Source organism: Phalacrocorax aristotelis, chromosome 12 (genome assembly GCF_949628215.1).
Source record: "Phalacrocorax aristotelis chromosome 12, bGulAri2.1, whole genome shotgun sequence".
Taxonomy (NCBI): Eukaryota; Metazoa; Chordata; class Aves; order Suliformes; family Phalacrocoracidae; genus Phalacrocorax; species Phalacrocorax aristotelis.
The window spans coordinates 19,378,007-19,502,051 of NC_134287.1; the positions used below are offsets into that span (position 1 = coordinate 19,378,007).

At 47.2% G+C, this 124,045-nt stretch overlaps 3 protein-coding genes across 5 annotated transcripts; 1 reads left to right on the plus strand and 2 right to left on the minus strand.

The window, feature by feature from the left end:
* Positions 1-2,151: 2,151 nt before the first annotated feature.
* Positions 2,152-56,464, minus strand: FAM53B (family with sequence similarity 53 member B). Its single transcript, XM_075107621.1, has 5 exons — positions 56,378-56,464; positions 37,461-37,703; positions 34,489-34,540; positions 25,542-26,278; positions 2,152-3,763 (listed from the first exon to the last, which is right to left on the minus strand). The coding sequence occupies exons 2-5, from the start codon at positions 37,527-37,529 to the stop codon at positions 3,434-3,436; spliced, it is 1,188 nt and encodes a 395-aa protein (XP_074963722.1). The 5' UTR covers positions 37,530-37,703; positions 56,378-56,464; the 3' UTR covers positions 2,152-3,433.
* Positions 56,465-64,280: 7,816 nt separating this feature from the next.
* EEF1AKMT2 (EEF1A lysine methyltransferase 2) lies at positions 64,281-75,156 on the minus strand. 2 transcript variants are annotated; one of them, XM_075107623.1, is made up of 6 exons: positions 74,913-75,156; positions 73,070-73,135; positions 72,410-72,524; positions 68,064-68,171; positions 66,947-67,163; positions 64,281-66,167 (listed from the first exon to the last, which is right to left on the minus strand). In XM_075107623.1, the coding sequence occupies exons 1-6, from the start codon at positions 74,948-74,950 to the stop codon at positions 66,040-66,042; spliced, it is 672 nt and encodes a 223-aa protein (XP_074963724.1). In that variant the 5' UTR covers positions 74,951-75,156; the 3' UTR covers positions 64,281-66,039. The 2 variants fall into 2 exon arrangements, with proteins under 2 accessions (XP_074963724.1, XP_074963723.1); XM_075107622.1 differs by lacking the exon at positions 74,913-75,156 and adding an exon at positions 73,466-73,594.
* Positions 75,157-75,196: 40 nt separating this feature from the next.
* Positions 75,197-95,458, plus strand: ABRAXAS2 (abraxas 2, BRISC complex subunit). 2 transcript variants are annotated; one of them, XM_075107619.1, is made up of 10 exons: positions 75,197-75,344; positions 76,467-76,557; positions 79,388-79,424; positions 81,914-81,980; positions 84,578-84,768; positions 85,367-85,486; positions 86,146-86,230; positions 88,288-88,402; positions 89,371-89,409; positions 93,233-95,458. In XM_075107619.1, exons 1-10 carry the CDS (start codon positions 75,273-75,275, stop codon positions 93,697-93,699), a joined length of 1,284 nt encoding a protein of 427 aa, XP_074963720.1. In that variant the 5' UTR covers positions 75,197-75,272; the 3' UTR covers positions 93,700-95,458. The 2 variants fall into 2 exon arrangements, with proteins under 2 accessions (XP_074963720.1, XP_074963721.1); XM_075107620.1 differs by lacking the exon at positions 89,371-89,409.
* The last annotated feature ends 28,587 nt before the right edge of the window (positions 95,459-124,045 follow it).

Below are 124,045 nucleotides of genomic sequence, written 5' to 3' on the forward strand. Positions count from 1 at the left end.
TGAGCTGCTCTAGTGCAATCAAGTCATGGAGGGGTACGGGTGGGCAGCCTCCTCGCCCGCCCGGGGAGAGGGCAGCCTGCACCGGCGGGGGCACCTCGGGCAGCCCCTCCCCGGGGACACGCGCGTCCCGCTGCGCTTGTGCAATTGCCAGCGAGACTTGGCTACTACAGGTCATAGCTTCAGAAGGCTTTTTTTTTTCTTCTTTTATTTTTTTTTGGCCATCCTCTTCTTTTGCTTTCTTGAACATCAAACCCATAAACGCTGTAAAGCACTGCTACAATCCTATCACATCCTACGTTAAGTCTGTCTGTTAGCCCGTTCAGCCAGGAGCTCTTTGACAATGCACTTGAAACACAACTTTATTGGCCAAATAGGCTACGCTATAACGTGGAAAAATTACAATCTATTTTACAAATACTTCTTTTTGTCTCTTTTTTAATGTAATCTTTCATAGAACAGGCTCGAAGAGCTGCATCTGCAAACACACAGCAAACTCCCCGTGTGCGTGCTAAGACTTTTCCTATTAAAATCCATTTTTCAGGACTCATGATGATGAACACTTATTGCCGCTGACAGAGCTTGCTGGCGTCCTGAGATGGCTGCTGGCCAGGCTGGGTCATGCCTTGGACAAGCCACCGAGTCTCTCCACAATAATGAGCCTGTGTTAGCTACCTAGCAAGGAATAACATCCATTGTCTGCATATTACTTTAATATCACATTCTGGCAGCCGGCAGGAATTTGCCGGGGAGGGGGGAAGTTACCAAAAATCTGTGTAATAGGTGAAGTCCTTACAAACCAAGGGCAGGACCCCCAGGGGGTCCTGCTCTCCTGCCGCGGTTGCTGCGGGCGTAGGGTTTGTGTCTCCTGAACCTCCCCCACGTGCCGGGGAGCAACGCCACTTCTGACTTTACAATCAACAGGATGTCCCCTGAATCTGAGGCACATACTATATTATATTTAATATTTTTAATTACTTTATTTATATATATATTTATATATATATAAATCCACAAATGTTTTACCTCTACAGAGAGAAAAAAAAAATTTAAAAAGTAAGGCTTTCTTAAACTGAGAATAAGTACATGAAATCATACAAACCCAACAACGAAATACCCAACAGAACACCACCGTGGCCTCAAAACCGTCACTAACTGTAGTCTGTGCCTACGCTGACGTGCCCAGTATAAGGCCATGACTCATTGGAAAAGCGTCTTTAGTAAGGCAAACGGGTTGTGCTGTATGTAAACTGAATGCTACGGCTACGTCGAGTACAGCTGGGTAGTGGTCCATCGGTCACCTTCCTACCGGGGCTGGGGTTAGCATGGCACCGGTAAGCAGCCCTTGGAAAGAAAACAGAAGCCCTTAGGAATTACAGCCCCGGTGATGCACATGTGAGAGCCCACCCGGAGCTCTGCGGCAGCAGCCGGACATGGATTTGGGTGAATTTGCCCTTTTTCCGGTCAGTCGGGGAGACGGCAGCTGAGGGGGTGCCCGTGGCCAGCGGGAGCTGTGCACCCTGAGACCGGGGACGCGTCAGTGGTGGCGGGTATCGAGCATCAGGAAGACTCAAAGACGAGAACTGTGCTGTGGCTGTGCCGCTGCGGGGACACGGACCGGAGGGGCAGCCTGGGGGAATGCTGGCATGGCTGGACCCTCCCAAAACCTCGGCGGCAGGCAGCGCCTTCCGCTGCAGGAGGGCTAACAATGAAGCCAGGATGTATTTTCTTTTAAACAATGCATCAGGCGACACTTCAAAAGAGCTGGAGGGTTGTCCAAAATGAAAAGACATCCCTGTCATCCCTTCCCCAGAGATTTGGGGCTGGCCCTGCCTGGCAGCACCCGGCCTGGAGGGAGCAGACGTGGCCACCACCACCAGCAAAACCTCTGCGGTGCCAGGACAGGTATAAAGCTATATAACAGCTGATGGGTTCCACTGTGATGGGAGACACCACACGTATCCCAAACCACCGCAGAAAAAAGTGCACTAACATAACCAGAAATGATGAATAAAACCTGTACCAGCAGCTCTCAGCCCCTTCTGAGTTACGGACTCCTAAAGCTTTGCCAACGGGTGTACCGAACCCTGTTAAAAAAGGTCATGCCTGCAACTGCTGTTGGTATCGATGACTTTTTTTTCCTTTCTTGCTTTTACAGAGCTCGGGAAGTAAACCCTGAGCTTGAGGGAACCTGCAGAAGATGCTGGAAGCCACTCGTACAGCTTTCCTAGAGCTTTAGACAAACAAACAAAAACAAAAAAGAGGGAAGAAAAAAAATATGTGTCCTTCTAAACCTGTTAGCAAGTGGACTGCTTATTTTTACCGAAGAGAATCCATATCGTACAAACATAATGGTCACCACTTTATCTGTGCTTAAAAAAGGCACAGGAAGAGGAAAAGCTTTCAGTGCTGCTACCTGGATTTTCAGCCTTTCGCCAGCTGATTTTTTGTCAAGTAACCCCGCAGCATGCCTTGGGCGTGCAGCCCCTTCACAGTAAGACAGAGCAAAAAAATAAGAGGGTGGCAGCCGTGCCTCAGGGAGCAAAGAGGGCACAGCCACTAGTAAATGGGTAAATGGCCTGGCCCCGCTCAGAACCGGGTGTTGGGAACCCGAGCAAGGGCAGCGCCAAGTTTCCTCCCAATGGTTTGAGAGAGGGGAGTGGGAAGAAAAAAAATAGGGAAGAAAGGCATTGGAGCATCCTTGGGCAGCTGAGCACTGCTGCGGTTGCTGCCCTGCGTTGGAGCTGTGCGGGCTGGGGGTCCCTTTAATTCCTCATCAGGAAAAGGAAAATTTGGGGGGGAGGGGAAAAAAAAGTAAAAATCCAGCTTTTACCGTTGTTAAGTTTAAGCAAAACACTTCACTTGTGATTTCCTTCTCACGGCACCGCCAGGGACGTGGGGAGCAAGGGGGGTGCTGGGGCCCTCTGGGGTGTGGCAGAAGAGGAGCCGCAGCCGCCCCCACAGCCACCAGCCAGCGCTTGGTTTGCAAATCTCGATATTTCGGTTCCCCCCCACTTTTTCCAGTCCCATGGGTGGTGGTTTCTCCTTGTGTATCCCCTAATAAACAAGTGCGGGTGGGATCCACGGGAGCGTGGCTGGCCCCATCAGCTCCAACCCTATGTTGGCAAAAGCCATTTACTCGCCAAATGCGAGTTTTTGGTGATCCCTGTGCCTGGTTTCCCCAGTCGGACAGGCAGTTTCCTCCAACTAGCTGATCTCTGGCTACAGTAGTTAAAAAGAATTTCAAGATTTACACACGCACGCACACAAATTGCTCTAAATACCTGATGAAATTTTGGCAAAGCTGCTTTGTCCCCTCCAGCTGGCAGGAGGGGAGCAGTGGCAGGACCCCGCAAACCCCGTGCTGGCAGCGAGAAGCCCTCCACGGCTCTGCTGGCAGCCCCCCGACCCCAGGGCGAGAGGACCCACTCCCTCCTCAGTTGTTTTCTATCTGCTCGATATCTATCTCACCATCCAGCTGGAAGAGGCTCTCGGCACCCGTCCCACCACTCCGCCACGCCGCCCCGTCCTCCTCCTTCCCACCACCCTCCTCCTCCTCCTCGCAGGAGAGGTCGTCCCTGCTGGCCTGGCGCTCGTCAGCCCGCGAGCATGGTGGATCCGGCACTGGGGTGCAGGCGGGGGTCCTGCCCGGCATCACCTCCGGGGAGCGGGGGGCCGCGGTCCATGGCTGTGAGCTGGGCAGCCGCTGGGAGCCATCCTCGGCCGCGGTGCTAAGGCAGGTAAGGCTGTTGAAAGTCTGGCGGTTCTGCAAAGGCAAGGGGAAAGAGGCAGCTGAGACTGATCCTGAAGCTGTGCTGTGCTAGAAGTTACATGAGGTGAGCCGAGAGTCCCGTCCCCCAAACCTGCCAGCCCATCCCAGCAGAAAGCAAGCAGATGGGCTGAAATGCTCAGCTCGCAGCCGCCAGGTCCCCCAGAGCTGGGCAGCCACTGCAAACTCCCACCTCCCCATCCATGGCAGCTCCTGTGCCTCTCCCATCCCTGCAATGGGCGATGGCATCAAAAACATCCCCGCCCCGGTCCAGATCAGCCCCATCACCACCTCCAGCCCACGCACCTCCCAGTCACATGTGTAAGGCAGTACAGAGCCGTTCCGCCAAAAATAAATTGATGTTTCCAACAGTTCCATTTATTAAAGTAATTAAGACAAACTTCAGCCCTTTTTTAGAGCAGCTGGAGCTCATGTGCTGCTAAACCCTCTGCTGTCGTGGCTCAGGGCTGTCCTCTCTTATTTAAGACCATGTGAGGTCAGTTCTCTGTCCCTTGTCTCTCTAATGAAGAGGCTCCGTGGCTGGTTGCCTTGGCCAGAACCTTGATTTAGTTTATGTACTGTCACATCTTCAAAACGCTTTCAAAACTCCAACAACGACGAGGAGCTTGCAGGCATTCAAAACCCTGCGCAGCCTCCCAGAGATGCCGTCTGACCACAGGCGTGCTGACCTGACAGGGCATGCCTTTTACCCGAGTTGTTTTTTTAAAGGAGCAAACTAAATCCTAATTAGCAAATGCCAATGGAAATAACGTGGCCATCCCGCTGGCTGCAGGGCAGAGCGTGTGCTGTGAGCAGGAGAAGACCGAGGAGCATCTCAGCAGCTGGTGCGAGCCTCTTGCAAGAGCCAGCGGGCAGAGCGATGGTGCTTCACGGATGCCCGGCCATGTCCCACCTGATGCGCCTGAATGTGCATCCAACAAACACCCGAGGGGGAGGCAGCCCCCATGCTAGCTGAAGGTGCTCCCCTGATCCGTGGCCTCCAAATCCTCAGACACCACACCGATAACTAGGTATGAGCACACGAGCGGCAGTGCTCCCCCCCCCACATTTGCCTTTCCTGACGTGGGATTTATGTGCAGTATGAAACCTGAAGCATATTTGCAATGAAGCGGGGCTCCAGGTTAGGAGATTCTTTGCTTTTAAAGATCCCTGTCTCAAGGGAGGCTTTTTCTTAGCGTCAACTGAACCTGCCATGATGAGAAGACCGCAGCATGGGTACACGGCTTGTATATGGTCTATAGGCTTTAGGAGATGGGCACATGAAGAAAAACTACTCTAAAGGAGAAAAACTACACTCCACAGTAAGTTATGGGTGGCTCATGTCTTGGTGGAAATACGGATCAGGTGGGATTCCTCAGAGGCTTCACCAGGGCCTGGCAGCAGTCAGTGTTTTCTTGAACAAGCTGTCTGGTGGGGTTAAATCTGCAAAGACGGACACTGGCAGCTCCTTGAGAGTCTGGAGCAGCACGAAATTGGTAAGTCCAGATGAGTTGACCTCTGAGGAACAGTTTAGGATAAGTGGGTTTAGGCTGGAGACAGCAGGAAGGTGTAGGGGGGTGAATTGTGCTTCCAACAATAAAAATCCTGGAGCACTGCTAAAGATTTCCACAAGCTGTAAAATGTCATCACCAGAACCCGTTAATATAGGTTAGACAAAATGTTGTTAAACTAACATGGATGTTGGGTTGCCTGGGGATAGCAGGGAGGGGAGGAGAGCACTTTGGGTCTCTCGCACTCATTTATCTGGGGGAAGGCAAACACCATGCGGTTTCCATCGCACACTCTCTCCAAGAGCCTGGGCCAAGCTGAAGCCGGAGTCACCAGGAGAGTGTTGATACCTGGCAGAGTCTGCCCTTGCATGGCTCATGACCAAAGACGCAGCCTGAATTCACAGCCTTGCTCCAAACATCCTCACCAACGTTCCTGGGGAATTTATGCACATTTGCTTGAGTTGTTTTTCTTTCAAATCCAGGTAAGCTGGGAGTAACTCCACCAGAATAACTTACTCCAGGCTCTAAATAAAGCAAAATCATCCTTTTATGTATCCCCTGAGGGATGCAGATGAAAGCCCCACCTACTTCACACTCCGATCATTTCTTAAGAAATCCAAGGTACTTGTGCCGAATTCCTACCCACCGGCTACGCGCTGCCAAGAGGCTTTGGGCACTGCGCTAAATGACGTACCATGGTAAAAAGAGTTGTTGCTGGAGATGACACAGAGGCTGCTCTATCTAGAAGAAGTTCCTGCTGCCCAAAGAGTTGGCCACTGTGAAAGCTGGGGATGACATTTCACATGGCCTTCAGTCTCTGAAACCCTCTGAAACCCACAAGCCCCAAGCCCGCGTGAAAAAACAGGCATTTGTCCTCTAAAAACCCAACTGCACCCAGCCCCCACTCCATCCTTCTATTTTTAAAGTACAAGCCATGCTTCTCCATGCAGTCTGTCTTCTAGGTGCTGAATGCGTAACAGCTTCAAGCCAAGATCTGCACATTGTGGTTAATGGACAACTTGGAAAAGGCCTTAGGACATTGGAAAAATACTTTCTAAGTACTTAGAAAAATTTGCAAGAGGATTTCCAAAACTGATTTAGGTACTTGAAAGCCTAAGTCTCCTGAAAGCCAACAGCCCTCTCAGAAGCGCAAATCCTTTCTACAAACAAAACTCTGGCACTTCTGAGAATGTCAATTTTTCTCCTTCTGCTAATCGAGCTCATCTCCTGGCTCTGGCACTTCCCTGGGCTTGGTACCCAGGTATGGCTGTGCTGGGCTGCTGCAGGTGGGCAAGAACATCCTCCGAGGACGGAAGATGCCCTACAGCCCTTCGGATTTGGAGACAGGCAATGCCTGTTATGATGAATGAAGGAGGATACAACCTGGAGAGCAACTAAACAGGTCCGTGACACACCTTTCCCAGACAAATGGAAACTGTTTCCAAGCTCGGACACATCTCGTAGAACAGCCATGAATGTACTTGACTTTCAGGGAAATTTTGCATTTCATTGGACTTTGGCAAGATAACCAAGCCAACAGCCTCATTTTTCCCGCTCAAATCCACACATGCTGCAACCCAACATTTTCCATGCAGAGCCTTGAGTTGTTCCAGGTAATATTTTTACCTTCCTTGTAAGGGGATGGAAAAAGCCTTCCGACAGTCCCGCAGCTTCCAGAGCTGCAGCGGCTGCTCATGGAGGAAGGCCACGTGCGGGTGCCAGGTGGAGGCACTCTCTCTGACGCAGCTTTGCCGGTGCTCCGCTCGGAAAACAAGTTTTCACAGGCATCAGCTGCTGCGAAATCCCATGCCTCACCTTCCCAGTTGGGGGGGGACGGCCGCCACGCAGCCGGGGTCGGCATTGTAAGGGTGCGGGGAGGTACGTTTTGGGGAAGGGTCCCCCCAAGATGGTGATAACCGAGCCAGCATCACCCGCACTGGCTGTGGAGCTGTGGCGGACCAGCCACGACGATCAACGCAGCGTCTGTTCTCAAACCATCAGGAGTATTTTGCTCAGTTTTTTATTTATTGGGTGAATTTAGCGCGTGCTGACAAGCTGAGCTGGCAAAACCAGGCAGTCAAGTTCTCTATTGATGCCGGCCAAAGAACAGTTTTGGTGGCACAATGTGGTGCTTGTTCCCCGTGGCCAGGCAGCCCTGGGCCCCCTCCGAGCCCCTCCACAACCTTGTCCTTCAGCACCAGACTGAAAGGGGTAGCAGGCATCCCAACTGCTCTTGATCTCAAGAAAACCATGGGAATCCAGGCATCCTCCCGGATCTGACAGAGAGGGCTTTTGGGAGATGCTTGTGCCCCTCCTGACTTCACCCAGTGAGCATCAGTAACGTACTTTCCACCCAAAACACTTTTTGCTTACAACCGCAATAACCCATTTCTGACCATTTTGAGATGCTGGTTTGTCTCCCCCCATCCCTCCCTGAAACTGCAGCAATCCAGCACGCTGGGCAATCCCTCAGAGAGAGGAAGAAGATGAGACATTACTAAAGCAAGCACATTAAAAGTAATTTTAAAATACAAATAAGAAGCCCTTGGCTGCTCAGGACGAGCCACAGGGCTGCCAGCTGACCTCCAGAGCAAAACCCTTGCATGATGACCAAGCTTAGGCTACGACTCCTTCCCGCAGGGCTCTCGTGATGCTCTGCACCATGCAGGGACCAAGGCTAAAAGCCAGGAAGGCTGTGAGAACTGACTCATCCCCCACATCCATCCTTTTCCACAGGCTTTTCCTCCCCTTGAATGTGTGTCCCTGTGGGGGATGGGGGCCGGAGGCTGGCAGCCCCGACAGCGAGTGAGCTGGAGAAATCCCTCAGCAACATTTCTTCATATAACTCTTCCCCTCGTAAAACACCCAGCTGTGAGATTTTCCCTGAAACACGTCCCTGCAAACACCATGGATCTGCTAGAATAAATATTAGCAGGACCGTGATCTCCGCAGTGATCACGGCTTTTGCACACACACTTTTTTCCCCCACCCTGCCAGGTGATTGCCGCAATTTTCCTGGGGAAGGTGTAACGCTACAAGCTGTCAGCACCACCGGCCCTACCTACCAAGCTGTCATCACCTACCGTTAGCACACTGGGCTACAGTTGCTTCATAAAGCTGAAAATAACCTGGTGCCAGAAGGAAAGGAGGAAGTGGGCAGCGAGCGGTGCTGCTCCGTGCGGGGACGATGCAGCTCTGCCAGCCCTCCCCATCCAGCACCAGCCAGCAAAGTCTCCTCCACTGGGGGCTTCTCTGCCCAGCTCGGGTTTAAATCACTCTTGGAGGCACACTTCTCCTGTAAAATACCTTCAACCTGGGTTGTTATCTGCTGTGTTTGTCGTCTGCATCACAGCAAAGACCTGCCTGGCATTTGTGTCATGGAAAGTGCTCATCCATGCTGCTAGGATGGCCAGGTGCTGGCAACTAGAAAATGGGTCTCCTTTGGTTTTAAAGCTCCACAGAACTTCACTATAACAGCTGCTGTTATCCAGGCCAGGCACATACGCACACATACATTGCTCTCCCCCACTTTTAAGGCACCCACAGTCTTCCCCAACTCCATCGCCAGGCTGGTGCTCCCAAGTGAGTGGGAAGGGGAGGAAGGGAGACGGCGAGGGAGCTGCACCAGGCAGAGCAAGGAGATCTGCTTCAGGGACTGCTCAGCCCTGAGGCTAGAACAACCAACTTCTCTACGTAACAACGAGGAGCATCTCAGGAGCTTTGCCAACAGCCCCCGGCTGCAGCACAGGCGCTGGGGCCGCTCGCTGGCCATGCACGTTACCGGCTCGGCAGATGCCCCAGACAGGTCTCACCAGCACCTCGCTTGCGGCTGTTTGGCTTCCCCAAAAAGCAGGAGATGTGGCTGTCTCGCCCCGAGCAGTGCTGGCGACCACTGCCGCACATGGCTCAGCAGCACCAGCTTCCAAGATCAACACTGCCATTGCGGCGGGGGGGACTTGGGTCTTACACAGACCCCGTCCTCCTGCAGAAAGAGCCTCTGAGCAATGAATGAAGTGTCAGGAAAGAAATGACTGAAATAGGTGAGGAAGGAAAACACAGGAGGCAGTTATGAGGCATATGAAACACAAACGGAGCTCATGTGCCTGGTGCGGAGCCAGAGCCGGGTTATGCACAGTGGTGCCACGTCAGGGAGCTCAAACTCATCCACTGTTTTGGGTTAGATTTTATCTATGGAGGCACTGAATAATTTGTAGGCACCCCTGCACCCTTCATCAGGCTGACGTGCGGCAGAGCGTGCCTGCAGCAGCATTCCCCGTACGGAGGGGATGGCTCCCCGTGCTGCTCCCAGCAGGTACCACGATGCTGCCCTTGTTTTCAGGGTCTGTCTTCCCAGCTCTTCCCCATCTCACCAGCTAATGAAGAGGAATATTTACATATCCCCAATCCTAATTTTGCAATAACAGGCATTGGCGCTTAGATGGTGCGTTGGAAGTCTACAGCTTTAGCAGATAATTTTGCTTTTATTCTGTTTGGTGTGAAAAACAGCTTTCACGAGCAGGCTCAGAAATATCTATTATCCTACCGAGTCACTTCACACCACAGTATTAAACAAACAAAACAAAAAAAAGCAAGAAGGAGGCTTTAAGTCATTAATATTACTGCTGCGTCTGGATCCTGTAATTTGGATTTACTTGCAGTTTTGCTCTTGTCGTCAGAGCTCTCTAGCTGCCCTAACAACAGTGAGGATTTTTAGTGGCTTTCCCCAAATGCAAAAGAAAAAGCTGTCATATCACCCACTGATGGGAACCACCCTGGTGCTACAGAGCCCCAGGGAGATTCAGGAGAGGCGCATCCCCAGAATCATGGAGAAATACAGCAGGCATGGCTATGCATGGGATCAGAGAGCAGTGATGCTCTCCAGGGCTCGACCGTCCCACCCGTGTGCAGCACCGCAGCATCCTGCACATGGGGACTCAGTCCCAGCGCAGCCTCCCGGCCCATTCCCATTCATAATGATAATTGGAGGAAATCCTCATTTCCTGCCAAGAACAAATATTTTCCCTAACAGACACTGAACCCGTCGCTATGAGCGGGAGAAATCCATTCGCTCAGACAGGTCATTAGGCAGCCCCATGAGCAACTGCTGTGTATTTATTTATTTCCAGGTTGTCCACCCTTCCTGTGCCCAGCCGTTTGCTGCCTCCTTGGCTTCTTCTCTGCATCCCAGGAGGCCAGAGGCTGCTCCCTGCTGCAGCAGAGCATCCCCAGAGCACTGCAGGGGACTCACACCGACACACTCAGGGCTCCTGAGAGCCTAGCAGAGAGGGTGGCATTGGGGCTGGGCTGCTCTCCTGATGATGCTACTGCAACGCCACGGGTTTATTTAACTGGAGTGGTTCTGGCATGAGCAATGGTGAGCCTGAACCCGGCTCGTCCCCAGAGCTGGGAAAACTTCAGGATTTGAAGGGGCTCATCTTCGGGGAAAGCCAGAGATGCTGGTATTTTGACATGTCCCAAGTTAGGATGAAACATCACCAATATGGAATTATTATTTTTTTTTAAAATCACCTTTTTTGAGAATCTCAGCCTTATTCCCTTTTCATATTATTTGCATCATTATCAGTAAAGAAATAATATTTCTATTCTACTACTGTGCTCTCACTTCGTGCCCTAAATTAGAAAGCAAGACCTTATAGAAATCAAAACCAAACTTCCAAAAATCTCTCATTCAATTCCCTTAGCAAAATGCTTTCTGAAATTCTCTCATTTCACCAAATCAGTCTATTTCAGTGGAAACCTGCTCCAGCTGAACACTTCCACCTGACTTCTCCTGCTATAATTCATGTAGCGGTACCAGCAGATGCCCGGCATTACGTCCCACACCAATCTTGTCACCAGCATGGGGACAGTGTCAGTGGACACCACCTCCCTGGCAATGACATGAAGCCTTTATTTGCACCAGCACTTTGATTAATATATGCCCCAAAGTGCTTGAGACAAAGAGGTGACTCCCTCTCGGGATGATATTGATGCAGCAGGACACTCCTCTGTGCCGAGGAGATGCAGAGCAGGACGGACCGCAGCAATGAAGAATTGGGGTGGCTGCAGGTGTGGAGTATCCCATAGCTTCAGCAGCACTGTTAAAGAAACTACCAGCAAGTAAAGGGATAAAATCATATCACGGATGACCATAAATCCATAATTTATGGAAAGGCAGTGCTGCAGTGTGTAAACCTGGGACATCAAACACGAGGCAGGAGGTGCAAGCGTGTACCTAATCCCAAATAGTTCCCTGTGCCAGCGCCTCACCTCCCGCAACACACAGGGAGCAGGCTTAGCACATGGTGACTAATTGAAGGCGCTAATGGTAGCCTGCTTTTCCCCAGGTATCACATTAATGTTGGGTTGGATTAAAAATGTGAGAGGAGTAAGTAATCTGGAGTCATGTACCCATAACTTCTCCTACGGAATAATTTCCTAAGTGGGTGTTCAATGGCTGGGATTCCCCGTGTCTTGTCTTGGCAGGGAAAACGCACTGAGTGTCTCCCCAGCCTGGGCACGGCCTCTGGCTCTGTTTTTCCAAGCTCAAGCTGGGACCTGGGGTACCTGCCTCTGGAGAGGGGACCTGTGACGAGCAATGGCTCACGTGGCGATTTATGCTGTGCAGGCAGCATGTCACAAGTCACCATCCTCCAAATAACCTCCTCAAAGCACTTAAATACCGATTGATCCCCACACCTCGGATGCAAGGCAGGTGACAGCCCCGTGATGAAAACAGGCAGAAAACCCAGGGAGCAGGTGATAAAACCACCTGAGCTGGACACACCAAGTGCAGGGCAGACCCCCCCGCACGATGCAGGGTGCTACCTGGGGCAGCCGAGGATGCCTCCCATCACAGGCACCTGCACCCACCGTCGCACCCAGCACTGTGGCCTCCTGCAAATTAAGTGCAGGCTTGAAGTACACATCACTTTTCCGACACAGTCTCCATTTCATGCTAAACCTGAGCACCTTTCTCTTGAAAAGAAATCTGAACTGCCCTCCTAGTTTATTTAGTACTGCTTTCTGAAATGCTCTGGGAGAATTTTGCAAGGCAAGAGACTCCCAAGTAACTTGTGATCCATCACTACCAAAATTTTGCACTGAAAAAATATTTTTTACAAAACCAGCAGCTGCCCAGGAGGCCACAGCCACGTTTCCCTGTGCCCAAAGGAGCCGTTGCCACTGCTGCACTGGGCCTAGCCACAGATCCAAAATCTGCACCCTGCTCCATCCTTCAAATCCTCAGGCAGAAGAAGATGTGATTGATGAGGCACCTTTGAGGGGAGAAAAGCCCGCCCGCTGTCTGCAAATCCTGCCACTGCTGCATTCACCTGAACCGTGGGAGGGAGCAGCAAGCCTGGAAATATCCTGGAGTGCTGGGGTTTGGGTGTGGGTTTTTTAAAAACAGCATGAACAACCACTTTTGGCTGCTGCTTTTGAGCATGTCGAGTCACTCAAGGATGAATCTCTGTGCTTTATCAAAACCATTCTTCAGGTCCATGTAGCGTATGAGTCTGTGCACCAGAGGGTTAAACAGCATGTGGTGAATCAGATGCGCGACCTGGCGATACAGTCAGATTTTATGTGTGTTTGGGGCAGACACTGTCAAGCTTTGTTTGTGTTTCCAGCCTTTTCCTCCCATGAGTGAACAAGGGGGCAACACCTACCACACGTCCCTGGACCCTGCAGCGGGATGGAGCCGGGAGCAGGGATGGAGCTGGAAGCAGGGAGCTGCATGGCCCTCGGTACCGCAGGGCCGTTCGGCACTTGGACTCCCCCTCACCCCAGCAACAGATGCTGCTGGAGAAGCCCGTCCAGACACACAAGTCCTGATCCGTGCTGGAAAAGTGATTTCATGGCAGAAAATCCCATGTCCCTGGGCATGGTCCGTTTCTGCTTCCACAGCTGAATTTATTTTCAGCCCATTGTGTTTGGTGAGTCACAAATTTATAACTGGGCAGATGGGACCATTTCGACTGTAAAATCAAAACAATGGATGTCATTGCATTACATGTTATTGCTATTAAAAGCTCTGTTGAGTAACTAAAATAGAGCCTACTACAATAAATCACCTCCTACAAGCATCCTCTGACTATACCGAAGTACCCTGCCTGAAATGGTCGGTCCAGAGCTGCAGCAACAAATCAGCTTTTTATAGGGAGACGGATCTTTTTTGTGTGCTACTTCTGGCAGTGATATGACCCGCTACCTAAGAGCAAGGTTTTATTGCTGTGGGTAGCACCCAAATTACATCCTACCTGAGCCAGCATGGCTTAGGCGCTTATGGGCAGGGGTAGGTGAAAAAATGCATTGCCTTCATTTTTCCATTTGGGAAATGAGACAGGGAAGCTCCCTTGAAGGACATTTGCAGAGGAGGCAGGAACGGAGCTGATGCATATGAGGTCCAGTCCAGTGCCATATCTTCAAAAGCATCCATTCCTCTTAACATATTGCCCTCTGTACACTAAAACATATATCCACTTGGATATATGGCCAATCTATGATGCCCAAAAAAAAGCTTTCGTTTTTAGTGCAGTATAGGGAAAAACTGATGCAAAACATCTCTGAAAGCAATGGAAATATTTCAGGGGTGGAGTTCCTTGCAGTGTACGAGCATGCCCGCTGGTGTCGCAGGCAGGAGGATGTCAGCAATGTGGGCAACCTTAATGAGTACCACTTGGTCCACCTGCCTCGGTGCACACCAGCCAAGACGAAGTTTGCTGTACTTCAGCAAATCTGGAGACTTGTTTGTCAAAGGAATAGAGAGGGAAAAAAAACCCGTTAACAGTTCGTGCCAGGAGTAAACATCACTATGAACCTGATTTCCAATATTGGCTTGAATTTTTTTCAACTACTTTTGTTTTTAATTTAAAAAAATATACTGGGGCAATGAATGACGATGGTGGCATGTGTAACAGTCTGACCAAAGTTAAATCCAGCTGGCCTCTGAGGTTCTCGGCACCCTCCGAACCAAGACATTTTCTTTTGATCCTGTACCGAAGGCTTTTTCCCACCAAGCCACAAATTGACCTTTGCAGGCTCTCATTTGTGTTTATTTAAAAAACACTGGGGCTTGGAAGCTGGAATCTGTCTCAGAAGTTACATCAATAGCAAACTATTTCCTGGGATACGACTGGAATTTAAAACCTCCAGTTTTTTGCCTGTCACTACCTTTTGGCAATATTTGCCACTGGCTCGAGTGGGTGCTGACGCCGACTGAGATCAGTACCGCCCCTCCTGCCTTCACCAGCAAGCCTGAAAGCTTCCAAAATTTAAACAGAAAATCTTCTCAGATGGAAATTTAGAGAATTTTACCCCACGAGGAAAGAGCTGGGTGGTCAGAGAGGAGAGGCCACTTCTCCCATCCTGCAGTTTGAAACTTCTCCTTACTCAGCATCAAGACCAGCCCAAAACATTACCAAGCTGGTGGGCTGTTTAATTCAGCTTTAGGAGTCTACGGGCTCCGTCATGCATGGATCCTCATGGAAACTGCCATTAGTCCTTAGTTTGGAGGGGACAACAAGGCAGGGGACAGCCTGGCTCCCAACCATCAAGATCTTTACACACCCCTTTACACACTCCTCTGGATCTCCAGCCCAGGCTGAAGCTGATTTTACCCCTGAAAAACACGAGAACCACCCATCCACGTTTCAGGAGGATGCTCTTGTGATTCCTGTGCAGATGACTCCATCCTGCACCAGCACGTGCTCCCTGGAGGACAGTGAAGTCACCCCATGAATGGCACTGCCTGTCTACGGCAGCCAGCACACAATGTGAATAGTCCCGTTATACTCAGCTCCCACGTCTCAGCACCCTTACCATAACAGGCGCGTGTCAGGCACAGAGTCTTCTATGTAACTCCTCCTTATCAAGCACACGCACAGAATCCCAGAATTGCACAGGCTCGAAGGACCTCTGGAGCTCATCCCATCCCACCCCCGCTTGAGCAGGCACCCCCAGAGCAGGGGCACAGGGCTGCGTCCAGGCGGGGGGTGAATGTCTCCAGGGAAGGGACCCCACAGCCTCTCTGGGCAGCCTGTGCCCCTGCTCTGGCACCCGCACAGGGAAGGGGTTTGTCCTCATGTTCAGGTGGAACTTCCCGTGTTCCAGCCTGTGCCCGTGGCCCCTTGGCCTGTCGTTGGGCACCACTGAAAAGAGCCCAGTCCCATCCTCCTGACACTCACCCTTTAGATATTTATAAACATCGATGAGATCCTCCCTCAGCCTTCTCTTCTTCAGGCTGAACCAACCCAGGTCTCTCAGCCTTTCCTCACAAGGGAGATGCTCCAGCCCCCTGAGCACCTTGGCAGCTCTGCGCTGGCCTTGCTCCAGCAGTTCCCTGCCCTTCTTGAACTGGGGGGCCCAGAACTGGACACAGCACTCCAGATGTGGCCTCACTGGGGCAGAGCAGAGGGGGAGGAGAACCTCCCTTGCCCTGCTGGCCACACTCCTTTTAATGCACCCCAGGACACCATTGGCCTTCTTGGCCCCACGGGCCCGGTGCTGGCTCAAGGTCACCTCGCTGCCCCCCAGCACCCCCAGGGCCTCTCAGCAGAGCCGCTCTCCAGCAGGTCCCCCCCAGCCTGTACCGGGCGGGGGGTTGTTCCTCCCCAGGGGCAGGACCCGACACTTGCTCTTGTTGAATTCCCTGAGGTTCCCCTGGGCCCAGCTCTCCAGCCTGCCCAGCTCTCGCTGGATGCCAGCACGGCCTTCTGGTGTATCAGCCGCTCCTCCCAGCTTGGGATCGTCAGCGAACTTGCTGAGGGGACGCTCTGTCCCGTCGCCCAGGTCATTGATGAACATGTTGAACAGGGCTGGACCCAGCACAGACCCCTGGGGAACACCACTAGTTACGGGCCTCCAACCAGACTCCGCTCCGTTGATCACGACCCTCTGAGCTCTGTTGTTCAGCCAGTTCTCTGTCCATCTCACTGTCCTCTCATCTAACCCACACTTCCTTAGCTTGTCTGTGAGGATGTTATGGGAGACAGTGTTGAAACACTGTCTTCCATACACCAGTGAGCATTCACCCAGTGCTTCATCCTCACCACCTTCTAAGCTGGTGTCCACTGCTGCCAGTACCCTCTCCTCCAACCTTCCTGGCCCATCTGCAGGGCAGACAGCTGTTTATGGTGAATTCATAACCACGGGAAGCCCTCCATAACCCTGGGGAGATGCAAGGGCATAGTATATTTTAGTTGCCTTATTTGTTCTATAGCAACTACTCTCTGTCCCACGTACTATATAATAAGGAGCTTCACGGAGGAGAAGTAGTTTGTCAGCTGTCTGGGACAACTCAGTGTTCCTGGGTACAACCCTTGCAGGAAAGTAAATGGATGTTAGAGAAAACTCAGGAGAAGAAGACATCAGCAGTACAGTATTTGTTATGAGAGATGCAGCTCTTCAAACTGCAAATACTTTGAAGGCTCACAAAGAAGCCAAAACCTTGTGGAGCCATCAGAAATGGGGCACAGGTGCCACCCCCAGCTTTCCCTGATTACCAGTGCACAGATCCTAGCAGTGCACTTACAACTGGCAGGAACCAATACCTCTCATCACACCTGACAATTACTGCCGGCGGTGCTATGGCTTACACCCCACACAGAGGTTTGTGCCTTTCTTTCCACAGCAAGTTGTATTTCCAAATGCTACAACACCACCTTCCATTTCCAGCCGAGGCTACCCCTGCTTGAGGTTAGTGCTGCAGGGAACAGGGCTGGGGTTAAACAAATACATATATTATTTTTTATATATATATTAAAATTATTCACTTTAAAAAAAAACACCTGTAAAAAGGATAGCTGTGTTAACACTAATTAAAATTTCTCAGTAACAACCATATCAAAATTTTACAAGGCAGGAAACAGAATGGGCAAGAGATAGCGAGGGCTTGTTTTGCCATTGCCAGGGATGATTGCAAATTCTCATTCGGGCGGCCGTCGTCAGTGTGACAGACATGTTACGCCTCCGTTGCAGCTCCCCACAGCCTGTGTGAAGGAAGGCAATCTGCTCAGCCAGCACACACACGCCAACATCAGGGCTGGCCCGTGGCTCAGCTCCCCATAGATGACTCAGACAAGGCACCGAACACAGCGTTCGCAGTGCCACGAGGCGTTTCGGCACACAGCACCCCAAATCCTGCAGGAAATGTTGACACAGAGACGCTGGGAAGCAGCGGATGCGGAGGTGGGAGATGGCAAGTCCCAGGTCACCACACAGCAAGGTGCCCTTTGGAGAAGAATTGCACCAGACCATGGGAGAGGAAGACCAAGCAGATGTCTCTCCACCACACATCATCTCTGGCAGACTCTCGGGTTTTTTTTAGAAAAATCCATTTTTCTCACAGCCAGCTTCTCCAAGTGCCTTGCAAAAGGTGAAACCACATATTCCTGCCAAAATCAGCCCAGCTGAGAGGACATTTGTGGTCCAAGCCACCTCCCATCACCCTTGCAATGTTGCTCATCTCCTATATTTTTTAGGCTCACCCACATCAGAAAAAGAAAAACAGCTCTTAGAGAAACCTCCCATTTCATGGGAAAATCTGATCCCAACCATTTCTGATCACATCCTGCTGGTATGGACACAGTCCCCGGAGCTGTGAGACCAAGAGCACTGTGCCTAGGAAGGAGACCACATTGCCACGAGATTAACTAACACACTGTCAGAACAACTGCTGGGATTTCGGAGGTGGATGTTGCCCTCCTTAGGCTTGTGCTTTGCGTGGAAAGGGGAAGAAAAAGCTGACAGTGGAAAGCAAGCCTGAGCCCTGCACCGAAATGAGAGGATGGTTGATGTCCTCCTTTTAAGGGGCTCAAGGGTGGTCAGAGATGCCAGGCAGCCCCCCCAGTACCCAACTCCTCCTTGCTTGGGGTGAAGAATAGAAACCGGCCTTGTCACATCTCACCTGCCTCCAGATGCTGGGGATAATTAAATGACACATCATTGTCACCCACTTGCTTGAGTACGGCCCGCCGGGTTTACACCCGGTTCGAAGGTGAAGAGGCACAAAGCAGAGAGCATTGGCGAGAAAAGAGCAGAAGGATTTTCATGGTGCTGTGGCTTTTAAAAATTGTTTCAAAGACAACCATGTTCATGGCCTGGTTTCTGCCTGAAGTTGAAGCCTCTCTGGTTTGGTGCCGTATGCGTAAGTAAGAAGGGGAGCAACATGGGCTCACCTCCCCTCTCTGAGCTATGGGAATTGCAGAGAGAAGAGACAAAACCAGGATCCCGAGGAATTAAAGGCAATGCTTTCCCAAGTATCTTCCCTCCCAGCAGAACTTTAACATTTAGGTCTCTTTCTTAATTAGCCCAGTTATGTGGGCATGTAATTGCTTCCAGGAGCGGCTCCCTTCCCTCCTGCCTGGCCTAAATATCCCTCCTGGTATGAAGAAAACATTTCTTTCAGGTCAAATTATTTTTATTTTGATTATGGTACCCAGTTTCAGGCCTATAAACACATGTGGTTACCAGCACAAGCAAAAAATTAACCAATCTGCTGCCAGAGCCAGATGCTGCTGCAGCACCCAGCACCCCAGGCTCAGTCCCCAGCTCTGCTGTTAGTGCCCAGGGACTCACAGAGTGCCCCGCACCTCAACTTTGCCATCTGTTAATTAAATGCTTTGAGGTCTACTGGAAAGCCCCGCCTGGACACTGACTTCCCTTTGCTTTAAATCACAAAGCCAGACCAGAGGGCACATGCAGCCATGCAGACTCCTTGCCATTATTTCAGCTCTTCATCTGAAAGCACCTACTTTCCAGTCTCGTTCCTAGAAAGGCTTTAAAAGCAGCCTGAGGGAATACGCAAACCTGCAGGGTTTTCTCAAGCACGCTTATCCCCCATCTCCCACTACCCACAAGGAATTAGCTGGTTTTCCCAGCATTCCCATCCCGGGGAGGGCTCTGACCATGCCCCACGCCCCAAAAGCCCGCCCCACCAAAGGCAAGAATGCTCACAGTAACTTGCCTAATCCTGCTCGTCCCTCTGTGCCAGTCCTCCCACGCGGAGAGCAGCCAGCCAGCACTGCTTTTCATAACTGAATAGCTACGAAAACCCTGGCCCTTGCACAGCTCCAGGCTTTGCTTTCTTCCCACTCTGCTACAGCCCTGCTGCCCCAAACCCAGCAGCACATCCCTGCCTTGGGGATCCACCTGCTGCCACGGGCACCCGAACCCAGTTGGCTTCCCTCCTTGGAAACCAGGGATGCTCCACGGGACATGCCTTGGGCTGGATCCCAGTTGCAGAGGTCCTTGGCGATGGTGGTGGTGGTTGTTGGTGCTAGAAACCACCGGGCATTTGGCAGCAGCCCTGGCCACCCTGCCTGGACCAGTGGGCGAGGAGGGGATGGGAGAGGGGGTGCCCATCGCTCTCACTACCACCAGCACAGGGGGAGATGCTGTGCCAAGGCAAATCCTTCCTCATTCCTACAGGGCTCGTGCCTCGCAGCACGGGGCTTCAGGACCCTTTCTTTATCTTATCGGTTCTTGCAGAGCAGGAACCACCCTGACAACTGTTTTTGTCTAATCTCATGCTTGAGGGTAGATGAGTAACGCAGGGTGCTCAGGCGTCACTGTCTCGCTTTGGGAGATTTTTTGATGTGGAGGACAGTAGCCAGAGAAAACACTGGCTGAAACTTTCTTCGTCAAGCTGAAGATTTTCCAGGAACATGGACTGGGCTGCTTCCGGACATACAAGTGATTAGATTTTTGTCATCCTTGGGTCACTTCCCTGTGCCAAAGCCATGACTATCCAGATTATAAATGTGTGCCTAGGCTCAGCATCCACCAGAGGGAAAGGGAAGCTCCTGCTGACCCTCTGGGATCCCCCTGGCCAAGCCCTGTTTTCCAGCCAACAAATTTTTCCCCCTGGTCTGATGTGATGGAGAAGCTGTCTTTGCCCCATGGCATCCCTGGAAGGCAAGGAAGGTCAGTGCTCTGCTGGGAGCACTGGTGCTGTTGTCGGGCTTTGGCACGCTGCAGGCAGGGCCAGCAGCTCATGGCTGCCCCAAGGATCCACCTGGTGAAATATTTTGGTCAGATGTGCCACGTGATACAGTTGGGTTTTGCAAAGCTTGTTGGGTAGGCTTAGCCTAACAGCTGAAGCGCTCAGTTGGTGCCACTGGGATAATTAAATTAGTTTACTCTGCAGTTGTAAGCCAGCAATTTCAGGCACATCTACTGCAAGGGAAACGCGTGTGTATCACGTCTCTGGGTGAAGGTGTCCATCCATGTCCTCCAAGAGCCTCACCAGAGCCTCGAGGGAGCAGCTGAAGGACAGAGATGCTGGAAAACACTGATCCAGCCCAGCTGTGAGCTCTGCTTCAAGCCTCAAGGTCCCACTGTCTCCTCGTCATGTCCCCTGTCCCGCACAGGGCCGGGATGAAAGGCTGGGGAGGGACCCAGGAGGGAGTCAAGGACTGCACCATGTGCTGCTCCTCACCCACCACCGCAGCTCTGCGCCACCCATCAGACCTTTTCCTCCCAAAAGGTGGAAACCAGAGCCCAGACCCTCTCCTTCCCTAACCATTGCATGAACCTTCTGCACCAGCACAAAAAGCACTTGCAGGCACCCTTCCCGGAGGCAGTGACCTCCTTCAGAGACCCCAAGCAGCACCAGGAGTGTTGCGTGGAGAGGAAGGTCTGCACCTCTCTCCTGCCGAACAGCCACTGCGACACAGCCCACAGCCCTTCCCCTGAAACTCGATTACCAAATACATCTGCTCCGGTGACACGCTGCTGCTTTTAGCGTCCTGCCTATTTTGTAACTGCAAGCGTTTGTTCATGCTGCTTCTCAGCCCACTTCCATTTACTGCTTCTCTTCCATGTTTCCACTGATGGCTGAAAATCGTAAAGCTCACTTTGGATTACCATGGTGAACAGGATTTAAGAATGGCTTGCAAATGGTTAGGGATTTGGGGAAGAGATGACACCCCAAGGCTGCTGAGGAGCAAGTCTAGCCCTTGCAAGGACAGAAAGCAAGACCCCCTTATGAGTGCACGGTCTGCGGGAGACGGTGGCCCAGCTCCCAGTGGTCCAGAGCAGTTTCCAGGCAGGATCCAAGCCTTCTGTGCTCCCCGAGGATGCGCAAGGAGGACAACATGCCAGGCCTCACTGCACCTTCACCCTCCTGAACCTTGACACAGAGCCTAGGCCTTTTCTGCCCCTCACCTCACCCCACCAGCGAGGGGCCAGGGGGGCACCAGGGGCTGGGAGAGGACACAGCTGGGACAGTGACCCCAACTGACCACAGGGATGTCCCACATCATATGGCATCATCACCAGCATATAGAGCTGGGGGAGAAGAAGGAAGGGGGGGACGTTGGGAGTGATGGCATTTGTCTTTCCACGTCTCCATTAGGCGTGATGGAGCCCTGCTGTCCTGGGGATGGCTGAGCACCCGCCTGCCCACGGGAAGGAGTGAAGAAATCCCTTGGTTTGCTTTGCTTGCATGCACAGCTTTTCATAGAATCATAGAATCGTTAAGGTTGGAAAAGACCCTTAAGATCATCGAGTCCAACCACTAACCTATCACTGCTAAGTCCACCACTAAACCATATCCTCAAGCACCAAAACTGCTTTACTTATTAAACTAGTTTTATCTCTACCCATGAGTTTTCTCACCTTTACCCTTCCAATTCTCTCCCCCATCCCACCAGGGGCAGTGAGCGAGTGGCTGCGTGGGGCTGAGCTGCTGGCTGGGGTTAAACTGTGACACACTTACACACAAGTCTGACACACAAGTCTGACGTCCGGGTGCTGAGATTTGTCAGATCCTTTAGCTGCATCCTCCACCCATGCTGGGGGCACCCCCATCTGGCACGGGGTCCCCGCCGTGGGTCCGTGGGATGGAGAGCCATCCAACGCAGTAGCCAATGTGGGGACTCGGCCGTTGGGGTTGCTCTTGTTTAGACTCTGTGTTTCGCTGGGGCCAACCCAAAGAAGCAGGTTAAGAGGTTCAGGATGCGATCCCAGCCTGGGGTCCAATCCCTCAGAGAAGGGACCGAGCCAAGCGCACAGGCACGCTGTGCCTGCAAAGCCTCGCGCAAACTCTGGCAGGGACCTGGCAGGGCTCACGATGAGCTACAGCCAGTGCTAAACCCCCAGTGGGCACCAAGAGAGCTGGGAAGGAGCATTCATGTGCTCTCAGGGCTGGAAGAACAGCTACAAAAGGAAGCTTTCCAAGCCCCAGCGCAAACCTTTTATTCCCCAAAGTCTGCAGAGTGGAGCACTGGCAGCAAAATTAGCTGGACATGATGCCCCATCTGCTCGGTGCTGCATCGGGGCTGCCCCGCCGCCAGTGGGATCTGTTTGGGAGTCTGCCCTACCTTCCACACCACCTCCATGCCCTTCATTTGCAAATTAAAGAGCAACTAAAAAGCAGAAAATTGAAGGAGCCTTTGGAAAAAAAGAGGCTTCATTGGCATTTGCAAAGATAAAATCATTAATTCTTCTAATGAGGGATTAAAGTCTTGGAGCTTGCCATGGCTGCAGCCACGGGAAGATCACTTCCCACTCCTCCATGCTCTCCTTTGGTGCCCCTGTGAGCTGGCCCAGCATGAAGCGATAAGCAAAGGGCAGATAACTTCTGCTCTGCCCTCCCAGAGCTTCTGAAATGCTCATCTTACCAAGGTGCAAGCACTGCTCAGAGATGGTAACCATCGACAAGCTCTCAGAAGAGCCAGGCGAATAAAAATAGTCCCATCCCTTTGATCTCTTGCCTTTGTTCAGCTGTGAGCACTCCAGCAGATGCAGCTGGGGCACACGTGCATTATACCGAGGTTTTGCAACTCATTCAACATTTTGATCTCACGCTGAAAAGTCGTGATGATCAGGTCCACCTCCTCCCGAGGCGCTGAGCAGCTTGTCTAGAGGGATATGACGGGCATTCAGCTTTGCAAGACCAAACCACTGGTCATGGCAAGCAGACGCGCCAGTGAGCAACTGAACTAAGGCGCTCGCTGGCACGGGCATGACCGGCTCCACATGCACAGATATTGCACTGGATTTTGTTACCCGTGCACCCACGCAACCACAGGTGCTACTAACACGTCTCCGTGCCAAATTGCTCCGATGCAACAAAACCCAGTGATACGCAAACACGACCCTTTGCACGGCTCCTCATCAACCTTTGCACACATGCCTGTGGGGGTATGCAAACCCCCACGCGAAGTATAAATGCAAGTTACGCTTTGCATTTCCAAATACAGCCCCAGAAAATGCTGTTGGAGGACATGTAGATGAGGAAGATTTCCCCGGCCGATGCTGGGCATGCAGAAAGAGGAGCAGCCTATTTCCCAGCCCCGGCACCTGCACTTGGGGCTGCATCCTTCCCCCTCTTTCCCTGGCCACTCTACACCATGGGCTTTCAGCCTGGCTGGCCCATTTCCACAGCCATGGACCTCTTCCCACGCTGGTGGGTTATTAATGGAGACTCGAGGAAAGCTGCAGTCATCAGCATGCGGTGGCAAAGGCAGTTCTAACGTGCTGGCTTTAAAGCGAGGAGCTGCCTGGGAACAAGCAGTGGAGCCGCTTGCTGAGCGAGCTGGGGGGATGTGGTCATCGCTTTGCATTGCTCCCCACGGATCTGATGCCGATCTGGGGACAGTCGCCTTTGTCCCCTCCCCACAGTGGCAGCTCGTGGGGCTCCGTGCCTGCAGGCTCCAGGGCGGGGCAGGAAAGCGGGCAGTGAGGGGGCAGCCTCGCCATCCCTGCCACCGGTTTTGAGGCGATTTGTGTCTTTTGCAGGCTTTGGTTTGCCGGGAAACTCCCGCACGGGCTTGCAGGACGTCCTGCACTGCACATGCAGGTGAAGCAACAAGTGGCTATTTATACAGAGAGAATTAAGAGGGGGCAATTGGGCTATTCCAACCTGCAGCTAGGTTTTAATAATAACACATGTAAGTTGTTGGTACCACCCATCCAGCTTACCAGTTAATAAAATAAACTTAACATATTGCTGGCATGAAAGCAACCCTCATGTTTTTCCCCTGCTGTCACCCAAATATGTGATTCCCTCATCCTTTTTGTCCTCTAAGCTCCTCTGGAGGAGGAAAAGCCAATCTCTTCCTCCAACACCACAGCACTCCTTCAAACACCCTCTGCACTGCCAAGCAGGAAACGCCATAAAATATTGCGTTCCTCTAAGAAGGGAAAATGCACATACAGCATCGGATGTCACCCCGCTGCGGAATGGCAAGGGGAGAAACCTCTTGGCTGTTTCTCCATCCCACCCAATGAATCGCTGCCAGCAGTTTCCCTGCGAACACCAAGGGGGTGCCTCGCACCAGGTGGGCTTTGCCAGCCACAGCTGTACAAAGGAAATTGGAAAGCAGATGCTCCTGACACAGTTGCCTCTGGGACAAAGCGCAGCAGCACTGCACAGCCGGTGACTGCGTCGAACTGAAACCACGGGGGAAGTTTTCTGGCCGGCAGAAGGTGACAGCCCTGCCTGGGAGGCAGCCAGGGCAAAGCCCCTGCTCCTGCAGCAGACCCCCAGCTATCTCCATCCCACACGGAGCTGGTGGTGTCATTGACTTTACAACTATAAGTTATTGATGTGGGAAATGTCAAGTCATAAAACTGCAGAAAAAGCAATTTTACGAGTGCGAAATGGAAATGCTGCTTGAACTGTCCTTCGATGCAGCCTCTCGCTTTGGCTCTCACTGAAGTCCAGTCACTTGGTCTTGCTGGGAGAGAACCCAGGAGCAAAATCCTACCCGATTCGCACTTCAGATCTGTTATCTGGCTTTGCTCGGCAGATTGAAGAGGGAGGTTGTGCTCTGTGTTTGTAACTGAAAATGAAATGTGATAACATCTCCAGAGTGGAAAATTACAGAAGCTGAGCAAGTAAAGCCCACAGTGGTATGAATTCGGCTCCTGACAGAGCCAGGGCTAGGCGCCTCGGGGTGCTGCCTTCACCTCCTCACAGCAGGCTCAGGGCTCCTCTCTCCTGAACTCAAAAATGTGGGGTTTAACGTATTCCTGCTTGAAACATGTGCCAGGAGGAAACAACAACACGGTGGACTCAGCGTGCAAAAATCAGCGCAGAACAGAAATGCAGGGATTTATTAAAGAAATCCATTTGTAGGGGAATGGGTTTTCTGCTCAGACAGGAGGATGAGCTTCCCTGTAACACCCATGATACTCTGCACAATGCAGACCCACCTCAGGAAGATGCTGAAGGATTTTTAGCAAAGCAGAGAACAGCATCACCTTGCTGCTGAGCCCTGCAGGGGCCCTGCAGGGACAGCACCGCCACCTCTTACCTGGGTCATCTTGGCAAGGTCCAGCGAGGGCCGTTGCTCCTGAACCTCCTCTGGTCTCCGTCGCTTGATCCCAACCTTTTTGTCATTCAGGACACAGGGCTGCGAGCGGCTTCGGGAGAGTCCACCAGCCCGTCGCCCCAGCTCCGGTGTGGAGGCGGGCGTGCTGCTTGCCGAGGGTGGGCAGTACTCCGAGGAGGAGAAGCGGTCGTGTGAGCAGGAGAGGGATCTCTGCATGTCCACCCGGTCTCCTCCGTGCCTGCCGGTGGCTGATTTCCTTGGCCCCGTGCCGGGCTGGCACCCCAGCCGGCTGCTGAAGGCGGGATGCTCGCAGGAGAGCAGGTTGGACCGCGAGGGCAGGCTGAAGCTCGAGCTCCTCTGCATGGTGGCAAAGCCGTTGGAGTAGCGTTGCACGCTCCCGCCGCTGTAACACCGCCGTTTCTCAACCGGGGTCCAAACCTTCGAGCCTAAGGGTCTCCACGAGGTCCCGCAGCTTGACATTTCATCCGAAAATGAGAGCGAGCGGCACTGGCGCTTGCTGGGGGGGGCTGAGGGGTTGCCGTGGGGGTCACTGAGGCTGAGGTCTTTGATCAGGTTGGTGACGGAGCAGGTGCTGGCCGTCTCCCTTGGCCAGTGCGAGCCCTCTTCGCCCTTGTCCGACAAGCAGTCCCAGATGCTGGCGCCCGGCTGCTCGAGCTGAAGTGGACATTTCCTGCTGAGATCTCTCCATCTGTCATTTTCTGGTTCAGAAAGGAGAAAAAAAAATAACACACATTCACAAGCATTAGCATTAATTAATTCTGCGATTCGCTTTCTATGTCCATAAACAAAAAAGTAGCATATGGGATGTTTTCCAGTACAAATTAATTAACTCTTGGAATATGGTTTTCTAAACTGCCAGAAGAGTGGTTGCTGCAGTGTAGATGGAGAGGGAGAGTCAAAGTGATAATCGGAGTAGGAGCAAAACTGCTAGAAGATAAAAACATGCCTTTGAATATCCAGGTTGCACTAGCTAAGGGAAACTCAGCAGTATAAAATGGTACGGCCGTTGCCTTCTCTCTGTACTAACTCATGTCTCAGATGCGTGCGTCCTAAGTTCCACAATCAATAATTGCCTAGAAATTCTCAAAAACTGGAAGTGAAGAGCACAAAGCTGTAGCACCGCTGGGGAGAGATGGACCTCGGGGGACAAAACACCAGAAAGGAGATGAGATAGCAGTTGGGATGGTCCTAACAGAAAGGGGAGTGCTCCCAGGCATCAAGCTGCCTGCCGTTGCACAGCAATCCCAGGAAGGTTGTCAGAGCCTACGGGAAACCAAAAGCCATCCTGACACCCATCAGGTTGCCTGCTGGAACAGCATTGCTCCAGTGAGATCAACTCAGCCCCACTGAGGCTCTGTGCATCTTTCCCAAACCAACCCAAAGATACTGTTCTAACAAAAGCTGGTGCACATAATAAGCTCTAAGATGGCTGATGCTATAATAGCTGCACGATAAACCTCCAGCAGTTCTTTGTAGGATGCTGTTCTTAGGTCCTTGTGGTGAGGTTCATCGTCCATCTCCCCTCCGACCCCCAAATCTGGGGCCACCTGGGTGCTCTGGCCCAGGTGCCCCCCTGCCTGGTTACCCGCACGGAGCGTTCCCGTGCTACAGAAACCGGGTACCCACACCCTCCTAATCTTCTGCAGCAACCTGGGCTTAGCAGCTCTTTGGGGTTGCCTTGAAAATCCCAGTTGTAGCTAGCACAGCCAATTGTTTGCATTTCTGTAACCAACATAATGCTGAACCATTTATTTAAAGTAAAAAAGAAATCACTTAATAGGTTCACTTTTTTAAAAAAATACATTTTAATAACATTTTCTCCCCCTCTCTTTCTTTCAGCTCGCTTACACAGGAATTTGTTCCTCCTGCAAATTTGCCTTGCATTAAGTCTTCCAATGCAGTGCATCAAAAGATGGTGGTGACCTGCTGCATGGCTTCAGGGCCAGCATAAAGATATTCCTTTTATCAGATGGGTTTTGCGGTGCCTGAGTAAAGCTCTGAGAAACCTGCACCTCCAAAGTCTACAGACTGAAACATATATGGCTATAGGCAGCTCCACATAGGAAGACTGCAAACCCGGCTACAGCTGTATTCAGAAATTCCACTGATGACTGTCAAAAGAGAGGATTAAGGGTGATGATCTCATTCCCACGCACAGTCCCGCTGACAATAGAAGAAGAAAGCTAAGTATTGTCAAGGTCTGGCTCCCCAGCACAGGCTGCGTAGGTGAACGGGGCTCTCTGCAGATACGTTGTTGACACTCAACAGGAAAACCGTGGTAGGACAACCCCATCAGCTGCTGCAGTGGAAAAAAGTAATCACCCAACAGACGTTTTTGTCGTCGGCTGCTGCGAACAGAGGCAAACCATGCTAGCTAACCGTCACTGCAAAGTTTCATATGATCATATCTAAATTGTGCAATATTTTTAGGGGTTTGAGGGATTTTCCACTCAGGCAACTGAAGGATGAATTAAAAGCTGTACCCAGCCTGCAGCTGTAGGTACCAGTCTGATAGCGAAGATGCAACGGTGCAGAATGCTTATAACCAGGGATCGGTTTCAAGTCGGGAGGTCAGATTTGGGGCCCCTTACACCACTCTTGGCCAGTTTTCCCATTTCTCCCTGCATCCAGCTGCTGCCGTAACAGCTCCAGCCACAAACAACCTGGCTCTGCACTCAATAACCACACAGCATTTTAACTGTCACTGTCCTCATTTTAATAAACACAATGAACAGTGAGAAATCTGCACTAAACAATTACATCTACACTTAGATCTTTATTATCTTCCCCTCCTTATTATGCTGCCAGCAGAGAGATTTCTTGGGTCAGGTCAGCAGACAAAGGAAACAGAAATAGAAGCTGATTTTTCATGGCAAGCTGCCACGATCCTCCAGCCAGAGACGTCACGTTGTACAAAAGGCCTTGGTGAGGAGGATACGAGACACCTTCCTCTTTCACCCCTGCTTCAGCACAAACAGCTATAAATCTTCCAAACCTTGCAAAGAGACCGGTAATCGCACCGTTATCCCCAGCGCCAGTTTGGGGTTATTTGCTTTTCCCCTTGTGCTTTGAAAGCTGTTTTTTTGGCAGGGCAAGGCGGACTCCCTGGCACAGCCTGACCCCCCCAAACCCCCGAGCACCACTGCCTGGTCCCAAACTACCAGATAACCCAGAAAATGGTTTTTCACTGCAAACAGAAAACTGCTCGCCCCGAAACAAAATAAAAATGGGACAGTCGAAGGGCTGAGGGTATAATTAAAGGACTCAGGAAAGCCTTACTGAGGAAAAGCAGCCAGTTTTCTGTTCAATTTTTTAAAACCAAGATTCTCATCCTGAGCACGTTGATAACGATAATTGCAGCAGAGCCATTAATACTGCTGCAGTTAAGCATGTATTAATTTTCTTACATTACAAACCTCAACTCGGTTTACCCTGAGGCAGTAATTTGTTCCACGATAAAACCTACCACAAGAACCCCTCGGTTTGTAAGTGAGTTGCTTCGCTGGAAAACTCTTCTTTGCCTATTGGAAAAATGGTAGAAGAACCAGAGCATGATGTAAGTGTGGCACAAGAGGCTCTTCCCCTGGTTAAACAGGTCCTTCTTGGCTGTTAGCGTCCTTGGATGAAATAGCATCTCACTTTTAGATTTTAACTTAGAACTGCAAAAATAAACACTTCAAGTCACTTAATGAGCATGTCCAGCAAATTTCTTTTGAGATATTTTGATCTGCAAATCTGCATTTCCAGGGTGAGGCAACGCAAAATGAATTTTCTGGCATCTCTCTGGTTGTGAAATAGCTTTCCAGCTCCCAAGACACAGAGGGGTGTTATCGGCAGCCTGGGGAGGACTGAATTTCTCATCCTGCCCTCTCTGGCCATGGCAGCAGGATCCTGAGCCCTCTTGCAAACCATGCACAAAGCAGGAAGAAATTCAGACCGTCAAGAAGCAGCATTAAATCCAGGTTACAGCTGCAAGCTCCCAGGCTGCCCAGCCTCAGAGGAACCCAAACCCAAACTATTTCTGCTTTGCAAAGCAAGGCTGCGCTGGTTAGCTCTGATTCAGCCCTGGAAAGAGTGATCTGAGCCCTGGCTCCCGCGTCACCCTGCCAGCCTGCACGCCTTCGCCCTGCCCGGCCTCCAGGACAGTTTGGTGGCAGAGCTGTTGACCCCAGGGTGGTGGGGAGCAGCCCCGCCAGGGATGCTCTGGGAGGGAGATGTTGGGTGCTGGAGCACTCAGGCTGTGGGTGAAGAGTGGTCGTCGCTGCAAGCTGCAGCATCTGCTCTCTGCACAGGGCTAGTGCCTCGTCGGCACGCGCCGGCAGGACTCACCGGGCTGGGCAAGCGGCAACAAGCCCCGCCAAGACCCGGCACGTCCCGGGCTCTGGCTGCTGGGCAGTCCTCACATGGTTTATTTTCCTCCTCTCCTATTTTCAGAGACAAGCCAGAAGCCGCCTACATATGAGCAGGGCTCAACCTGCCCTGGGACCTTTGGCAGCATGCTCAAACACCATCAGCACTGCTATCTACTCCTAAATTTCCTTTTGGGCAAAACCACGACCTTCACTTTTAAGAGTGAACATAAACCCTTACAACGTCCATCTGTTCTCCCATGCAACCTTCACCGCATCAAATGAGCCCAGTGGTCCGGGGCACGAGGCACTCACAAGCTGAAGTCTTGTCCCAAAACCAAGGAGAGGGGTGGTGTTCTCCGAACATCCCTGAGAGCTCCACGCAGCCCTGTGGAGAACGTGATCCATCCTCAGAGCATCAGAGCCCAGCTTCCAAACGCCAAGGTCCAGGTTTTGCAGGAGCAGGGCACGGACACGCCAGGGACCTTGCAACTTCAGGATGGTCGCAGGCTTTTTAAACAACTGTCATGCTCCTCTGGTGACACAAAGTAAATTTTAATGACTACGTTCATAACCACAGAGGAGGGTGTAAAACCAAAACGCTGACACAACTTTAACTATAGTGACACAAATGTGCTGCTATAATATTTTTACAGTTCCTTTTTATACATAATGCATGATCCTTCTGCTCAAGTTTCCTCTACGTTCTTTTCCCGTGAAATAATTTACATTAATACATAATTTATTATGGCAACTTGTAAAGCAATTACGGGTTTCAATCAATTTTTCTTCTCCTTTTTGGCAGATAAATTCTGTTTGGATCCTAACCCAAACACTTCTCTTCACACGGGTGTGCATCCAATTCCTTTTTTTCCTACATTATTCAAGTCGAATTTCAGTCTCCCAGTCTCCGTGCACAGGGAAAAAGGCAGCCTGCATTTTCCACTGCCCCCTGTTTATGTTTGAGAGATGATTTCTAAATGTGGAACAAATTTAATGGTTGTAATTAGCTGATGGCAGTGCCATAGAGCCTTCCCATCGCAGAAATAAGATTAAAATACGATGCGCAGAGCTGTGCTTCAATGGGAAATGAAAACAACAGCCCCCAAATCTACCGCCAGAGAATAAACACACCAGTGGGCTGCGGACTCGTTGTGCCAACAGCCTGCACGGGGGAGGGAAATTCCCTATCTCAACAGTGAAACATGCCTTGCTCTTCAACGCGATCCTCTGGCGATGTCTCCCCACTGCAGCTACGCCTTGTTGGCTTTTCCTGAGTGGCTTTTTCTCTTTGTGGATTGACTGTGCTTGGACATGCACCAAGACGCTGTTCTACACTGATGGCTTTCCAAAACAACCCTGAAATCCCATCCCAGGAAATCCCAGTTCAGAAACAGGAGGCGTGCAAGCCCTGCACTGGGAGGCAGAGTGGCAGGCGGGCGCTTTCAGGATGCGATTGAGGAGCATCACCCCAAAGCTGGACCTCCTTCTGGCTTCTTGGCTTTCCACCATCACCCATGCGGTGTGAAAAGTAATTTCCAGGTAAGAGGTGTGCAATGACAAGACCCAAGGCTGCAAACCTGCCAGCATGTTTGCCTCTCGGACCGCCAGTGTTGCCAAACTGTGCCGGTGGAGGAACGTGCCGAAGGACGGACGAGCTGACCTGTGCGTTCCATCTATCACCCCGATCTGCCACAGCACTCTACAAGGACAAATTCTGGAGGCACTTTCCAAGGGGAAAGGCAAATGATGGTTACTTTTAAAAGAGCACTTCACAGAAGATGTATTCAGGATCCGTCTCTGATGGGCTCAAACCCATCCTCCCCTTCCCTTTCAACAAGGAAGGCTGTGCATGCAACACCTGCTGTGCTGGGACTCTGATCCTACAGCCAGGGCAATTACACTTGCAAGCACCTTGTCACAGCCTCAATAAAACCCTGCCTGCAGCTTGCCTCAAAGATAATTTCTTGCTTACACAGAAAACAGGAGGCCATGGCTGTTGGTACACGCCCAACAAGTTTCTCTTAGAAGGCTGGGCTAGTGCAGCCTTTAGACACTGAGTGCTGTTCATATACCTGCTAGGGCAAGGTTAAGCAATGCTGCCAATGCCTTGTTAAAATATTGTAAATTTTCTTCTGCCATCCACCCAACGACAGAAAAAATTCAATACGGGAAGCCAAAAGTAATGTCCCGACTTTCTAACATGCTGCTTTCTTTCTCTAGCACAGTCACGGATATTTTTACTGGGGGCATGTGATGGAGACTGCAGAGGAAGGAAAGGGAAAAAAGGAGAAAAAACAAACCCTTTCCTACACCACGACAATTCTTATACTTCCAGGTGTTCCAAGGATCCATCATGGAGAAGGGAAAAATGAAATTGTTTAATATATAGGTTAAGGCTTTTCACCTTTAACCTTCTTCCCAGCGAAGGCGTATATAAAGTTAAAACCCAAGATTTTAGTAATATTACCATCACCCTGGCAGGGGTATTTCCTATAAATCTAAAAATCAAAACTTTATTTAGGTCACCTTGAAAAGTGGATCTAACATTGCATCATCGACATATCAAGTCTTTAATAATGTTTACTCATGTATTGAGTTACATTACAGTCTATAATTGATTTTCAGATTCTTCCAGTGTTTAGTACCTCACGAGACATCTACATCCAAGATGCTTGGGCCTCAGTTTACTCTTTTCCCCCCACATTATGCCACGAGTAAGCAGGACCCCAGCCTTGCCATCTTGGGCCAGCTGGGTTTCTTGGTCATGGTCCATTACGCACCCCTTGAGGCTTTGACTCAACTTCTTCCTTCTCCTTCCTGGAGATAAACACTCCTGAGCCAATGCCTATGGGAAGCTCCAGGGTTTGGATGATGCTCACTCTGGCAGCCTGGCCAAGGCTGGGTCACCAGGACCAGCCATGAGCTGCCTTCCTGCCCAAAGCTGCCCTCACCCCAAAAGGCAACAGGGAAGACCCTGTGCTAAGACCCTCAGCCTCTTCTGACTAAAAACCCAGAAAATTCAGCCCACTTCCCTCCATCTCCTCAACATCATACATGGGACTATAAGTCTTTGCCTCCTGTTGGCTGTGCTGTCAGTCCAAACTTCACTGTGTTTATCTCAGTGCTTTCCACCAACAGGGACATGGCTCTCTGACCTGAGATATTCCCCCAATTTTGCATTTGGTGCCATTATAACCATGGGACTTATTTAAAAAGTCAAGTGAGTTTTGACATTGGATTAGTCTGTGACCGTGGCCCATGTTTGGAGACAGCAAGAAGAACTCTTGGCAAAGATGCCTAAAATTAAACCCAAGCCAACCAATGCCCTTGCATGCTGGAGAGACTGGCTCCTCTTGACTGGGCATGATGAAGACTATTAAATGGCAAGCTGTTATCAAGGAGATGGCATTCGGTTCCTTCAGAAAGAGGATAATTTGGCAGCCAAGGAAGATCAGCTTTGTAAAAGCTCTTAAAGACAAGCTGCTTTTTAACTATACGTAGACTCTTCATATCTGTTGAAGAGCCTGCCAGTGCCACACGCAAGACAAAACCATCTGCTGGGTTTCTTTGTTCCTCACTCATGTTTGACAGGCTGGAGAAAGGGAACGGGCTGTCTCTACCCCTTCTTGACCTGGAAGCTTGTGACTTTCATCTGAAAAAATCCAAATGCTTTCCAACTTCTCCCATCCACTCAATGACTGGAGTTATCAGAGTGCTTGGGAAATGCCTCCTGCCAATGCACGTGCTCGGCTCCCATTAAGGCTAATGAGAACTGTGTCCATGAAGAAAAGGGGCAGCCTCTTTGTAAAGTACTGGCTTTCATAGCAAGTAGCTTGGCTCAAACTTGACCTACAATTTTAACTGGATTTTGAGACTTTGCCTTGTAACAGGCTCCCCACTACAAAACCCAAAGAGCACAATATGACAGCACATCCTCCAGCACTATCATTTTTTTAGGATCACTGGCCAAGGCACCAATCCTCCATCAATTTTGGTGGCTGTTCAGCATAAAAATTGACAGCAGGCTCTGACACAAAAGGTTTTAAACATCCTATACCATACTTATTGTCAAAAGCATTTTCTATATTGTTTGAGGCCTGTCCAAGTGGTAGAACATTTTAGTGATAATACTGATATTTATGACTTGCATAGTGCAAACAGTCAAGAGCCACAGTTGTGGGCTGGATACTCAAACACAGTCTCAGACCCAAAATGCTTATGACCTCAGCTGTTCAAGTTACTCAAAAAATAAGCAGGCATATCAAAGCATGAGGAGGGGGAAGGAGGTAAGCAATTCACTCAGCAATGGCAACGGGGCAGGACAACCACCTCTGGGAAGGAAGGTGGCCCAGGCGTGATGGCCACCACTCGTGGGTGGTGGGGTGGGTGCTCCTCCATCCCAGCTATCTGGGGCGGGTGGGTGGATGCCAGCCCCAGGGTCTGCAGGGGAGCATTCTTTTGAGAGATCCATCCAGTCAGGACATCTTCCCGCCCACCGCTACAAGGAAGCAGGAGCAGAAGTGGAGTAAATACGGACAGAAGTTTCTGTTACTTACCCATCACGCCACAAGAGAAGAGGGTAGGTCCTTGACTCATCTTTGGAGTGTGCTGCAAACAACCAGAAAAACTATTCACTTCTCGCAGACTCGACCGGGGCACCAGAAACCACCCTGCCTCCAGCCTTGGCAAAGCCGCGCAGCACCCAGCAGGGAGAAGAGCCTTGGGCGCCCGCGATGGTCCTGTTTTGGCAGGGACTGGGGGACAGACAGAGTCATCTTCCCTCAGTGAAATAAAATTTAAACAAACCCTGCTGCAGAGAGTTGGTGTCGAGCCCTGAGCTCACAAATCATGGCTCCTGCACCTCATATTTACCCACGGGAATAGCTGCAGCAAGGTACCCAGCTCCGGGACCCAAAACACCAGAGAAACTAAACCAGGACCTGCAATTCAGTGGTAATTCTGGATTGGGCAAGAAAGCAGCAGCAGTGGTATCTGAACCCCATCCAAGCCCATCAAGGCCTCCTGCCTAGGTACAAAGCAGTTATTTAGCTTTTTTTAAATGTATAGTGTGTTTCTATGGCAAGCCGTCCTCACCCCAGCACATTGATTTGCAATAAAAATAGGGAAAAACACCACTATGTGGGGACAAAATAATCCTGGATGCCTTTTACACTCTTTTTTTTCTACGAATTTTCCTCTTGACAGTGTAAGAGACATCATCAGACTTCCAAAAATGGGCATGGACAGTTTTATGTACAATAAATCAATATGTCATCTGCAGCTACATGCCATTTCAGCTATGTCTGCAAAAACACACTTCCATACTAATTGCTCTTTTATTATCCCCCCAAAATATCCATATTCTGCTTCTGAAGGTCTTCCCTGGCAACACCATCCCATCTGACTGAGGCTTTACATCACCTGAGGGAAGCACCAGCATGACCTCCCCGTTCACCCATACTGTCATAGCTGTGCTTTATCTGGCGTTAGGCCACCACATTCACGTCTTCTCGCCTGATCCATGTTTTACATGTTGCCTGCTCACATAACAATAACAACAATGAGGTACCAAATGCTGGCACTTGCCTGTGCAGAGCAATCCAACAGAAGGATCCCACTTCATATACAGAACATTGTACATATTGAATATAGAGGGATGTGGAGGCAGAAAACAACAATGGGGTGGAGAAGGTAAATAAGGGTTGTTCACCTTCTTTGAAGCATGTGCCACTTTTCTAGGTGAAGTCAGGCTATTTCTATCTGTCAAGCCCCACTTTATGAAGTGGTAGAATTAATTCAGAGACAGCGAAGACAGGCAGCTGTCTCCGAAGAATGGCCAAAGCAGGGTGGCGATGGAAGTGGGAGAAGCCCCAGAGAAGGCAGCGGTTGTGCCAGTGCCCATCTGTGTGCCAGCCCCAAAGACCAGCTACTGCCTGCAAACGTGGGAAGGGTTAGGAACACTTTTAGATGACATATGTCTCATATTGAGTATAATTACCATTTTGGAAGAGTTTCGTCTTAACACCAAACCAGGAACTGAACCAAACGAGCCCATCAGGCGTTGGTAGGCAATATTCCCACTGCTCTGACATTTATTTTCTTTAGGTTTTGCTTTTTGGTCTTTCCCATTAAGTCAATGGAAAAAACCCTTGCTTTCTTTGGTGGATCAGACTTCTGGTGAACATCTGCCCCAGTTCAACAGCCCGGACAACTCAGCAATTCAACTTGTGTAACCAGGACTATCACTGCACTATTGACCCAGCCCCAGAGCTGTGGGAGACACTCGGCAAACACGCAAGGGCAAAGTTTCATGTCACAGCTCCGCACCTCCCCTGCCTGCCATCAGGCACTCTGGGTGCCCACACCTTCCCACAGTAGTAGAAGAAACAACTACTCATCTGCCTCTCTGCAGCAAGTTCCCCTCCACCTGCCCCACACCCCTCCTGGGGCACAGCAACGTCAGATGCTCAGGCTTCCCCCTCGCCGTGCTGAACAGCAGCCGCGGGAGATGCTGCCTTCCCAGCAGGAGCTGACACTAAAGCAAGGATATTTTTCTAATATATCAATATCATTCCTTCCCAAATCTCACCCTTTTAAGGCAGGATTTAAGCTGCCTCTGGCTCGCTCGCCTTCTCCTCCACCGCGCATTGCCAGGGCAGCCTGCCTTTGCCCCAGCACGCTGTGCTATCTGCCTGGGAAGCCCGGCTGGACAGTTTGTCATCCTCAGCAAACTTTGGCATTTATATTTCTTTTATGCTCATAATGCCCATTTATGGCTGATCCTGCCAGATGCTTCCTGCCGTGTTCCTGCAGGCCCTTATCTGAGGCTCTCAGCACAGCCTATGAGGAACAGCCTTTTGGTCTAATTTATTCTCAGACTATAACCATCTCTCCTGGAGAACAGAGAAGAAAATGTCCATGACCAGCCTCACTCTGGACTTTCTCAGACAGCTCTCCATCATCCCTTTTCTCCTCCTCCTGCCCCTCAGACAACGTGTTGCCCCTCCCTTCCCACTACTGTAGGTACGCTCAGCCCCACAGCCTGGCTCATCCCTTGCAGCATCATCTGGGCTGTTCGCTGCCCCTAATTTGGTATTTTGTTGTTGCTCATTTGGCGTGGCTGGATTTGCATCCCTTCAGGCTGTCAGTGAGACTGTTAAGTACCACAGCGTTGCCCTTCACCATCTCCCACTTAATCCTGCTCCCCACTTGCTCATCCTCCTATTAATGATGAGCACCTGTTTGATGTTGGTGAAGCAACTTCTCACCTGTGTTATTCATGGCATTGATTTTAGTTTTTAATGCTGTTTATTCCATTGAATGCTTACTGAAATTCACATATGCAAAAGCCACAGCACTCCAATCATTTACTAATCACCTGCTCCTTGGATATTAATGCAGCTTGGTAGAAATCAGTGCTATAAACCATCTAAAGATCCGGCCCTGCAGCACAAAAAGCCTTATTATAAAGCTACAGCAAAGCTCTCAGCAGCAAAATAGTTTTGAACAAAGATTTCAAAAAGCTTACCAGCTCAGTCCTGCATGTTACAGAGTCAGCACCTTTGTTTTCCCGAGTTTTGGTTAAGATCATCACCATGGTAATGCAGTCCTGCCTTGGAGTCCATCAGGGTCCAGGCGAAGGGCGCCGGCAGCCGTGGTCTGGCGAAGCTCCTCTTTCAGTGCATGTTCCCTCGGGAAAGGCTTGGCCCCGCCGGCTCCCACCGGCTCCTTGGGGGATGCACAGGAACAGCCTCCGAGGGCAGAAAATTCCCTGTACACAGAGAGAGAGAGAAGAACAGCTTTAAGGGACTTGCCTGGGGAGATGGCGGGATGAGGGTGGGTGTGCTGGGCAAGGGGCCAGCACTGCCTGAAAAACACCCCGACGGCAGTTACTCCAGGGGAGTATTTATTTTAGACTCTTAAGTATTGCTGGTGTTTCTCTGCACCCCATCAGCGCAGAGGTGTTTCGTGGGGTGGGCATTCGCACGAGCTGTTAGAAGCACGTAAGGTACACAAGGTGATCCAGAGGGACACAAGTATTTATTTCAGGCAAAGGAATAAATAAATAAATAAAGTTTCCTCTGAATTCTCCCATTGAAAAAGGGAACTCTGTCCCTTATATCACAGATACTGAGGCTTTGATAGAAGGGCTCGTTAAAGCCCCATGGTTGATCTTCCAGAAGCCCTTGTCCCCAGACCAACCGGCAGCACATGTCCAGCAGAAAAAGCCCATCCAGCATCATTAAGGCTGTGAAATCCCCTGGACACTCCCATCCCACCCCAGCTACTCCCTGATTCTCAAGCCATGAAGAGCCCTTTGAGGAAAATACAAGGCAAAGAGTTGCCTGCAAGGAAGGCAAGAGCTCCCTGCCCTGAAATCCTAAGGGCCACACTATGCCTCTTGATCTTCACCTATTTCTTAGGTAGTTTTAGGTAGCAAAAGCTAAAGGCTGCACAATGAGGAGAGCAAATGAAGAAACAAGCTACCAACCAGGCTCACACAGCACCGCACAGACCTGACCATGAGCCGTTGCCCAGCTCTGCCTCACCTCCTGGAATTCTCTCCAATAAATTTACTCCCACGTAGAAGCAGACAGATTGCAGTTCCAATCTGATTACAGAAATCAGTGTTTCCCCAAATCGCTCCTCTTGTTTTGCTATTTTGTTGCCTTGCAGTTAATGCAAGCAAACAAAACCACCACTTGCACGATCTGAAGAGCATAAACACTGATGTTGTAACATGCAGTCAAAACCCCATTGCAGTACTTAAGGACGATATTTGAGAATATGCCACTAAGTATTAAACCTCATTATGAACTGATATGGCTTCTCTTCCCAGCTCGTAAATCATCTTTTCTGTGTTTACTCGGATTAGAGCTTGCAACGGTGTTATGAGTAGCTCATTTGAAGGCCAGCTGGCTGGTAAAGAAAAATCACCTTCTCTTATTTTGTGAGGACAAAGTTCATCCAGAGTGCAAAAACAGGATTGAGAATCAATACATTTTCCAAAGACACTGTTCCCAAGGGCACATGTTCCCAGCTTCTTAAGGGACACTGGTGGGCTTATAATACACAATTTACTGGGCAACCCAATGACCAAATGGAAACCATCGAATAGAACTGCAAAGCACTTCAAACCATCAAAATGACACATAATTTACTGAGCCCAGATCACACATCTGTACTGTGGATAGCCTGGGCTTGTGCGAGTAGCGCACGACATAAGGGAGAACGGGGTGGCTGGGGGATCAGCAGACTATCACAGCAATGTGCCCCCATCACCACGGGGCTGCAAACCCCCTGGTGATCAGGCAGCTCAGACACCTCTGTTACAGCACATGGACACCCAAGGTTATGCTCAGGAGGCTCCCTGAGCCCTGCACTGGCGCCAGCTTGGGTACGTCAAGCTGCCTTTCAGGAGCAAGCAGAAAGTGTTGCTCTACGGTCATTAATACGTTCCATAGGAGTTTTACATTTCTGCATTTTGACAGTCCTTGCATCAAATATATCAGTATGCAGCAAATCCTAGAGGTCCTGCTCAGGAGGGATGGCTGCTTACACCAGGCTCTGAACAAACACAAGAGGATGGGATGCTCTCCCCAAAGGGCTGCCAGTGTCAGCACGTAACAGGGGACAGATGGGGACAAACTGAGGACGCATGGAAGTGAGGACCAAATAACATGGGAACAGCGATACAGGGGAAAAATAAGCAACACTGGTGGTATGCTTGCTGCTGAAGCCTCTAGTGTCTCACAGCACCGGTACGGGGCCCCAGCAGCACGCATGCGGCACCGCAGGCAGCTGCACAGCACCCCATCCTTGCTGGCTCATCTCCTTTTCCTTCCTGTGAGTGCTCTGCCTGCAATTTTAGCCCCGCCAGCTACAGTGGTTGAGCCGCAGACCAGGGATGGGGAGCAGGGTAGTGGCTGCTCTCACTGACGTCTGAGCTGGATCTGCCACAACAGAGCTCCTATTCCCCAAGGAAAAATCCCCTCCTACCAAACTTATGGTTGTAGCAGCCTCCCAGAGACCAGCATGCACACAGCAGCCCAGCGGACAAGAGGCACTTAGACCCCGGTACGTGCCTTCAAACTGGGGGACCTAAGTCAGGCTTAAAGGTTTAAAGCCCCCGCAAAGATTGAGGAGCAGGAGGCTCTTTGGGAGGCTCCAGCCTTCCCCCAGTGCTGGGGAAACCCCAGGAGCACAGCTGCCAGTGCCCTCGTGCTCATCTGTGCCATACCATAGATGGCTAAAGCACAGGAAGAGGACTAAACACACCTGAGGTCTGTATTTTTTTATCTGCCACAGTCTTGGTTGTGCCTGATTCCAACGCAGAGATAGTGATGCTTGCCACGGGGCTGGATTCTGGGGCCGTCGTCGGTGCAGCGGCAGCAAGGGAAGCAAAGATCAAACAAGCGTTCAGAGCAGCATGAAAGCAGTTAAGCATGGTTCCTCGTTAACAGGGTATGATTTCTTCATGAATAATTATCTTTCCCTAAGGTAATGATTAATGTTGCTGCAGCAGACTCCTATACACACCCAGGCGTGCGGCAGCCAACAGGCAGGAACAGCAGCAAGTACAGGCAGAGGCTCCCTGCCTGAGCCGGACAGGCAGCAGCGCACACCGCCTCGCACCTCCCCTCTCCCTGCTCCACTGCATCTCCTGCAACTAATACAACCCTAATGACAATGCAGCAAACTGCTGGCCATGCTGCCAGCTGGCATCACCCGGCATCGGGTCCGGGACGCGCTTTCAGGTCTGGGCTCTTTTGTTTTAGCTACCGCTTGGTTGGGGTTTTGAAATTATCCCCACCAAGCAATTGCAATAAAATGGAAAACTTTCCAGTGAAATGTGATCTTTGGCTCCCCATCCTGCTTCACCGGGCTCCTGACGCACAGCATGACCCAGCGCGGTCCTGCCCCATCATGTCCTCTGGATGCAAACAAGTGCTGCGGGACTGAAATGCTTCTGCAGACCTGGGATGTTCCCCATCTTGACTCTGAGGAGGAAACTACTGTGTATTTATAGACTGGAGGCTTTCAGACACACACGTTAATAAAAAGATACTCTTTGGAGACCATTAATTATTTTAAGACATGTATTTCCTCATTTGCAATCAGATAAAGGAACTATTTTCATCCCTCCATCAAGGTTAAGTTTAAACTTGGGCCATGGACACTGGGATCAATGGGATCTCCTGCGCTGCATGGGGCACCCATGAGCAGCACTAGTGCATGGAAACCCCCAAATTTTCACGAACCGTGCTTTTACTGTGGGTATTGTTTCAAAATACAGACCGAGCGGAAGCCTCTGTGATCTTTGCAGTTGTGGAGGTAGAAAGAGGCTTTTCTTAGAGCTGCTTTCTGGACAGTATCACAGCAACTGAGTGTTGGCCTTGGCAAAAAATTGCACTGCACAGAGAGTAAGTCAGATGATCCAACTTTCACCCATTGAAAGGTAATGCTTGAGAATGGATGAGCTCCTTACAAGGGACCAGCAAGGGGTACAGCCCTAGAGCCGCTCACCATGGGCACAGAGCCCTTCTCTGCAGGGAAGTCCCACTCCCCGCACGACGGGTGCTACCGCAGTGGACTCTGTGCAGCTGCCGAGTCACAGCCGTGCCCCATTCACCTGCTACACTGGACCGTATGGAAGAGAGCTTGGGATTTAGCAAACTGCCTGTCAGATGCTCTGCCACGGCTGAAGGGAGCCTGAACAGTAACCAATATCCCATACCCATACATCTGACCCCCAGCAGCACTCTTCGTGAAGACAACTAAGGACCAGCATCACACAGATTTCCACTTGCTGTGGTACCACCACTCTCTGTACAGAGAACATTCAACCACAACCCAGCTCAAATAATCCATCTCCAGACACACACACTGACATAAAACCTACTTACAGGTAGAAAGGGCACACAGGAATGAGGAGCTGTAGCCGTATTTTGCATACCGATACACCTTGCAAGCAGCACAGCGGGATCGCTCTCGGAATATAAAACACCCGCCCCTGCTTTATTTTTAATGCTGCTCAAAGCCTTCAGTGTAAAAAGCCATGACCCATGCAGGACCCCCTTCCCACCCCATGCCCCAGCACTCCCCATGCTCTGCCTGAAGAAATACTCAGGCACCCTTTTGACTGCACAGAAAGTTTCTTAAACGCCTGCAAGAGGAAAAGGGAATGATTCCTGACCTTTACTTTCTGAATGAAACCCAAGAGTTGCCTGTCCCTCTCCAGGCAGGGGATTTCCAGCCACTCCCAAATCCCTCTCAAACACTGTGAAAGAGGAGGAAGGACAAACACCCAAGCCCAGCCTTCATCCTTCGCATAGCTGCGGACTTGGCTCCATCGCCACCAGCAGCGTCATTCCAGAACACTACAGTACAACTGAGAGCACGCTTTGGCTCAGCAAAAAAATATTCCCATTGCCACACGGCAAACTCCGGCCGTATGGCTCCGGAGAGCCAACGCTGATGCTACACAAAGGCTCGAGGTGCTTCAGGAAGCAGGGCTGGAGCAAGCCAGGTCTCCCGCTCAGTGCATCTGCCGGCAGCCGCTGCCCCAAGGTTTATCCCAGGGCAGGAGGGCTCAGTAACTCCAGTTCAGAAGTTGCAAACACCACCAAAGGAGCAATGAACGTATGCAAGGACAGAGGCAGCAGTTTGATATAAATGGCTCTCTGAGAAGAAAACCAGTAAATGCGGCTTGATGGTGGAAAACACCAACCTCACCTCCTCCAAGCAGAAAACAGGCTGAGCGAAGAGCCGGCATGATGACAGAGTTTATTTAACACAGTTTAGACCCACATGTTTGAAGAACCAAACCTAATCCCTCCAGGCCAAACTGAGCACATTTCTAAGGCTTAACCACCCTCCCCCTCTCACCAACTAAACAGAAATTCCCCTCCTGCTATGCAGATCCCGATTTCTCCACGCAGACAGACTGCCACGGAGCCTGGGGTGCGAGCACACCGCGGCCGGCCAACCCTGCTCCAAACGCTACAGGTGACTGACAAGGAATTTGGGGAAATAGCCAAAACTGGTTACTGCAATTGAAAATTGTGGGGTTTACGGCTTTCTACAGAGCATCACGTTGCAAATTTTATCCTAACTAAAAATCATGTCCCACTCCCCATCTTTCCACTTCTTAGGGGGGATTCAGGGCTACATTGCATCTCTTCATTGCACAGCCTGTCTCACCATCAGTACTTTAGAGAACACCGAGAGGCACATCTTCAACTTATTGATTTATTGCATTAAGATTTTGGGAAAATCCTTGAAGCCTATCATTTGCATGCAGCTAAATGTGGGCTCATTTCCTCACTCAGGCAATAATTTGCCTTCTGCACCCCTTTCTCAAGCAGTCTTGCTCAGCATCTCACTCTTCCTGTCATTAGTGAATATTGATTTTACTTAGGGGGTAAAAACCTCCAGTAAATGTGAAAGATGCTATTCAGGGCCTGAGATTATGTCTTTACTCTCTGAAAACGCTCCATGGACAAGTCCTGAGTAAACGACGTCATGAGTCAGCGCACATGACTTCAAAGGACAGAATTTCTGTGGATGCAGCCACATCACGATCATCCCCTGGGATTCTGTCATGAGGAAAGAGCTGCCCCAGGCTGCCCAGCCTTCGGAGGAAAAAGGCTGCAGCACTGCCCTGTCTCGCCCTGAGCCTGCAGTCACCTCCTCCTGGTCCACAGAGTCTTCCCCAGCTCCTGCAAGGTCAGGCATGACCCTGCCAGGAGGTCGGAGAAGGGCTCCGGTGCCGGAGACCACGTATCCTGCACAGCACTCCCCTCCTGCCCGACTCCTGCCTGGCAAGGACTCAAGCTTGCCACATGCTCCAGGTACTCAGAAATTACTAGCCAAAGAAAAGGAAGAAAGAAATGTCCTCTTCTGCCTGCTGCTCGCAGCTAGTCTAGGATTTTCCAGGGCTAACAAGACACACTTTCAGCATTAATTAATAAGTAGACTTGCCTATGCTTAACATTTTTAACAGCTGGCATAGCAAAGGGGAAAGCAGTAACGGGTTGTGTTCAAGATGAGTGTCACTTCGTAGGTCTGCACAGCCTCGAGAACTGCATCACCTTGTTGCTTACAACCAACATGAAGGAACGGAGGCTCTCACCAACACAGCCCCGTGCTCGCGTGTGCCACAGAGCTGCCAGCACAGGACAGCCCAGACGGAGCCGACCTCTACAGCCACACTAACAAAATCCACCAGAAGGAGACCAAGGTTTACCACAACAGCACCCATCTCGAGGGGCCTCATTAAGAACAGAAAATACAATGTGCAGCCACCACAGATGGCCATGTGCAACCTGGCTTACGGAGGTCTGAGGTTAACCCTCACTACCAGCAACAACGGATGTACAGGGGTCCTGCCCACAGCCATAAATTAACTACTAAGCAAATAAAAATCTACTATTTCAATCCGATCCCTTGCTCCAAGTGCCTGGGTACCGCCTCAGCCCAACGCCAAAGTCACACAAGGCCGCGGGTCCCCAGCACCCTGAGTCCCAAACCACACGTCCAAACACCCCCAGCCTCTAGGGAGAGCCTGAAGTCCAGGGTCACACCCAGAGCTACATGTTTGGGTTGGACCTCACCTGCAGGCAAGCCCTCACCAAAAAGAAACAAGAGCAATTAAGGAAAATTACACACCATCTAGTTGAGTGAAACACATCAGGTTTATTGCCCCCACGCTCTCAGGGAATAGGAGTGGCAGGGGAAAGACTCCCTTACACACGAGCAGTGGAAAGGGACTGAAAGGACAGGGTAGGGGCAGAGGTGCTTTGTCTCAACATCTTAGCTTGAAGAAAATGGTGTTGGCAGTGACTTTGCCTTTTCCTCCCTGGCAACTGAAAAGGAAAAGAAGAGAGCAAAATTAGTCATTGCAAAACAGCAACCGTCAAGCAAGAGGTGCGAACAAGAGACTGCTGGTCTCCAGCAGAGAGGTGCCAATGAGACATGCAAAGCGACTACACGGGACCGAGCTCACCGCACGAAAACTCATGCACAGTAGTTAAAGAGAAGAGCATAACCATTCAGAGCACTAACGTGGGGTCTTCAGTATCTCTTGATTGCACATTCAGCCTACGGATGAATTTTCATGGGGACCAGCATCAGACCTTCAAAGGGAGCACTCCTTAGCTGGCCACATGCATAGCAGCTAACAAGCTGCGCCAGCCTGAGGGTGCATCCCCAGCACATCGCTCTGCCATGGAGCAACGCCGGGACCAGCTTAGCCCAGACCTGCTGTGGGGGGGCTCAGCCCCATGAGCCCAGCATCCTCCTCCCGCAGCAGGACTGGTCCCAGGGGAGCCCCACGTGAAGGCAGCCCTCCCAGCAGCCACGCTGGCTTGGGGATAGACGCTGACAATATTTCTGCAGGGCGCCGACATTCAGACATATCCTACAACATGGTCTCAGTCTGAAAAACATCTGTAGAAATGGCACGTTCTCTTTGAGCAAACCTGTAGCCATTGCCTAATCCGCTCGTTAGGCGACTGCTGCTAATTTTAAGTGATATTTCCAAGGAATATTGGAAACATTGGTCCAAGGGTTGTCTCTGGAGAAGAGCAGTTGAAGCAGCAGCAGCACTCTGGCCTGCTGGTCCAGCGAACCATCTCACCTTTCTACTTATTTTTTTTCCCCCAATTGTGAGATTTATTACAAGAATTTGCAATGGTCTGTGAGACACTGTGAGTGTTGGCCATGCTCCCAAAAGCTGAGGAATTGCTGAATTGAGAATTGCTTTGGCTGCTTAACCTCAACAACCAGGGATGCTGAACAAGCCAGCAGAGTCCAGGTTTACTTTTAATTACCGCTTGGAGTGTGCTGCTCTAGTAAACAGACACAAAAAACAGTTCTTGTTTCTTCCTTACAGTCTCTTCCCACATACAACCTGAAACGTGTGAGACAGAGACAGCAATCACAGCCCGACCATGCCTTTTACAGACTCACTTCTCAAGCATAAACTATTTCAAATAGCACATAAACCCATCTTAATACCTACCTCTATAACACGACGTCCACCTACTTACAGCCCAATGGTAGCACTCTGAGGGTTAAGGGGGCTTCTTGGCCAGCCCGAGCCTCTTTGCTCCAGAGCTCTTGGCGTCTCTGCGAGAAGCACGTCTTGCAGATGCAAAACGGGCTCAGTACTGCAACACTGACCATAATTCTTTCAACTCATCGGTGACCACCAAAAAATCACCACACGGACCAAGTACGAGCAAGATCTGGGACATCTCGTAGCATAATTAAGCTTGTCAAGCACCAGAACACCATCATCGTTCTCAAAACAGATTTGGATACTGCTTGCAAGTCAGATTTCTCCCTTTTTCAAGGCTGAGTTGGAGAGTTGGTAGAGGCTGACAGCCCCTAAAGAAATACCTAAATTTAAAGTAGGGAAATACTGGAGGTATGCAATTGCCAGACTCCACATCAACTCCTACCACTGCCCCTTTATGGATAAATACCCTAAGATTGCAGAACCCTCACGTGAAGCCCAGCAAAATGACCGCTTAGGACCTTCCAAAACTTGAAATTATCTACCTGAACTAGGCAGGCAACATTAAGAGCTTCAAATGGTTTCAGCCGATGGTCTCTGTGCCCACACAGGGTACCACACATGCCCTCTGTCACCTTCAAACCCTACAAGACCACTGTTTGCATCAGACCAAAGTACTTCTGCTCTTGGGCAATCTGTGGGGTTTCATTCCTCAGCTGAGAAATAGCTCTCAAAGAACTCCTTGGCTCCTGAAAGATGAACATAGAGCCTTTACTTATCCTCCTAGCAACTGAAAGGCGCATTTCCCTGCCGTTTGTCCATTCGTTGTCATCAACATTGGCAAGAGAAAGGTACGGTAGCGACGCAGCTGCAGGAGGAGGAAAGGATTCCTCCAGGGCCAGGAAACCTTTGCCCACGCTGCCACCTCCATCTCTCCAGCACACCAGGAATAAATTTCCAAGCCCTGCATCTTACATAAATCTTTTTAACGAACGAGGAGCCAAACATCTGTGAGTTGTCTGAATTAGCGTGAATTTGGCAGACTGGACAGCAAACTTGTATCGCCCTGCAGCCTTCAAATTGCTTGTCTTCCTCAGGTTCATTAAATACATAACAATCTGTTACCAGAAGAAGGTTCCTACGTGCATGGGCTGCCAAGGAGCCGGTCTTGATAGCTTTGGTGGAGATGGGGGAATGTGTGGGGCGGAGAGGGGGCTCTTCCTAATTCAGTAGAGCAAGGAGACAGCGGGTTGCAACCACCCTGCCTCCTCCAGCAACCACCAGCTGCATGGCAAGGCTATTTCCAACACATAAACCTGGTGCAGCCAAAGCTGGAGGTGATTTTGGGAAGCACTGCAAAAGTTATGCATACCCACGAGCAGAGCCCTGAGCACAAGGCATCCCCGATACTTGGGGAAAACAGGGTTTTCCCACTGCTGCTGGGCAAGCCCAGCAGCACGGGGCCCCGGCACACAGCAAAGGCATCGCCAACGCCAAGCCACAGGCAGAATGGTCTGGGATGGGGAATAGTACTGGAGGCTTCACTTTCCCTCAAAGGAAGTCTTTCGCTACAAGGGAGCAGTCAAAGCAAACACCCACTCACCTGTTTACTCATTTAAATCAAAGCCAAAGCAGCACCAAAATGCACCTGACAGCATTTCCACAGAATCATTCATTGAGAGTTTGGACTTGGGTTTCAGCCGGTGTTTTTAATATCACAGGGAGACGCTTGCGAGGCTGGAATAATACAGAATCTGTTGCTATAACACACTCTCAGCTCCTGTGAGGTGTCAGCAGCACGTAGAGCCCAAACCTCCTGCAGGTTTGGCTCCCTCGGGGGCTCGGCAGCAAAACATTTATCCGCAAGCCACTGCAAGCCTGGGGGTACGGCTCCAGCGAGCCTGGGGGTACAGCTGCCCCGAAGCAAGGTACCCACCAGGCGATCATTCAGCTGGAGAAGTAATGCCCACAGAGGACAATTTTCCTGGCATTGGGATGCTTCATCGCCTGGAGTTGTCTAATTCCCATGCAGCTGGAGCAGGGCAGGATGAGCCCCACTATAGCTTGGCACCCACACAAGCCCAGATTTTGCAGCCCAACACAGAGACGAGGGGAAAAAAAAGTGTAAAAAAAAAAAAAGTAAGTGGAAATGAAAACAGTCCCTGCTTTTATTTGGGCTGGCAGAAACACCATCCTGCCCAGCTTTCCTCGAGCTCATTTATGACAGTGTGAACATGCAGTAAAGGGGGAAAAAAAAAATACTGCATTTTCCACCCCAAGAGTCTCCACCTCTGGATACTCTCCATACATCCCTCTTCCTCCCACCCCACAGGTGAAAATCAGGAGAACAGATTCCTGTGCTGTGGAAACAGTAAGCCCAAAGGACAGAGGGGTCAGCCCCGGCACCAGTGTGGTGTGAACCACGAAGACCCCTCCCGAAAAGGCATCCCGAGGAGAACTGACCTAAATGCTGCATCCCACCCCAGCTCCAAAGCTGCCAGCAGGTTATCGGGAAGGGAACCGCGCCAGGTATTTTGTCAGTGCACAAACATGAATGATTGTCCAGTACAAACAGGGCAGCAAAAATGTCAACCTCCATCACATGGACAAATACGTACCAACTTGCTACACTAATGAGTGAAGGAATTAATGAATCCTAGAATTTATAAATCATTATGAAGTCCCTAAAATAATGACACCGCCTTAATATGCAGGAGACTGCAAGTTAAACGTCAGGCTCTTAGAAAACAAGATACAGGGGATTTTTACAGACATTAAGGATGACAAAAAGTCCCACTGACAACATCGCTCTGCAGCCAGAATGAATGGCAGGAACATCAGTCATGATGCAGAAAAGGGAGAAATGGTTAATATATACTTTAACGCCATCCTAAGGAGAAAGTAAAACGATACAATCACGTTTGTCAAGAGTAACCTGGGACGATATTAAACAGCAGGCACTAAATATAGATCTTTCTTAAACAACAGCTCCAAATAATTTACACCTTCAACTTTTATAAGATTGTGCCAAAAAGTCATCTGAGCCATCACCGCCGATGCTCCCAGAGGACAGGCGCAAGCCAGCGCGGTAACCGTGATGGCCCCGACAAAACGAGCCCTGCAAGGCTCCATTTTCAGTCCAAGGACGGAGAGTCAGGAAGCAGAATTAACAGCGAGAAAAGAGCTCTCGTCTCACTTGATGTCTTTGTGCCGGTAAGAGGGCGCTGGTAAAACAGACTTCATTAAAGTGCACAGAAATGGATGACAGTTACTGATAATTATTTAGCTAACACATCTCAAACAGACCTGCAAATAAACTGGCAATACTGGCTTCAACAGAAACTAGCCTTTCACCTTAAGCCATGTCATATTTCTGGCAGTAATTTGGAAGGAAACAGGAAAACCAGTGCTGTGTAAGTGACTCAAGACTGGCCGAGCACTAAAGACGGAGAAGAACAACTTGACAATACAGAATGGAAAGAAGCAACCAGCACAGTTTTTAACTGAGACGTTACGATACGCCTTAAAGAAATAAATCACTTAAAAGACACTCACCTCGAAGGCAGGGGCACATCCCCAGGCCCCTGCACCGCGCGGCAGATTACCAAGGCATGTGGGAGATATGTCTGCAGGCTAGATAGATCAGGGATCTCCAGGAGACGAGATGGTATTGCCTCTGTACTCCGCACTCCACAACCACTACGGGGATCTGGAGCCTTCTGCCACATCTGATTAAGGTCTGGAGAACACCCTAGGAGTAACTGAGGGACCTGAAGACATGGGTACAGGGCAAGACTGGAGGAAGGTGGAGAGGAAATTGCTCAGGAACGATCTGATCACCTTCAGAGAGGGAAGGAGATGCCGAGCAGGTCCTTCAGAGGGAGCAGACCGGTGGTGTAACACCACCCAGCGCTGCGGGAAGTCAAAAGCATGCAGGTGCAGAGTAAGGGTGAAGCGCTATTTTTTCCTGAACAGCAAGGACAATAACCATTACAATAAATTAATGGTGCAACACATGACTGCAGCGGGTTCTCAATCCTCGCTACGTTTTTATCTCTGCATTGGATGGCTTTTAGAAAAGCTGTGCTCCAGCGAGAATTAATTCAGAGAATTATTAAAATTGGTGATACAGGGCACAGTCTCCAGGAGCGTGGCTCTCCTGGCTCGCTGCCCTATGCCTCGAGTGAGCTGCTGCACACCCATGTCCCAGCACAGTCCCCCAGGTGGCTTGTGCAAGGACCAGGAGGGAGGGCTGACAAACCAGCCCCTCCGACGCTGACCAGGCTCTTGTTTCAGCTCTAACACGGCTCCTTAACCCGCCACCTTCACAGTGTATGGTGGGGGTACGCAAGAGGCAGGCACAGGGAGGGCATCGACAGTGCGATCCATCCCAATGGGGAGTTGGACTTATTTAAATGCAGTTTAAAATACTTAGCAACTCACCCGAAACCTCCATGGGAAAAGTAATATTCTACCAACAACATAAACCATGTGCAACCAAAGATGTGGGTGATAGTTTCTAAATTAAGCTATCGGTAACTGTAAATCTTCGTTAACCACAATGCTTTCGCTCCGAGAAGCGCCATCCATCGCATTGTATCTCAATTATAACACAACTGATAGTCCAATAAAGAGATAATCTTTTTCTGGATTAACAGAGAAGCTACAAAACCAAATGTGGATTTTATAATGCTTTCTGTATCTTCATAATTGTAACGGCTCTTCAGCTTTGGCACACAATTGTAGCTTTTGGCCTCTATTTAATAGCATTAAAACTTGCCCTTTCAAAAATACTATACAATGTTCATTTCTAACAGCTGGGACAAAAAAAGCATGCGATAATGGGGTTGATAATATATATACTTGAAGTACTTTTATAGCATCAACAACTATTACCCAGCACACCAGGAGGCTATTTGCGGTAACATTAAGGTAAGCACACAAATACAAAGCTCACAGTTATTGTGACTTTCCCATATCACTTGAGAGAAGAAATTGCTACCACCACCTGGCCTAAACTGCGCTGCTGGACTATCCTAACCAGCAAAAAGACTAGTTGTCTTCATTCATGCCATTTTCCTTCCCAAACGTTTCCCAGCGGTGCAGAATAGCGACAATGGCGGTTGTACAACTAGGGCAACTGAGGCAGAGGAGCACGAAGGCTTGCCTTGGGCCACTGCAGGAGTCATCACAGGGTAAAGGACAAAAAAAAAAGATTTCTTAAATGCAAGAAAGTGCATAATGTGCTTTAACTCGTCCCTGAGGAGACCCGGGATTTAGGAGCAGAATGAGGGCTGCGTCTCTTAACCCCTCAGTCCAGACCAGCCACTGAGAGCAAAGCAAGCTGCTGGTGCACCTTGACAGCAGCACCATTCTGCACCACCACCGCCCCCGAGTCCCGCTTCTCCTCTGCCATCAAAACCGACTTTTGGTCCTTCCTTTCAAGGGCTGGTTTTGAGCCGAGAGAGGGCGAGCAGGTTTCCCAGCTGCCAGATCAAAGTTTGCCAGATTTCATTTTCACAAACCCTAGGAGATGTAACCATACCTAAGCACAAAACGGCCACAAAGTAGAACTCCTCTTTCACTGCGATCCCACACCTACCGCACAGCGCAAGCCCTAAACTCTGGCTGCCTAAAGCAAAAGCTATGGCCAGGATCCACAAATATCAGGAGTGATACAGCCCAAGGGATGCTTCAAATGGACTACAGAGGAGTGACACCAATGGTGCTGCTGCATTTAATCCTCTAAAAGCAAAAACCATGACCAAGTCTCCCTTGGGCTTTCTCTTTTAGGGGGGAGGTACAGAAACTCAAGATTTTTGCACTCACTCAACCAGTTCTTAAAATATTACTCAAATACAGCGATTACAGAGGCAAACTGGCCTGGGAAGCCTCACCCCCTGTGCAGGGACCCACAGCCTGCGGTGCCGGGAGCAGCCGTGCTTCATGCAGGCTTCAGTGCTCCTCCAGGTCAGTCTAACACAGTTTTCTCCTTCCATGCATTTCAACAGAAGCTTCTAACGTATCAAACCTTACTTATCTTACCCAGCGTTCGTTGGATGCATAAGATGCGATATCTTACATATCTAACAGATCAAACATCATAGGCTTCATAACCCATGGATCAACCACCTGAAGCCCAGGAGGAATTCTTGCTGTAAATTAATTGCGTAATGACACTTTAATTTTCAATACCTACTTCACCCGTTGATGACTAAAAGCTCACGCATCCACAGCTTGTGCTATCGGAGCTTGCACCAGCTTGGCGGGGCTTCAGAAATAAGCTTTTTGCCTGGGAATTTTTGTCTCTCTAAAGGCAGCCAACTCGTAAAAGTTTGGAAAAACAAAACACCCTGAGGATCTGCTCTCCAGTTCACTGTACCAGAGCCACGTTCTGCATTGCTGCTGTAAGCAAATAGCTGGGTTGCAGAGAGCCGGGCTGTGACTGCGGACACGTAGTGTGACCTTGGAAAAGTCTTTTTTTATAATTATAACACGGCCACTCTCACAGGGATACTTGAGTGCAGAACCAGAGCTCCAGGGCTCAGGTCTGCTGCTGCCCCAACCACTTTCAAGGAACTTATGGAAGGTCTTATCTCTAATGAGAGCAGTGGCACTTGTGCCGTGGTTGGCGGGGAGCAGGCTTGGGCAGGGACGACTCCTCGGGGCGCAGAGCAGCCCGTCAGGCTGAATGACCCAGCAGGCTTGCAGGCACAGATGAGTAGCATGGTGGAAAATTCCCTTCTCTACGCCCGATTAGTTTATATTTAGCTCTCCGGGGAGCAGACGCACTGGAGGAACTGTTGTTTTGGTGATATTTTTGCACAGCCCCGCGGAGACCCCTGCAACGCAAACCACGGCGTTGTCGGGGGAGGCTGCCAAGAAATCCTCACTCCACCCCCACATCAGACCAGGCATGTGAGACTGCCGATTGTCGAAGCCCTCTGCTACCCATTAGACCTCCTTTTTTTTTTTTTTGTTCTGTTTCCCCGAGTCAGCAGGCTTGCTTCCTCTTCCTCCTCCTCCCCGTTTTGGGAGAGAAAGGAGCACAAAAAAAGTCAGCCGTGAAGAGGGTTTGCTTGAGGACCTGCAGAAGAACAACCTCCCCGGCTGGCCTGGTCCCCCACGGCCACCGGAATAAAATGTGGGCTGCATTTGCAACTATTTCAACCCCAGTTTTGGTGAGGGCAGACCTGATGCAAAGGCTCTGCTTCCCCTCTCCCTCCCCTGGGACATGGGAAGGAGACCCGAGCCCTCCGGGCTGAGCTCTTGGAAGAGCTAGGAGCATCTCTGGCACCTTGCCCTGCCCCAACCCGTTGGTCCAAAGTCTGCTCGGCCACAGCTTAATGTCCATGAGGACTATCCCGCAGCAAAATCATTATACAAGCCATGCGATATGGAAGGGGGGGAAGGGAACAAAACCAAAACCAGCCCTTTCAACCCAGGGCGTCCTCTTTTCTACCCGAGATTTTACAAGGAAAGCACAAACTACCTCCATCCTGATAAAGATCAAGAAAAGAAACTCTCCACAGCATTACAAGAATGAAAGAAAGAGGAAGAACAGCCTCAAACCACGCAGCTGTCATTCGAGAACTTAGAAGTCAATGGACAAATTGGAGAAGCCTCGCTCTCCTCCATCCCCCTTCAGGACATGGTCCGTCGTGCCTGTTCTGCACAGAAATAGAAGTGTTTCGGCAAGACGCCGTATGCCTGGTACTACCTATACCTTTGCTGAAAGTGAAGCAATTCTTTCACACTAAAAAGAAAATAATTACATATAATTAACTGAAGCGTGTTTGGGGATTTATATTGGTATATGTTTACCTATTTGCATGTGTGCATACTTATGCACATGTATTTATTTATGCAGGTATCCACACCTGAAAATTAGCCTACATTGATGCTGGCTCAGTCCCACGGTCTGCTTGATCTCCTTATGTAAAAATTTGATCTCACTCACAGAGATCAATTATCTACTGAATTGATTTGCCCTGATTGTACATGCAAAGTTTTATATCTGACAGCCTGAGCTCTTAGTGATCTTCCTCCCAAAGTCCATCTGCTTTCTATAACTGAAGCGGACCTTGGAGACCTTGGCCTTGTACAGAGCTGGAAGTTGCAAAATTTCCCTCCCTCCCTCCTCCAGGTTTAACCTGGAAATGAGAAAGCCTGGATCCAGGGATTCAGATGCAAAACCACCTGCACACGTGGCCATGCTCCACCGGGCCATGCTCAGCAGGGTGTCCTTCTCTCCTTTGAAGTGAAGGAAATAATTCCACGGCAGGTTGTTTTGGCTGGGTTTTTCTGCTTGGGTTTTTCCCCACACATCTGAAAGCGAGGAGGCTGCGTCCTTCTCTAAGAGAAGTGAACACCCCTACTCCTGCACCCCTGGGCCCAGCCACGCCAGAGCCGGGTCTAACACACCCACCACCACAAGCATCCTCAGGTTCCGGAGGATTTTGAAGAATGAAGAAGTAAATCAGAAGTTCTCTTTAAACCTACAGTGAGCCACAACAGGTAAGGATAGAGCAAACGGCTCTGAAATTCAGGTTTTTTTACTATCACTCCAATTAATCTGTTTCATGACCCACCCCAAATATTTTCTCTGGAAACATTACCTATATTGTTCTGGGGTTTCTTTATTTCTTTTTCCAGCCCTCAGCCAAGCCCTAGTAAATATTTCTGCCCGTGTTGGAGGCAGGCTGAGGGAATCTCTGCCTTACACAAGCGGGTGCCTTGCAATCGGAGGGAATGCAGCGGCAGCCCCCCGCGCTCAGAGACACCCGATATTGGTGAGAGACAGGCAGAGACGCTCACGGCCCTCCGTGTTTTTACGGTGTTATTGCAAGACACTGCTACCTCTGCAATTTGCAAGTAGTTTTTAATCTGTCAAAATATACTTTTATTATTGTTTGAGGATTCAAAAGGAAAATATGCACATCTGGTTTCAATCGCAAACTGAAGTTCGGTCTATCAGCCTATTTCATAACAAATTATGCTTACTTTTTACTCCAGAGGATTTCCTAAGGAGGGGGTGCGCTGCCAAGGTACACCAGCGTCTGTGGAGACCGCACGGCACCGAGAGAGAGGGCGGCACTACCCAGTGACAGGCACCGCGCCGTTGAAAACTCACTCTCTCTGTCCAGTAAATTAAATCCTAAAATTATTGAGGAGAAAACGCTTATTCATGAAACCTTTGTGTACATCTATAGGTGAAATCTTCACGTACAGTATGATCCGAACAACCTGACGTCACTGAGCGGAGAAGCAAGACTCACTGGCTTTCTAGGACAACTCTGCTGCCAGGGCACTTGGCAGAGCAAGGAGCAAAGCCTGAAGCCTTGTTCCTTGGCTCCGTCCCTCGCTGCAGCAGCGCTGGGCGCTGGAGACCCCCTCCCTGGGGGCACAAGGCGGCTGGCGAAGCCCCGCAGGACGGGCCTGCGCCCCTCCCTCGCCACCGTGAGCTACCTTGCACATGCCAGGCGTGAAAACCGTGGCGGGGCGGCACGGGAAGCGAATGCGACTGCCCCCGGTTGGGCTGGAGAGCATCTCTGCAAGCGATTCTCAACTCCATCCACGGCTCCCCTGCGCCGCAGCCCCCCGTCAGACCCCGCACAAGGGGAGTTTTGTACCGAACGCGCCGACATCCACATTTCAGCCCCACTAAACATCCCTCTCGGCCCGCAGAACGGAAAGCACGTGTTGATGCGTTCGTAGGAAGAAATTACAGAGGCAAAGGCAGAGCGATCCGAAGCGGAGCGGAACGCGCGCTCCCCGCACGCTGAACTTTGGGGAGGCGACCTTCCCTCCCGGCACGGCGGCCAGGGGACCCGAGCTGGCCCCGAAGGGGCGCCCTCGTTCCCGCCGCAGGCGCTCAGCCCCACCGGGCGCACCCCCGGGGACATCCCTGCTGCACCTCGCTCCCTCCGGACGCCGGAGGCGGCTCCTCCCCGGCCGAACCGCGCAGGACCGGGGTGCCCCGCACCCCGACACCCCGCTCCCCACGGCGACCTGCGCGTCCCCGGGGTGGCGAACTCGGGGGGGGGGGGGGGGGGGAGAGGGGCGGCCCCGGCGGCACAAAGGCGGGCAGCCCCCCCCCAGCTCCGCCCGGGCGGAGGCAGGCGGATCGGAGCACCGGAGCGGGGCGAGGATGCGCAGCGGCGGCGGGGGATGCCACCCTTCCGTGGGGCGGGGGGGGACCCCCGCCGTGACCCTCCGCCCCCCCATCCCCTCCCCGCCGTACCCCAGGCAGGGCAGGGCGCAGCGCCGTCCTTTGTCCGCCACCCCACACACACACACACACGCACACCCCCACCCCGTGGCGGGGGGGCGGGGGGGCACGGCGGGACCCCCACGCACAGAGATACCGCGAGTGACAGCGCAGGGCAGCCCCGCTCCGCGCAGGGCCCCGGCCGGGTGCTTACCGTGGTGGCGGCGGCGCGGCCCGGCCGGGCCGGCTGTGGGCACCGCTCCGAGCCGCGCTGCCGCTGCCGCCGCCGCCGCCGTGCTGCGGGCGGGGCGGGTGCAGGGGGGAGGAGGGGGAGGAGGAGGAGGAGGGGGAAGAGAGGGAGGGGGAGGGGGAGGGGGGGAGGAGGAGGAGGAGGAGGAGGAGGAGGAGGGAGGGAAGGAGGGAGGGAGGGGAGGAAGGAGGAGGAAATGCGCTTGTCACTTCCTGAGCGGGGCCGGCGGAGGCAGGGCCCGGCCCGCACCTGCGGAGCGCCCGCCCCAGGCCGTGCGGGGGGAGCCGCGCACCGGGGGTGCCGGTGAGGGGGAGCAAAGCGCCCCGGCCGGCGGCCTCAGGGGGCGTCCGTGGCCAAACATCGCCTGGAAGAGCGTGGCGGGGGGAGGACAAAAAAAAATATCAACACAAAAATAATAATAATAAAAAGGAGGGAGCCCAGGCTGCCAGCAGGTGTTGAGCGGTGCGGGACTGGGGGCGCGGGCGCCCTCGGAGCAGCCCCGGCGGCCCAGCAGCCCGGCACGGCGCTCCCGGCCCCGCCGGGAGGGCGAGGGTGACTCCTGGTGGCCCGTCCCGCGGGCCTGGGGAGGCTCCCCCAGCGAGAACTGCTCCTGGAGTTCGAGTGCATCACAAATACCACCCTCCAGCATAGGGTCCGGCAAAAATATCCCACTCCTCCATTTTTCCGCTGTTTCTTTTGGGAAAAGGCATTTGACAAAACACAAGCAGAGTGAAACGCTGCCAGACGGAAGGTGGCCGTGGGTCATCTGCAGTATCCAGAGACACGCCTGCTTGGCTCTGCTCGGGAGATGGCCTTTAGGAGTAATCTGCTCCAACAACAACATTTTCCATCCATCCGAGCTGAACCGCGCGCAGCACGTAGGCTTCTTCTGAGAGCAAGAGTAATTAGCAAACAAGGAAACTACATGACAGCTAAAAAGAAGATTTAGAACTCATTACAAAACAGGGCCTAAACATTAATCTTGAACATATGCAAGCAGACAACGCAGATGTCATCAGGAATGAATCTGAGGCTTCGGTGTCTCAGTTTCAGCCAGCCGGCCGGCTGGCCGGGCACGCCACTGGGATGGCAAGCGGGAACGTGCAAGGGCATGTGCGCCCTGAACGGAAAGGGAGGCTTCACCCGCATAACTCGGCTGTGCTTCTGACGTCCTGCCCCGCTGATGCATGGCCCAAGATACCAAATAAGCGTCGCAGAAGACTACCAGTATTTAATGTAATAAAGAAGAAAGGAGGAGAGTAAGCAGAAATAGCAGAAGAAAATTTAACACGGGAGCAGCTCCCACCGGAATAGCGAGGACTGATGTCAACAAAAGTGGCTCCGTACTCGGTACGTATAAAATTAGGCAGGAGCGGCCGGTGTGAGTGGGCTACAGACAGGAAGAAGGGCTTTTGCACCAAGCTTGTCCGTCCCACTCAGTATTTGCTTTTCTTATCATGTGTTGAGAGTGGTAGCAATAAAACACTTGCAAACTCCTTTTCCAGAACTTTGGGAATCAAGTTTGAAAATGTTTTCTTATGGTTTCCCAGCTGAATATTTCAGTAATAAAGCTTGCAGCGTAATTGAATCCATTCCCGTGGCAGCCTTGCGCAGTGCGGGCTTGGTCTCCAAGAACCAAGCGGAAGGTTGCTTTCTGTCTGCTTCTGCAGCTCCGTCCAAACCCAGCATTCTTTACCTCTCATCCTCTGTGCTTTCCAACAGATGAGTTGGCTGCGGAGCGTTACCGGTGTGCGTGAAAGCCTGTTGCCAAAGCACAAACCTGTTTTCCATAGATATTTTCAGTAATGTTGTTTGAATGTACAGGCTGGCCATAGGTCCCTGCTCTGGTGACACTGCAGAAGACCTTCGTCAGAAGGGGAAAAGACAGAAATTGCTTTCAAGCTTTGAAGAGCTGGGCATGAGAGTTTAGTCATCGTGGACAGAAAATCCATTCAGTTAAATTCTGAGCCGATTTTATTTCTGTTTTTGTCTCGGATGCCAGCACCTTTGCTACCCACTGACTGGAAGCCTTCCTTACAGAGATGGAAACTCTGTGGGTAGGAAAAAAGCTAACAATCCCCCTGATCCTTCTGCAGCCACACTGGGGTCCAAGTCCCTAAAACATTTCGATGTAACTAAGCCCTCTGGACAGACACAATTTCCATCACATCCAGCGCACAGGATTTGGCTGCTCAGTTACAATCCGCTCGCTGTGTAGCCTTCCCAATGCTTCACCACCTCCTCCAGCTGGTTGTTATTCAAGTCAGACGCACCGTGGTTGCTAATAATTTTGGAAGTGTCTTTTCCGTGATGACCTACAACTCTGTGCTATTCTGAGCACCTGACCATTCCCACTTATTTATGGTTTATCCTTCTGCTTCTCCTGCCAGGCCAGAAACACAGGTAAGGGACTCGCCCAAGGCCACGCAGAGAGCTGGAGCGCCCCAGTCGCAGGCTGGCTGTGCTGGGTGCCGCATACTCACAGGGACATCTGGGCCCCACCAAAGGTCTCCAGCAGCACTAAATGGAGACCAGTTTCAGAAGCCACATTCCAGTTTCAGGGGAAATCTGGGAATTCACAGAATCTAAATAACAGTGAGCAGAAGTATTTTTAACAAATATTTCATAGCCAGGGAACAAGCACATCTCTGTAATACAATCAGGGAGTTCTAGGTCAGAGAGTATCTGAATCAAGGAGACCTGATACCCTAAACAAGTGAAGGGTTGCTGTGCAGGCAGGGTTGTAATGAGGAGTGTAGTTCTTACTACATATGGCACGTGACGGGATTTGCACCAAACCTAAAAATCCTTCTTTTATTTCACAGGTTATTTGCTGCACACGTGTAAGAGCTTTGTGTTTCAGCTCCCTGCTGCGCTTTGCTGCCTCCCTCCCTGCCTTGGCAGAGGGCACAACTGCTGAGCGCCAGGCTGCCCCGGACTAGGTGCAATGGAAACAGTTGACAGAAAAAATAAATAGACCGTGAAATACATACGCAAACCCTATGCTCACTTGAATGCGTTAATCACTTTGTCAGCCATGTTTGCATCTGAATCGGCTTAAGATAAGCCAAGAGGTAGTTGTCCATCATTCACAAAAACCGAGGCAGCTGAGGGCATGCCCAAGAGCAGCACGCTACGTTGGATATACAGTTGGAATATACGTTGGATATACGTTGGAAATACAGTACCCATGGAGTTCGGGTGCCCTGGGGTAGGGCAGCAGTCAGTGAGGCTAATTACTACTGCGAATTGGGGCGAAAGAGCTTGAAACACCAACTCGGGTTTTAGGGGAAGCATTAGAGAAAATCTGACCATTGAACCTTCAGCCTGCTTTTTCTTGGTTGGTGTTTCAGGCTGGGTGCTGGCTTATCACACCATGCGTGCACGTCTCTGTGCTGCTAATGAGAGGTTTCAGTTCACAACCCTATCAGCATTTCAAATTACATGATAAATGCACATTCTTCCCACTTCTGCTCGACATGTGATGCTGTCCATGAACACTTGGACACTGGAGTGACTGTGCTGAGGTTCGTTACTGTTCCATCACTAGTGTTTATTAGCTCTGGCTCTCCAGCACGGGCTTATGCACTTGCGATTATTCTGAATTTATATGCTACCTTGCGGCGACATCATTTGTTTGCCTGAGAGCACGCTGTTTAACTTCCAGTAACCTAGAAATGAGCTCATTTCAAGCTATACTGTTAGCTAACAAATGGAAATTAAGCCACAGGTTGGCTTTTCCCTTATTTGTGTCAAATAAAACACGCCAGCATTCCTTTTCCCTCCTTTGTCTTGAGGCTGTAACATCTCACCCCTTTCAGGGAAAGCCCTAGGTACCCATTAAATGTTCCTCAATTTAGCTGCTACCCACAAAGGTTAGGTCATGCCCAACATACTTCCAACCAAGGCATGCGATAGAGCCGTCCCCTCCGCAGGCGTCTGTACCACCCGTTCAGCCAAGGGGTTGGTAACGCTGCACAGCGCAGTTTTCCCCTCCTCTCACCCCAGAAATGGCACCGCACAATGGGAATGCAAAGGCAGCTTTCCCTACAGCAATGCAAAGGCCTGGCCCATTTATTTTCTACGTGCTCTCCACATATTTTACAGGAGACGATTCGATATGTTAAAATGCTTAGAGGGCCTATAAAATAAAGCAGTTATTGTTGTAGCAAGTCGTGTTCTTTACCTTTCGGCACGCCAAGATTAGGAAAGCAATCCGAGTGCCAAAACACTGAAAATTTTGCTGTATGTCGCTGAATACCATACTTAAAGATTTTGTCTGGTATGAAATAACATAAATTTTGGCAGTCTTTTACCAGGCACCCTGGAACACAGTGGAACGGACATAGCAGAGTATATATACACAGATTTTCCTTACAATGGCTACAGTGCTGCCAGTGCATTCCTGGAACATGGAAATACATGGAAGCCAGCATCAGCGATGAAGAAAAGCTTGCTGTGCTTAAATGTACCAGAAAAGCTATTCAAGAACTCATCCTTACGTAAAAATAACTCCAAAGGTTCTGCCAAGATCAGTGTCAGCCCCGCTTCGTAGCTTCACAGCTACCTATCTAGCTTGTACACGTGGCTTCCCCTTGCACGCCTGGACACAAAGCCCAGTTCTAAGTGAGGGGTTTTAGTTCATCCTCTCATTTGCCCATTCAGGCCTTTGACCCTTCGGCCCCACAGATGTCACAGAATCCTGTGCAGAACTGAAATAATTTGGATGCAAATCATATGAGAGAATACCTTCATTTCTAGCCACAGACATGCTCCCTCAGACAAGAATCTTTTTCATTGCTTAAAGACAAGGAGGGTGAGCCCATAATGCAAACAGTTATTTCAACCTGATGCTCTCGATAATTATTTGAAGAAATATTCTCCTGACAGAATAGAAAGCCTGTAATTACATACTTCATCATTGCTGGCCCTGTCTGGAAAAGCAGCTGCCACAATTCTGTTAGTGTTTCTGATATAACCCCACAGCTCTCAAAAAAAATTGTAGCTCCCAGAAACTCTTCATTTTGGACCACAGAATTATACTGAAGTTCAAGAACAGAATATTAATTCCATACCTTCCGAGCGTTCCAAAAAAATTAACGTTCAAAAACCAGCCTACAGAAAACAATGCAGTTGACCATTTATGGTCCTTAAGGACCGTTAAATGAACATACTTTCTTATAAATAACAAGTTGGTCACCAAGAGGGAAGTCGAGGAGTAAGGGAACATTATGCTTCCCTCTGCATTTTCTGTGTTGATTCAGTTGTGTCATGATTTTCACATCTGGTATTTCTCACTTTTTAATTTATATAAACACGATTATAGAAGTATTTACTTCAAGAAAGTACTGTGATGCTGAAAGGGCAAAGGCTTTTTGTCTTGAGAACCTATTTACCCTACACTCTAGAGTCTCATGTAGAAACTCCCTTAGATCTGACATCTCAAATCAATACTTAACATCGCTAATTCCACTTGGACTCCTCTTTCAGATATTTCATCCTGACAGTTCACTTCCCTGATACACCCCATAAAAATCCAGGGTAAAATGCTCCAAGCTCTTTCAGTATTACGAGCCCCACAACAAATACAAAGGCCTTTCCCAGTAAATACCTCAAAAAGAGAATCCCTAAATGAAGCTTGCTTGGCAATAGGAGGTATCAGGAGTCAGGTATCAGACATCCGAGCTGTGCTAAACCCAGATGTTGGTGGAGGTGCTCCTTGTTAAGGCTTACGTGCCAAAAGTCATCCTCCATCTTCCTGGAGTAAAAGGTCAGTACAGAGAGAGTGGCACACGCACTCTCTCTTGATATGCACAACCCGGCTCACAACTACCCGTTCCAAGTAGTTCATGTATCACTGAAGTTGCACACCCTGCCACTGAAAACACCTGAGAGAGAAGATGAGATCTACCTTGCATCCACGCTTGAGGTTTAATTGCTTGGGGAGCAAGGGAAAGATTTAATTTCAAGGCTCTGGATCCCTCTGGAGGACACTGGCTAACGCCTCCCTTCCCTCTCCAGTCTTTCCTGGCATCTCATTGATTTCGGCATCGGGCTCATGCAAAGCCCACCAGCACCAAGAGAATTTCACAGCACGTTGCACATCAACAAGGAAACATAAACCCTTTCTGTTCCGCCTACGTTTCATGCAAAACTAGACCCAGATCCAGGAAGGTATGCCAGCTCTGCAGCATCATCCAGGCTAAACCGGGTACTGCAGGAAAAGCCTGTGGGCTCAACTGCTGTCGAGATCCATGGAAGGTGTTAGTTTTACTACCCACAAACCTCATATTTGACAGTGAAATCCCATACACAGTCTTCAGATAGCAAAACAATAGGAGTAGAACATATTTCAAATGCTGCATTTATTCTTCTGTAGTCTGGTGTTGCAGCTGAAACCAAGAGTCAGACAACTGTGTAGTCATAATGATACCAGCCTTCATGAACAACCATGACATACTCGCCAAACTGCAAGAAAAGAGTCGCTTCTCCTAACCCTCTGCTTATTACTCTGCCTCTTAAGAGTTTTTCTCTGAACAGCATCCACATTTAGAGTTCATACCTTCATGAAGAACCATCTAGCAAGAAAAACTGCCCCAAATCAAGGACATTCTTTTTACTAGTCAGTAAAAAGCCATTGCTCAAGTCAGTATTAAAGCTGCTACCTAGACTCCACTATTCAAAAAATACCAGGTTTCCAGCAGAGCAGATTTTAAATAGTAAGCCTTTGGTTATTATTGCCATGAAACAGATCTCCTAAAACACATTTTACAAGCATTTTTCTACTCTCCAGTGACAGTTGAAAGTGCTTGGGCCTGTCGAAGAATATGCGAACTACAAATCAGATGCAAAAATTAGGTTCAAGCAACAGCCTACGTGCCCATTTAAGGCTAAAGACGGGCCGCTACAAATTTAGGAATCAGAATCTTTCCACTTGTGAGGGCCACTCCATTTTTCCACTCCCCACCCTGCCTCCCTGTAAAGACACCTATCTGCAGGCTCTTTTTTTTCCACTTCCTTGAGCATGTTACTAGAAAACTTTTACATAGACCTGAGAAGCAGATAGGCACATGAATTCTGCCCCAGAACAACACAGAGACATGAAGACGACTGCCTATGGACAAAGGCCAGACCCTTGTCCACGGGAAAAACACATTCCTGTCCCAAACTCCTTCAGACAAGCAACATTTAAGGCTCCCAACAATAGGCTCATGACACCTTCGGGCAGCAGGCTGACATTCTAATGGCGACGTTAGTTTGCGTATCTCCACCTTATGACTGGATCCTGTAATGCCAAAGGTAAAGCAGAGGAAGCACATACGATCTCTGAAGGCTTGCTGCCTATGGAGCTATATATAGCCCAGAAGTGGCAGGGAAATGCTCAGAGTAGAAGCCCTCAATAATCCATGACCCCGGACAAATAATGAGATAGGCTGGAAGAGGAGACTGGTTCTCAGCCTTTCCCCAACACTAAGAAGCCTCCCTAATAGAAAAATTATTCATATGGGAGAAAATAATTATGACAAGAAATAGTTGTCCAGAACATTTGAAAAACAGCAACATGATAGCAAGATAAAGTAGTGAATTACTATCATTGCTTCCAAATGCCTTCCTAAAAATACTAAGTGCAAGTGGTTGATCATACAACTTTCATGACATACTTATGTGATTTCTGATGCTAGAATTTCTGTGTAACCATTTCCAGAAGCTTATTTTCAGCTTTACAAATTATATAAAAATATTACCTAGAGAACAAAATCTAGTAATAATCAGTCCTGTGAAGAAGAGAAACAATATTTGCCCTGAACCTTACATATTTTACAGAGTGTAAATCTAGTTAAATTCCTCCTAATTGATTAAAAGAAGATCCATGACAGCCATGAATTTATTTTCAACCCATGATTAACCACATATCATGCCTTCATTAGCGAAAAATACAGAGGGGAAGAAAACAGACGCCCTAAACACATCCTGCCAGAGTCCTTGTCAATTAAAATTTGGTCGTATTAACTCTACCTGATGCCAAATTGGCTACAAAAATGTCAGAGTCTTTTCATTGAGGTTATCAGTAGTGTACTTTGAATCCTTTGTACTACTCCATCAAAAAAATCCTCTGTCTGAATTACCACTTACGTTTCACAGCACTCCTGTTGGCTGCTGGAAGCCTGCTGGGCAGATGCAGTACATCGTACTACAATAGCTAGCCAAATGATAACAAGACTGTGGTTTCGGCACTTGAGTTAGGAACCCAAGCTCGGCCAAATATGCAGAGAGCTATTCACTGGGACTAAACTTTCTCACCACTGCTGATAGACCATTCTTCCAATGGGACCAGTATATTCCACTGTGCAAAAAGATGTAGAATTTAGGATTCCTACCTTGAAGACATCACCAGATGGATCACAGAGGCATGACTCACCACTGTGAAAATAATGCCTCATCTCCTGTCCTGGGAAAGGACTAAAAGTATGTCTTGACCCTTAATGATCTCCTGGGAACTAGAAGTAGTCTGGGAACTAGGAGAAGCACTTCTCTGATAAGCAAACATGACCTTGCCCTGTGAAACAAAACCTGATTGCCTAATAGGGCCTCCTTGATGTTTGAAAGAACAAGTTTATTGTCACCTGCAATGCCTGTGTTTGTCAAGGCATGAAGAAGTCTCATTTTCCTACCTTTCAAGCAATAGTAGTATTCTGAAAATATAAAACAACAGAAGGAATAAAGACAAAGAAATTAAGAAAAAGGATCACACACAGAATTTTTTTTAAAAAGAAAAGAATGGATAGTTACACTTTGAATTCTTCTGCAGTTACACAGCTAAAATCTGTCCTGAGAAATTCACTGGAACACACACAGCCATTGTTGGCTCTTAAGACATTACTATATAGCGAATTAATAACAAGACAGGCATATGTCACATGCTGGTGAGATTGTAACATCACACCTTTATATATTCATGGGATCAGTGTAAATAACTGATGAAGCATGCATGCTGTCAGGCAAGTGAGATTTTAAAAACACTCAAAAGCCTCCCTCTGTGGGAAAAGAGTTGAGCTATTGCAGTTCTGGAGACAGAACTATGCTGAGTCTGAGAACCTCTGAAAGCCGGAATTTAAAGCACTAACTGGTCCCTTTTTTGCAAGTGCTACAGCTTTTATATCCATTTCCCTCCTTAACAGCAACATTCATGTTCACCTAAGAAAAAAATAAAACATCCAGCATTTACATTGCAAAAGCTTGTTCCCTGTGACATCACACAAAAGAGGAATGAGATTTTTGCTTTGCAGAATACCTTTACCTCCACTGCTCTCTGATTACCAATACAGAAATTAATTACCAGATAATCTTTATGTTCCAAACACAAATATCATTCAGTTATACTGGTCTTCATATTTAGAATGCCTTATTTCTCTCTCACTTACAAACTTGCAGCTTCCCTAAAGCAAGTGAGGTTGTAGCAAGGACAAAATTTATGGGCAAGTTATGCAAAGCTGAAATGTTTCTAGGGCAATGTTTTATAGTCCCTTAGAGTTCCATACAGAGTATTTTACTGTGTACTCAAAGAGCATTTATTTACACACGTGTCTGAGGTTTTCTGTCAGGTTTAAAGTTCAGACTTTTCTCAACTAATCTAATTTGTCCAAGATGGATGACCTCGCTTTCTTCCTTTGGAAAACCAATGCTGTTACACTGTTTCCAATTCTTCCTCCAAAGCAAAACTTGGGTGTTGGCAGCTCCTCCAGAATTTCAAACCCTGCCAGACAGAAATTAAAACGCTTTTATTAGAAGGAAGTAATTTTATTCTCCTCTTGGATTATCCTTTGCAAACCATTCTTTATTCGTCTGGAAAACTTGCAAGTCAGTTACTCTGTAAGTTTATAGGACTGTATTGTTATACTGCACCACTGCTTTATACAGCTGAAACCCTTCCATAGATAATAAAAATCTTAACTGGCTGACTCACACAAATTAACGGCAGAAAAGATGATAACCTGCCAGTAATTTTAGTTCCCGAGAAGGGATGGTCGTTATAGATCCACACCAAGTTTCAAGCCTCGGGCATGAGATTCAAGAGCTAACCGGCATGTAAAAAACACCCTTTCCAGTGGATCAGAAAGGCCACTGAGGAGGTGACATAAAAGGTCACAGTCACAGACTTGCCAGTTCCCCTAAATAAGGGTAACAATGTTATCCCAATTTCAAAGCAATCAGATGGGTGAACCGCGTCTGGTAATAAAGGACCGAAAGAGAAAAAATATCACCCAGGTATAGAACCCCCTCCTTTCCCAGTGTAACTAGACTGAAATCCCTGTCCTCCAAGACCTGTCCTCCCTTGGCACGTTGGCCCTGGCAAACACAAAAGCTGTAATTCCTGAGGAAAACAGAGGGAAAATAGGCTGAAGCATTTACCAGTCACTTTACCTTGTCTAATCCTGATCTGAGAAAGTTGATATGATAACACAGACGTTAAAATCTATTCATCGCATCGTTGAACAACCGTAAGTTGGCAGACAGTTCTGTTCAACTGCTTACCTTCTCTGAACTCGTACAACAGCTCCTCCTTGGTCCAGTTGCAAGATGTTACGAGGAAAAAGCCCTCTGGTTTCAACATGCTGCGGAGAGATCTCACGTACTGCTTCCTCTTTCCCTCCGCGTTATCAGGATTAAGGCTTATGGCATCAAAAGTCCCCTTGTCAATGCAAATCTCAAATCCTGACAGCTCAGCTGATGGAGCCAGGAAGTCTTCCACCTAAACCAGAAGTCTACAACTGTGAAAACAATCTTCTACTTGGGAGCTCCTGACTCTTTAATGCAAACCAAGACTTGAAAATAAAAAGCCTCAAACCTGACGATAGGTGTGCTTAGGAAAGGGTAACTCACGAGCTTTTCACACTTTCAATGCCATGTCAGCTTCTTTCTTCTCTACATATTATGTGACAATCTAATTGCTGTAAAGCCCGTGTATACACCTATCCATCTAAACCTCAAACTAACGTTCTTGAAGGTCATTCTTTAAATCATTATTTGTACTTTGATCCCTGGTTTCCTGGTTTCCTAGGTGCTGCCTACTTGGCACTGTGCAAATACAGAAGGATACAGTGCCTGCCACAAAGAGATCACAACTGGCATACAGGAACAGAGACATACAGGTACAGAGCTGGAGGATAAAAGTGCACAGCAGAGAGCGAGCTCAGAATGAAAGGAAGTCACAGCATCACAGGATGGCTCAGGTTGGAAGGGACCTTTGGAGGTCATCTGGTCCTACCCCCTGCTCCAGCAGGGCCTCTTGAACTTCCTGCTGCACAGCTACTGGTAGGGATTCTATCACTGAAGGGTTTCATCCTCTATCTCCAATCTGAAATTCAGAATGTAGCAGCTAAAATACAGAACTCGCCAAATGGCAACCCACTACCTCCTGCTAGAGGTAGGGAAATCTTGTTAGCCCTAATGACTATTACAAACAGCAAAAACATAAGACCAAAAACCTTCTTGTAAATAGAGATTTATTTGGTTAGAGTTCTCTCACAAATAAATGTCAAAAGACATCATTAATATAGTAATACTGAGTACATTTGAATATCAATTAGGTCACTTAATCTTGGGCTCAATTGCTTTCTATTTCCCCAATAAGCTTTCTCTCAAAACTTACCTTTAATTTAATGTTAGACATCCCTTCTTTCTCCCTTACTTTTTCTGAAAGCTGTATTGCAGAAGGAGAGTAATCAATCCCAGTGAGGTTCCTGTAGCCAGACTTTGCCTAGACAGAAGCAGAGAATCTTAATCAGTGTGATAGCAATTTTTTTTATCCAGCAAGTGTATTCCCTATGTATAATTCATCCCATCTCTCCTTCTCCATCTGCCAGAAAAAAAACCCTTTTACTAATTTTTATTCCTCTTACCACTACAAGAGCTAAGTAAGAGACTTTTTAAGCATTAAGCATTAAGAGCTAAGTAGCTGGGGGAAGGAACTGAAATTACTCCATTCTGCCTAATACCTCATCAAAAGAACTGTTGACTGAAAGCTGGTTTATGTCAACAAGTGGAAAACTGAGCAGAACTGTGAAAAGTAACACCCTGGAGGGGAACAGGCTCTCTTATCTGCACCAAAAGTAACCTAGAAACCAGGAATTTTCAGTGATGAGAACATGTGCCAATGCCAAATGCTTCAAAATAAGAAGAAAAACTCCCTGGCACTTACATAACATTTGAGATTGAGCAATTATTTGGTTTATAACCGAAATCATAAGAGCCCAAATATGTAATATTTTATTAGTACAGTAAAACCTTACATTTTTCTAATTATTCATACTAATGTCTATTTGAATGCAATTATTTGCATGCTACAAGGGCTTTGTATCAGCAATTTGCAAGCAGATTATGCACCACATAAAAAAGCATGCAGAGACTTTCTGTTAATCCAGCTTTGAAGTAAGTAACAATAACCCCGTTCAGCGACCTCAGGCAGTGAGATCCTAGCAACCCCTTTGCAAAGCAGATGGGCACCTTGTATCAGCCGGAGCTGGGCATGCGGGACAGGGCAGTGACACACCTTCACTCTGAGGCGGAAGCTGAAGTGACCAGACCTGGGTATCATGTGCATCAGTTGGTCTCACTAGATCCAAACCTAGGAGGAAGAGCTATGGTCTTACGGCCAGCTGCAGGCAGTAACAGCAGAGGAAGGGAAGGGCCTTGGGTATGTTTTGGTTTTGAACAATACATGGACTTTAGCTAGCATTAAGTGATCAGCTGCACATCTACTTGTTCCAAAGGCTGACACCTCAACAGCGAGGAAAACTACAGTGTGAATTTTTTAAAACGGTCTTTCCTCCTTCCAGCACCCCTTCAGCCCATGTGAGCTCAGTACTAGCCAGCTGTTCTTAATTGAGGGATAATTTCAGCTAAACACAAAGACCATGTTGTTTGCATTTGATGAAGAACAGTGTATTGCTCAGGCTTCTGCCCACGTTCCTCCCCAGAGCAAACCAAGCTTCCTGAGATGCCTGTGCTGAAGACTTGGGGGTGGAAGAGTAGTTCCCACAACAGCTCCTCTGTTTGGAAAGGAAGAGCTTGAGTCACTTCAGGGAGTTCCCATTCACTCCTACAGTCTCCAGGGCAGCAAAGGAAAGTTTAAGGATAAACAAAATTAAATGCTGCTAAACCTGTATGGCCTGACTACGTATGGCCAGGAAGGGATCATTCACTCAGGTGCCCAACGTGAGGGCACTGCATCCTGCAACTGGACCACCTGTCCTGAAGGTGGTTTTTACACTCTTCTGCTGCTTCTTGCAAAAGCAGATTAAATAGCAGAAGGTAGTTTGCAATGTTATCAGCACAGCACCATATTTGGGTTTCTGGTGCTGCCAGGCAGACACCCGCACTCAGGCGGTGAATACCCTTCACTTCAGAGAAGTTTTTCAGTACTGTTGGCTCCCACAGTACTCGGGGGGGGGGGGGGGGGGGAGGCGGGAAAAAAGGGTCAGAGCTCCATGTCGCAGCAACATTTTCTTAGGAGAGCAGGGATTTTTGGAAAGCAAAAGAATTAGGTCATCGGTGTAGCCTACCAGATTCCTGAAGTTAGCAGGGGTAGGACTGTGGTCTACTGCACATATAAAAGCAGCAAGGGGTCCCGTTTATGTATCTGACATCCTCAAGCAAGCAGAAAGAAGAGAGGAAGCCTCCAGCAGCATTTCTCTTAGCACTTACAGATGGGCAGATCCCTGCAGTGTGCGTGGAGACACTTAGCAGCATGCTGGACGTTTTGCCTTCTAGCTGGGTAGTGGGGCCAGTTTACAAAGGATACAGCAGTCTTTCTTGTTTTCGCTTTATTTATTACCTGCTTTTCAGATGGCTATTCTGCCTCCTTTTTGTGCAATATTCCCTGCTGGAACTGACACCTTCTCACTTAGACCTAGCTATGTTTAAGAGTCATTTTCTTACTAGACTCCCATTTACTATTCTTTACTGCTAATGGCATGCCAGGGGTCCAGTATTCCCCAACGAACCATACTCTGGGGCACCTCTTCCTGTTCTGAGGATGGTGCGATACATGCCCGCAGCAGCCACCTTTTACAGAAGTCCCAATGCTGTCCTACATGACTGAAGTCTGACTGCTGCTTCCAGTATTGACACTTCTACCACATTATCAAGTCCAACTCCAGCAGCAGAACTGTTCTACGGTAGCTGATGTGCTTGCCAAAAGAATCCTAACTTGATTTTCAAAGCCTAGCAGGTAACACAGAAAAATTTCTTTTACATCAGGTAAGCAAGTGAGATCCTGAATTATTTAGAAACAATAAACAATGTAATTTTTGAAGTTACTTTTCAAATGGGAACTGGGCTGAAAATTTCCTATTGAAGCAACCACAGTACTTTGAGGCCCTTAAAGTATGGAGGGAGGGTGCTCTTCTGGCAGCTTAATAGTTTTTAAAAGCTAACAGGCTGCTGTTTTCCCATTACAGAATGAAAATCAATTTCAGATTTTTAAGTGGTGCCAGTATAAAATTGAAGTCTTATTTATAAGATTTTTCTGTCAGATGTTTCAACAATCACAGGCTTAACTAGCACTGCATTTAACAATCACCATTATTAGGCTTTAAAACTAATTCATCTCAATGAGATGAGCAATTTCTACTTTTGATAATATGACATCTCCTGTGCTGCAACGTAGCAGCCAGCCCCCACAAACGCTGTAAAATCTTCTAAAAATCAAAGTCCACGTCAAAAAAAATTCCATTATAAACCTGACTTTGATTGCCATCCCTTTCCATTTCTACAGTAACTAATGGAGCCAATGGAGAACAATACAAACTGCAACAGTATGACAGCTCCTTTCTTTACCGACTCTCCCGTATTCAATCAAGAATAGGAAAAAAATACCGCAGCTCCTAAACATCCTGTATCACTGTATAACAACGACGTTATAACACTTCAGGTTGTTATCTGGTAAGGTTTCTCCACCCTGACAGAAATGGATACTTCTCGAAAAGAGGTGTTATCAACTTTTAAATTTTTTTACATTAAGAATTTGGTTTTAACCACTTTTTACATTGATAACGAGTATTATTATCAGAGTATGGAGAAAGACGATTTTGCACATGAGAGTACATTGTGTATTACTCAACGATTTCCTTACCTGGAGCTGTTTTACACAACAATGGGAAGAAAAGCATTTTTAAATGGAGGGAAACAGAAAAGTTAAGCTAAAATAAGGGATAATCAGACTGGCTGATTTGAAGAAATACTGTAAATTTTCAATGCTGAAGTACTGACACTCCAGGCAGCACCAAGAAGGTGGTCTCAGGGGAGGCTTAGACTGGATATTAGGAAAAATGTCTTTACTGAAAGAGTGGTCAGGCACTGGCACAGGCTGCCCAGGGAGGTGGGGGAGTTGCCATCCCTGAAGGTATTTAAAAGACATTTAGACGTGGCACTTCAGGGCATAGTTTAGGAGGCCTGTGGGTGCTGGGTTGACAGTTGGACTTGATAACCCTAGAGGTTTTTTCCAACATTAATGATTCTATGTTTCTATGATTCTAAGAAACCAGAAGTTTGAGCACGTCTAACAAAAAGGCAGATATCTCCATTCAGCAGAACACCACACATTCTGTTGCTAGGTCTGCACTTTTAAAACCCCCTAACAGCATTGCCAGTGCAAGGAGTAACGTACCAAAGTCCCACATGCTGCCTGCAGTCACCTGCAATTATGTCTTGTCCCTCTGACAGGATGTTCTTTAGGGCATATCAACAGCACCAGGTTAATTTCACTTATATACTCCTAAACCAAATGAGAACACAAAACCTGATGCACAGTAACCAGTGTTCTGCTGATGGGAAAAAAAACACAATATAGGTTTTAATTTAGGTTGCTTGCTTTTTGTCTTTCACTGAAATTATAGCTTGCCATGGTTACTATTGCCACTTGTGAGAACCGTGCTTGAACTACTGCGTTCAGACCATGATTCTGTACCAAAAGCACAAACTTTGCAATATACCAACCAATTCAATCAGTAAAACACCGTTTCCAGTTCCAATGTCAAGCACAGAGCTGTCAAGGGGAATCTTTTGTTTTTCCAACCATCTGATTATGCGAACCATACTTTCTTCTCCAAACCTATGAAAAACAAAGGCTCAGGTAATTAAGATAACAAAACCGTGCAAATAGCACAGCAAATTTATTTCATCGCTCCCTCTCTCCAGCTTTTGCAAAGCACCTTTTACTGCAGCACCTAAGTAACAACTGACATAGTTCATATTCCATGTTTGTTTTGTTTAAATTAAAATGAATCACATGGCTTTAAAATTCACCAAAGCACCAACTCTGGGAGGTCAAGCCCCTCCATATATTAAAAAAGGCAGTGGCACTGGCAGCTTGCACAGTTAAACCTGAGCCCAGGGATAAAATACACATTTATTAGTAACATACACCACAATTACCAGCTCACTTTCTGCATAATGGCAGTTGTCCAAGTGCAACTTAGAAATCTGCATTGTAAAATCAGGCAAGAGAGGAACCAGTGGCTTCAAGATTAACATTTCCCATCATTTTTCCAGCATCGCAAACTATTCAGCAACCCGCCAAACGGCTGCCTGTGTTTTTGCAATGTCTACTTTAAAATCAAAATAACAGAAACACTCTGGTGGAGTTATTTTATTTACCAAATTTCCCCAGCATCTCCAATATCCTGAAAAGTTTGCAGTTCTCTTTCGTACGCGGCATCCCAGCTAGAGTCGGGGGAAAGGATACAGTATTTCAATTAATGCTGGAAAAGATTTAGATTAAAGAGTGAGGGAGGAGAGGGCGAGAAGGCTGAATCTACGCAGCAGCGCCACTTCATGCCCCCTGCATCACCCGGATTGACAAACTGCTCGGGAACACGGTGCCCCCAGGCACCGAGCTGCAGATGCCCGGAGAGGGAAGGCTGAGGGTATCTGGGGGCCTCCGGCTCCCCGGGCCGGGCCGCACCGCCGGGGGGTACCGGGAGGACCCACCGCCCCGGGCCAGCCGCGCCGCGGCCCATCGCCCCCGCCCGCCGCAGCGGTGCTGCCACTCACTGCTCTCTGGTACCCAGCACCGAGGGGCCGAACGGCTCCTCCCCACCGCCCGGGCCCGGGCCCGGCCCCGCGGGGCGCCCGGCCCTCTCCCCCGCCGCCGCCATGCCCGCCCGGAAGCACCGCGACACCAGGCACCATAGAGCGCTGCGGCGAGAGGGCCCGCGGCTGCCGCTCTGGCGCTAGGAGGACTCTGCCCGCTGCCCGCCGGGCGCCGGCGGCGCCGCTCCCTGAGGGCTGCGGGGCGAGTGTGTTCCCCCCGCCCAAGTCGAAGTGTTTTATACTTTGCTTTCTAAGAAACGGCAAATCTCCAAATGGCCAGATTTACATCACTGCAATCCATATGGATCACCTGAAATCAGCGCAATCTTTAAAAAAACGGTTTGTGCTCTCCATCAAACCAACACCCCCAGGCCTCCTAAACCATGTCCCCAGGTGTCATGTCTATATGTTTTTTGAACACCCCCAGGATGGCGACTCCCCCACCGCTCTGGGCAGCCTGTTCCAGTGCCTGACCTCTCAGTAAAGAAATATTTCCTAATATCCAATCGAAACCTCCCCTGATGCAGCTTGAGGCCATTTCCTCTCATCCTATCGCTCGTTACTTGGGAGAAGAAACCAACCCCCCCCTCACTCCAGCCCCTCTCAGGCAGCTGCAGAGAGCAAGAAGGGCTCTCCTCAGCCTCCTCTTCTCCAGGCTAAACCCCCCCAGCTCCCTCAGCCGCCTCCCAGCACACTTGTGCTCCAGACCCTGCCCCAGCTCCGTTGCCCTTCTCTGGACACGCTCCAGCCCCTCAAGGGCCTTCTTGTCCCGGGGGGCCCAAACCTGAGCCCAGCATTCGAGGTGGGGCCTCCCCAGGGCCGAGCACAGGGGCCCCATCCCTGCCCGGCTCCTGCTGGCCACCCCAGTGCTGACACAAGCCCGGGGGCTGGTGGCCTCCTTGGCCACCCGGGCACTGCTGGCTCATGCCCAGCCGGCTGTCAGCCAGCACCCCCAGGGCCTTCTCCGCCGGGCACTTTCTAGCCCCTCTGCCCCAGGCCTGGGGCGATGCCTGCGGTTGTGACCCAAGGGCAGGACCCGGCACTTGGCCTTGTTAAATTGGAAGCAGCCACCCTGCTGCTGGATAATCTGTGCGGGGAAATAAATACCTGCACAGGCATGAAGCCATCAGGCACCTGCGAAGCCTGGAGCGTCACAGGGCATCTGCAACAGGAGGCTGTTTGCAAAGTCAGAGCTAAAACTTTTTTCCTTTGCAAAGCAAAAGGAGAACGGAAGAGTCATGGGGGCTTAGTACGTTGAAAACATCATAAAATGGAGTGCCTAAACTGAAAAATCCAACAAACAGGAGCTACAAGCAGCACCGCTGCTCCGGCAGCTCCGGCACGGCTCCATCCGCGCGTGCTCTGCAACTCCTCGCCCAGCCCTGCAAAATCTGCCCGACATACCCACCTCCCTCGCGCCACTTCACCGGTTTTGCACGGCCTCATCGCTCACTTTCCTGGCGGCGCTCGCAGCCCCTCCAGCGCCGGCCTTGGGCGCGCAGCCCGCCCGGGTGAGGGGCGCCCAGCCCGGCCCCAACGGCCCAGCTCCCTACCTGCCGCATGGAGCTGGGCACCGGCCCCCTGGCCGGCCCGGCCCGACACGGCGCCGGTGGCGGTACCCCTCAAGGGACGGCGCAACCCGCCCCGGCCGGGCCGTGGAACGGGACTACATTTCCCATCAGCCCTCCCGAGGCGCGGCCGGAAGTGGGCGGGCGGGCGCGCGCGGTGCATTGTGGGCGCGGCGGCGGCGGCGGTGGTGGTCTTCATCATGGCGGCCTCCATCTCGGGCTACACCTTCAGTTCCGTCTGCTACTACAGCGCCAACAGCAGCGCCGACCACGTAGGTGCCCGCGGCTGCGGGCGGGCACGGCGGGGCGGGGCCGCCTCTGGGGCTCCGGGGCTCGCTTCCCTCCCCGGGCCGCCGCCGGTGGGGCCCTGGCCGGGGGTGGCAGCGGGCGGCGGCAGCCCCACTCGGCTCCTGCCGCTGGCACGGGGGTGCCCCTCGCCGGTGGGGGTGGCCGCGGGGTGCCGCCGGGCCCCGGCCCAGGGACGGGGGGTGACTTGCAGACCCGCTGGGCCCCGCTGCTGGCCGGGCCGCCGGCCTCCCTGCGCGCCTGGGGCGGGCCGAGGGGGACGGGGGGGGGACGTGGCCCATGGGCTGCACCCCGCGGGTGCGGGGCTCCCACCCCGTAGGGAACCGGCTCCAGGCAGAGAATGCGCCTGTGTGAAAGCTGCGTGTGTTTGCGTGCGTGTGGCAGTAGCGCTGTCTTTTCGGCGCCGGCGACTGGTCCTGGTTACGGTGCAGAGCCGGGGTGTTTCTAAATCCCTCAAACTTCTAGGCTGAGACTGCTCCCTCGTCTCCGCATTGGGAAACGGTGCACCGCTCTTTCAGTGCTTACGCCAAAAGCTCTTGATTTCCACCTATTCCCCTTATTTTGGGCGGAGATGGAGTATAAAATATGATTTGAAGTTACCTCCTGAGTTTTGTGATCCCTGATATTGGTCAAGGTCCAGCCCAGTCTCCATATGTAAATTTGAGTAACCCTCTGCAGATGGAAACTCTGCTTCCCCTCGGCTTTGCAGGAACAGCACAACAGTGGTGCGGTGCACCACGCTCAGGCCTCCTCCTCCTCATCCGCCCCCTGCCTGTGTAGCTGGGGCTGCTGCTTTGTGTAATCCCTGTTTGCCTTGCATCAAGTGGCATGTTACCTACAGAAGGTTTCAGTAAAACATGATTTTTGGACAACCTCCTGTAGTGTTGTAAATGGATGTTGGTAAGTCAGAAGGTCAGTCTTCGTAAACCAAAGTATAGGTTATACCTACTGCAGCTCAGATATGCCTTTCAACCTAAATTTTTGTTTTAATTTTTCCATTTAATGTTATGTAAGTTACAATAAATGTCTGTATAGCAGGGTTTTTTCTATTTTTAGTCTTTTTTTTTTTTTTTTCCTTGGAATTGTAGGAAGGATTTCTGCTAGGAGAGGTGAGACAAGAAGAGACCTTTAGTATTAGTGATTCACAGATCAGCAACACTGAATTTCTACAAGTGATTGGTAAGTAATAGAACTTTGAGAAATTCTAAATGCATTGTTCAGTTTTTCAGTTTCCAGTACAACAGTTCAGCAGGAATTACTTCACTTGTGAAACCAGCACAAGATGTTCTAGTCTTTCAGAATTGAATTTGCTACAGTATTTGTGTGTTACTGGTTGAGATGTGAGGAAAGGAAACAGTCCTTTGCTAGATATGGGGTTTTTATGCATCTCCTTTTGTGGAAGAAAGATTGTTCATTGAAGACGTTTATCTGCATTTCATGATGGAGGAATTCTTTATTTGGCTTTTGGTCCTGAAGGGAGTTTCCTGCCTGATATGGTTGCCTAAAAACAAGCATGTGCTCAAAATAAAATGAATGCATTGCTTGATTTACTAATGCTGAAAGCGGGCAGATTTCCAGTAGGGGGTTTGGATGGATGGATGGATGGTACTTGATGACATAATAAACTGTCACAGCAAGGTTTGACAAATATTCCTTGGCAAATAATTTATTGATAAGCACAAGGGCTGTACAGCTGATTTGTTGTTGTTATGAAAAGTGAAAGAAGATCTAAGGACTTGCTGTTAAGTGTTGGTGGTTGAAGAAGATATTTTTATTCATGAGTTTGACGCAGTGGCATGGTTTATAGAAAATAGCAGCCCTCTGAAAGAAAATGCCTGTTTTGTTTTATTTACGTATAACCTGATGTTAAAAGACATCTAAACCTTCTTTCAAAACTTGAATGTGTACGTACCTGGCTTTGTGGATCTGATTCCAGATAATGTAACAGGGTCTGCCTAAAGCTTAGCTAATACACAAATATCTTGTGATTGACTTTCAAATGTTATTCTGATACAGAGCTAATGAACTGTGAAAGCGTGTACTGTATTGTGTTACATCTCAAGATACTTGCCACCTGGAAGTAGTGATGGCTGTGTATACAAGAATCCAGGAGGTTAAGTAGTTTCCTGTTCCAGTTATTCCTAAGGAAATATGTGTGATAAATTGGATGTGTGACATGCTCAATTAATTAATTGTAATTAAATGACTAAATTACAAAAAATCAAGGCATAGGTTTTTTTGTGTGTATAATCACTATCAAAGTATTGTGTAAAGGAAGGCAGCTGATAGCTATGTCTGGTCAGACAAAGCTAGGTGTGACTGGTCAGTGGTAACTGACCTTAGTTATTGTTGACTGTGTAATACAGTAATGTCACCAACTGCAGCTGCAGTGTGGTTTCACAAACCAAGTGTTTGCAGTGTTAAAAATTATTCAGTTTTTAGATAACTCTTTTGTCACATTCCTGGTTACAGTTATTTCTGAAAAGGGAAATTAACTGCCCCTGGAGATCTTCTGTATGTTTTTTTGTTTACCAAATCTTTACTGCAATATTTATTCATCAACTTTAGCTCTCCAACTCCCAGTTCAACTTGTGAACTGAGATTGACAGTTTTGTGGCACAGTTGTCGCAGGTGAGTTTTAACACTCCTGCATGTCTGCTGTCTCAAAGCTTAGTGGTGGTGTTTGAGTATATATGTGTGTATATAGAATACATACAGATAGACAAAATAAGTCAATGTGTAAAACTCAGATTTAGAATGATGGCTGCTTCACGCATTCTGAGCAATAGGCGTGTTGCTTCCTGTTTTTCAACAGGCAAGGTCTATGTAGAAATGTAATAACTCAAGAATCAAGTATGTATTCTCAGTAGTTGTAATCAATATATTTGCTGGAAGGAGTTGGTCTAAGCTGCAATAATTAAACTTGCTGACTTTGAGCAAATCGTTTCCACAGGTTCCTGTATGCCAGTGTAAAAATATGGTGTTGATGCACTTTTAAACAATTCCAAATGAAGTCAGTCAGTAACTGTAACAGCAGCATCATGAGGTGTTCTTGCCTGTGAAAATGTACGGTTTCTCAGGCGGTACATCTGCCATGGGTGTTCAGAGTCTTGTTTTGCTAGCGGCTAAATATGCTGAGATGCTAATGCGTGTAGTCTGTTGTTCTTGGGAATTGTGATCAGATTCTGACTGCTGAGATTGCAGCCATGAGCAGCCTGTGACTTTCAGAACAGCAGGTGGTGAGTCACTCTCCAGGAAGGAAGAGTCTAAACAAAGTTACTGCTGAATACTCCAGCGGGGTTCTGATGTAGGAGCTTGAAATAGTATTGCTGTAGAAGTGCTGTTTGGTTGAGAAAATACAGTTTCAGTCAAAAGTTATGTGATCAAGGTATAATAATGTAAATAAATCATAAGCTGTGTTTGGTAAAAAGTCAGAAGTACTAAATGCCAGAAAAAAGTAAGTCGTATTTGGTGTTAGAGAGAGAATGCGGATTGGATTCTTGCTCTTTTCTCACTCTTCTCCAAGATTACTGACATGTTACAACCTTCACTGCTTAAATAAGCATCTTAGCATTTATTACAACCTCTTCAATGAAAAAAAAATGCTGTGACTTAATACTATATGTAAGAATTATAAATTGCAGCTAATCATTTGTGAGCGGTGTTTAACCCCTTTTCTCATCATAGGTTCTATTTGCCTTACCTGGTTAAATACTATCAGAAGTGTGTATCTGAGGCTCAGATATGTCTTTGTGTATGTGAGCAAGTGTATGTCTTATTGTTAAAATATTTCCTCTGTAAAATGGCAGATTGGAAGGAGAAGGTAGTTTTCTGGGTATGGTGCTGTGTCATCAAGTGTTGTTGGGACACTAAGGGCAGTGTGTGGTCTGACACAAATGTTTATTTGCTCAGTAGCTGTGATGTGGAAAGTTCATGCAAGATATGCTGCTGTAATTTCTTTTTACCTTGAGCAGTTGGACATGTGTTTCTCTCTGTTTGTTTGTTACAGAAATCCATAACCATGAGCCTTGTTCAAAACTCTTTAGGTAAGCGTTTTCTACTGTCTTCCTGTGTTGGCTGCAGAATGTAAAAATAGGTAGCACACTGAAATATATTAGCATTTCACACGCACCTACAATGTTTGCCTTGTTTGCTCATCCGATGATATTTAAAGGAATATGCATAAACGGCACCAGCATGACAATGGAAGTATGAGTTTACAGTTTCAGTAGCGCTTCCCTTAGGTTAGAAAGGGTGCCGAGGTAGCTAGGCTTATTTCTCTATCTCTTTGAATTTGCACCTCATGTAGTGGAGGTGGGATAGCAGTCAGACCAAATCATATCACCCCGATAATTAGGATGAACATCAAAACATTGTGGTCTTAGGTTAGCTCTGCTTGGACCTGGTGGGTTACAGGACACCTTGTGTGCCCTGACCATAGTAACTTGCTGGGTTATTAAGTTGTTTTGTTGTTACTTGTACTGATTTGTACCAACTAATTGTTCTGAAACTTTTGGCTTACTAGTTCTGATCAGCCTTCTGATCTCCTGTATTCCAGAAATTAAATTAAATATAGGTCTAATATATTCTGTTTAGCAGCTTTCATCTGTTTCTGTGTAGCTTTTCTCTGTAGTCTTCATTTGTTACACAGTGGCGGCTTCTAACTTGCTGTCTAGAAATTCTTTTTAGAAGGAATTCCCAATTAATCTCCTCTTGTCTTTGTTTAGAGATTTCCAGCCAATTAAAAAGACACAATACCTTAGATATTATGATTGACATTAGTTTCATTAGAGAGAAAAGCTGCTATCATTTGCTGTCTGATAATTACAGAGAGGGTACTCTTAACCCAGTGATTTAAATGCTAGAGACTCTATGCATCAAGATAATATCCCAGTGTCTAGTAGACTCTTTCTGATTCCCAGTCAGGCTTTGTGCAGTACATATCAAAACCAATCACGTTGGCTGCTTCTCCCCAGTCAAGAAATTGGATGTTAGTAACTGAGCTGCTGGAGGAAGGGGAAGAAGTCTGTATTTCACTGCATGCTTTCTGTCCAATAAAACCAATTAATTTATTTACTTGAGAGCACAGGAGAAACTCACACGGCTCATCTAGCCTTTATTGGTACCAGAGCATGCTGTTGGTTTCTCTGTTCCGTTAGTTGTAGCAGATGCTGATTTTGGGGCATTCTACCTTATTCTTTTGACTTAAGTGTAGCCAGCCTGTGGAGGCCTATCACTCATGGGATTCAGTGGGAACTGAATAAGAAGCAAGGATTTTAAAAGGACTGGTTTCTCTGTCTGTGCAGGTTTCAAATGAAGGTGTTTCATTACATACTAGTTGTTAATCCTGTAAGAGAATTATTCTTACAAAGCATAGAAAGAGAAAGAATTGGATATCTGCTACTTACCAGAATATATAAATATTGTGAACATTAGTTGAAAAGATTATGCAAATATTATGTAGTATCTCAAATTAGCTGTAGTCTTTAATATCCGTAATAACTTGCATCTTGAAAGAAATTTTATTTCCACCCTTACTTACCAGCCAAGTACTGAGCTCAGGATTTTCTGTCATGGTTTTTTTTTTTTTTAACTCCACACACAAGAGTCGAGATCATAGACCTCTAAAACAGAGTGTTTTCCTGCACTGCTTTAGGTGTTAGTGATATCAGCTCTTGAAAGAGACTAAGGACTTGGCAGGTAAGTCAAGGAGGAATCTATTTTCAAATGTTTCTCTTTTTATCATGAAGTGTGATCTACTTGAATTTATAAACCTGTCTGTGTAGATAGATTTATAAATTCTTAAATCTGTCATATACTCAGAATACTTGTCAGGGTTTGGGCCTCGCTTCTATAAGCAGAGCCATATGGAAAGACCATGATACTTTGGATTCTTGCTAACCTCAATATAACTGTTTTGGCTTCAAGGGTCCAGTCATGTGAGTCTAATTGCAGGACTGGAGCTTGAGAAATTGATTTATAGTTGCATGTAAAATGACGCTGCTTTCCTTTCTTCTTTGGCAGGTAGGCCTCGTATTATCAAAGCAGGGTTTTACAGAATGCTGGCCAAAATAAAATTATACAGTCCACTTCTGTATGTACCCCTTGTTGTAAGGCCTGGCAGTGAAATACTAGGCATCAAACTAATGTGTGCAATGAAAGCGCTTTAAAACAAATAATTACAGGCATCTTGTATTTCATTACTGGTGGTTTAAAAGGGGCTAGAGTTTTCACACCAGCTAGTCTTATGCATAAAATTTAAATGCTCTGCATCTTCCTCTGAGCAACTGCATATGTCTATTAGCTGTGCAGTCAACCTAGGCTTCTGTGCTCCACATAGCACCCGAGTTGGATATCTTAAGTAGGTGTTGTGGATACTGACCTATGTTGATAAAGGTAAAACTATAGAAGTTGCTTTGTAATGTATACAGTTCCATCTATTTGAAGAACACTCAAAGTATGAATTATATACTTTATGTATAATGTATGTTTGTAAATTATGTACCTACCTTTCTCTCTTCCTTTTTGGTTCAAGCTTTTATGACTATGCAGGCAAGGTTAACGAGGAAAGTTTGGACAGGATTCTTAAAGACCGAAGAAAAGTAAGTTTTCTATCTTTTTCTCCTGGTCTAGTTATTAGAGCCTCTAATTAGAAAGAACAGTTTTGGGAAACAAACAAGGAAAGGTAGTCAACTGGAAGAAATATTTTTCATTCACAAATATGATGGTTTGTTTTGACCCAAGGCTTATCCTGTACAGAAATTGGTGGATTTGTGGCACTTAGGTTAAATTGGGGGCAATGTCTAAATTCCCTGAAGAAATGCAAAGGATTTAAATTTGGGTCTCCAAAAGTGAAGGACTATTATTAACCCACTCAAATTTCTGCGCTAAACATGTGGCATAATGATTGTGTACTCTGCTGCTGAAACCAACAAGAATGTAGCTGACCTGAAAATCTCTTCTAAAGAGTTCATTTAAGAGAGTTGTAATAATATAGCCTTGTAACTGAAACTTTTGCACTGTCAGTTTTAAACTGGAAAAATGGCTCTCAGTTATGTCAGATGTCATAGCTTTACGTCATGCCTCTGTTGTTAGTAGCACAACTAGTATTAAGAATATTAAATTATAGTAGTTATTTAGAGAAGAGTCAAACCTCTTTCCAATGTTGCATCTCATTCCATGCTTGGAATTATCGAATAATTGGTTCAGAATTTGGCATGAACTGATCCATCAAAGAGCAGAGCTGAAGGCTTGGTTCCTTATGCAGTGAACTGAATCCGCCAGTCAGCTTGCCCTGGCAAAAAAAAAATGACGACTGACTTGCACAGTTTAATTTGTGGCAACTGTGGACCGTGTTGGACCTAGCAGGAAAGCATCACTAGTACATGAATATGGCTCACGAGGTCTCGTTAGTGCCAGAGCTAGTACAAGGTAGGGGTGGTTAAAACAAGACCTCTTTTCTTGTTTGACTTATTTTTATAAAGCAGCAGCATAGCCGTGTCGTTCCAGCTGCTTGTAGCACTGCTGGTGGCCTTTCACCAGTAGCAAAGCTGACTGTCAAGACCTGTTGGGCTTTCTGGATTTCTGTCCTCTACAGGTGACTCGAGTGTAACTTTGACTAGCCTGAGTGAGAGTGCCTCCTGTGTAAATTGATTATCGTTATGCAAAGCGCACGTGACAGTTGCTCAATTGCTAATTGAATTTGCAGTCTTTACTTTGTGTTCACCTTACCCACCTGAACTGTGGGCTTTTGCTTACAGACAAGGCTTTCGCTGAGGAGGGATCTTCAGGGAAGCAAGTCCTAAATCTGTGCAACTTCAGCAACACTGATGATTGTAATGCTTTTGTTCTTGTGTGTTTCTTCCAGCAAATGCCCTCAGAATAAACTCTGTGTATACTACTCTATTTATGCTGAGTACATAGGTGCTTTGTGTGTATATTTACACATACAAACATGTACATCTTTATGCTGATGGAGTGAGTTTCCAGTCTCAGATCCTGAATTCTGAAACCCCGTGACTCTACTCTAGAACACTACAGAGCGTATTAAGTTCCCCTTCAGGAGACAAGGCAAAAAACATAATTAAAAATGTTTATGTCCCACTAGTTTTCAGTTGAATTTTATTTTGTTAGGACTTACCTTGCAGAGAGACTCTGGCAAGATGCATTATCTGGGGTGAGAAGGCAGGCAAAACTGGAGAAATTAAAACTTGCAAGTGTTGTGTGAATAAAGCAACACAGATTTAATGACATTAATTGTCATCATGTCAAAAAAAAAAAAGGAAATACTGCTGTCTGGGAACGAAGACAGTCTTGGATTCTCTTTTCTTAGCAAACTGAGCGCAATTTATTACATTCAGATTAAATAATTGTACAGATTTACTAGAAAAAGTGAAACACTGCTTCCAATTTTATTTAACATAGGAGGTGTATTGTTTAATATGTAGAACCTGCTCTATTCCACTGAATGTATACATGCAGTCTTAATGCATAACTACGTGATAGTGCCTATTCCTGGGACTCTTCCTAAACCAAATTGTTAATGATGTGCTCTTTTTCATGAATCTCTGAAATTAAATGTTCATTTACATGAAGTAAAGGAGTTTAATGCATGTTGTATTCAAAATAATCATTGAATTAGAATGGGTCTTATCTGATGTGCATACAAATCTTTCACAGTTCAGTACACAATGAGATGATTTTATTGTCGTACACAGCAGATTCGTCCCATATGTCTCATGAACAGACATGAATTTGCAAATATGTTTGTGAAGCACTGGAAGCGTCTTACAAATCAACACAAGCGAATAGGCAGTTGAAATATTTAGGCTAAAGAAAACCCACACCTGCTCTGTTTGAAAACAGCTCAAGTCTAATGATTGGAAGATGCTCTCCATGGTTTGTTGCTAAAATTAAACAATTGAAATATATCGGAAGTGGGATCTTGAATGGCACAGAGGACCCATGGGTGTTCGTAGCACAGTAAGGTTGAGCAATTAATAGTTGTAACAAGATGTCACTTGTTTTGGTTTATTTAATAGGTGCAAGCCTTTAGTAATTCAGTCTGCTTTTGTTGTAATAAAGCTGTTGGCTAATTCACGTGATACCGCAGTTTTAACAGCTTTATTATATAAGAAGGTAAATCTGTATCTCTCCGTTAATAATTGGTTCTTTTTTTCCTGATGTACTTTGATTACAGAACGTTATTGGATGGTACAGATTTAGGAGAAACACTCAGCAGCAAATGTCATATAGAGAGCACATCATTCATAAACAGCTGACACACATTCTTGGAGTGCCTGATCTTGTCTTCCTTCTCTTCAGCTTCATTTCCACTGCAAATAACTCAACACATGCTTTAGAATATGTGCTTTTTAGACCAAACCGAAGGTAAGCAATCTCTGTATATGAGCCAATCCTCATTCTTTTTCTTCTGCTTCTTATTGCTAGTCTTTAAACTATTTTGAAGTTTGTACAATTACATGTAGTTTGTGTAATTATGTTTGTCAATCACGGTTTGGCTTTGTGTTTGTCAAATGATGTCTTGGTGGACAACTGTTAGTGGTGACAGCTTTTCTTTTTATCTCTGCAAGTAATTTATAAATTAAAGTTTTAGGGTGAGCAAAAGTTTTTTTAGTCTTTAAATCTTTAGACAAAAAACAACAAAAAAAATTAAGAGAAATCAGCCGTCAGTACCATGTTTCTTCCAATAGACCTGAACATAGCTTCACCTGTCTTGTAACTGTGGTAGTTTGAATGTACAATTAAAAGGTTCTAAGAAGTATGGAGGTAGGTCCGTCTCAAGGGAGTTTTTGATCATGCTTTTATTTTGAACACAGCTTCTAATATTTAGCAGCTTTTGTAATAAACCTAATGCAGAAGCCTTAAAATTAGATGAGTTGTGATCATCAGTGAGATGCGATAATATCAAGGCTATTGTAAATGATCTCTTGAATATGAACTAAGTCTTTCTAAACTTTCTCTGCAGGTATAATCAAAGGGTGTCACTCAATATTCCTAATCTAGGCAACACTAGTCAACAGGAATACAAAGTTTCTTCAGTGCCAAATACTTCTCAGAATTATGCCAAAGTTATTAAGGAACACGGGTAAGGATTTTTCCTTTGCAAATGAAGTACAGTCATCACGCTCTCCATTATGTACCTTCCAAAGAATACTACAAATATGCATTTCAAGCAGCAAAAAACTAGTTCTGGAGGAGAATGGTCAGTTCTGTGTGTTTTTTTCCTGCTTGGAACTGAATCTTTTAGAAGAACAAAGGGCACTTGGTGCACTAATCAGAAATGCAGAGTTGGTATGGCCGATCAGTGCTGTGGGCCTTCTGGCTGGAAGTTTCTTACATGATTTCCACCCCCGCCCTCCAAGGAATTCTTTGTGCAAGCTTGATTTAAAACTTGAACTCTGACTTGGAAGTGTTGAAGTCTTGTTGTTTTCCTTAAGGAATTTTAAATAAATGCTGTAAATGCAAAGTAGCTCTCCTGACTGTTAATGGTGAAATTATACAAGCTTAAAGATTTCTGCATAAGTTTACTCTCATTCAAATGGGACTTTATTGTTCCAAAAAGAATTTTGGTATGGAACATGCTGCTGTCCGAATTTTGGTTCTTGAGAATATGGTATGTTTTTAGCAATATAAAATAAAATACATTTTAGAAACGTAGCAGTAGACTGCTTAATAACAATTCAAAGAGCCTGAGCTAGAAACTTATGTTGTCTTTTCTAACTAATGATATCTGCTTTTTTTTAGTACTGATTTTTTTGACAAAGATGGAGTGATGAAGGACATCAGGGCTATATATCAGGTTTATAACGCGCTTCAGGAAAAAGTACAGGTAACTTCCTTTACTTTATATTGGCCAGTATGCATGTGGCATCTTTTGTTTGTCCGATAGTTAAACTAGGAGTGGAGAAGGTGGAGAGTTTTAGAGCTCATAAACAATTTATCATGAACTGTAGGAAAATAAGTCTGACTTTAATAACTAAATGTGTCAGTTTCTATTTAATGCGTGCATTTGCAGTGGCTGCTGTAAAAGTGGTTGATATGAATATTATAAATTCTTTCTCTTTTAAAAATAAGAATTATTTAATGCGTAATGATTTCTGGGAGATGTTAGCTATTTTTAAGAGTCTGTGTTGAAGAAAGCCTTGCTGAAGGTTGTAGGGATTTGCACAGGTTTAAACGCTTGCCTGTGTGCGTTTAAAAATGACTCCTGGCTCTTGGTATGTAGCATGCAGCAAAGAGCTCCATCTGTTAGTTAAAACTTGTGAATGTTTTGTGTAGAGCACAAGTGAATCCTGTTCCAAATGTGGCAAAGCATCTGAAAGTGCCTTGAGTGTCAGATCTACTAAATGGAAGCTTGTCAATTCACAGCTTGTCCTATGTGAAGAGCAGCGTGGCTGTGCTGCCTCAGGAGCACACACATCTGCTAATTGTGTGGTAGTCACAGCTTATTTCCAGGCTTTCCCCTTACATCTGCCCTGGAGGGACTTGGGTCTCTGCTCCAGCTTAGCTTTGCTGGTTGGCACACCCAGTAGGGAACAAGGCAGGAATCCCTCCAACCATCCCCTGACCCTGCTTGCACAGGAGAACTATTTCTCAGTGGAGGTTGCTACTCTCTAACCTGCCTTGTAAGGTGGGTAACTCGCAACGAGAAGGCAGACAGCTTTCATGCCAGCTTTGGGAGACATGAAATATTATTTTCAGAGGTCTATCCCATTAGCTAATGGTATTACTCTGTAATGCTGTTTTTGCCAAGAGTGCGCATATCCTTTTGTGCTCTTGTTGTTGTTTGAATTGGTGTCTGGAAAAATGGAAAATGTAACATCATCAGGGAGTTGCCTTCCTACCTGTTAAAACGATGACTTTGTATTTCACCATCATGCTGCCGTACATTGTTTACAGAGCTTAAAAGTAACTTAGGTGTAGGCTAACTTGAGGAACTTCTGTCTTTAAAGCAACTGTTTCACAGAGAATGTTACAGGACTGGAAATAAGTTTTCTGGCAAAGCAGCTGAGACATGTATTTGCATTATTCACCAATTACTTGGGAGGGGAGGGTTTAAACTTGATAAACTTCTGAAAATTAACTATGCTTTCTATTATATATCTAATGCTTTTCAACTCTATAAGTAATATCACTAATAGTAAATTTCTGGAGAAGAAACAGTAAATGGCTAGTGACTTACTGTCTAAGACTCACCAGTACTTTGAGTTGTATGCTCTTCAAAACTGATCATGTTTAATGATAATGACCAACACTTAATTTCTGAAGAAGTAATCAATATCCAGTATAACCTGTTTGGATTTAAAAAGAAATCAATATTATCCGGAACTGGTCTTTAAACTTAGATCCTTCTATGAAAATTTCCCATTTATTTTCTAACCAGTATAGGGAAATCTTGTTGAAAAATCTGTATCTTTTTTATTTAACTGAGGTATTAGTTAGGAGATCAGCCTGGGACAGTTGTCTCTTGACTCAACTGTTTCATACTGCAATTCAAATTTGGTCTGGTACAAAAAATATGCACCTTTATGCTACATTTTAAAATCATGCTACTATAGTATCATTACTGACCTAACAACAGCGTATTTAAAAAAAAAAGTCTCTTCCACCAAGTAGGAAGAACTAACTTTGGATCCTATTATGAATCATCCTGTAATGATGATTTATTTGGAAATGCTTTTCCTATCATGCAGCAGTGGGGAATTGGCAACAGCCAGTAAAGAAAAAGATCTTCAGGCTGAATATTATGGTCTGATATCCTTAACTCCTGCTCTTAGTTTTGTGCTTCTAATGGCTTCTTGTCTGGTAGCAGCTGTATTAATGTTGTTATGAAAGCTTTTCGTGTATTTTTGCAAAACCTTAGCATATCTTACGTTTTTCTCCTAGGCAGTGTGTATAGATGTAGAAAAAAGTGAACGTGTTGTTGAATCTTTTCAAGCTGATGTAAACAAGTTAAAAAGGCAAATCGCACAAAAGAAGAATGAAAAAGAACAAGAAATAAGTAAGTCGCCTTTTAATTTTTTTTATTTCAGAAGCAGGTGCTGTGAGGACAAAACATTTTGTAGAACTGTTTTGAGTTGTATTGCTGATAGCTCATAGCAAAAGAAAGAAAATCACATTGGGAAGGGTATATAATGGATTTACATTGAATGATACCTGAACTGTGAAAGTATGTATACTGCAGTTTTTTCTGTAGGAGTCATCCAGTGTTAATAAACTTAAAAGATGGGGAGACAGAGAGAGACAGACAAAGCTGTAGAGAAAGAACGAGAAAGTCAGTTCTGGAAATAACATGGGAAAAGATTGGTTGTAGGAAAGGAAAAGTGGATCAAAGCCAGGAATGGAAAAAGCAAATCTAAACACTGGAGAGATTCTGTTTGAACTATTACATAGAAACAGGGTACTATGTTTACAAGCCAGTAGCTATTAGTGATTTTTTAAAAAAATCTTTATTCCCTTTCCCACTTCCCAAATACAAGCCCAGCACCAGTTAAGTTAGAGGTCGGTTATATGACTGGACACCAGACAAACTGGGTGAAAGAAAATGAGTGCTTAAGTGAAGAACATCGCTGTAGATCACCTGAAGTGTTGAGTTCTGACTTTGTAGCTTTTAGTGGATGTATCAGGTTTTTCACCAGTGATTTAGAGGAGACTTCTACGTTTTTATCCTTCTCTTCCCCTTCATAGTTACTGAAACCTAATTTAGTCAGCATTTTTTGCATTATTTGCTGACTTAGTGGTGAACACAATTAGCATTGAAGTACTACTTTTCAACATTGAACTAAGTCTTCCCAAAAGTCTGTTTTGAAGTCATTCTTACATTCAGTGAGAAAGTAGAAGAAACCATTTAAATGCAGAATATTGTTGGAATTTGCCTACCTATTTGAAGTACCATGTCGTCAGTGATATGAATTTCAATCTGTATTCGTTTTAATTCCATGAAGCTACTGAAATATTGTCCTTCCACAGAGTGTTGGGAGGATTCATTTTTGCTGGAAGCTGAATCAGGTAATTCTTTGATTTATTCAAGGCAATATAAGCATGATGGTCTCCTCTTTCTAGTGGAGCTCTGAATGCAGAAATTACACTTCTGCTGTGTTTTGAAGACTGATATCAGTATAAAGTTGATTGGGTTTCAGTTTCCATGGTGCAAATAAGTCCCATTAAAAATCCATGTTTTTATTAGGGTCGGTTCTGCATTCTGTATTAATAATACAAGTTTTCGTAGCCTGAATTTAGGACTGGTAGGGAAAGGCAGTAATAGGTGTGTGTTCATGGGTTTTTGTGCTGCTCCATAATTTTCTGAATCAGTGAAACCTACTGTGTGAGCATACTTGGCTGGTTGCCACGCTGTCCCTCCTTCCTAAAAATGGAATGTGGCTTCAGGAGTCTTTTGATTAGCAGTAGATAGGTTTTTCGAAGAACCCGGACCTTTCCAGGGAGATATTGCTGATCTAATTTAATGTGTGTGCATAAGGGAAGACTGAAGGAAGAGAGTAGGAGCAGAGAATAGCCAAAGGGGAAGCAATATATAAAGAAAAAATTCATAAGCAAATTACATATTTCAGCAAACACTTTCCCATGTTTTGAAATGATAAGCAAATAAGGAAATTTTGTAACTTTAGCTGCAAGCTTTTATTATTTGTATATATCTTGCTATCTGAAGCTGTGTAGGAGACTAAAAGATGGTTTAGATGAGTTAACACCCTAAACTGTGCAATAGGCCCCTCTGCTGCTGTGACTGGATATTTTTATTTTCTCCAGGCAGCAAGGTACTGTTATCATACACGCATTTTAGAGCAAAATTTGATCTGTCAGCCCAGGTTCTTCCTCCTCTGAACCTCAAAGATAAGGTAAAGATCCAGTATCGGCCACAGACCATTTGAAAGATGGAAATGGCATGAGTCACCACTGTTTCCTGCTTGGCTCTAGATGAAACAGCCAGGGAGCTGATACTATGCACGCTAGTGAGAAGTGGAGATGGGTATTTAGTGTGACTGGAGCTGATCCCAGCCCATATGGCAAAATATGGGGGAGGAGGAGGAAGAGCAGTCGGTGCTAGCCTGTAGATACCACCAGTGAGATGCAAATGCTGGACTGAAAATTTATGCCAGAGCAGATAATCATGTGAGAGGGCTGAAATAAGAAAACACACAGCTTGTATCTCTGCAATATTTTTAGATGTGAGTAGCTAAATACTGAAGCTGGCCTTCTGTTCTCTCACCTTCTCAATATCGGGAGAATTTCCTTGGGTTTAGTGAGTTAAATGTTCCAGTTAATCATTCTCTGAGGTGGAGGAAAAGGGAGCATTTGATTCAAATTCCTGCAGTAGCATTGTGTGAAAGCTTGTTGTTCCTACAAATTTTTGGTTAACAGGTTATGACTTTAACACTCTAGCATACGAGTCAGTTGAGTTTTTTTGCCAGATCGATGTAATAATTTGGTACATGTAGAAGCATGTTGTAGGGTATAGTGAGATCGGTGTGCTTCCCAGATGCCAGGAAATCTCCCGCAGTAGTTCTCGTACTGGGGACCAAAAATGGAGGGCTGTTATGTAGTCACCTGAGGGAATATGCTCTTCTTATTACTGAAAACATATCTCATTGACTTGATTAAAGGAACTCCTCAGCCTCAATTTTTATGCTTTTTTCCAGATGTATGGTGTTACAGTAAGTAGAGTGGATACCATTTTGTCTATTGCCTAGCTGCAAGGCAGCTTTACATATCCTGGTGTCAGTTCTGACAGATGTTTGGAGATTAATAACCAGTTAGAAACCACTCAAAAACTTAAGTCTCTCCCAGTGCTTAACAAACCTTCCTGCAAGGAATTTTTTCCTCATATCTAATATATACTACTCTTAAATTAAGCTGCCTTCTGCTTACCTTTCCCCAGCAGCCTCTTATGTATATTTGAAGACTGAAACTTCCCTCAGTCTTACCTAAGTATCCCGGTTATTGCAGTCTTTCCTCTTAGGTCATGATATCCAGACCTCTAATGAGTCCTTTTCTTTTGTAGAGTTTCTTCATTTTTTGCCATTTCTTAAACTGTGGTGTTCAAAATTAGATATTGTTTTCCAGTACATACTGAAATAATACTTACCTGTTTCTCAACAGTGTTATCAACACTAGGTGCATGTTGATGTTTACTGTTGATGTGTGTAAACTATAAATTGTGTTTCTTTTCTGCAGAAGGATGTAACTGTTCCTCATGTTGCAGTTCGTGCAGTTCATTATTCCCATGCACGTCTTCCTCAAATTATTTTCCAAATCATCTTATTTAAGATCACTTTGAAATTCCTGTTCTGATATTCTGTTATACTTGCAGCTATTACTAGCATAGTACCATCTGTAATTTTAATAAGCATGTGCTGATTAAATTCCGTCATTTAGGTTGTTATGCGAGTATAATTCCGGTGCAGAGCTGTGGGAGCTTATACTGGCGCATCTTTCCAATGTGACTGTTAACCGATGTAATTATTCTACAACCAGGTTTTCAGCTGGCTTTTTTTAATCCTCATCGTGCTTATGTTACTATCTATTCATTAGGATACATGGAGATGCTGTGAAATCCTTCAAAGCAAGACATATCAGTGGCTTTTGGTCTTGCTTTGATTGATAAAACCACATGGATTGGAAACAGGCCCTGTCCTTAGTGGATAAATTTATTTATAGCAACTGTCTAGCTGTACAATTGCTTAAATAGAAGTCAAAACATGGAAGTGGTGGCTTTACCCATTACGCATGGCTTTCATAGGGAACAGATTTCATTGACTGTGTCTGACTTCCAGGTACAGTGAAGAACATAGCATACCAGTGTCACACTAGTGCAGGAGCCCTGGATGTGGATCACTGTGCTGGGCATATAGAAACACAGGTTCAAAAGGTGATCCTTGCTCAGCTAGCTAGTTAGTGATCTAAATGTGAGGTATTGTGTGCACATGGGTGTTTTGGCCTGCAGGTGAGCCTGATACGCAGTGGTCTCAGCAGCCTGCTAGGCTAATCACAGGCATTGGGAGGGAAGGTTTTTAAAAGAGTAATTTGAAGGAAGAAGGCAAGGTAACTTCTTTGCTGGTGTTCATGAGCTTGTCCCCTAGCACAAGGGGCATTGTAAGGGAAAGTATAGAGATGTGATTTTTAGGTTGCAGTATCAACAGTGGAAGCTGATACTGTCTGATAAAAATTGAGTCAAGCTTTCAGTACTGTGTAAGACATAGGTGGAGAGGAGCAGGCACGATGAGCCTTAGCGTAGCTACTTTCTGATGTGAGAAGGAACAGAGAAATACAGAGGGAAGATTAGGTGGAAAGAGCAACAGGTTATGGAACCTTCCTGAGCTGTGTTTTTAGGGAACTTAAACTGGAGGAAAGTAACCGTACAGGATGACTGTGCACATACTAATATAGCACACTTGCACTTATATAGTTTATTTGCTTTCTGATGCATTTTGGTTTTGAAATGGGACCATTAGGGTAATCAAGTTGCGCTAATAGCAAGTTTCATGGATTTACTGTTAAATTTAGGGAAAGATATTTTTTGTCAAGCTTAGAGTAGGATTTAGTAATAAGCAAGATTTGACGTGACCGTTAGGGATAGTGCCCAATAGTCATCAATATGCAAATCGGAATTGACAAAGATGAGTAGTGGGGACTGAGAGAAAAAGATCCAGTGCTGGAGTTTGAAAGCCATGCCAGGGACGAGCATCTAATAATACCAGGCAGAAAGAAAGAAGAGAGAACAGCTAAGGGCTGGATGAGCGTGGAATGTTACAGCTACATTACATAAAGCATATTGTAAAGTAAGCATTAAGTACATCGATGTTCTTTGCTTTTGTAGGAATGCAGCAAGCATTTTTAAGCAGGCAAATGCCAACAGATAATTTGGAACCTATGTTTGTTCCACGAATGTCCTACACTGGATTTGCTGTGGAAGGCTGCACACTTGAAGATTCAGATGTCTCTGATCCTCCCCCTCCGTATTCTGATTTTAATGCAACCAATCAAGAAAGTACTGTCGGTCATGGTCTTCTAGAAAGCAATGTGTTTATGCCTCGACCTCAAGCAGTAGGTTCTTCTAGTTATGTTTCCACAAATGCAGGATTGAAATATTCTGGTAATGGAGCATCCATGCCATCTTCCCAAAGAGCGGTTGGTGACAATGTTGATGAATCAGAAGACAGTGATTACGAAAATTTGCTTGAACCTACGGAGTCATCTGACAGTGAATACTCACAGACAAGGGATTCACGACCTTCAGCACATCCTGATGGTGATTCCAGGAACACTCAAACTTCTCAGATTTGATAGGGGGGAAGAAGATCCACATGACACTGTTTTTTCATAATTGTTACAGAGAGATTTTGGGGATTTAACCTGGAGGAAATGAACTACACAGGATTACTGTGCACACAAAATGTAGAAGACTTGCACTAGATGGTTTATTCACCTTGTGATACATTTTGCAAGTTTTATAATGGAATCATTAGGATAATCAAGTTGTACTAATACTGATGAGGTTCATGGATGTACTGGTAAATTTAGGCAAAATGAAATTTATAGAGATCTTGTAGCTTTTGTTGCTGTATTTTCTTTAAGACAATAAATTGGGATGTAGTAACTAAGCACAGTTAGTCTACAAATAATGTTCTCAAATCAAAACTTACCTCTTGCACTATCATGCCTTGAATTTTAATTTTTGAAAGGGAATAAATATATCAGCCGCCTTCAAAATAGCTTTCTATGGTAAGCCAAATTGGCCTTTGCAAGCAAAGAAATTTTGATAATTCTGAGAAGCCTGACTGGAACAGATGTGGTCTACCTTCCTCTATTGGCATGCTCTTTTAACAGAGAAGGGGTTTGTTTCAAGTTTTTTACTAGCAGAATGTGTGTATCTCTTAAAATGATGGTTGCCTTTTTTTTCTGTGAAGGGTTTGGGGGTGGGGTGACTGGTAAATCATCCAAATGAATGTCATAAATATAATTATTCTGGTTTCGCTGGGTTTACAATGACTTTATGCCACACTAGCCTCATTTATTGTCTCATTTGTTATTTTAGCATAAATACGAAGTGCACATACAGGAGTAAATGACTAACAGAAGTAGTAAATCCCATCATGATTGGACTTTAGAGTCTGCAAATTACAAACATCAGAGACTGCTTCTTGCATTTTATTTGCATCTGAATATTGGATTTATGCTTCTAGATGAGTTATTTTCTGTAATAAATAGGGGAATAGGGTAGGAGAAGATTGTTTGGAGAGTCCCCTGGGTTTATTACCTCTTTTCCTCTGGGTGAAATGTGTAAATTATTATTTTAATTTGAATTACAGCTCTCATCAGAAAATTACCGTTTGGGATAAATGAAGTGTGGTATATTTAGAGAATTTAATGTTTGGATGCACTTATTCTTATTTAAATACTGCTTGTATGCTAACGTCACCCAAAATATGTGAAATTGTGCCACTAAAGTTTGTATTATTGGACTTTATCCCTGATCTGTAAATGAGAAGACTTTTAAGATGAGGTTATCTTAGCATTTATTGCTTTGAGGTGTCAATAACCACTTCTTTGGTTACACCCAGAAGAACAAAGCAGTCGCTTAAAAGTTCAGATATATTGGATTTACAAAAGAATAAAATTTCAGTATGTATTGTATATGTAGGCAAAAGTCTGTTTGTTAGCCTCTCCTTTCCTGTACTAAATTAAGCAAAAAGTGACTTTGGGAAGAAACGAGATGTTAAAATCTCCACTCCTCTCTCGAGCATTTCCACCTTTGAACATCTAGTGGTCTGTTTTAACTGTTTGACATTATTCTCATTAGCCTTAACTTGATGCATTTTGTCTCTGAGTGTTGCGATCCATTTAACAGAGGACTTGCTCTGGTGTTATCGCTGGCTATCTGCAAGCACCTGTGGTTCAGGTGGTACAGCTGTGTGTATGTCAGAATCAGAATTGACAAGATGGCAACTACCGTTTTTATTTTTACTCCGCACAGAAACCTGCAAAATGTACATCTCTGACAAAGCAGTTAAATGTGACAATAAAATCTTATTTAATCCTGTAATTTATATTTTAATATTTGTCAGGTTCCACATTGGTGAAATAACTCACCAGAAAACAGAAATGCAGCTCAAAATTGATGTGTAAAAGCAAGTCTGTCTGTAGGACCAAGAGGGGGATTTGATGGCAGGGGGAGGCGGCAGCGCTATACCTTGCGTATTGCATAGCTGCCACACGTTCTTACTGTTATGTTGATACAAAAATCCTTGTTCTGGAATATTTTCCTAACAAAAAATGTCTTGAGTTCTGCTTGTTTTTACATATAATATGTAGGTGATTGGAGGTAGAACAAGTATGTAATCGTGTCCTCTACCTGTGCCTATCTGCAGGTACTTTCACTTATGGTAACTGCTTGCTCATAAGAACAACGGATATGTTTTTATTAATTTTTTTTTAATTCAGCTAATATTCTGGTAAAAACACATGTGAGTGGGCTATACTGTTTTCATTACAGTCCTGTTAAGGGAAGAGCTTTAATCATAAGAAAATGAGAGCTTCATACCCATGAAGCACCAGGTTTCCATGTCTGACTCATGAAGAGTTTCTTTTGATTATTTTCAGGAGCACAAAACCCAGCACCAAGACCTGTAGCGATGTCCACTCACTAACAGGTAGGCAGCACTGAAGAAAAGCCCCTAAAAACTGGCGTCTGTGCCTTCTAGTTCAAAATCCTGTAGTTTCTATGGTACAATGAAGTATTTTCCAGTTTATTGTTGTGAGAAACCTAGAATTGCTGTTTCATTTATTTCCAAATTTACTTTGTTATTCCTCCCCCCCACCCCCAATTGTTCATGGCTAGAACAGGAACACACCATATGGAAAGTCTCAATAAGTTAGAACTATCACATATGCTTACAAAAGAAAGCTTCGCCAAATACTTCTGAAATTAGCTAGGATTGACACTATGGGAGTGTCCAAATCTTCTGTTTGCTTATGGAACGGCGCATGTTGGCAGAAAGAAGCGTGAGCATCTTTAATTTGGGCACTCATGTCTATGCAGGTTTTGAGTTCTTACCTACCATCCCCTAAGTACTCAGGGACACCTTGCTGGCTCTGACCTGCCCAGAGTTAAAACTTAAGAGAAGCTGTTGCTGCTACATGAAGCAGCAAAACCAGATAAACAAGCGAAGACCAATTAGCTTTCCTGCTAAGTGAAGAGATGCTTCAGACCATGCTTAGAGTAACACTAGTATCAGATCAGTACATTTTACCGTCTGTTGTTCCTTTTATTTAGACTTAATGCCTTTGATTACAGGAGTAGACAGCATTTAGAGAAATCAATATTACTGCAGATCAAACTGACAGCAGCATCTTCTGCCGTATCCATCGCCCCCTGCTTGCAATTACTGCGGGGGAGAAATCCTCTAGACGTGGAGGGCGCATGGCAGGCGAGCCTCTGCGATCGGATACGTCTGTTGGGCCGGTTGTTGGTGCTTTCCTTGTGGCTTCTATGGGTTGTCTTATGCAAAAGGGTACACCTTCATGCTTGGTCAGTGCTTGTCTGTCTTTTTGACTTGCCAGTCTGTCACTTCGCTTTTTTTCCAGTACCGCAGGTGCTTGTAAGGTTAATTTTAAGCCATTTGATAATAGACGTGCTTTGCTTGGTTCTTCCATGGCTGCTTATGTCTGTAGGTCAGCTTGAAAGGTGTCAGTCTCTCTGGTTTCCTCTGAGAAGAATCTTCCCCTGGCTTTCTCTTACCATATAAAATAACGGTGGTTTCACATAACTATTTCTCTATCATGTGCATTTATTTGTGCTTTTCCAAATGCATGTGTGTATATTTGGATGTACATACACCTTTACTCTGCTCGCTTCTATAGCTTATAGATTTAGGAAGAAAACAAGCTTAATCAGAGTTTCATTAGTAAACTGCTAAATACCTGGACACCTGTCGTAGCCTGTGGTCAGAACAGACAGCGACCCTAACATTGCATTGCTCAAATTTGCATCTGTCACCTTCAAAGGAGTCCCGCAAAGCTCTCACCTGCTTCGCGTTTCACACCTCATCTAACGAAGTGTAAGAATGTTTCTCCAGATTGACTCCTGTGTTTTTCTTATTCTTCACTCTTTCTTACCTGTAAATAACCTTCTGTTGCATAGCAGCATCCCAGCCGCAGTTGCTAATAGAAGGAAAAAAGGAGACATTCCCTTGCTGTGAACAAAAATAGCTGTGAATTCCTCACTGGGAATGGTTTGTGTTATTCCTGCTGGTGGAAGCAGAGAGGGCTGTCTGCTGTACTTACCAGCTTCAAACAAAATTTGGGGGGGTTGATCATTGTTCATGGGGGACAGAGGGGCTAAACAGGGCAAAAAAAAAAAAAACCACCTCAGTGTTATTTTGACTGAGATGTGACCAGGCTGTGATGCTCAGGTATTACTGAGTTGAGAATGACAGCTGGGAGTTCGGGGGAGATGATGGATCAGCCCTGGACACTTGGCCGCGTTGGTTTCACTCCTTTTCCTGTGATAAACCAGCAGTTGGTACAGGTGTCCTGCCCAGCCCAACCCCCTGGTCTGGTGTGTAGCTCGTGCCTAAGGTCTGCCAGTCTAGGCCAGTGCTTCAAGATGACCATGTCTTTTCATAGACTCTCAGGGAAGACCTTTGTTTCCTACCTAGATCTAGAACTGAAGGATGGTCCTTGCCCCTTCATACCAGCAGCATCTTTGTACTTCAGGTGTACCGTAGCAGAGGGCATATGCAGTTGCCTTGTTAAATTTGCAAGCTCTTTTATTGCCCTCACAATTGATTTCGGTTGAAATCACTTTCTGGCATTTTTTTTCTTTTTTGAAAGCCAAGCTTCTACCCTTCCCATAAATCTGGTGGTCATTTTACCTTAATGATGTCTCTGAATCCTTCTGAACACAGACTGCATGTCTGGAATGACCAGAAGTACTTACCAATCCCCTTGGAGAGCAAAGCACCCTCAGGGCGGATCAACAGTTTGTGCAGTCGTGGGGGTAAGCCTGCTGCTCCGTTATGCTGCCAAAGGGAGCAAATGCTGCACTCCGCAGGCTTGCAAGGCAGAGAGCTTGGAGGCTCAGGAGAGCTCGCTTTACAAAAGCTCCAGCTGCTTCAGCCTCAGTCAAGTGCGCATTAGGAGCTCAACCTTATTTTGAGAGACTTGCAGTTCAACTTCCCGGGGCAAGTCCTGCAAATGAAGATGGATGCCAGAGCAGGTCAGCTGAACACCTCCATGGAGGACTGTAATCTCAATACGTCAGCATCTCTTGGCACCCATTACCAGACCCAGGTGGGTTAGGATCAAATCCTGCAGTAGACTGTGTGTCAGTGGAAACACAGGAAGGTAGTTTTTCCTCTTTCTGACCTTTAAACAAGATGTTAACTTGCAGCTCTTGGCCTTTTCCCTAGGCATTATCCAGTGAAAAGAAGACACCTTACTGCTTTTTCCAGATTTATTGTGGAAAGGGTGCCTGCCAAGCTCTGCAGAAGTAGCTCAAGGCCATCGAGGCAGGGAGGCTGCTGCTTCTGCAGCACTTGGAGGTTGCTGCAGGGTTTTGCATTAATTACCTCTGGCTCTCCTGAGACCCTGTGGTGCACGGGGCGTGCTGGGTGGCTGCCAGCACCAGGGCTCGTGGTATTCACCTGCCACCAGAGAGAATAGTTGGTCATTTCCCTAGTGTGGATTTGTGTAACATATTTATTTCCTCTGACTTTATTGGAGAAGGTGTTAGGAAGGAAAAATCTGAAAATCCTCAAGAGTCAGTAATAGCCTAAGCATACAGGTGTTTTGAAATTCTTCCATTATAAGCAGTAATTTTTAAAAAAATTTGTTCCAGAGCTATCTTCCTGTTCAGCATTTTTCTTTGGGCAATTTTTTTTTTTTCCAAAGGAGGGAAAAGAGTACTGCTACGGGTTTTCCCTTACAGGTCTATTTCCACCATGGGGATTGCTCCAAGAAATTTTTTTTTGTGCCAGTTTGTGATTTCTAACACATTTTCAAGAGCGAGAGGCTGCTACAGCTGCCACCTTGAAGCTGTGATCAGAGATCATTGGTGGTCTGTAGTACTAATAAGGCATAGCTAATTTTAGCCATAAATGGAGCCTTCTTAAATAAAATATTCAAGAGTCATGGAGAAGTTCATTAAACAGAATTATATTGCTCAAATGCTGTGGCTGTAACTTCCTAGTCTGAGCCGCAAGAGTTCCTGGTTGAAAGGCAGCACCGAAAGCACTGCTTGCTATTCAGCTAGTTTTTGTCTTAAGTAAGCCTGTGGAGAGGTTTGAATTTGCTCCTCTGACATGGGGTCTGTCAATGTGAGGTTGTCTGGATGCCTCGTATTCAATTAATATGAAGCACAAACACTTCACAGATAATTGTACATTTTGTCTAAGCAAGTGCTTCATAAATCTGTCAGATCCGAGGATAACTCATGTTTGGTGTTAGCTATAGTTGGTTTACTTTTTTTAGGACTTTCATTTTATTAAAATCCATATAAATGGCTGGTGAAGACGCTTGGGGGAGGGGTGGGGTGGGGTTGGACTGGCCCTTGGGCAGCTGTGGTATTTCTCCTGGTCCTGGGCAAACCAACAGCAGAGTGACTCTTCTCAGACTCCAGTCTAGTACCAGGGAAGGGCAAAAGCAATGTCCTCCACCTGTGATGCCTTGAGGTATGAAGGCAGGTAACTTCCCAAGTACAGCTGTGCCTCAGTGCTGGCCACGAATTAGGAGACAAGTATCTTGTGGATTTGATGCCTATGAGCACTGTTTTCTCATTTACCAGGGCGTGTTTGGCAGGTTAGTTATTCCTGTCTGTGTCCTGGAGTCTCAAAGTATCGCTTTGTGAGCAACCAGCATTACTGTGAACCTGCATGTCTGGTTGTCGTGGTCCTCTGTCATGGTTTTAGCTGGGATAGAGTTAATTTTCTTCACTGCAGCTGGCACAGTGCTGTGCTTTGGACTTAGTATGAAAACAATGCTGATAACGCACCGATGTTTTAGTTGTTGCTGGGTAGTGCTTGTACGAGTCAAGGACTTTGCAGCTTCCCATGCTCCGCCAGGTGCACAAGGAGGCGGGAGGGGAGGGGGCACAGCTAAGAGCAGATTCAAACTGGCCAAAGGGATATTCCATATCATGTAATGTCATGCCCAGTATGTTACTGGGAGGAGATGGCCAGGGGAGGGAGGCAGCGATCGCGGCTCGGGGACCGGTAGTGTCAGTCGGCAGGTGGTGAGGGTTGTATTGTTTCTTGTTTTGCTGCTTTTCCTTTTTATTATCATTATTTTTATTATTATCATAATCATTATCATTATTTTATTTTAATTATTAAACTGTTCTTATCTCAACCCACAAGTTTTTTTTTTTTTGCTTTTGCTCTTCCAACTCTCTCCCCCATCCCACAGGGGTGAGGAGAGTGAGCGGGCGGCTGCAGCGTGTTTAGTTGCGACTGGGGCTGAACCACGACACCCTCAGATGCGGTAGAGCCTCCCAGCTGATAGGCAAGATTCCTGCACAGAATATAAAGTTATTTAGCTCTGATGGAATTGACCATCTTTGGACAGAAATCTTCCAGCACACATGTATTTCCCTAAGTGTGCTGTGGATTAAGCAAGTGGTGGATAATTTTGAGATCTTTCCTCACCTACCAGGGAGATCTGTCTAGAGCAGGCTGGAAGGCTAGATTAGAAAATGATTTTTTTTTTCTCACTGTGTGTTTGAAGAGGCTGCCAAAGCAGGAAGGTGAGACTATGCCAGTGTAGAGGACAAAGAATCCTTGTTTGCTTAGAGCACCATTTAGACCCCAAAAGTTCCCAGGAGTTGTGAAGGTAGAGAGGGGATGAATTGTATATGCTGATTTGCTGAATGCTGTTAAAGTTTTGCTGCGATTGTTGTTTGAGTTTGGTTATGAGTGTCTGTCATATAAAAAAAAATCTTTACAAAATAAGCGTGTCGCATTGTTCACCTCTTCTGTGTCCCCGAAGGACTCTCTGGTTAATCAAATGCGTTAGCGCTTAGCTTCTGGAAAGCAGGTAGGAGCTGCTGGAGCGCCTGGGGACGGGGCAGCCCTCGCACTGGTTTTGGCAGCCGTGCCATGGCATTTCCTTCCCTGGAAGCAGAAATGTAAAGACCCATCTAGGAACCACTGGGAGATGTGCAGTTTAGGGACAAGGCAGCCCAATCTCAAGGACCGCTCAGGGAGAGGGGATATAAGATGGGAACCCAAACTCCACTGCGTGTTGAACATCCAGAAAGGGAAGCATGAGCACGGCTGTGACACACACGCGCACACACACACACACACACACACACTCCCCAACTCCAACCAGCAGTAAACTGCCCACCAAGCCATGATAAGCTTTTATTTTGGACCAGATTCTGGCTGGCAATCAAACCTCACACCCATTACTTTCTCTGAGCCCTTGCAGGTCTGGACCATTCATCTGCTGGCTGTCATGCCAGCAAAAAAACACAAGGCTTTGGTGTGCAGAAAGATTAATGCTTTGCTGACTTTGAGTATATTAAAGTAGCTGTCACTTGCTAATAATAACTCTTAACGTAGTGATGTTAAATTTAATACAGCCTGAATACTTGAAAGATCGGAAAGCTGAACTTCTGGCAAGTACCGGTGTGCATCAGCCGCGGAGCTGAAGGTGGGAGTCTTGATTCCCAAGCCACTAACTGAACGCTGGGTGAGTCCTCCCACAGTCTCTCCTTGCAGTCTGCCTCTTGCATTGTGCTTCCTAACACCCTGGGCACATCATTTCCAGTATTGCCCTTCCATGTAAGGGTCTCAAATAGTGTATGAGCAGTCAAAGTTCTGACATCCATCCGTGCAGAGAAGCTGCATTATTGCTGTGGTGCAGGAGGAGGGGGTTGTCTCCTGCTGACCCCTATGTGGTGGGATGGTGATGAACCTGCCCGTGCATCCCAACTAAAGCACCTGTACCTCTCCTTTAGGTAAGAACTATAATTGTTGCCTGACCTTAAGACATTTTCCCTGACTTTCTTTATAACACTGGACTCCTCAGGCCTTTGTTTCAGTAAGTGCTGCTGTGCAGGTCGCTCATTTTCCTCTAATGTTGGGAATGCTCTGTTGCACATTGCGTCCATGGCGGACCTCATACACTCTTGGAAAGCATGAGAAACGTAGTATCTCTGCTGCCGAGGATGGTTGGGTAATGCAAGGAGGCCAGGGAAACCGTGGGGAGTTATTTTAACAGAGAACACAGTATAGGAGACAGTTACACCAATACAGTATTACGGCTGCAAAATGGGAACTGCCTCCTCTACTCAAACAGGATTACCAGAATTTAGAGAGAGGATGGAGAATACTACCACAACTCACTTCAGCAGGGAAAACCTCTGGCTCTCCTAATCCTAGGTCGTGCCTCAAACTTCGAAGTGCCATGCAATAAATCCCTGAAGAGAAAATGAGGAGATAGGCTGACCAGAGGGACTGGCGGCCCGAGCTCCCGTGGGGCGCCTACCTCCTGGACCTGCACAGCTCTCGCACTCCTCGCCCTGTTGGAGAAACACCGGTAGAATGGAGAGAGGGACATGACAGTTATAAATGCCTAATCCAGGCGCTTTGGTGGGATTAAGGCTGTTACTTTAGCAGCAGGTTTGTCACCTTTTCCTACTCCTGGTCAGTCCCTTGGCTGCTTGGTGGAGGTGGCTGAGGAGGGGGGTGGCTCTCGCTCTGCCATTTATAAGTGGTTGCTAATTGTCCAAATCCAGATAAGTTGTTGGCTTTGGTATGTTTAAGGGATCTTAACCCAGCGAGACCAACAGTCATGCCTTTTCCTAGGACATAAAAACAGACACGTTATGATGGATGCATGGAGCCTAGCACTGCTATTCCCATTTTTAACAGCTCTCCCACAGGTTGCTAACAGGGAAATGTTTCTTTGCATCCTGCCGAGCTGATGATTTTGGACTAAAATCCTTAAATCAAGCTTTTATACCCAAATTCTAACTATGCCTGTTGAGCTCCCCTCCAAAAACATACCTGTGCCTTGGTGCTGGTAGAGCTGGTAAGTCTTCAAGAATAAATGAGGGGGTTCTGTGCTGCGATGCAGGAAGAGGCATAGACGCTTTAGCAGTGATTCAGTGAGCATTGCTGTGAAAAATCACTCTGTAATTTTGGTAGTTCATACCGAGCTACTTGCCCGTGTGGCAGAGGAGCCAGGGAACTTCTCAGTTCATTTATCAAAGCAATTGCAATTCAGAGCAGGTAAAGCACTAAAAAAAATGCCGAGCAGCGAGAGATCACTTCTATGGTGTGTTGTAGATGCTTTGTGTGCAATCGATGGGGACAGGGAATGGGACTTATCTCAGTCATTACTTCTGTGCTGACATTCCCAAGGAAGGTAATTGATTTGGCAAGATTTAAAAAACAGTCTTGGCCTTCAGTGTTGAGAGAAGGGTCATTTGAAAAACACCCGGTGTTGAATTAAGCCCGAGGCTCTCGACAGGCTTACCTCCTTTGAATCAATGATTTCCAGACACCGGGGCCTCCCTGTGCCAAACCCAATCATGCAGTAACTCCCTTTGTAATGCTGGAGTAACGATGGTGGAGGAGGCAGAGCAGTAGGATTGCTTTGATCTCCAGCTTAGACTGACATGTGTTACAGGCTGTATCAGCAGAAATCCACAGTCGTACTACCTGCATTGCATGGAAAGCCACCTGATTCCCTTTATCTAGTTGTCCTAGAAACCCCACCATAGCATGTTTCATCTTTTGCTCTTGGGAATCAGGTTTGAGAAGTCCCTTTCTCAGCAAAAGAAATGGGTTGGTATCAAGTCCCTTGTAACTGTGATTTCACAGTTGAAATCACAGTTGGTTTTGGCTTGGCTTGAATGTTATTTTCTCTGTTTTATTGTTCATGTCTTTGTCATTAAGTACAACTATTTTGATCTTACTTTTCCATTTCATGGATGAGTTTGATTTGAGGGCACTACAGAGTTGGATGGGATGCTGAATGCATTGCAGGATGAACTCTTTTCCTCCCTCCACCCCTGCCCTGATCTATATGTGAGAGACCTTGTCACTCATTGTCCCTTCGCCCTGTTTTGTTTGACTGGTCCTTGCTTTGAAGAGTTTAAAATCTGTCTGTCTTTATGGGACCTTGAATTGGGCAGGCCCTTAGTCTCCATTGTAATGCAGATAATAAATGTTAGGCTTTCATTTTCAACATTAATGCAAGATGTGATGGAATTTTGGCAGTAAGGATGAGGGCTGCTCTTGGTTGTGGCATGAGGCCATGGAAATGAGGAAGATTTTTTTTCCCCAGTAAAGAACAGTGGCTGTGGAGAAGCAAAGCAGCAGCACTGTGAAGGTGTTTTATTTAAGTAAATGCCAAGGAAGCCGGCATGATCGCATTTGTGCATGTGAACTTCCTTCAAGGTGCCCCATCCCTGGAAAAATTTGGTGTCAGGGCCCTGAGCAACCTGGTCTAGCTGAAGATGTCCCTGCTCGTTGCAAGGGGGTTGGACTAGATGAGCTTTAAAGATCCCTTCCAACCCAAACAGTTCGATGATTCTAAGATGCAGAACTACTTTTGGTTTCTGTTGACCTTTCCGTTCAGGCTAACAGATGCTCATGGCAGTTTCTCACAAAGCCCAAAGCCCGTGGGAACAGAGGTCCGACCACGCTGCGCAAGCGAGCGCCCATCCCACCTGCAGCCGTACAGTGCCCCTTTGCCGGCAGCTTTCTGTGAGCCGCCGGCACTCCCCTGCCTGTGGCCGCTGGACCAGCCTGTTGACGCTGCAGAGAGGTCTGCTGCCAGCTCTCTGTAGTTTGAAGGGAAACCCAAACAAGCTGTGAATCAAACCAAGTATGTTTTTCAAGCTTAGCCTAATCCTTTCTAAAGCTTTATTAATGCTGAGTTAAATTCAAGCCTATATGTTAATTTTTATTTCCTCTTAGGCTTTCTTCCTTATTCGTTTCAGGACTCGCCAATACCTTGATTCACATTTAGAAAGGGGCAAATCTCAGAGTTTTACAACATAGTTTTTTGAATCACCTGCAAAACTGTGAGTCTGCATTCCTTTTTCATTTAAAATACCTTCACCATTTAATTATAAATTTCAGGTAACAAAAAGCAGTAGCATTTCCAGATGGAAAGAAATATGCTGTGTGTAATTCAGAGAGGGACTCCTGCTTGCAAAGTGATGTTTCCGCTGCTACCAGTGCACCTCTACCAGCCAGCTTTAACAGCATGAAGACTATGCTTTTTTGCACATACATGCTCTTTTATGAAGCTGCTGTTGGAGCTGCAGCTGAGCCTTCAGGGATGTAAAGATGTAGCTTTATCCGTCACTGAGGAGGACCAAGCAGGAGCTCAGGAGGATGCCAGTGACAAAGCAGCTCGTGAATTGAGACGCCTGGCATTCAGTGGCAACAGCCTGAGCTTTCAGTGGCAGCAAGAAGGGTTTTCCTTTTAGGTCTCTTCTGAAAACTGTCACTCATGCAATCTTCTCTAGCCTTGTATAGTCTGACTTGTATCTGCTCCAAAACCTGATTTTTTTAAAAACTTTTTTGTGTCACACTTGCAGAGTATGGGGAGTGCTGCTATTTTTGCAGGAGACAGACGCTGCTCTGTGAGTAACAATGGCCCCCGGATCTCCCCAGAGCAACCTTCACATCTTGGCCCTGATGCTCCTCAAGGAAGAGCTGAACCGCCACTGGTGCCAGGTTGTATAGGCAGATTTTCTCCTGCTTTCAGCACAGGTGATGGAGAGGAGCTCTTGGCCAAGAGCATCACAGTGCTGACATCCACTCAGTGTGCGAAAGTTGAAAAGACAGATGTGTATCTTTAACCTGGGAGTCCTGCTCCTGTGCCCTGAGCCAGGCAAGCTCCGAAAATCCAGCATCCTTGTACATGGTGTGTCTTTAACTTCAGTTTTAGCTAATTGCTTCCTAATCCTGGGAGATGCCCAAGGGGACGTGGTGGGATGCCTTCCTGGTGACCAAGGCTTTTGAAGCCTTCTCTCACCACAGGGCTGGCTGAGGCCACCAACAGCTGTTCTCAAGCCAGTCCTCTGCACAAAACAAAAACCCATCAGCAACCTCGCTGGTCCCGCACAACGAGGGAAGGAGGGAGCACTGCTTGCAGCAGCAGTGGGCTTGCAGCAGACCACTTCTTCCTGTGCACTTAACCTGAATCCCAGAATCCCCACTGGTGGGGGCTGGAAGGGACCTCTGGAGCTCATCCCATCCCACCCCCGCTTGAGCAGGCACCCCCAGAGCAGGGGCACAGGGCCGCGTCCAGGCGGGGGGTGAATGTCTCCAGGGAAGGGACCCCACAGCCTCTCTGGGCAGCCTCTGCCCCTGCTCTGGCACCCGCACAGGGAAGGGGTTTGTCCTCATGTTCAGGGGGAACTTCCCGTGTTCCGGCTTGTGCTCGTTGCCCCTTGGCCTGGCGTTGGGCACCACTGAACAGAGCCCAGCCCCATCCTCCTGACAGCCACCCTTTAGATATTTATAGGTATTTATGAATGCATGTGCTGTGTCTCGGGGGGGCACGTGTGATATTTAGTGTGAGATGCTCAAAGGCAAAAAGTGTTTCCTTCTCCAGTGTTGAACACAGGGCAGTTTGCCCTTGCACCTCTGTCCCTGTAGATGCTTGAGAGGGGTCATGCCAGGTCTGCACAGGACTTGGCCATCAACACAGTCTTCGGCCATGCTGCTGCTGCTGGGCAGGAGCAATGCCCTGGCTGCACTGCAGTGCTTATTACTGTGGGATTAGCATCTCCTGTGCATGCTGTCCTGCTAATCATGTCTCACCTCCTGCTTCCAGGCATGGTCATTGCACCCAGGTCTCTCTTGGCCGCACGCAGCCTTGCCATGATCTTATGTTCCCACTGTAGCGGCAGCAGGCAGCTTTGGGGAGCGAGGCCATGAAACGGTGATTCCCTGCGGTGGCACGGGTGATGCTGAGCACTGAGGGAGCGTCCCGCCGTTGTTACCATGACACCGCTGGCATCCTCTGCCCTCGCTTTTGTCTGCCCAGCCCCTAGTGCCTGAATGCTGTCATACATGGGCAGAGAGCAGCGCAAGTGCTCTGCTGTTGCTTTAAGAGATGTCTTGCTTTCTTCTGTGTGATGGCTGTGTATTGCTAGGCATATTTCTCCTTGCAGGACAGCACTGTGCGTGCTTTCCAAAGGGGATAAGTCATGAAGCAGGCCAAAGTCAGGCTCCACACCAATGTGTGCTCTGCAGCTTTTTCTGCAAGCACAGAAATGGCAGCCAGGAGTTTGCATTTCAAGCTCACCCCCAGCAGTCTGAGGACATGGCTGAATCTCAGTTTGTTTCTGTTCACCTGCTAACACCTCTGACCCACTTATAAGGGATGTGGTGAGGGTCCTGAGTAGGGTTGGGTTTGTGGTTTTGGCTGGTTTTTGTTTTATTTTTTTTCCCTACAATGCTTTAAAGCATTGCAAATATTGGTATCTTCCTTTATTGAAGCAGGAGACTTAAGCTAGGATTGCTGAAATACCTTGAGGGGTGGGATGTTCCTGATGGCACAGACACACAGAGTCAGCCTAAAATACCAGAACTCAGTCATTTAAAAGAAAAAAATAATCACTTTAAAATTCTTCCTGCAGGATTTGTGTGGGCACCTGTGTGGAAGTGGAACAGACCCTGATTTTCCAAGAAACCTGATCTCCAAACAGCCAGCTCCTGCTGATGGGTGATCTGTGCATTTGCCAGGCTGTGATTTTTAAAAATCCTTTTTGAGTGCACACAGCAGTACTTGCCTCCATTTAAAAAACCAACAAACAAAACAAAACAGAAGTGTTTGCACTTTGACCCCTGAACAAGCTGCCTTAGGGCATTTGGAGGCCCCAGGTGCTTGTGCTCGGATGGTTCCTGTTTTTCTGGGGCCCTCCTGGCAGGGACTCAGCCACACCCTGGGGGAATTGCCCCCATGCAAGGTGCTTGCTGCCAGAGAAGGGGAAATGGTAGTTGGAGTATAAAGAAAGAAATGTCTCCCTTAACATGCCTATCCCATTAAGCAGTGCTCCCAGCGAGGCGGGGTCAGGGCTGCCACCGTGATGGAGCCCAGCTCTTCCACCCAACCCTCCCTGCCATTGCTCCTCCAAGCCAGCATTTGCATAAAATGGTCTAAAAATAAGGAAGCTTCTGAGTCCAAGAGAAGGCCTCAGGCCATCCGTGCAGCATATTTTCGCTGGGGCTGTGTTTAGTTTTGCCTTCCCAGCATCAGCTGTGTTATCCCAGTTGCTTGTCAGGCTGGTACGTGCACCCAAAGTGGCGACGGCACGCTGAACGGTGCGTGCATCTGGGATGGGAGGAAAATAATCCCACTGGCAAACATGACCTTCCGTCCTGGGGAACTGCAGCAAGCAGAGCTTTACCCTCTGCTCTCACATGTCCCACCGAGGCTGACTGAGCCAGGGATGCTTGCAAAAATCCCAGGCCAGCTCCATCTGCATTTTCCCTGGCTGAAAGGAGAGCAGAAGCAGGGCTGGCACCTCCAGATGCCAGCTTCAGGAAAACATCAAATCACAAGCTTCACCTTACACTGCATGCTGTGATGGGACAGTTTGTATACTTGAGGGGAGATGTGCTGGGGTGTCTCACGGGGCCTATATTTGGAGATCAACTACACGAGGTTGGAAATAGCTTGCATGCTTTGAATGTGGACTTGGGATAAGGTGCTCTTTGCCTCAGGTGACCCCGATGCTGATCTGTCTCACAAATCCTGCCTGCTGGTAGATGTTCAAGCAAGATCTCTTCCAAAACATCAGCCGTGCCAACCTCCAGTACAACAGCAGACCGATGAGCAAAAGGAGCAGGAAGAAATCTTGCAGGCCAGCGTCCTTCTGAGAGAGAAGGTGAGTGACTTCACGACGAGCAGCCTACCCCAGTCATGCCTTTCAGCTGCAGGTCCCAGTTGGCTTTGGTAACCAACATAATCCAGTGAACTAATGTATTCAAAACCTGAATTTTCTCTGAACAGATGGGGCTGTATGTTTTTTCCAGTATCCTGCTGAAAATAGTGCCAGAAATTTTGTTTCTGAATTGGAAGAGTTTGAGGATTTTCCATTGATTTCTATTTACGGATCACTACGATGGTATTGACTGGGTTCCTGGGTGTGAGGTTGTGGTAGCAAGTATGTTTTAGTGCTAATGCAGGACTCACTGGCAGCTCTCGGACTGCTTTCTAGTGAAGTTTTACATCCAACAATTTGGATGACCCTCATGAATGCATGAGAGTAAAGTTGGTTTGTTTTAACTTAAAGGTTTTTTTGGACTAATGAGTGATCTACCAGAGCTGCTGAACTGCATTCAAGCCAGTTTCTAGCAAGGAGGTGGAATTTTGCGTGTCACCAGCTGATGATGTAATGCAGTTATAGGACTTTGGGTCCATGTAATTACTTTGATGGATAAATTTTGTAGATGGAACTGATCTCTGGGAATAGCATTTAGGTTTTTTATCTATCTCCAGAATGGGTTACGGCATACATTGTGGCTGCAGGGTGTTGCAATTTTAATAGGATGAGAGTGAAAGACTCAAGTATTTAAAATTATATGCTCAGGTCTAAACGGCCATCTTAGCTCTAGATGAGAACAGGAACACTGAAAAATCGATTTTCTGCATGAATATTGTTTTGTAGTTGCGTTTGCTAGCTGCAAAGCAAGAGGTGAGTGGTGTGCTTGATAACTTGCCTGGAGTTTTTGGCAGGTTTCCAGATTATCAGTGGTGGACTGGTAGCGTTCAGGAGAGCGTTCAATGTTTTTGTAGGTAATAGAAGAGTCTGTGTTGAAGCTTAACTCCACCGGGCCTACAGGCTAGCAAGGGCATTCACTGAAGCTGTGTGGGATAGCAAAGCTACTTCAGTGACACTTCACCCATATGTTGAAGAGCTGCTCCCCACATGGGTTTGCAAGTCATCCTCTTTGTACTTATCTGCCTTAATTTAGTAAAAAGCCTGAAATGGTTAATTTTTGTTAGTTTTGTTGTTGGGGTTTTTTGTTTGGTTGTTTGGGGTTTTTTTGTTTTGATTGTTGTGTTTTGTTTTTTTTTAATCTGTGCTCAGGTTTCTTTTGTGTTTTACTGCCTGATCGCAGCTTGAGCCTGTGTTGGCTGGAAGACTCATGAGAGAGCTGGGGAGCAGTTAAATGGCTTTACCTGGAGGCCCTGAAGCCCATCCAACAGGCAAAGGAAGGTGAACTTTTCAGTTTTTCAGAGCAATGTGGACCACCCAGCCTCATATGTGCACAGGTCTAGGTTGTCATGCCAGACACAAATGCAGTAGCATCCTTCGGAGTCTGCTGGGAAGCCTCATCTCCCAAATGGCAGTGACAGGTTACACTGGTGTGGGCTGGGGGTGAAGGTGCAGATCCAGACCCAGGAAGCCAACCCGCAGCTCTGAGCATGGCTGGGCCAAAATAAGTTAAACACGTCTTGTGAGCGAGGCAGAGAGCAGGATGCATCTGGCTCTTGTCTGATTTTCTCCACTAAGTGATGATTCAATTCTAGTGTGGGGACTTGGGAAGAAATGGGCTCTGCTCAGCCTTCTGGACCAGCTGGGCTTTGCTCACCCATGGGCAAACCTCATGCAACCTGCTCCTCCTGAACTGTTCCTCTGAAGAACACCCGGGGAAGGTTTGAAGACATAAAATCGCAGAATGCTTTGGTTTGGAAGGGACCTTTAGAGGACATCTAGTCCAACTCCCCTGCAGTGAGCAGGGACATCTTCAACTAGATCAGGTTGCTCAGAGCCCCGTCCAGCCTGGCCTTGAGTGTTTCCAGGGATGGGGCATCGACCACCTCTCTGGGCAACCTGGGCCAGTGTTTCACCACGCTCATTGTAAAAAAATTTTTTCCTTATATCCAGTCTAAATCTACCCTCCTTTAGTTTAAAGCCATCACCCCTTGTCCTGTCACAACCGGGTCTGCTAAAAAGGTTGTCCCCATCTGTCCTCCAGTCCCCCTTTAAGTACTGGAAGGCAGCAATAAGGTCTCCCCGCAGCCTTCTCTTCCCCAGGCTGAACAACCCAAATCTCTCAGCCTGTCCTCGTAGCAGAGGGGCTCCAGCCCTCGGAGCATTTCTGTGCCCCCTTTGGCCCCGCTCCAACAGCTCCATGTCCGTCCTGTGCTGAGGAGGCCAGAGCTGGAGGCAGCGCTGCAGGGGGGTTGCCCCAGAGCGGAGCAGAGGGGCAGAATCCCCTCCCTTGCCCCACTGCCCACGCTGCTGGGGATGCAGCCCAGGACACAGTTGGCTTTCTGGGCTGAGGCTGATAGGGTTTGCAGGAATCATCTTCAGACAGCAGGGTGAGAGGGAGAAGACAGCCCTGCTGAGGGTGAGGAGCACAGAGCTATGGCGCTCGGCATGGCAGGTCAAGCAGCTGTTTGTGGGAGAGCCTGGGGTGTGCAGGAGCGAGCATGAGTTGTGTTCATGGACCTTGGGTGCTCTCACGACAGATGTAGGTCATGGAAACAGACTCTGCTCATACCACAGTGAGCATCCAAAGTCTGGCTTTGCAACACAGTGTTGGAACTGGAGAAAGGCAGTCCTGCGAGCTGACCAGAGCAGCTACTCTCAAAGACCCATTCATCATCACAGACTGTCTCTGAAGGGACGGACCGAGCAGATCTTTGAGGGTATTCTCTGTGTATGTAACCCCGTTTTTATTGCACTGGCTTCTAGTCATAACTGTGTCTTTTTCTTTTCCCTTTAAAATAGCATTTTTAAAAGAAATCCTGTGCAAAGGAAAGGGGAGCTTTTCCGTGACACACTGACCGGCAGCAATCAGAGGACTGCATTTTGGCAGTGTATTGCTGAGTGAAAAAGGGGATTTAGTTTCTGAAAGAGGAGCCCAAAGACAGAGAACCCTTGCATGTCATCTGGAAAAAAGCATATAAACGCTTTAAAGTGAATGCCCCACAGCGGCGAACTCCAGGCACGTTTGTATGCTCATTAGATATAGCTTTGCATGAATACAACATTATTATTTTACAGAGGTGGATAACTGGTGGCTCGGTACCTGACCCGACAGAAGGCACTGGTCTGCCTTACATTTTCTTCTTTTTTTTTTTCTCTCAGTTATCAGTTTTAGTAACTCTGAATAAATCTCAGCTGTAACTGCACAGTCATTGTGGGGGGGAATTATAATCAAAACATTTCTAATACGAACACTGTGATTTTTTTCCCTTTTCCAGAAATAACGTTCACAGACTGACACTTGCTATTGTGCTGATGCTCTTTTTGCTCCATCAAACTTCTCTGCAGATATTTCATCCACTCTTTTTTTAGTTACTGTTACAAAAGGCACTGACTCAAGACTTTCAGAGTTGTTATTTCAAAAATGGATTCCGAATAACAACCAAAAAATATTTTTCAGGGGAAGGTGAGAGAAACAAAGAAGTACTAAATAGAATGAAGTTGAGCGCAACTTTTTAGCAGGTGCTGGAAGAGCAGATCAGTACGTTTACCATCCCTTTGGTCTCTGTCTCTCAGGATGTTTTATGCACAGGTAAGACCTTGAGGAAGACCAAGAAGAGTTTAGGAAGAGCTGGTGTTGACAGCCCATACTGCAGTCTGGCCAGATGAATGGTGCAGTCAATCAATAATGGAACGACTGCAGAGACGGATTGCTGGGATGTGTGGGAGAGGTCTCTGAGGAGACGCAGGCTGGGCCCTTGCCGGGTGCTGGGTGCTGACTCCGGAGGCTGCACAGAGCCACAGCATGACGTGGCAGCCTGTACTGTTTACCGTCTGCACAGCATTAAATGACCTAGCCCCTATTTAAATCATAGACTCTCTTGACAACTGCTGTCTGCAGCAAGGCTTTGGCTGCCCTCCCTTGGGGCGAGGCTGGAGGAGTGCAAAGTGTGTTCATGAAGAAGAGCCACTGGTAAAAATGGATGAGGGTTTTTTTAAAATGAAACAGCTTCAGTTTTTAAAAACTACTAACATCATTTATTCACTAAATATCCCAGCTGCAGTTTTCATTTTGTTTTCTACATTTCAAGAAAATCTTCAGAGAACGTTTCACTCGGTGAAACCGACTGAGGTGAGTAGATAAGTATTTTGAACACCAGACTGAAGGTCAGCTGCTGGCCACAGCCTTGAGAAGGTAAGGTCCCTATGTCACTTGGCTTATGTCTGATAAAAGATATATGCACATTTGTCTTCCAGAATGTGACCTGGCAGTTTCTGATTTCATAACTAGAAGGACAGATGAGCTACAGAGTCCTTGGGCAGCTTTACTCAGTCTCTTCTTGGGAGCTCCTCATTTTTAATGGACCTGACCCATGCCGCCCCATTGCAGTTGAGCTAGGTGATTATTGTAGGTCCTTTCCAACTTCTATTCTATTCTATTCTATTCTATTCTATTCTATTCTATTCTATTCTATTCTATTCTATTCTATTCTATTCTATTCTATTCTATTCTCATCAGGGACTTGGCTTTACTGCGATGTGAAATGCAGTGCCTGGGCATCTTGTAAAGGTCTGTACCAGCCCCTGTGGGCTCCAGGGAGCTCCAGTCACATGCTTGGTGGAAAAGAAAGGACAGACTGTGAAGTGCAGAGCCTTTGGCGAAATGCCACGTGCAGCAGGGTCAGGGCCTAGGAAGCAGCTGAAGCAAAGGAGAGACCGACCCTCAAACAGGTGAAACGTTCATTGTTGCTACTGGCAACGTCTCTTGATTGCACAGTGTTTGATAAGACGTGGGAAGTTAGGGAGGAGGTTGCTTCATCCATCTAATGCTCCCGTAGGATGTGAACGTGTCTACCACCCATTTTTCAGTTGAGATCATTACAGAATCTACAGTGGCTATTGATCATAAATTTTTTATTCAAACCATGTTTGAGAGAAAAGCCTTTTCAGTCCAAAGTGAACCTTTCCTGCTGTATTTTCAGGTTAATCAACAGTTCTCATCCTTTATGAAGACGATCATAAAGCACATGTTCCCTCTTTAATGCAGTTCTCTCTCACTTGGAAACCTTTCCCATCCCTTCTCTTTTCCAAAGCAAAATCATTAAAATCAGAGGCTGATTTGCATCCAAATGTACTTATTTTTTAATGTTAACTGGAAAAATAGCACAGATAATTTTACCATGACAATATTGTAACGTATGTATTTTTTTTTTTCTCCAGACAGAATAGACATTACAGTAAAAGCCTTTCTATTTTGTAATGGGTTTGGTCAGCTTCCCACCCTCCTGGATTTGCCCCGGGAGCCGAGCACTGACCTTGCTTCTGCCCCGGCCCCCTGCTCTGCCCAGCACATCACTGCCCCTGCCCCGCTTTCTCTGCTCAGCACAGGCAAGAGCTAGGCACTCTGTCTGAGGTGAGGGCTTTTCTTTAAACCACTGTTGGAGTGCATCACCCCCTGCTCGCTGCAGCTCCAGCAGCTCAGCCCATCTCCCTGCCATGCTCTCCCCAGCCCAGAAAGGGGATAATAATGCATAATAGGGGACAATAGTGCATAAGGATTAATATTTTAAAGTGGGTTGAGGTTAAGAGGTGTTGCATGGATCTGATCTGTGCTATTTGAAGGTCAGCAGAGGCTTTAGGATGAGGATGGAGTAATAGTACTTTAAGAAATAATTATGGTTTATTCTTTTCAATTCCAATTATTTTCTGGAAGAACAGCAAGTAGTTTTAGTGTAATGGCCATGGAAGTCAATCACAAGACATACAAACCCTGCACGACTCTCAACAGTTGCATTAGCCCTAATGCTTTCTCTCTTCAGCATTTAAATATCTGCTTGCAAAATAGTTTATGCAATGCATAAATATTAAAGCACATAATAGATGATTCCCTACATATTACTTTTTCCTTTCACCCACGGATGATTTTTACTCGCAGCGGTGGTATATCATGCCACGCAGCCAAACCCAAACCACATAGCCCTGGGCTACTTGTCCCATGTAACCCATGTAATGTGCTTCTGTGGCCTGGACATCACCTCCTGTGTGGTGCCCAATCTGCCAACTGATTATTTTTGTTTTCAGATAAATTCTCAGACACGGAGCCACCAAAGCAGCTGCCTCTTTGGTCCTTAAGCAACGCAGAAAGATTGCCTGTTTGATCAACTTGTGCCTGTATTGTGTGCCATACGCTTGGGTGGAAGTAATTTATTGCACTTTCTTCTGCTCCTGGCTGTACAGCAGGTATTGGCATTATTGTCTGTGTAAGGTTTAATATTCAGGTCAAGCCACGCAGTTGCACATGGGCACTAGATGCCTACCTGGCTAAATGTGCCTGATGCGGCACGTGTGTGCCCCGGCGCACCCGAGTGTGCAAACCCAACTCACGTTAAGCGCATCCATCGCTGCTTTTACCCTCTGAATGAACAGGCAGTCCTGGGCCCGCAAGCGCCGCTGGTATTCAGTACCAGTTTGTTGGAACACATGCCCATCATTTTATTGAATGCACTGCATTATTCATCAGAGAGATTAAAAAATGGAGTAGCTATTGTTGGTCCTATTTAAACTTTCAGTTCCTGCAGCACTGAAAGGAGCGGTCATTACCTGGCTCCTCTTTCAGGGCAGCTCCGATTTGCTGGGATGTATGTTTCCTGGGAAGCTCTGTAGGGCTTCTCAGGGCTGGGATGATTTATTTATAGGAATGACCTTACAGCCACTTTGAAGATTTTCTGCTGACATTTGTGCACTGCATAGTATTTGTGACAAGAAATTCACTGTATTTCTAATTCCCTTGTCAATTTGCAGAAAGTTTTTGCAATCTCTTTTATGGTTTATTAAACTCTCCAGAGTAAACCATTGGCCAGAGTTACAGCTTGGATGCCTCTGTGGCTCACTCAGAAGGCTTGCTTGTTTTCCATGCCCACATTTTCAGGTTCTCCCTCTGGATTCAAAGCCCAGCGCTACTGACCTATGGCACTAGGTAGCATTTCTGTGTTTTCCCACAGACTGCGCCCCTGCAGCAGCATCACAGCGTCCCACAAACCCCCAAAAGACACAGAGGTCCTCCTCCCTTGTGCTGCTGCCCAGGTGTGTTTGAAGAAGTATTTTCACCAACTAAGCTGCAAATGTCTCCAGGGACACTGCATTTTCCAAGCCTGAGATGCCTTTTCTAGCTATGACCTAGGCAGATTAATAAAGTGCAGTTGTATGACCCGTGGGCTTGGCCACGCAAACCTCCGGGGATGTTCTTGATGAGCAGGAGTCTCTGTGCTTATCTGGGCAACGTGACTGTCCTTTTTGTGTCCTGTTTATAAACAGCCAGGCTGGGTTGACCTAGAAGGGTTTTGTTTGTACCCGTGGTGCATGGGTCTGTGAAGGGCTTTAAATAGCTACTGGCAATTATTTTAGGATTTTGAACAGGGAAAGAGCTAGTAAATGTCTTTGGAAAAGGTCTGATTAATGCAGCGGGAGAGCATGGAGAGCTGGATGAGGGAGGTGTGGATGCAGCAGGGCGCACAGCTCCCCATGTGCAATGGGATGTGCAGTTAAATGATGCTTCTGATCACGGCTGTGTATTTGGTAGAGGCAAATTGAAGGCTGATTCTTCTGCTGAAGCTATTAAACTTCTCCAGTTTGGGATCGTTGTTAGTAAATCATACCTCCCCTTTAGGTGGGTAAGGGCAGAGAGAGAAAGAAATTATCCTCAAACTCATCACTAAGTTGCCACTACAGCAGGGGTTACAATTTGGCAGCTCATGCCCACTCCCCCCTGCCAAGACCTTCTCCTCAGGGATTTCGGCAGCATTAAATGTCCCCAGGTGTCTGACAGACATGACACAGTGTCTCTCTGAGACCCTGCACTGATCCCCTCTGTCCGGGCTCAGTCTTCCACATGCCACGGGCGGCCACCCGAACAGTCCTTGCACCTTGCCTGCCCTTCACTGGGTTGATCAGAGATCCAGCCCTCTGCTGCTTCATCAGTGAAACACAAAGCATTAAAACCCCTTGCAGAAGGATGAGAGAATCAAGTAGATGCAATGTTTCAGACCATAGCTCAGCACAGCTGCACAAAACACTGAGCACGAGGCAGGCAATGGCAGATCCCATCGGTTCTGTGTGGAAATAAATATGCTCCTGCGTGGCATAGTCACGTCTCCAAATGCAGCTGGCTTCATGCAGGGAAAAAGTTAATCTCTTAAAAGTAAAAGCCTTAAAAATGTTCCAGGAAATAACTATGGTTTATTCACAGGGGTAGAAAGCAAGACAGCTAAGGGAGAGCAAAGCAGAAGGGTGCTGGGGTGGCAGGAAGGCTTTGCCGATGTGCCTAGCAGGCGGCTCAGGTACGGCGAGGGCCAGCGGGCAGGCAGCGGCCAGCAGTGCTGGGAGCTGACCTGGAAACCACATGGCCTTTGCTGATGCTGAGAGTCATTCAGGCTGCCAGGCAGGGGAGCGTGGAGCTACAGCCTTAGTTTGTTTATAGGGTGTTTATTTACAGCCCTTGTGCTAGCCAGGTTATTTTCTAGCCTGATTTCCCAAGAAAATCCCACTGCCAGTCGCTGGGCTCAATGCTTACCTCGAGTGGCTTCTGGACATGCTGCCTGCTTCAGGTGGCTAACGGACAGGGAGATGTTCAAACCACGTGTAGTTCCCAGCGGTTTTGTGAAAATCAGTGATGGGTGAGGGCGAACAGCCCTACCACTGCCTGGGAAGAAAGCAGACGGGCACTGCCTGTCTGCCACTGCGCGCCTGGGCACGCATCCAGCCCGAGCAGCAGGCCCTCCCACCACCCGACCAGAACATGCGAAAGAGCAAGCAACGGCATTTGTGTGACCACCACTAGTGCTATCTATAAGCCAAAACCCAGGCTGTTGCCCATTTATATGTGCACCACTGATCCCTCTTGTCACAACCCCCAAAAAACTACAAAGAGCGTGCAGTCACCCATCACTGCAGGCATCTGGTTAGGGGTTGATGGGCCTGGATCATGCTTGCTTGGGAAACTGGCTGGTGTCTGGTGGACAAAAATCTCCTAGCGAGGCCCAAATTTTGTGAAGGGACAGGGACTTCTTCAGGTGTTGTCCCTCACCCTCCCCACTCTGTTCCTGCAGGACCATGTTGGTGGCCTAAGCCGTTTAATGCTGGGATAATCTGCTTTAAATTTACTGGTTCCCACTTGCCACCCTAGGCAATATGGGGTATGACGAATGCTTCGTTTTGTACACAGGTTTCCCAATGAAAGAAGGATCTGTACCAGAAAGGACATCTTGAATTATTCTCAGGTACCATGTATCTTGCAGCAGAAATTGAGATGGTCCATGATCAATACCCTGTAAGACGTCCAAGTAAGAAATGACAGCAATATTCAATTTAGATAAGGCAGATATTGGCAGTTGGGCTGGAAACTTTCTGAAAATTAGGTGAACTAAACAGTTAATGGTTTTTAAAGTGTGATAGTGATGAAAGGATTATTAAATCCTGAAGAAATGGGACCAGATCTTGACCCTTGTCTTGGGTTAATTGTCTTCTGTGGAGACAGTACAGCACCTGGTGTTTTTCATAGGGTTTTCAAATGTTTTATGCTAGAGCAAAGGGAAAAAAACTACTAAGCTGCAATTTGGACCAGAGATGGGAGTTTTCTGACAAGCTATAATCCAAAATCTTTGAAGTCTAGGGGAGCGCAATCCTTTTAAAGTATCAAACTAATAGCAGTTCCAAGCTGGGACATCACATGCTGTTGGGGAATGGAAATTCAGTTGTGCAAAACAGCTAAACATAACAACTGCTAAAAGGGAGCTTATTTTGTGGAAGAAAATAGGGAGGCTGACCCTGTAAATTTGTTCTCTGCATGTTCTGCATGAGGTTTTTGGAAATGCCCATTTACACAAAGCAAAGGTTAACCCCTGATTGGAAAAATCCCTAAAACCCTACTCTGCTTGAGTCTCCCCAGTGCCTCTGCATGGTTAAGGGTTAAACCCTGAAACCCATCTCATAGGCGAGTGTCTCGACTGTCTTTAAAAATCGGGTAAATAGGACTTGGGAGCCTGCCTTTAAGCTCTTAATCAGAGGACAGCTTCCAGCCTATTTTTGAGAATTGCTGCTAAAGTATGTGACTTGGGAAAGTTTTTATAAAAAATCTGAAAGCAAATCTTCTCCCCAGCTTGATTTACAGAAAATACCAAAGTATTAATTGTGGCCTTGTCCACACACATAACTGATGGGGTAAACAAGGGAGGATTATCTCACATCTGACTTACCAGGGGTTGTGGTGACCTACCACAAGGTTTGTTTTAGCATTTTGCTTTTCATACATTGTAGTTCTGGGTGTTTCCTTACAAAGCCATATCTGCACTTAAGAAAACAGAAGCCCAGAGGCACCCATCCACAAATGTAAACATATCACAGAAATGCCCTCAGCAAGCCGTGGTTCGCAGCTTCACGCAGCGTCACGCAGCTTCACTGTGTTCATTTATAGTCTTATGTGGGGTTTCCACAGGGTTCCTCACCTATATACAGAAAAGTGCAATTTTTCTCCTAGTAACAAATATTCATTATTTTAGCTTCTGGTCACCAAAAGCACCCAATTTTTTTTTAATTAATTTTGACTTTTCTGTGCCAGGTCTCCACATTTCTTCCCCTTGTGCTGACTTTCCTTGTCTATATGTGATTCATTTAACCTTTCCAAAAAAAGCCTAGGGAATTAGATTAATGGGACTAATTAATGAACTATTGTAGCCATAAGACCTCATACACTTTACTTACTAAGTACAGTACATCATCCTTAACTCAGAGGTCCAGAAAAGGTTGTTAATGAACAAATTTTGCCATCCTCGGTACTATGTGCCTACTGCCAAACAGGGGCTTGGCGGCTGCGCCCCAGGTGCTGAGGCAGTGGATGGCTGCCAGGAGCTCTGCTGTGGCTCAGACATCGAGGTGCATCTGCTGCTCTGAATCCATGCCAGGGAAATGCACCGTATAGCTGGAGATTTTATCACAGAGCATTGTAACTCAAGAACAATAAAGCAATTAGAGTTTGGGCCTAAGCCTACAGCGCTTGGAAGGATGACAGGCCAGGCCTTTATGGGGACTAGCAACAAGGTTTGGTGGCTTTATCTATCAGTCTGAAAATGACTTACTCTCCCAAAGGCTCAGTAAAGTGAGTTTGGGGCTATGCACCCTTTGCTGCAGTTTGAGGTCTTTTCCATCACCAGGCAGATTTGTGCAGGTGGAGATCAGAGATTACCCTACCATAGCTTCCCTGCGGAAGGTGGTTTTCACTTCAGCAAAAAGCGAATTTGCAGAAGGTCAGGTCAAGAGCAGTAGCTATCTGCACTCTCTCAGCACCTCCAGTCCTTTGGCTGGGGTAAAGCAAAGGATGATCGACGTGGTACAGCAGGAGTATGTGGTACATCATCTGCCTTCAGGAGATGCATCTGTGAATCGAAGTCCATGCCTCAGCACAGCCACAGTGGGATGCTGCGTGTTCTGGACAATCTCATGCTCTAAGACAGGGATGGAGACCATGTATCTGACATTGATCTTTGTTTAATGTAATATATTAAGCAATTGAAACAGCAAGGACCTGGCATGCTCTTTGGCAGGCAGCCCATGCTCCTGGGAGTACCACTCCATTTGTTGTCTTCTGCTGTGCCCAGACACTGCCTCCCCTCTGGCAGCAGCTTTGGGGAGCAGGACCAAAAGCTGAGAGGGACTGCAAGGACAGGCAGGCAGCAGGGACCCTCCTCCTGAGCCCACCTCCCTGGACTGGTTTTCTCTGAGCAGGCTGGGGGCTGGAAGATCCTCTTTTTTTGTAGTAATATTGACTTTTCTGGTGAGCTTTTTCCTCTGGGGTAGCTCCGGCATGGGGTGCAGAGGGGGCACCAGGGAAGGCTGTATTCTGGCAAGAAGCTGCTTTTGCTGCCCAAGGCAAGGAACGCTAAGAGATAAGAGAGTGCACAAATCCAGATGAGATTTGGCTTTTACTAGTGGCTTTCTTACAACGTGTATCTGTGTATGTCTGGAATAGTTCTGAAGACACACGGTTCTCTGAGCACAGGGAGGTGAGACAGAGCAGGGGCTCCCATCTTCCCCATTCAGGATGGTCCCAGCAAACCTGAAGGATCCTGACCATAATGGCAGTGATGCTGTCTACCCAATTCACCCAGTTCTCTGCTGGCACTGGACACAGAGGTAGGCACCTCAGAAACCTGGAGATGGCAATGCAGTGATTACCATTAACTCCTTGTCTTGGTGCTGGCACTAAGGGGATCTGCCTTTTGCCAGCAAACACAGAGTGTCCGCTGGGAAGTGGTGGCTGTGGTTTAGTCAGACCCTAAAGCTTCACCCATCCAGGCTGGAGACAGAGGTATTTGTCTCACCAGGGAGAGTCATTTCTGAGCAGCTTCTAATCTGGGAACCCACCTTCATTAGGGAGAAGCCTAACAGATCCAAGCACCTAAGAGCATCCTGAAAAAGGAGCAGACCAGATGGCTGTCTGGGGCTCTGACAGGTTGGGGACCGAATGCCTTCCCAAGTTCCTTTATGAGCAGAATTTTCTACTTGTTTATGTCAATTTTGCCATGTGTAATCTGTTTGGCCTGCCTGGAGGAGCAGCAGGGCACTAATTAATTAATGATCACAGGAATGACTCACTTTCCTTGTGCCCTCCTGTGACACCTTCTTTGTCACAGTAGGAAGCAGGAGCACAGATCCTGTTCCAGGCTGCTCTGGCCTGGCTCCTGGGTAAGGAGGCCAGCAAAATATGAATTTACAGTGACCATGCCGTGTTTGCCACTTTCCCAGTGTCACCACAGAAGAGCAGCGTGGGTGTGAGCTTGCTCCATGAATAGCCATTCTTCTCTCACTGTTCCTGAGGAAAGCTGGAAACCTTGAGATTTTAATAGCATAGGGATTAATGCTGCCTGCTTAAATGCAGAAGACAATAGCTCTGTAATTAGTGTGACTTCCTAAGCAAAAATGGGGAAGCTTGCTTGCCCTGCTACTCAGGAAAGAGTTCAGCCTGGTCTGAGGGCAGGCTGGGCAGTAAGGCTTGTACCACCACCACTGCTCCCCAAAATGCAAAGGCTTGTAGAAGCTCCACCACTTGTGCAAACCCTGTTGCGGTCCACGTGCCAGTTTGGGGAATCCTTAAGGGTGGGAAGTCTTGCAGGGCGTTACGATTCTCTCCCCACCCACAAGCTGTGGTATAGTGAGAACACAGAGCTTACATCGCATTTAGGACAAAATAAAATTCATCCAGTTCTGACCACCTGCTCCAGAACAGGAGAGGTGAGGTTGCCCCTGCAGGGATCCTGCTGGCTAATGCAAACCCCTGTGCGCAGTGAGTAGGGTGGGGAAGGGATGCTGGGTCGGGAGAAGCCAAGCCAGTAACAGCTCCGTGGAGGGGTAAATTGTCTTTGTGGGCGGGCAACAAGCTATTTGTTGTGGGCAGATTCCCTTCCCTCTGAGATCATCTCAGCTGACAGTCATCAGACATGGCTGAATTCTCCATTACCCAAACAAGGCTTGGTCATATCCTCTTATGACAGCTTAGAGTCTGTTATTACTGTTTATTACCAGATTGACCCAGGACCGCGGGGCCCAGCCTTGCTGCTCTGCCTGCAGCTAGCAGAACCACGATGAATGCAGGATTCAGGAACCCTTGCTGCCATTAGAAATACTATAGGGGAAAAAAAAGCCTATGCACCCAACACCCAAAATCATCAATGGCTGTGCCAAAAAAAAAAGCTTTTTTAATTTTTCTTTTTTTAACTGAAGGGGAAGATTTCCATGTAACTTAGCATTGAAAAACAGACTGAAGAGTGACTGACAGAGCCCCTCAGAGTTCCACTGTACATTTCTTTTTCATGCTACACTGTACAAACACAAGATTAAACACCACATGGCTTTCTTTAGGCCCTGGCCAGGCAAAGGTTAGCAAAGAATTCAATTCTTATAGACATCTTTATCAATCCAGCATGTATGAGTTTATAGCAAAGAAGAATGTGAGCACTGCAGAGAAACTGACGGCCAGTAAAAGAAAAAAAAAACATAATGAACTAACTTATTTTCCTAAGGATATTGTTGAGAAACTTCAGATGAGCTAGACCAGATAACGCGATACAGACCTCAGCAAATGCGGTGAGGTGCAAGCTAAACTGGTTGTTTACTTTCCTCCTGCTTACATTTGTGATCTGTAGCTAGGAACGGAGATTCAGTTCCCTATTTGTTTAACGGGAGATGATAGACTACTTCAGGATGCAGAAGCCTATGTTCTGCCAATTCATAGTATAAACAGACAAAATATTTTCTGGGGTTGATTTGTAAAGAACAGCTGCTCTTTAAGATGCTGTAGGTATCACAGAATGAAGCGTCTACTAACAGTGTCTATCAAATAGATTTCAACCTCTATATAAGCTATGTTCATTGAACAAGCTAATTTTACTCTGTAAGAGTTAAAGGTTTCCTTTCAAAAACCAGAAAATATTCACAGACTTAGAAAGATAGAACAGACTTTTTAAACAAGTCAATCGTAGCACTTCTAACAAACTTCTAGAGACAGTGTAAAAGTAGAGCACAAAAAGAATCATTACTGCAGTTATTTACAGCAGTGCTTCTCTGGTGTCTGCTAATTGCCATTACAAAATCTGCAGCCGCAGAGTTCGGTGACTGGCAGCACTGTCACCTAACACTGGTGTTACAGGTGTGCATCCTCAGCGCTGG

Excerpts from the sequence above, each read along its gene's own strand:
- FAM53B (XM_075107621.1), bottom strand. The coding sequence starts at position 37,529 with ATGGTGATGATCTTAACCAAAACTCGGGAAAACAAAGGTGCTGACTCT. Across the intron at positions 34,541-37,460 it reads TAACATGCAGGACTGAGCTG|CACACTCCAAAGATGAGTCA; the intron begins GTAAGCTTTTTG and ends GGTTGTTTGCAG. Across the intron at positions 3,764-25,541 it reads ACCTTGCCAAGATGACCCAG|AACCGCCAGACTTTCAACAG; the intron begins GTAAGAGGTGGC and ends TTGCCTTTGCAG.
- EEF1AKMT2 (XM_075107622.1), bottom strand. The coding sequence starts at position 73,569 with ATGGCGGCGGCGGGGGAGAGGGCCGGGCGCCCCGCGGGGCCGGGCCCG. Across the intron at positions 72,525-73,069 it reads GGAGATGCTGGGGAAATTTG|GTTTGGAGAAGAAAGTATGG; the intron begins GTAAATAAAATA and ends TGTTTTTCATAG. Across the intron at positions 68,172-72,409 it reads GTGTTTTACTGATTGAATTG|GCAAAGTCTGGCTACAGGAA; the intron begins GTTGGTATATTG and ends GCTTCTGTCTAG.
- ABRAXAS2 (XM_075107619.1), top strand. The coding sequence starts at position 75,273 with ATGGCGGCCTCCATCTCGGGCTACACCTTCAGTTCCGTCTGCTACTAC. Across the intron at positions 76,558-79,387 it reads TGAATTTCTACAAGTGATTG|AAATCCATAACCATGAGCCT; the intron begins GTAAGTAATAGA and ends TGTTTGTTACAG. Across the intron at positions 79,425-81,913 it reads CCTTGTTCAAAACTCTTTAG|CTTTTATGACTATGCAGGCA; the intron begins GTAAGCGTTTTC and ends TTTTGGTTCAAG.